This window comes from Rhamphochromis longiceps, linkage group LG7 (assembly GCF_057381845.1).
Source record: "Rhamphochromis longiceps isolate RC_006_pf linkage group LG7, R_longiceps_female_GT1.1, whole genome shotgun sequence".
NCBI lineage: Eukaryota > Metazoa > Chordata > Actinopteri > Cichliformes > Cichlidae > Rhamphochromis > Rhamphochromis longiceps.
The window spans coordinates 26,423,419-26,536,120 of NC_140563.1; the positions used below are offsets into that span (position 1 = coordinate 26,423,419).

Here is a 112,702-nt window from a genome sequence, read left to right on the forward strand (position 1 = left end):
GCTATGTTGTCGGAGGGCTTTTGCTTTGCCCCCTAACCCTACCCCCATCTTATCTCACTAAATTAAATACTATATCAGAAAATATCAATAAATTAGATTAAAAATAAAATATTAAAAGAAGGAGAAAATTATAACAAGTATTAATAATAAAACACTTTAAGATGCAACTTAATTACATTTTTGTTTATTACCACGTGTGAACATAATTGAAAGGTCTATGTCAGTCATCTGTGTTGGTTATTGAACACATCGATGTGCCTTCGGCCAAATATTAAAAGACACCTTTTGTGTTTTAGAGTGAATATAAGATGTACTATGCTAGATTTAGTTTTTTGAAGATGGGTTTCCAGCATTCAACTGTCTGGGGTAATGGAGTAATGAGCATTAACCATTACTGTGTGTAGAAATTTTCTTTACTGTGCCCAAGATTTTATTTAATGTAAACTTAATGTTGGGTTTATGAAACATGAACTGAGCAGTCTTGTTCTTCAACTGTGCATGTGTTAGTGAATAATTTCTTTTTATAGGGAAACAGATTTGAGGTGCAGCGGAACAAGTACTGACAACATTGCAAGAGAGAAGCCTCTACTGCTACGAAAACAAAGCAGAGAGAATGATAGTGTTCAAGGAAGAAACCACATAATAAGAAAATGAAAACAGGCGGAGAACAAGGGTCGCCTTATCTCCCAGCCAAAGACGAAAGAATCAGAGCATTTACTAAAAGAAGTCATCTGTCATCCAACATCTTTGGACAAGTGCCACTAAATTAGACTGGATGAACAAATGGTTTTTGTTCATGGCTGTTTATCATCCATGAACAAAGAACAAAAATCCTTAAAAAAAAAAAACAACACACAAAAAACACAAAACAAAACATTACAAAAAATTGCTTAAGTTACTTTCCCCTAACAGATTTCTGCATTAAAAACATGCACACACAAGGAGACAAGTCTTAATAACTTGAATTTAACATTCAGATGAAAGGTCATCTCTCTCTGTAATACCAGCTAAAACATATGCATGTTTGTAACACTGACGTCAGGCAACAATAATTTTAATCCAATATTGGCAAGAAAAAGGTTCCTTTAAATGTAGCAGTGACAGGAAGTGCACTGATTTTAGCGTGGCAGGAACCAGTGAGGGTTTAAACTGTCTCTCACAGTCACTGGTCAGGACAGTTTAAAAAAAAAAAAAAATTATTATTATTTCAAGTACATATACAAATACGACAATCAGTGCTGCACAAATTCAAAGGATTACAATGAATTGCCAGAAAGAACAGCGATTACAGTAACAATGTAACCATATAAAACAGAAATAATGAATTTTTACATCGATATAGATGTGTACAAATGACCAAGATGCAAAATTGAGTGAAATGCTGCCTATTAGAGAAAACAAAACAAAACAGACAAACAAAAACAAAGGGGAAGCATATATTCAGTTATTGGATTCAGTGGGAAGATGCTTAAGAATATCATATAGTTTTTGTGGTTTATTTCCTTTAAGTAACTTAAGGATTTTATATATAGTTTCAATTTGTATAAGAAAGTAACAAACCTGGGGATGTTTTGGTAAATCTACATTTGTGTATGAAAAAATTTGCTATACATAAAATAACATTATGACATAGTCCATCCTTCTTATACTGTAGAAAAGGGCCAAAAGATTGGTCAGGACCAGTTGTCACAGTGACAAAACAGAATTGTACCACTCTGCTGCCATCTTCCAGACTCCGCTGTTTTAGAACAGCGCATGCGCTGGCCGTGACGTCTCGTGACGTGACATTTGAAATGAGCCGGGAAAGTAGCAACTGAGGAAGACTACGATGAAGTGAGAGCAGCTAAATGTGTGAGTGAGCTTAATAATACACTGTGTGTACAGGTGTGGGGACGGGATGGCGCTTATGGCAAAGGTTACGCTTCCACCTTCAGTCTGTTCCTACTTGTTACTAACGTCATGGGTTCATAAGATCCCTGTCAAACGCTCGTACCTTAAACAGTGTACATGCTGTATATGCTCTCATATAGAAAGACTTGTTTGACAACCCGAGCGTACCGATCGCGCGCACGGTTAGGTTGCTGGCAGTAGAAGCAAACAGGTTTCCGTACATCAGTTAGCTGTAACTGCACTGCTTGTGGCTGGCTTTTATAGCTCTTGACCCTTACATTTCAGTGGTCTTCTTCTTCCCTGTCGTTGCTCTCGCTCTCGTTCACTCAGAGTAATGATGAATTAATAAGTTGTCCTTGTGTAGCGCTTTGTCTTAACACGTAATTTTATGTATGTTCCACAGACTTCCTGTAAATGTTTCAGAATAAGAGCCTGGTTAAGAAATGACTGTGCATTGACACGGTAACCCCCCTTTAATTTGAAACAGCTACCGGAAGTGCCGAGTTTGTATAAACAAACAAGACTGTAATATGGGTTTTGACAGCATATAAGCAGGAGCCAGACCTTTGGTTTTAGCTGTCCTTTCATTGACGCCTATTAAAGTTTATAAGCTGATCTTTTAATAAGTGTCTGACCTGTTTGTTAATCCGTGTGTGGACGTATTCCGGTAACTACGAACAGCACATGGAGTTCATAATTATGAAACCCGTCAAAATATAACGTACGTTAAGAAAACTCTGACCATTTGTGTATTATTCCACTGGTTTACTCTTCAGATCTCTCATAGTGCATTGTCATATTCATGCTACCTTGGTCCATCAAAATTGTCGAAGTGTTTGAATGGAGCCGTGAGGGTCATCAGTGTAAAAGTGATGTGTGTCTGACATAATGCGCTCGCTTTAGGAGATGGCTGGAGCAGCAGTCTCACATGTCCCATGTCTACAACTTAAATGTTTAAGGTTTTAGAGAGGCAATGTTTTTCGATCCAATTTTCATTGTCGTGCCTGTTGCTTTTTCTTCTCCTTAAGCAGTTTGATATCATCAAAGTTCTACTTTAGTTTTGTGCATGACCTTCACCTGCATGCTTGACAGGTTAGAATTTTAAATTCCAATGTTAATGGTTTTAATTTGACCCTGTTTCAGAAAAATGGGCGACCTTGAGGATATCAGCCACCACATTCATGACAGAATAACTTCTATAAAACACATGCTGGATCTGTCAGTTATTGGTATGACATGTCCACTTGTATGAGACTGATGATAGTGTTTGCATCCATGGGAACCACTGCTAAGTTTTGTGACATAAAATGTTCCTCTGCATACAGAATTGCCTCAAAACAAGACGAAGAAACTTGGACAAGAACTGTTTGCCCTGGAGAGACTTCTGGAGGAGTTTGAAAAAGGCGTTGACCAGCAGAAGGAGCACCTGAAGCATCTCAAGGTAAAGTAGAGGCGTTTGTTTATCTGTTGGAACAAACAAGTCTAACATTCACACCAATAAAGAAGAATAAGCTGTGACCGCCATAACTAATTTTAACTACTGCATAAACCAGTTAGTCACTGATACATGCCATCCAGTCAAGCCCCTGAAGTGATATTAATTTTTAGCATGAATGTCTTGCTTTTCCTTTGCTCAGAGTGGACCTTCAGGGGTGACTACATGCACAAAATAGAAATTCATTTTCTCCTGACAGTTTGATCAGCAAAATGGCTTTTTAATGCTTTCTAAATGAAAACCTAGATAAACAACATTTAGTTTCCTTAAAAAGCACCCTTTGAGGATGCCAGAATTTTGTGAATGCAGGAAAAATGGCAGAGATGAAAACAAATAATGAAATCATCCAGAGTAAAACATTAAGTGAGCGGAGGGTTTTAGGGTTTGACAGTCTCTTTTTCTCACTCAGGAACTTGATGAGGTTTTCCAGAAGCATCTACAGGATGTTCAGCACATTAAGAACAACATCCCTCCACACATGCCCCGGAAGAAGGGCCTGCTCAAGTGAGAATACCGGGATTGCTTACTTATGCTTTTTTTTTTTAATGGAAAATGGGGGATTTTATTTTGAATAAAGCAGTATTTCTCTAATGATCTATGAATCAAATATATTTGGCAACCCGCTTCAGCATTTTTACCTTTTTTGTTATGTTACCCTTTCAACAGAATGTTGTTTGTGCTCAATTTTTTACTTCTCTTTGTTTGAAAAATTGGCACTAACTATCCAGCCCGGTCCTTCCTGTCGTGGATTTCCATACTGCCTGCTTCTCTGCTCAGACTGCTGTCGTAGCAGTCTTTGATAACACTCAGATGCTGAACCACAACTCCCGGTGTTACCATCCAGCTCATGGGGGGCAGCAAGAAGCAGTTGTTCTTGTTGCTCTCTGGAGATCCATCGTGAGGTGGAGAGTCAGTGAGCAGGTGGAGAGTTCATGTGCTGCTAAGTGGAGCTTACCAGAACTGCAGATGGATTAAGACAGCTGACTTCATTACTCTGCTGTTAATCAAAAAGTGCTTGGTTGTTTTTTTTGTTTTCCCCCCGCTCTTCTCAGCATAAAAACAAACGCATTATGTTTGCTTTCAACTGTTGCTGTACCTTGCTTGTAGAGCCCACCACCTTACAAAATATGCAGTAAATGCTTATGATCTGTTATTTTCCAGAGGAAGCGAACCTGCAATAAATCAGAAAGAAGCTGTAGAGGTTCAGCCAGCAGAAAAAAAGAGCAGCAAGAGTTTTGTCAGAGAGATGGAGTTTGTCACTATGCCAGAGTTTGAGAGCATCCCTCAGTAAGTATAATCAATCACTGTAATTCAAAATGACCTTATGTATGAAACCTTTGTGAAACCCACTTAAACAATCTAGGGAGGCTATCTCATTTTGACCTTGAGCCTTCCAGGCCATTCTTGGCACAGATGTTTCTGTATACAATGCCAGCTACTTGATTATGGGGTACCATGTATTCCTTGCCTGCTAGGATCTGGCAACGTGTGTGTGTGTGTGTGTGTGTGTGTGTGTGTGTGTGTGTGTGTGTGTGTGTGTGTGTGTGTGTGTGTGTGTGTGTGTGCTAGCTTGTTAATATCATATAATATGCTGCTGGACACCTGTCTGTTCATTATGAGGAGTTTTCATGTCTTCATATCAGTGGCATCCATTTCCTCTTTATTACAGCTGGGTGTCTGATATCTGCTAAAGAATATTTGATGGCTTGGATCTTTTCCTACTGTTCAGCTGGCTTCTCAGCACCTGTTTTACTTTCTGGAAGTATTTGACTATTTTGCTTTCTGTAGCTCCGCCCCTTTGCTTTGGATCACCTTCCGTTTCGTTGCAGTCATTCAGGTATACTTATCCAGTCCAAAGGACATCCCGATATCCTTGCTTTAGATCTTCGTGTGGTGGAGCAGTGAGTCGATATCTCGCTTATTCCTGGCCTGCAGGACTAAGCGTCTAAGCTCTGGCTGGATCTGCCCTTGTGCTTTTGTGCTTGTGCTACCCGCCAGAGCTCATTTAGAGACTTCTTGTACCTCTTATTCATGCAGGACCTGTGTGTCATGACACCCTTCTGCATTTCTGTTAGTGACTGACATCCTTCCTGAGTTCTCTGATTTTATGACTTCCAGCCGTCATCATAGGGCAGTCTGGCTACAGTCAGCTCAGCAGATGTCATTGGTGGCTGGGCCTCATCTAGTTCAGTTACACTGCTCTATTCTACCATGGTTGGCTCATTATGCCCATACCGCTCACTATTGCTCCCATAATAGCTGAAGACATAACATGAAACGGTGTTTTTCTGATGTGTGTTCATACAGGTACATGAAAGGACGTGTGACATATGAGCAGCTCAATGCAGCAGTGGAGAGCATCAATACTGCTGTAGCAGCCAAGTACAAGATTGTCCATCAGTCCTTGAAAACACTCAACAATCACTCACGAAAGCTGCACCAGCGCTTTAAGGACCAAGAGACCAAAGATACAAAAGGTATCCTGCAAGCCAAAATTGTGTGCTACTTGTGTACGTCTCAGGAAGACAGAATGGGCGTGTAGGTTTTCAGTCATAGAGGTCATGTTAGTCCAAAGAGCTTTCTTTCTTACCAAGCTCCTTAGTTTGCAACAGAAGTCTTTCTTGCTTTAAGATCACATTTTAGAATCATTGTGAAGGTTTTTCTGATCACTTTGAAAGCATCTCTGGGTTTTTCCCCTCAAGACAGTGAAAATGTTAGACTTCAATATTTGATATGTTGTCTTTTTAGTGTTTTCAGCTAAGCATAGGCTTTTAATGATCCACAGACCTTTCTTCTGCCATTTATTTTATTTGTTTGTTTGTTTTTAAGTATTCATGAGTCATATAAAGCGATATAAAAATCATTTTGGACTAAACAGAGCAAACAAAACTGTCCTGAAAATTAAAAAACGAAGGATACCGGTGTTATACTTGCTTGTTTTTCTTTTGCTTTCAGCTTTGTGGGCGAATCATTAAATGCAAACCCACATCTCAGATATTTGAGATCACTTTTTTCAACTGGCTCTTTATAAGTACATTATCACATCCATATTGGTCAGTTTCTGAGAAAGGATTGTTTGTAAAACACAAAGTTTCACAGTTGTGCTTAAATGTTTTGCAGGTCAGTATTTTGTGGTGGAGGATGACATTCGTGAATTTACCCAGATGAAGGTGGACAAACGCTTTCAGGGGATTCTGAACATGCTGCGACACTGCCAGCGCCTGCGGGAGCTCCGAGGGGGAGGGCTCACCCGCTACATGCTGCTATGAAAAAGACTCTTTCAGTTAGTTTTTCCTTTTCTCTAGTACACTGCCATATTTGTAAATGGCTTACATAGGTAAATGTCATTTGTTGTGATAGGTAGACATACCAAACATTTAACACGCTTCTGGTATATATATATGTTTGCGTACTTAAACTTCTATATGTATGTTGTATTGTCATATAGTGTAATAATAGATACTAGTAATAATAAATGGCACATTTTCTCTTCTGTATCATTATGTTGTAATAATGTAATAATATCTTTACATGTCTGAAAGCTTGGTTATGATTAAATTGCTTTTTGTGGTTTTTTTGAGACTTCATTCAGAGATTTATAGCCCTTTTACACTAGCACCTCTGCTCAGCTCCGTTTCAGTCGTTTTCCATTACAATTAAGTACCACCTATTGTGCGTGAGGTCATTACAGCAACATTCCTGAAACTCCTGCAATATCATTTGTAAGCAACACAAACATCACAAGAATGGAAGATGTTGTAGCAATAGTCGCTCTCAAGACGCTATCAGAGCCAAAGACCACAAACCTGCCACAAGGTTAGACAAAGGGTAATACTGTCTGCTCTGGGACTACCCCAGGGTTACCTGGTAGTGGTTTATGAAATAAAAATTCTGTTCCACACTGAAAACTTTATATTCCAGAGGCCGCTGGATTAAAATGGAGGCTCTCTTTGTTGGTGCCATGGTGAATCCTGGTATCAGAGCTCCAATGGTCATTCATTATCTTACTTTAATGCGTGACTGGTAGAATAACTCGCATGCTTAACTCTGGAAGAACACACTCCGGGTTGATTAAAGTAAAGGTGATCAATCTCTTGATACTCAGAACAGAAGTTATGGTCAGGCTCAGTTTGTGCAACAGCTTCTCAGGCATTCACGTCATCAATGGGACGCTAACACACAGGCTGAAAGTAATAAGTAATTTTATATATGTATATGACTCAATGCCCCACACATGAATCCTGGAATACCTAGAACTATACAAGATCAGCAGGATGCTGAGAGCCTTCATCAGGAACTCAATGGGGATGTGGCAAACAACACTAGAGGCCAATTTCAAGCCTGTAGCACAAGTCACTATCGAGTGTGGGGTCTACAAAGGAGATTCGCTGTCCCCACTGCTTTTCTGCATAAGCCTGAACCCCCCTCAGTCCAATCCACACCACGAGGATCTACAGGAACGACATCTGAATGTCATTCGGACTGGAGAAGTGTAGTTGGACAGTAACAAAGAGGGAAGGTAGTCAGAACTGAGGGGATTGTAATACCGGACAGCTGCAAGTACCTGGAAATCCTAGGCAAATGGGAACCTTAAAGAGGCCGCTAGAAAAGCTGCAAATAGCTGCAGAGAGTGAGGCAAGTGCTGTGGAATCAGCTGAATGGGAAAAACAAGATCAGGGCTATCAACACCTACGCCCTGCCCGTGATCAGGTGCCCTGCCTGGATAATAAGCTGGCCAAAGGAGAAGACAGAAGCCACTGACATCAAGACGAGGAAGCTCATCACCATGCATGAAGGATTTCACCCCAAGTTCAGCATCCTGAGACTGTATGCTAAGCGGAAGGAAGGGGGCCTGGGACTGGTGAGTCCAGGATGAGGCAATGAACATCCACAAATACATCAGGAAAATGGCCACAACTGGCTGTGTGCTTAGTGAATACCACAGGTGGTAGAACCCCGAGAAAGAAGAGGAGCAAGAGGGGGAGCCATCATAGAAGGACAGGCCCCTGCACAGTATGTACAAACGCAAGATACAGTACAAGATCCATAGAGGGTGGGTTCTACCACACCAGACAATACCCCAGGTGCAGGCTGTGCAAAGCTGGCCTTGAGATAATCCACACAAAACAGCAGGGTACAAGATACTAGCAGGCAGGTCATACATGGAATGCCGTAACCAAGTGGCCGGCATAGTGTACAGAAACATTTGTGTGAGTATGGCCTGGAAGTCCCGGCAATAGTCAATGTTTTTTTGTTTTTTTGGGTTTTTTTGCCTGTCCCGTTTGGCTTTTTTGCCATCAGAATTGTTGTCTAAAGGCAAAGAAAGATGCCCAACGGATTTACTTTACCAAATGGACCATCCCAGCCTTGCCGTAATGGTCTATTTGATTCATCTTTGCTTTTATTGTTTATTTTATTTTATTTTCACTTGCTACACACGGGACAGACTTGACTGGGGAAAAGAAAGGGGAGAAAGAAAGAGGGAAAGAATAACAGCGGAAAAGAGGGATGGGGATAAAGGGCAAAAAACAAAAACCAACAAAATAAGCAGACAAAAAATGCATATATCAATCACCTGAATCACCTGTTGAGAGAGAAAAAAGAGAAAACAAGCAGAAGAAAAAGAGAGCAGTATAATAAACAACATCACGATGATCTATGGGAATATAACAGTAAATACTAAATATTAAACATTATTGAGCAGCACGTAAGATCGACAGCGCACAGTGTGCTTTGAGGTAGGAGCCAAAAAGGGTGTAGTTTGTGTGTGTGAGCACTCGTGTGTACACCTGTGAGCGTGAGCGCGCTTGTATTTAAAAGGTTCCTTCATGTAATGATCTGCTAGAGGGTGTGGGGGGGCCACAGCCCCGTCCTCCAGGGCATGAAGCAGGTATGGAGGAGATCAAGGCTCCAGACATCCAGAGGCCCTCAGAACACAAGAGACCAAGGAAGACCAACAGAGGGGCAGCCGCGCCACTGTCCCAGAAAGAGCTGACGGCCATAGAGCAAATAATATCACATTGACGGCCATAGAGCAAATAATATCACATTGACGGCCATAGTCAATGCGATATTATTTGCTCTGCTGCTTATTTTCCATCCTTAAGTACAGCGTGTGTTGTGTGTGTGTTCACGTTACTGTGCTGGGTAAAGGCACACTGTGCGGTCAGTGTGCTCTGGTGTACTCTTGTTCGTGTACCACGAGGGGTCAGTCTGAGGAGCTCATCGCCACAAGTCCCTGCATGTGTGCCCCTGTGGGCAGTCTGCTTATTCTCAGTGTACAAGCCCACTGAACTGAGCTGGAACAACTTGTCACAGCTCATTGCTGATCCACGAATCTGCTCAGGGTCCCGGAGTACAGCAGGAAGAGGCTCCCCTTCAAAGTAAAGCAGTTCCGTGCGTCACAGCGCTGTTTGTCTCCGCGGTGATTTCACTCGAAGCTGAAGTTCAGGAAAACGCTACAGCACAGACTCCGTCCTCATGGACCTGGAAACCGCTCAGCACAGTGAGCCGTGTCTGCCTCTGTGAGGGAGCAACAGGCTGATTTCTGCCTCAAACCACCGCAGTGAGGTAAGCAGAGCCGCACAGCCGAGCAGCTGTCCGCAAACAAAGCGCTTGTCCTGGTGTGTGTGTGTGTGTGTGTGCGCGCTGTTTGGTTCTCGGTCAGCCTTCAGTTCAGCTTTCAGCTTCTCCAAAACTGGAGAAGCTGAAAGCAAATATCATAAAGCGTCTTAGTAAGGTATGAAAAAGCCCTCTGAAAATACAGAATACTTACTATAAAAACACAAATAATACGACAAAGTAAAACAGTACGGTAGAGCTCAGTAAACCCATTAGAGAATAATTAGGAAAATGTAAAAGGCTTAAAAATAAGGTGCAGTAAAAATATATGAGGAGTGAGGAGGGAACAGGAGTCTGCTGGGCAGATGTCACACGGGGTATGAAAGAGTTCATGCAGGTTTTGAAGAGCTGATTACTGACACACACAGCTATGCTCTGGGTGTATGAGGCCTGATGGGAGGGAGCTTTGCAATCTGGCCATTCTCTTTCCAGCTGTTAGCTTTTCTCTCTCAGTACAGTTGAGCTGCTTGCTCAGCACAGGCATGCTTCCATTCATGCCAGCCTTTCCTGCTCCAACCCCGGAGGTTGAAAGATCATCACCACCATCGCTCATACTCACTTTATTAAGCAGTTGTTCCTGCACTGCAGACAGTGCATTTCTGTGTATTCATTTGGCAGAAAATTAAAAAAATTTAATTACCACTTCTAACAGTGGTAGAAAACACCCTCTTCCTTTGAGGACTAACCCGAGAAGCATGCTGATGTACTGAAGGTGGGGCACTGCGTCAGTGCTCCAGGTAGAGGGTCGCCACAGCGCATCATCTGCCTGCATCTCACCCTGCTCCATGTAACATCCTCCATTTGTTAGCGCAACCTCTGCAAGTTCTCCTTCACTGCATCCATCAATCCACTCTGAGCTCTTGCTCGTTTCCTCCTGCCTGGCAGCTCTAGATTGAGCATCCTTTGTTCAAACCAGCTCAGCGTCGCTTTTCTTGTTGCAGTGTGTCTCTCACAAATCATGACACTCATTACCACTCACTCCACCCTGCCTTGACTCTCTTCTTCACCTCTCTTGTACACTTTGCTTTAGAAGGTGGATCTCAATGATTGTAGGGTCTGTCTTACAATATAAAGCATACCTCCACCTCTCCGGGCTCTCCTCCACCTGCTCTCTGTTCTCACTACAAATAGCTATGTCGTCTGCAAACATCACAGATCCACAGAGCCTCCTGCGTGAGCTCGTCTGTCACCTTATGTGTCACTTCTGACTTCTGAGATGACCAAAAGTTTACAAAGTGAATTTAATATGTTATTTGTTTGGACCCAAAATGTGTGATTGAGCCTGTGATTTCATTAGAGAGCTGCTTTCACATAGAGTTGTGTAGGCTCAAAAGTCATGCTTTAGTTACAGGTTGTTCCCTGCTGACCAGCTTTAAGCCACTTTCATGTTGGCTTCACTTCTCAGATCAAGAAGCTGTCCATCTTTTATACCGTTTGAGCTTGTGTTTATGTAATTCACATTCGGCTCACGCTGCCTTTTGACTTTTCCTTCAACTCATCACCTTTTCCATCAAGACAAATTAAACATGATTAGGAAAAGGCAGATGAGGGAATCTGTTGATGAGCCAGTAAGGGTTAAGAGGTTTACCACAGAAGAAGAACCAAGCAGTGACATCTCCTGTTGGACATTCTCTGTTCTTGCTTTAGAGCCTAACGGAGGGACCGTATTGATCATGGTCTTAGCTGCTCTTCCACACACAGTTAGTGAGCAGCTGGATCGTCTGTCTGTTTCAGATCAAGTGTGGAAACCGGGGAATCTGCAAAATGAGCAGGCCTCCTTCATGCTGACAGACAGGCGGAGTGCTGTGTGGATGTTTCAGAAATCTTTGAGAACATGTGGCTGTCAAGCACTCCTATTTCGAGCTTTATCTTACAGGCTCTTTAAAAGGCAGAAGCACACACTGTTGCGTTTCTCCGGTCTGTCTGTGGCTCTGTCACACAGCAGTCAGCCGTGCTATGTGGGGTTAACCAGTGCTGCATGCTTTACTGTTGAGTCATGCTCTCTCACTCTGCTAGCATGTCTTCTGAACGCTGTGTTTGTTGTTCTGAGTCGTACTTGTTCTGGGTGTTGTGATGCACAGCAGTGCGGTGTGTGCTTTCTTAAATAAATGATTGTGTGAGACATAATGCAGATGAACGCTGCTTGCTTTACTTTCTCGTTAGTGTGACCTTGAAGCTGACAGGAACTAGAGAACAGAGTACAGACTAATGTTCCAGCTGCAGTCCAAGACAGTGGAGTTTGAGTCCATCCAACCACAGGAGGACAGACCATGCGGAGAGGCAGCTAGGTGATACTGAGGTCAGCCGGTAAGAAAACATGAGATGGAAACAGCTGACTCCCTGATATGTTGGCTGTTCTTCATTTCTAACTTTTTATCTTGTTTCTCTCGGGCTCCTTAGCTGGTTAGCAGCAGCTAAAATTTCTTAAAAGCCAAGTTGATGGCCAGTGACGGTGTTCTCTCAGATGGATTAAAAAGTAGAAATTAAAATGCTTGTATGAGATGTCAGAAGGTGCCGGCGTACATGACTGTGTGCAGACAGTCCACACAGGCCCAGCTGTTACTGCAGTCTAACACAGCGTCGCCCATTTCTGTGCTTTTCTGATCCCACTGACTGATTCAGTTTGTTTCCAAAGAGAGTGTAACCCAGGTTTCATTTCTCTGTACACAGTCTACAGATGCCCCCTGAATGCAGCACAGGCTGGTGGTGACAGAAAACAAGTTCAAGATTGGGAATGAATTCGTGCCAGTGACCACAGGAAATGCACAGACACAAAAGTTATTAAAATGCTGTGACGTCACAGCGAGCAGACAGTTTCCTCTCAGGCGTCTTTAAAGTGAACTCGACACTGTCGGAGCACGGCTGATGTTTTTCAGGAGGTCCTGCGTAGCGCTTGTATGTTGTGCTGTGACTGCAGCAGTAATAGAGACAAACAGTCTGAAAAGAAGCTCCCTCACTCTACATCGTAACTGTTCCCATAGCGAAGCAGGACAGACAGAGGTTGGTGCTTTGAGCTGTAGGCACATACACGAACAGCTCTCATTAAAATCCTCTTTTTGGCTTTTTTGTCTCATGCTTCATTTTGCTGAAAAAGGCAAAGGTATCAGAAGCGTCTGCTCTGTGGTCTTATCAGAGTGCCGATGTCACTGAAAGCACGCTCTCCTGCCCGCCATGTCACCATACTAGTGCTGTTCACAACACTACCAAAGCTAACAAAGTTTCAGGAGAAAAGTCGGTCCATGTGCAGCCTTGTTGTTTCAGTGATGATTCTGCGGGCTGATCTGTGCTCCTAATGAAGCCACTGTGTCACCCCTGTGGAATTTGGCACATGTATAAATATCTTTGCAACAGTAATTGCCTGCAAGTGACAGCAGCCAGAGCTCAGCTGTGTGATTGCATCTGAGGTCAGGATAGTTTGACTTGAATGGCCCAGACACGTATACTTGCCAGTTTGTGCTAACATGAAAATAAAAAGTGAAGCAGAGACGTAATGGATGGTGTGTAAGCCTTCACAAAATCCAAACCCATGACTTATAAAGATTCATAACAACTGTACAAGGATGATTTTTTAAATCACTTGTATTTTCACATATTGTGAGATTTGCATAAACCTCAGCGTGTAAAGTTTGAGCTGTGAACATCTTACTGCTGCCATTCTTCCCCAGCAGCAAGAGCGCCTCCCAGAAGTCCACTTCCACAAAAGTAGGTCACAATAGTCCCAGAGATGCACCCAGCAGTCACTTTGTTAGTCACTGCCAGTTACCACAAACACTCGAGCACAGTCCTCTGTCAGTGATCAGGGTTAGGGAATTACTTTTTCACACATGGCCAGGATAGCTTTTAAATTGATGAATAATCATTTAATAAATGCATTTGGTGTTTACTCAGGTTATAGTTGACTAATATGGAAATTGGTTTGATGATTTGAAACATGGAAGTGTGACAAATATGCAAATAACTAAGAAATCGGGAAGGGGCCGATAGTTTTTCACAGCGCTGTCTGCAGTAGTAAAACTCTGCTGCCATTGGCTGCGTCTCTCTGTCGTTCTGTCATTGTTCCTGAGGGCGGAAGCAGCAGCAGTCCCAGGTTGATTTAAAGCTCCAGACACTGAAACAGTCAGTTAGAGCCCAAAACCACAGTCTGCACACATGTTCACAGCACGGTCTGTGTGCGATTCTTTCTATATATTCTCGGCACCTGTGACACTGACATTAGTAATTCCTGGAGTTATAGGGGCTTAAAATCTGCATGATTAAGTGGGCGTGGCCTCTTTGACAGGTGGATGGTGTCAAAGAGTTGGAGTCCCAGAGCCGGACCTCTCATCCATGTTTGTGCTCTTTGCTGACAGACAGTCATAAAGTCTGTGCTTTTTATTTTATGTCCTCATCTGCTAAACACGCTGTAACGTCCTTCTCTTTAAACTGAATTATTTGTCCAGTTCTCTGCCTAATGTGATGTTGTACGTCATTCTAAAATATTCTGGCATATACACACGGTTAAAAATAGCTGCTGAGTAGTTCCAATTTATAATTAGCAAAGAACAAGAGTAGTTAAGCTTAGACCTCTCCAGTGTCTTTTAACTGAGTATATATTATTAGTATTTAAAAGGAGCATCCATCCATGCCAAGATACTGAACCCTGATTTGCCCCTAATGCATCCACTACAGTGTGAGTGCGTGTGTGAATGTTAAACAAAAGTTCTTGTATGGATGTGTGTGACTGAGGGGATGAGGCTTCTAGTAAAGTGCTCAGAGTAGAAAAGCACTATGTCAGTTCATATATTAACCAGTTCTCCTGTGTCTGTCTGGACTTGTGTTCACAAGTATGAATGAATGATGAACAAAATATAAAGATTGCATAATATTCCCCTCTTCACCATCTATCAAATTTCCTATGCAGCAACCCACCCTGAGGTTGAGAGACGGGGTGGACTATACCTTAGACAGGTCAACAGCCCTGAGATGAGCTGTGGACATACTCACATATTGGCCTGTGGCCAGTAAAGAATCACCAGTTTGTCTTTGGAATGTGTGACGAGGCACCCGGAGGAAACCCCAGCAGGCACAGAACATGTCCACGCGGCTGCTTTGAAGCAGGCATGGTAAGCTTCATATATAGTATGCTGTTGAAAGCACAGTGACTCGTAGGACATGCACAATTGCAGTGAGTATAGCCTTGACATTTCCTATATTGTTGCCGTACGTGGTAAAATGATTAAATAAGGTTGGTTGTTGAGAGATCCACAGACAGACACTTTGACAAGTGATGAAACTGATATTTCTCCTTGTTGTAACATCACACTCAGAAACAATATCTTGACGTGTCCTGGCAGGCTGGCCACTAAATGAGTGTAACGATGGACTGGAACACTTGTAGACATGTGTTGCTGACATCAACTTTAACCTGTAATAAACAAGTACTGTTGCATTTTCAAAGTTTTGGTACCAAAAGCTTTGTAAGTTGTTCTGGTGACAGTTCACTTCATAATTAATCCTTCTGTCAGCAGTCACATCATCAGTAAACTCCAGTGACCCGCTTCCACTGGCAGGCATACATGATGACAACAGGGAAACATAAGGTTTCCTGCACCACGTTTGACAGATGATGACAGATAATGAGCTGGTCAATGCTTTTCTCTTACATCATTCTGGTACAAGTTAATCTGGCTGTCATCTGTCCACTGATTTTTTTTTCCTAGCACTGAGGTGGAAAAGTCTACTCTGGCCTTCCTGTTCGTGAGTCTAACCAGTGGCTTGTACCTTGTTGTAAACCGTCTCTTGTACACTTATTCACTCAGGAGTTCTCTTGTTAGATGTTGTAAGGGCTTTTCTTCCCCAGGAAATAATTCTGCAGTCGTGAACTTTAGTTGTTTTTGTTGACTTCCAGGCCTGTTGGTTTTCCTGAGCCACCCGGAGCGTTGCTTCTTTTTAAGAATGTAACAGATTGTTGGTCACTCGTAAGTTGTTTTTGGTCTTTCTGCACTGACATCAACCCTTTATGGACCTCGTGTTGTGAGTTCCAGTGAACAGATCTATTAGCTGCTTAATTTGTCATTCAATGATTCATTTTTAATAACTTTATGCATTTTTGTGGTTAGAAAAGTGGTGACACTCTTCTCTCAGATATTTCATTACTTAAACAAAATTACTTTTCCAGAGTTAGCTGTAACTGAGGAAGTGACATCTGTGCTGGGTTGTGACAGCGGTCACACTACAAGTGTACAACTGAAATATGCTAGGCCCACCTCTTCATGTGGGCCAAGGCTTAGTTTACTAAACTGTTTACTAAAATGTGCACCAGTGAGTCACTGGGGCGTGTGAGTAAGAGGATTCACCACCATTGCAGCTCAGTAGCTAGACCGGCTCATCTAACAGTGTACTGGAAACATTCCGATGGAGTTTTGGTCAATGTTGAAATGATTCCATCACACAGTTGCTCCAGATTTGTAACAGTTTCACCACATCCCAAAGGTGCTCTGTTGGATTGAGATCTGGTAAATGTGGAGGCTGTTTGAGCGCAGCAAATATCTCTTTGAGGTGATCTGAGCTTTGAGATGTAGCACATTATTCTGCTGGAACTATACATTGGGATGCACGTGATCAGCAGCAATACTCAGGTAGGCTGTGGGATTGAAACACATCTCAGTTGGTACTAAAGGGCCAAAGTCTGCCACCACCACAACACAACACAACCACACCACAACACAACCACAACCACAACCACCCCACACTACCTGCAGCAGCTGCCTGAAATGAATAGACCTAGCGACTCATGTCTTCAGTCTGGCCTCACTGATTGCTCCAAACACACCAGGTTACTGAGAGATGTGTGATAAATCAAAACAGCACAAAAGTGCAGTGTGTCTCGCAGTTGTGATATCAGCAAATACAGTTTAATAATGAATTAATAGATTTTCATTAATCTTCTACACCAAATTCTCAAAGTGTTCTGTTCGTTTTCATTCTCTGCTGTTACCTCTGGTCCTTAGAATCTGGGCCTTGGTATTTTATTCAAGGTGAAAGCCTGTAAAATGTGGGTTAAAAGCTGGCTGAGCTTTGCCAGAAGCAGCAGCTGATTGGCTGTGGCTGAGCTGGTGTGTTGTGATAAGAGCCCAGCCTTTTGCAGCTCCACTGTGCAGTCAGAGGAAGTCTGTGACGGAGTGAAGCACAGCACCCCTCACTTCTTCCTTCCACTCTCTCTCTGCTACTCTGTCATTCCTGCCATACCAGACATAGCTTACCACCAGCTGAGGTAGGCGCTCACCATAAATTTTTGGAAAGAACAGCCGGAGTCAGCATTCAGTCTTAAAACACATAATTACAACAAGTTGTGGAAACATGTCCTTCTCTCTGTTTCTGTCGCAAGAGCCAAGTGTGTGTGTGTGTGTGTGTGTGCGTGCGTGTGCGCGTGCATGCTTTTTCAGTCTTTATATGTGTTTGACATACAATGGCAGTGTGTGTATGTTTTCTGCAGTTTACATAATGTACGTTGGAATGCTTAAAACTAGCAGTGAAACTAGCAGTAATAATTCCAGTAATTAAGAGGAATTTTGGCCCACCCATCTTTGCAGAATTGTTGTTATTCAGCCACCTTGGAGGGTTTTCGACCATGAACCGCCTTTTTAAGGTCATGCCATCCATCCATCCATCCATCCATCCATTTTCTGCCCCTTAGCCTGGGCTGGGTCGCAGAGGCAGCAGGCTAAGCAGAGAAGCACAGACCTCCCCTGCCACCTCGTACAGCTTGTCCAAGGGGAACACCGAGGCATTCCCAGGCCAGGCGAGAGATATAATTTCTCCAGTGTGTCCCGGGTTTGCACCGGGGCCTCCTCCCGGTGGGACATGCCCGGAACACCTCACTCAGGAGGTGCCCAGGAGGCATCCTTATCAGATGCCCAAACCACCTCAACTGGCTCCTTTTGATGTGGAGGAGTAGCAGCTCTACTCTGAGCCCCTCCTGGAGGGCCCACCCAATCTCTAAGGGAGAAGCCAGCTACCCTTTGGAGAAAGCTAATTTCCGCCGCTTGTATCTGCGATCTTGTTCTTTTGACCACTACCCAAAGCTCGTGACCATAGGTGAGGGTAGGGACATAGATCAGCCGGTAAATCGACAGTTTTGCTTTTACGCTCAGCTCTTGCTTTAGCACGATGGTCAAATTGCGAACAGAATTGGTGACAAAGGGCTGCCCTGGTGGAGTCCAACACAAACAGGGAATGAGTCCGACTTATTGCCAGTTATGCAGACCAAGCTCTTGCAGTGGTTGTTTAAGGATCGAGTTCTCCAAGTCCACAAAACACATGTATACTGGTTGGGCAAACTCCCATGCACCCTCAAGTATCCTTGAGAGAGTAAAGAGCTGTTCAAGTGTTCTGCGACCGGGCGGAAAACCGCATTGTTCCTTCTGTATCCGAATTTGACTAACGGAGCCCCAGCCTGCTGCCTCTCACCAAGGGCAACTCCAAACTGAACCAGAGTCCAGCTCTTCTCCGGGAGACTGGTTTCAGAGCCCAAACTGTGCACTGAGGTGAGCCTGACTATATCTACCCGGTACCTCTAAACCTAATGCACTAGCTGAGGCTCATTCCTACCCAGAGAGGTGACATGCCATGTTCCAGTCGCTAGTCTTGGTAGAAAAGAGGATCGTTACGTCAGGTTTTGCTCCGTCAAGTTTGTATGTCTTAGTCCTGGTCTTAGTGTTAGTTACTTCCTGTTTTATTTTAAAAGTGTGACAAAGGACCCGACGCACACAACTTTACAAGGTACGTGTATGTTTATTTACATTGGATTTTTGCTCAGTCTTCTCGTACAGCTTTCCAGCTGCCATACTTCCGTTCAATCCAACACCATACACACCTCTCCCATCAGCTCTCGGTATCCAACCTATATAGGGGAGGCATGATAAGATAATGGAAATCAGCTGTTCTGGTCAGCCTCCCTGACACCACACCCTGAACCCACTGCTTCATCTCTCCCCTGCAGCTGAACCACAAACCACACTTCACCACAGATAGTTGCTTGTGTCAAGTGTGTTGTGTTGAGATTTTCATCTCCTTATCTCATTAGTTAGATTTAGTTTAGCTCTGTGTTGTTCCTCTGGTGTCTCCACTCCTTCCTAATGTCCTCTTGTGTATTTAAACCCTCAGTTTGCATTGGAGTCCTATTTCTGCCTTGAACATAGCAGTCCATGACACTTCTAAGAAAGGATGCAATCAAGATAACTCTAGAGACGAGTTATCTGTTTTACCCTTATCCTTTTTTAGCTTCCTTTCTGTCCCTGCATTCTCACTCATACTTTCACACATTTAATGCTTCCAGGGGGTTTGGGATTTTCAGTAAAATAATTTTATTTCTTTGCTGGAGTTTTAGGGTTAACCCTGGGTTTTTTGTACTACAAAGGTGGTTGACTTCTTACTGGAGTAAATCACAATGGTGACTTAAGCTGCTCCGAAGCTTCATTCACTTCTCTGAAGTTGTGCATTTTACTGGTATATTTTTATAACCTTTTGATATTTTTTGTCGCCATTTGATAACATTGCTGTAGTAGGTAGTAGTTAACCCTGGGTTAGCTTAGCGATTTGATAACCAGCTTTGTATGACCGTTTAGCCTGATCGCCAGTGTTAAGATAAGTGAAAGATACTGTCACGGAGGAGCAGGGAGGACTCGGCGCAGACTGAAATCTCAGAAAAACAGGTTTATTTACACACTCCAGGTGCACTATATACAGGTGAAGGAGAAGGGGGCCAGGGTTCCCAGGGGTGCAGAGCGGGGTCGGGAAAAGCGTCCAGAGTCTCCAAACCAAACACGAGAAATCTGCATACAGAGAACAAGAGTTAGCACGGAACTTTCACGGACAGAGCTCAAAACTGGCTGAGGCTAAAGTAGCACTGACGAGCGTTACTCAATAGTCCAGCGGCGAGGTGCTCTCAGTCACTGCCTTAAGTAGCGGGAGCAAACAAGGTGAGGAGCCACAGGTGATTGCCTACAGGTGGTGGAGGCCGGGAGCTCACAATGAGCTCCGCCCAGGCAGCGAGCAGAGAGAGAGGAGAGAGAGAAAAGACAAAACATAACATGTAGCCACACAGGGCCAGCCGAGCAGGCACGGGGACCATGACAGATACCCTGGATATGTTGAACGAGCTTCGTACTGTAGGGCACTGCTCATCTACTAATTAGAAGGTTGGTGGTTCAATCCCTGCCTGCTCCAGTGTGCATGCCAAATAACCTTGGGCAAGATACTAACCTCAACTTGTGCTCCATTGGAGTTTGAGTATTAGAATGAAAGTACTTAAGCATAGGGGGAAAAGTGCTTGTTTGAATGGCTTTAAGTGTGTTTAAGAGGCTTGTTGTATAAAGAGCTTTGAATGCTCAGCTAGAGTAGAAAACCACTATTTAAGAACCAGTTTGTTTACCATTTTACCTCTTGTATTCTAAGATCTGCTTTCTCTTCCAGCTGATTTAGCTTCCTCATGCTGAATCTTCCTTCATTTTGTCTATAGGCTATAAATCTAAACTGTTTTCCACTATTATATGATGGAGCAGTCAATACAGCGAGGACGACCAGGTCCTCGGTTACTTTCTCCTTTTGAAAGTCATTTAAAGTTGTTCTGCTGAGCTCCCTGGGTTTACTCGGCCCTGTAATGAACTCTACACCAGGTGTGAACACAGAGAAACAATCAATTTCCTAATTTTCTTTTTTCAAAATTATAACAATTTCTTCAGATCTCTCACCCTTGAAGACAATGTGGTCTTCTGATGAAAATCCCAGTGTTGTTGGTCTTAGCACTTTTCAGGGATAATCAGTTTATGTCCATCTCAGACCCCAGATGCCAATCAGTCATAGGATCCCGTAGGTGACACCAAGGTCGTCGTGGAAATATGAAATGAATTGAGGTGCACACAGCACAGAAACTGTTTTTTATTTTATTTTCTCTTGCAAAGGCGTCGAACAGCAGCACAGGGCAGCAGTCTGTATGCAGTCTGTAAGCCTAGAATATTTATAGAGTATAGTTAATCTGTCTGCCATGGTCACAGAACACTGTAACAACAGATAACTCGCTCATCAGCATGTGCTATAACTGAACGATTAGATGGGGACACAATTTGACCGTATGGAGCCTGCCATTTGTTAAGGTTGGGACTTATTAAGGCTTTTAACACTGAAGCAGAAGAATCCTAAAAAAATCCATGACAAATTACAACCATTTATATAAAACTGCAGCTGTGAGTTATTTTAGTAATCAAGTACACTGACAAGTATCCCATATCAGTGACATTCACATCCAAAAACTGACTGCTGTCTACAGTGGAGTAGACAGCAGTCAGTTTTTGGATGTGAATGTCACTGATATGGGATACTTGTCAGTGTAATGTCTACTCCACTGTAACCTATGTTGTCCGCGATCAAGACGAAAACCACATTGTAAAAGAAGAGAAGCACTAAAGTGCTGACTGTCATCATTTGTCCCACAGTGAGCAGTAAGATGCAGCGCTTTAGTGACAGACTTCGGCCTGCAGCGTCACTGAAAATGACTTCTTTGTATTTGAAGAGCAGGATACTGCTTCCTTTCACTCAGACACTGAAGTTATTGAATATTTGAGGATCCCGAACTTTTTCAGGATAGACTCTTTCCATGAAACACAGCAATACCCTCGAGTGTGCCTGTGGAGAGCTTCTTCAATCTGGGGAGTCTTGTGCTAACTCAAAGAAGTCAAAGGAGGAACATATTGGATTTAAAACTTCTCCCCATGAGGTTTAGTCCACTGGTAAGCTATTATTTGGCAAAGGAGCAGCTTTTCCCCTATTTTCAGTATTCCATTTTAACATGCTTTTTCCTTTTATTCATTTTTTTCTTGCACATATCTAACAAGCCTGTAAATTTCTTCATCTGTTGTTTGACTGATTTTGCTGTGACCTGTCCATAGTTGGATCCAATATACTAATAGGTGTAAAAAGGAAATCGAATGAACAACACTTAACTCTTAATTCTAAACCTGCACAGTGTATTTAACCTTCTACAGCCCACTGTTGCCCTCTGACCCTCACCCAACACAATCTCAAACCGAAAAAGTGTTAGACCTCCATATTTACCAAGAGATATGAACGCAGACATTATGACTTTTCTATTAAAGTTAATGTCCACACTTATTAATAGACACAGACAAAATAATAGTTACTAAAGCCCGAGCCACCAAAAGGGAAAAAGTTCTCTGTGTCAGTCTACCCGACCAAAGAGACTTTATGAAATCCAGAAATGTGCAGATTTTTAAATGTGGTCAGCTTTACTAGAAACCAGAGAACACACAGATTACCTGATTTGTCTACCCTTTTTTTCTTTAAATGATATATTATAGTCTCTCTTGGGTTGCTTTTGCAGTTTGTTTTGGATTGTTATCATCTGTGGTGATAACTGTGAACCTCTTTCTGCTCAGTGTTGCAGCATTAGTCTAAATGTGAGCAGAGTGCTGCCCTGTACACTTCACAATTCATCCTGCTGCTTCTATCAGGAGTCGCATCATCAACAAACACCAGTGACCCGCTTCCACTGGCAGCCGTACATGCCCATACCATAATGCTCCCTCCACCATGCTGACAGATCATGTGGATGCTTCAGATCATAATCTTCTTTCTTCATACATTTCCTCTCCATCATTCTGCGAGTTTCAGTGAACAGATGGCAAATGCAAGTTCAACACTTAGAACTGACTCCAGATCTTTTATGGGTCATGAATCAGTTTGTCATCAACTGCTCAGTTACTTTTGAGCCTCTGGAAGTGGGAGACTGTAAAAATGGCCATAATTCCTAAAGAGTTGATTCGGTTCTTTGTTAAACCCTTTGAATTAAAGCTGATAGTCTGTACTTGGACAGCTGCAGAGCAGAATCAGTGAACAGATTGATGTCTAATGAGCCCCTGCTGTGGGATGGGGGGTGTGAGCAGGCACACACAGATTTATACACACATTCACACGATGCATACATCCATCCATGGGAGGGTGAGGATTATCTTTGCAGGCAGAAAGACAAGAAGATCCGGTTTAGCCACTTAGAAGTCTTTACTGAGCGAGCCTCTTTACCCACTAACCTAATTGACACACAAATTGTCATGCTAAAGAAATACTCGCTGCTTTTATATAGAAAGCACAGACAGCTGTCATTTGATTTCTTGAGTAACAGTTTAAAAGTGACTTTAAAGATGTTCATGTTCAGCAAAGGAGAACTCTGCCACTAAGGTACCAAAGTCTAGTGGCATGAGTGGAAAGCATGAATCAGCCTCAGGGCAGAACTCTTCAGCTCAGGAATGTGAGAGCTCATTAATCGCTGCAAGCAAGACTGAATATTGAATGTAAAAATGCAGCAGAGCTGCGAGTGTGCGTTGCTGATGTCCTCCTTTATGTTACAGCTTCACTGCAACTCTCAGACGTTGGACAAAGACAGAGTTAAACAGAGCTTGGCGTTTGTGGCCAGCCAATGAGAAAAAGACTCCTTGCTAAACAGACAAAATGTCAGATTTCTGTCTTGGCTACAGAGCAGTCAGCAGGATTCTTTACAGCTTGGTTAAGTACCTGACGTAATGATAAAACCTCCCACCAGTTCATGAATGAGAGGCTCTAAAAAGCTCTGTTATACAAAGACTGTGTGTCTGTGAGTTTGTGTGTCTGAGAGAAATAGTCTTGTCCTTTGGGTGTGTAAGGATTCCCCTGTTTCGTTCTGACTTCCTGCTTCCTGTCTGTGAAAGGGCTGACCAAATCAGTGCATGTACGAGAGCTGAATGCAGCTTTGTGTCTCTGTCACTTGTCAGTAATAAGTGTGGTTTGAACAGTAAGTGAGTCATGCAGACTGCTACATTGTCAAGTTAAAGCTGCAACAAGTTCTTGCCATGTGCTGAGCGACACTCTGTCCACCTGCACGTCTCCACAGCTGCTGCACAGTGACAGACTGTGCCAGACTATGGTGCTGCCGTCACAGTGCCACTCCTGTAGTCTGACATTCAAACTGCTGCTCATTCTAGCAATTCAGCTACTGCTAATAGTGAAGCGTATGAAGCACTCTAAAATCTCATATTAAAAACCAAAGACAAAACATTCACAGCTAAGAAGTGTTTTTCTTTTCAAACAGATAAGATAATACGCTGAAGTATAAAAATCTTTTTTCCGCACACACAGAAAGAACATATCGCACATGCTCCACTTCCTAGGAATCCACTGCTTATTTAATGTTTGCGTCTGGAAAAACAAACATAACCCTCTTATCAGGTTAGGCTGAGCAAACATCTCACTATTACAGAACATACAGCATGGTTACTTGAAGGAAAGGACGTGGAAGTGTGTCAGTGTGTGTTAAACTTTGTTTAGATTAGACTAAAATGTAAACCATCACCAGTTTGTCTGTTTGTAACTGGAAGTCTCACAGAATCTTAGTTCGGTCATTCCCAACCACCCATTTTGACTTCCAGGCCTTACTCGGCACGGATGTTTCTGTATACACTACCGGCCTTGGTTATGGCATTCCATGTATGCCCTGCCCTCCTGGCATCTTGCACCCTGCTGTTACGTGCTGGATTGTCTCAATGTCTGCGGTTTTGCCTTCTGGTAGTACAGTCTGATTACCTTCCCTCCCTTTGCTACAGATACATTTCTCCAGTCTGAATGACATTCCAATGTTATGATCCTCATGGTGTGGATCAGTGAGTAGATGTCTTGTTCACTGGCATGCAGCATATAGCAACTTTCCTCTGTGTTGCCTTGATCTTGGCCTCTGAATATAAAAAAACTAAATGCAAGTACCTTTATGTGCTGTGTTGGTTCAGAGTTTCAGTTGGCACATCCCTGAAAAAACTGCAGCAGTGTGTAAGAGGGTGGCAAGATGTTACAGTCTTTGCAGACAGCTTCATCAAGCATGTATGTAATGTGTGGACGATGATGAAAATACAGTTTGTCAGCGAACACATCCTAGCATGTCATTTTCAAGAGAAGATAACTGTTTTTCACTTCAGCTGTTTCAGACCTTTCATGTTGCAGATCTGGTATACTTCCTGGTGTATTTCCTCTGGCACTGTGAATGTTACATCTCTGCTTTGCCTCTTCTTCTAGTGTCTGACACCATGAAACTGAATCCACGGGAAGCTCTGCTTTATGTAAGTATCTGTTGTTTTTATAAGGCATCATAATGAGCTGTAAAGGAGCTAGAATGTCTTATTAAACTTGCCTGGTGTGGCAAATGCACTTTAAACACCAGCTAGCCAGCCGATTAGCAAATATGCTAACACACTTCACTACCAAACAGTCAGCAGATGGCACAGACCCAGATCTGTCACATGCCATCATTTCTGTTTCGAGTGAGGTTCCTTTTGTGAAGCACAGGGGCCATACCATTTGAAAACATCATCTAGCTTCAGCCATACAGGCGTTTTCCAAACTTATAGGTCTGTTTTTCCATCTATCATCTGTGATAGAGTAGCTGATGTGAGGTAGTGTTTGCTGACTCTCAGCAATCTGTGAGCATTGCTGCAGTCAATCGCCGATGCCATGTTTGTGACACTGTTTTCTGTCAGGGAGACTGTGTGCTGACAGTGCAGCTTGATGAGGACGAAGAGAAGGAAGCAGACTTTTACCTGATTTTCTCTGGGTCTACACAAAGGCACGTGAGCAGTACACTGCGAGTGAGTCATGTCACACTGCAGGCCATGTGTCCAGGTATAACACACACACATGTACACATGCATGCACATGCACACACTCACACTCGCGCGGCTGGTTGAGTGGATTTTTGAAATACCAGAACAGAGAGTGCAGAAGTTTTGCAGGTGGATGAAAGTATGTGTGTTCACATGAGTGGAGCTGCTACAGAGCCCTCCTGCTTTCACCGTCCACTGAAGCAGTCCTGTGTTGGTTCCACTAATCCAGACTTGAGCTCCGTTAGGTTGGGATCTGGAGCCTGGGACCATCTGTACAGACTCACAGTGCAGACTCCTGTACTCAGTTCTTCATACTTCATGCTTTAGTGAATTTGTTTACTCTTTAATTGTCTTATGGATGAACTGAGGTAGATAACTTGTTGGTGAGTGAGTGATAATTTTGATGGTTTTGTTGATGTGCTGCTGACAACTCCACCCATAGATCACACATTAGCACACATCACGTATCAGGTTCTCTGCATGTAGATCACCTGCCAGAAACTGACTGTGTGTGTGTGTGTGTGTGTGTGTGTGTGTGTGTGTGTGTGTGTGTGTGTGTGTGTGTGTGTGTGTGTGTGTGTGTGTGTGTGTAGGCCATAATGTGTGTGAACAGGTCTTGGTGACACTGTGTTTGGCTCGCCCTGATGGATCAGTGGACACACACTCGCAGCAGACCTTCTCCTTTATACAGGTAACAGCATTAAAGAGCTCCTTTGGTTCAGCCCTGTCATGATGTCATGTGACTGGTGGGATGGATGGAAATGATGTGAGACTATTGCAGCAACTGATCACTTCCAATATGAGCACAAGAGTGTTAAAGTTTGGATTGTACGTGCCTGACAACAGAGAGCGGCAGACGTCTTCATATGTTGAAGAAAGCAGTCAGCACTGTGAGGCGGCAGGCCTGTTTACAATCCTGACGTACACATGAGCCAGTTTTATTTCTAATATGATTATTACTTATTAATGACTGCCACCCACAACTACAAGTATACCTGACTGAAACCTCCATCAAGGGACATTATTAACAACTCAGTTCTCAGACTGTGTGCACTGAGACTGAGACAGAGCAGAGTTTGCATCCATCCAGAAAGTTAACTTTAGCCATAATATAGATATATTACAAAATATATATTAGCAGTAATATAGATATATTACAGAAATGGGTCTGTTATAGGTATGAGGGTACAAAATATGGGTCTATTATGGGTATGTTACAATGTACACGATATGAAGGTACCGTATGTTATGAATATGCTATAACTATAAGTATGTACAGGCTGTAGTGGGTGTACAAGCTTTGTACAGGCTATGAACAGGATATAAATATGAAAACTATACAGAAATATGAACTATGCAAGTTATAAACAGTTGTAAACAGTTGTAGAATTATAATTATCGTATTGTACAGAATGTACAGAGGCTATATAAAGTGCAAGTGGTTGTGAGTGGTGGTTCAGTCCATGTTATTATTGTGTGTATGAGGGTACAGTTGGCCATTTGTTTGTTTTTGTCCATTGTGTGTGCGTAGGTGGTTGTGGGTGTGTGTTCAGTCCATGAGTTTAATGTGGGTCAGATGTCAGGAGGCTATGCTAGTAAACCTGTACCCTATTGGCTGGTGTAAAAACAAACATACTTTGTTTCTCAAGCAAGATAAAACCTAGTACAAATTCAGTTTCAGGGATCTTATGGTTAAGGATTTCTTAAAATATATATATTATAAAATAATATAGGTACCACAGTTTGGGAGCATGGGGCACCTTTGTGACATGTGTGTGATGAGTGTGTGCTGCAGGTCATGTTTGCAGTTTCCACAATGGAGGGTGATGTTTTTTTGTTCATCCTGTTTAAGAATGATGATTGGGCAGCAGAAAGCTGTGTGACACACATCCCTGTGAGGAAACAGGCAGATGTGAGCAGATGTACTTGAGTTGACAATTGACAGGTTTGACAAAGAGCCTGTAGGAGTGTATCTGAATGATGACTGCAGTGTGTGGTGTGCAGCACACAGAAGCATTCCTACTGAACCGGGAGCAGGTGAGTGAGAAGAGACAGAGGGGTCCTGAAGCTGCTGGTATTTAGAAGGAAACTCAGAAATTGAGAGTTTTGAAGAAGTGCTCAGCAGTGTGCCTCTGTTTGTGTGGTAGAGTCCAGAGGAAGCTGAGAGCCTGGCCCTGAAGCATGTCAGCCAGCCTCACCGCAGGACTGCACCACAAGCACCCTGCAGCACACACACAGATGTGCAGAAGGGAACGGTCACAGTGACGGACACGAACAGACCCGACACACGGATGGATGTCGCTTCATTTTGGAGCAGCTGCCCTGGTGAGTGAGCATGATTTCTGTGCAAACTACTGCAGTGAGAGTCAGCCTCACCTGGAAGAGGTTGAGAACAGACAGGTACAGGCTGCCCCTGCAGGGTCAGTCTTCTTCCAGTTCTCAGATGGTGACGGATTTTTCCAGCTCAGATGGCATTTGCATATTGTGTAATTTTAAAGGTTTGCTATTTAATTTTTTTGTATTCACCAAGGTGCCGAGCCAGAACCCACAACACAGCGTCCCAGCTTCAGAATGTTTAGCAGAATATTATGAAGGTTTATCTGGTTCCACCTGCAGACATGCACTACACACGTTTGATTAGCAGCCACGGCGGTCTGAGGAAGCTGAACCTTGTGATCCTCATACATCTTTTAGCACAGGGGTTTTATCTCAGTATGCACCAACATAGCACTTAACCAAAGAAGACCAGGTGTCCCACCCACAAGCTACTTCCTCTCCATGGGGAGCCCATGTGCTTCCAGATTATAAGGGGTATGTAATCCCTGCAGCATAATCTTTGTCTGCCTGTGCTCTCCTCCCAGCTGGACAGAATGTCTCCCTGTGGTGGTGTGCAGGTGCCATTGTGGTTGGTGGCTCACACCCAGTGCTGTGCAACTTCACAGAAGTCCTGTGGCTGTAATCTGCACCCACAGCTCATTGGTAACCTATGAAGAAGATATGGACATAGAGTAGCCGCAGCCATGGGTTTGTGAAGTTAGCTTTTTAAAAACTTGAGCTGGTATCATCTTAATTTTGTGGCCAGAAGTCTCCATACTGCGATAAGAGGATGGAGATTTTAATGAGCTGCATTCATGGGCTGTATGAATGCATCACAGATAACTGCTAACATCCACCAAAACTGAAGCACAGCCTTTTCATATGGTTTGTTAGCACTTGAACTGCACTTGAAACTATATTATTTAATAGATAATTACATTAAAATAATCCAAATACCAGCAGCACACACACTGTCCAGAGGGACTCAGGGACTGCAGTGAAGGCCTAGTTGGAGGCCACTTGGATAATAAAGCTAAACTTTTAGACTTGTTTCTATAAAAGGTCACAAGAGCAGGCTGAGGAGAATGCAAACAGAGGTTTGAGTCGTGTTCAGTCAGTCTGCGTGTCACTCTGCCAGAAGGAAAAGTCTCTGTTTATAACAGTAAACACAAGCAGAGCTAGCAGGTTTTTCTGTGTTACAGCACCAGCAGTGGTCCTCAAACGTCACACACAGCTCACTAAGGACTCTTCAGAATCACCCAACTCACTTCATGACAGTCGTGCAGAGCGTGCACAATGAATTCCACCTGCGTGCTCCAAGCTTGTTACACATGATGAATGTGCGTGAATTATCTTGGATGCATGAATCAGGTTTTCCTACCGAAATACTTCAACTTTGCCATTAACAGTGAGATTTCTCTAACGTCAGATGGTTCGTTGGATGATTTTGTAGCTTTAATAATGAAAGTTTGAATGAATGGAGACAAAAGCACCGTTGTTCTCCTTGTTTACACTGAACGTCACTGTTGAGCGGAGCGCCGTGTCCTGCTGCGTGACTTCCAGTCAGCACCAAATTGCTGTTATAATCTTCACTACGGTCTAAGTCAGCATTGGTTTAGTGTTTGTACTTTTCTGCCCACTGAAGCTTTAAACATTTCATGAAGCCTTTTAGGTCCACTAAATATGAGGCAAGTCTGTTTCTGCTGCTGTTTGACAGCCCCCCTGATGCTCTAAGCACTGCTACATGACCCACATACATTTCCTTTTCACTATTTCTGCTTGTTGTTTTCAGACATTTCATCACACACACGTCTCTTAAAGATACAGAGTTAGTGGTAAATGGGCCGGCTCTTATATGGTGCATTTCTATCAGAGCACTCAAAGCGTTTTATACAAAATGCCTCATTCACCCAAGCACATGTTTCTATAAGAGTGCTTTCTAACATTCACAGATGTTCATGGAACAACTTTAGGTTGTTAGTATGTTGCACAACTTTGGCACGCAGGCTGATATTTGGGATGCAGATTGGAGCAGCCAGGAATCAAACCACCAACCTTCCAATTAGCAGATGACGTGCTCTAACTTCTGAGCTACAGCCACCCTTACTCTATTCTTCTCTGTCCACCAGGAGCTGTTCTGTTTTCAGTTGAATCCAACCATCACATTTTCTCTCGTTTCTTCTTCTCCAGCTGTGTGTGAGCACCAGCAGCCCTCCAGCCTGCTGCAGCTCGCAGCCAGTCATGGTCTGAAGACGGCACCAACATTCCTCCTGCAGCAGCCCGCAGGGAAGGAGGCATTGCGAAGGACGAACACTCAGGGTTCAGCTCCAGCATGTCTTGCAAAGAGCAGAGGGAAGCAGCCACTTCTGGAGCTCTTCACACAGTGAGTACTGCTCATTAACGGGTACTAACTGAGGTTAAAGCTCCGAGTTTATCAAGAAGCTTTTGAACTGAAACACAGTGACAACATTCTGCACTCTTCTGTACACACTCCGGCACACAACAGGGGTCCAGTTGGCTGCCCCTCCCTGAGGGTTCTTCCTGTTAAAAGTGAGTTTTTCCTTCCCACTGCTGCCGAATGCTTGCTCAAATGTGGTTTTTGATTGTTGGGGTTTCTCTGTGGGTCTTTACAATACAGAGTGTGTTGAGGTAACTGCTGCTGTGAATAAAACTGAATAGAAATAGAACTGTCTTCAGTAAATCTGGTTTGCATTCAGTGCCAGAGAAATATGGAGATTATTCTTATTTTTATTAGTATTTTTAAAGGCATGAAAACTTTGGTGGCCACCATTGGGAGCTGAAAGGCACCAGTGTGTGTGTTTTGTCCTGTGTTGTGATCGGTCAGTGTGTTCATCGCTGCTGCCCTCAGTCTTCAGTGTGGCCACTAATCCTATTGTCCTGTTGAGCTCCACTAACAAGCTCCTAATATATTTAAAAGGGATCCAGTGAATATGTGCAGCACCACAGATGCTAGCTAGAGATGATGTTAGTGTTTTTAGCTCATGCTTTGGATGAAGTGTTGGGTCCCTTTTCAAAGCCTCAGCAGCTTTACTGAATGGGTGGTGCAAAGACTGTAGCAGCTGAGGACACAGTTGGGTGCTGTGTGTTTGCTGCTGTGTGCCCAGGCCTCTCACAGCTCTGTCACCGATGAGGACGAGACGGTGCAGCTGGATGTCTGCAGGTGAACTGAAGCGTTGCATTAAATGACTGTTCGGAGGAAACAAACCCCACCTAAAACTGTGCCGTTGCCCCACCTTACTGTTTTTCATTTTCGAAACATCTGTTTTCCAGGCCACAGTTACCACAGTGTATGCACGAGTGCCATTGTGGCTGTGAGGCAGTAAGCCGTGGTGACAATGATGTGTTCATAGCTGTGTTCAAACACACACAGTACCCAGAACTTTTATCCCCCAGCACATTCATCAGAGAGCAGGGCGTCATTTTTGCACAGAACAGCAGAACTAAATACACATATACTAGCCCAGTAGGTGGCAGTATTGCAGATGACTGTACAACAACAATAGCAGCATATAAAACAGACAGACACCTGCAGCAGCCATCAGAGAGCAGGTGATTGTGATTTCCTGTTGATGGGGTCAGAAAGTCAGTGCTAGGAAAGAGACGAGCAGTAGATGCAAGACCCCGCTCTCCCAAACACAAAACATACATACATGACATCAACATGTTTGGGCCCCTGTTAGAGAGTTAGAGATCAGATCCTGTCCCAGCAGCAACGTTCCAAGTTCCTGGAAAATGTTTGTGTGTTTGAATCAGAGGGAGGGAGCTGGCAGAGTTCACAGAAACATGAGGCATTCATTTTGTCCCTGAGAAGAGCACAACACATCGAAGTGTGTGTGTCTGTGTGTGTGTGTGTATCAGTAGCTTTGAGCTCTGTGATGTGATCTGGCTGCATGGTTAGGGCTCCTCCTCTTTAGGGAGGGCATGGATGAGTTGTGTGTCTCAGAGACAGGAGGTGAAGTGTGTCTTTATTTGAGCTCTTGCACAGTTTCCTGATTCAGCTCCTCCCTCGTTGTGACTTTACTTTCTGTTCTAATCATTCCTGTGAACAGGTAGGAGCCCTGGGGTTGTATTTCTCTGTGTTTCCTGTTATCCTGGTATCTGGATCTGTGCACGTGCGCTACAGAGGAAACCAAGAAAACTCATTTTTTGTTGTTGTTGTCATTGCAGCTATGCAACGCTCCCAGATGTTCAAGCGGAAGCTGAGGAGACACTGCAGGTTTACCCCAAAGGTCAAGTGTTTCAGTACCATGCCAGTGTAGGTACCTACACCCTAACCTTCCTCCTCCAGAGGGAGGGGGACACAGGGACAGACAGCAGGGGGCGCTGCTGTTTACCAGAGGAAGTGATGGAGCTGAGGAGGCTGATGGAGGGTCACAAATCCACCGTGGTGAGTAGATAACATCAACAGTCACAGTGTGCAGAAAGACTTTTGCAGCTCTTTCCTGTTCCTGGCTGCTGATGGAATTTGGCTTGTTTCTTTGCTACATTGTAGCTGCATGAGGCTTTCATTCATTATTGTATTTAGATTCTAATTGTCATAGCTGTGTGTGTGTGTGTGTGTGTGTGTGTGTGTGTGTGTGTGTGTGTGTGTGTGTGTGTGTGTGTGTGTGTGTGTGTGTGTGAGAGAACTTTTTATAGGGTAACTTGGTGAGTAGCGATGCTATTAAGCAGTGTCTGTAATATGACAATGGGATAATGAGGTCAAAGGGAAACTCCCAGGGCTCAACGTGCTCACAGGTGACCAGCAGAGGAGCGTTAAACTGTTTATACTGCACAGGTGTGGCATATGTGGCATGCGTCATGATTTCCATGAAGTGATAACATCCACCCAGTGGAAAACCTTACAGGAAAGCTTGAAGTAACAGAGCACTTTGTCCCAGCCAGCAGGTGTCACAGTCAGACCAGAAGAGTGAGACGCTGGACTGTGACCTGCTGTTTCCTGCAGGTCTGTGAGCCAGAGGAGTGAAGGCCAAATGAAATTAAAATTCCCATAAGTGTCTCCTTTCTTCTTCAGGTTTTAAACCTACTTTATGCAGCTCACCTGACAGTTCATGGCTGGCCTGAACATGTGAGTGGATAGCCAAGATAGCTTGTTTGCAGTGTAGGGATCAGTTCCACATACAGTGGGTTGCTGTGGTAGGCATGCGAAGCCTTCGTTTCCTTAATGAGTGAGTGAGCTGTATGACTATCAGCAGTTGTAGGCACTGATGGCTGTGACAGATCATCTCTTTTGTACGTCACTCTTTTGTTAGTTTTGAGATTAGCTTCGATCACCCGTTCGGGTAACAGCCATCCATCTGCTAATGTTGTCTTTCACGCATACTGAACAAACGATGTGCTAAACTGCTTCGTGGGTCATTTCTGCATGTTTCCATATACGATTCATTTGTATTTCTTTTCCTTTTTACAGAGTTCAGGCTTCCACTCGCTGGAGGAGAGAACACAAGGGGACGACTCGGCTGCTGTCAGTCAAACATCCTGTACCAGTGGAGGTCTTTGTCAAAGAGAGGAAAAAGGGTGGGAACACCAGGGCACAGCAGCTGCCCGCACTGGGAGGAACAAGAAAAACAAAAAGAGAACCGCCAAAGTCACAAGACCTGCAGCAGAGTCTTCAGGAAACCAGAGCCGAGAAAGTGCACGGAGGCCTCGCACAGCAACAGGAAGTGGAACTCTCTCACCAAGACAACGAGCAGTGGCGACCGTGACTAATGTCGGAGGAACACAAGAAACTCCATCACCCATAAGGCCAGTATTGGGACCAGGTGTTGAAAGGAAGTGTGTTGGCAGGAAGGTGGTTGCCTTGCCTACGGCCAGTGTTGTAGATAAACAGGAAGACCAGAAACAGGAAGTGGAGCTGCTGATGCGTAAGCTGGTGTCAAAGACAGGAAGAGACACACAAAGTGTCAGCGCAGAAATCACAGTGGAATCAGCTGCAGATGGGACAGGTACGTCCTGTAACTGAATACACAACTTTATTGTGCTGTGCGTCGTCTGAGGTGTGTGCAAAAACGAAACGCTCTTTAACAACAAGTGCAGGCTGTGTAGAGACGAGAAGAAAAGGAACGATGAGCTTGTGAGTTTCTGGCTGTTCAGTTACTTAAAGACTCAAAGAGTAACAAACGAGACATCTGTGCATCTGTGCAAACTGCTGTTTGATGAAAACGTGCATACAAACACATTATCTGAGCTTTTTCATGTTTATGAGGTTTTTTCTGAGGTGTGTGTGTTTGGTCCTGTTTCCTCTGCAAACAGCTTGCTCAGATAGAGACACGATGAGCAGTAAGATCCGAACTCCACAGAGCTGAAGGAGCCCGGTGGTTGTTTGTTAGCTCACATTAAAGATGAGTTCTTTAAGGCGGCGTTGTTGTGTAGGGATTGTGTCATCATCACTAAAGACAAAACCTGCTGCAGTCTCAGATACATGAAGGAAGGAAAATGAGGCTCAGCAGGTCAGTCAGAAATCCATCCCAGCTCATCATCAGTCTGCTCGCCTCTGTCTGAAGTTGCGGTTTATCACAGCGTTGCAGGTAGTCTGTGTCAGGCCTGTTCTCACTGCTGTAGATGCAGTGTGTCTGTTTTAGGCGGGGTTCAACAAACTATTAACCGCTCCATCTGACATCACAGACCTGAGCTGGCAGGTCAGGGACTGTTTCATGTGTTCGGCATGCAGCTGTGGTGTGTAATGTCTGGCCTGGGTGTGTGATCCAGATCAGAGTAATCCATTTGATGAGTAAGAGTTAAGAGTTAAGCTGTGATAGACCTGTTTGTTCTGCAGTCCCTAATCTGCTCGTCTCCTTTCAGTGGCCATGGGTCAGGAGCAGTCCCAGGACAGTCAGACAGAGCAAGAGGAGCCAAGCCCAGTCGGCACTATGGAGAAAAGTCCTTCATCTGACCCGGGAGCCAGCCCCGAGTCCACACATGCTGAAAGGAAAGGCAGGAGAGTGCTATGGCGGGATGGAGGCTGGACCGGAAGCATAATGGGACCAGAAGCAGCCGGAAAAACCATCTGGTATGAGGAAGAAAACTTCGGACAAGTTTCCAGTGAAGATTCCGGGAGAACAGAAGTGAACTCGCAGTCAGTCTGGTACGACAGTGGCACCACGGGTGAGAGAATCCCCGGACAACTGGAGCAAGGAGTGACACAGAAGAGAAACTGCGATGCGAGCTCACCTCAAGCTTTAGGTCTTAGTTCTCCACAGCTGTTAGAGCAGGCTCTGTCTGCAGCTCCTAGTCAGTCACATGCTGCTGGAAACCTGCCAGCGCTGTCACATGGGCCACACGCACAAAGACGGGAAGTGCAGCGAGAGGAGGAAGTTAGGTCAGACTGGGAGAAGGCAGGAGTGGAAGGAGACAGAGAAGAGGCCAGTAACAGAGAGACAAGTTTCAGCAGAAGGATTTGTGAAACAGCAGGCGCTGAAGAGGGAGGAGAAAAACTAGCAACGAGCAAAAAACGCAGGAGAAAGAAGAGGGGGAAGAGAGGAGGTGGAGAAGCCAAACTTAGCTCCTGCTCTAGTACAGAATCTCAGGGTCACACAGAGATTCAGTCAGAAAGCCAAGAAGCAACAGACCCCGGCATCCAGTCACAGACGCAGACTGGGAGGACAGACGATTGCTGCCTCCCTGATTCTGAGCCGGCCCGGAAGCAGGAAGCCGATGGCGATGCCATGCACCTACCCGGCCACACGGAGATCCAGGCCCGCAGCGCTCATGGAGCTGGCGGTGATGTTACAAGCTCAGACTCTGGTTTCATGGCTGAAGAGCTCAGTCACACTGAGCATCTGACAGCACACTCCACTCCAGTTACAGCTTCACACACAGAAAGAAGAAAGGACTCATTGGAGGATGAGACCGTGAGCTCAGAATTCGGTGAAGCAGACGTCAGTACGGTGGACATAAAGATAAATACAAGTGTGCAGCTGGAGGCAACACAAGGACGTGACCCTGGAGAGCTGGAATCACAGATGCCTGCCATTCCTGTCCAGCCAGCACCGGATAATGCTGATCTTGAGGCTCTGCCACCAAACGATGATCTGACCGTTACTTGTACAGCCACAGAGTCTGGGATCCAGATCGAGTTAGCAAACTCCAAGTATCCAAAGGAATTTGTTAAACAGTCGGAGGATACAGAGCTCAGGGAGGAAAAGCCAGGACACTGTGTGGATCCCACAGGAACACCAGCAGGACTTGTTGAATCTGTGCGTCCCACAGAAGCTGCTTTTGTACCAGCTGACGATAGAGCGGATGTTGCTCCCCTTCACATTCAGGAAGGAAGCACTGAGATCACTGCAAGGGAATATTTAAAGCATTGTTTGGCCCCTGAGATGCTGAGAGGTCAGCAGCACACGGAGAAAATGAGACATGACATGTGGGTGGGCGTAGAGGGAGGAGTTGAGGAAAGAAGCCAGAGTGGCGACGAGGACAGTGCCACAGAGGCGTGCTCCATGGAGCGAGGGCGAGCGGTGAAGCAGAACTATGATGAAGATGTGGTTGCTGCTGCAGTAGCTGTTGTAGCAGTAGCAATAGCATCAGCAGTGGTTAGCATAGAAGTTAGCCAACATTTATTAGACAATATGTCAGAGAGTCAAGTGTGTGCTGGCAAAGAAGCAGGAACCAGTCCATCATTAGCTAAGGGGAGCGGTGCAGTCGGCCTCAGCACGACTCAGTGCTCACAGCTGGCTCCACAGCTGATCGCCAGAGCTGACACAGAAAACCAGCCTGCAGCACACTCTCACTCTCACCTCACTAACCACATCACATCTATAGGACAAGTGTGTGCTCACACAGCAGAGGAAGCACCTTCTGCAGAGATATCTTGTATAACTAACAGAGACGATCAGGCTAACAGTGACCTACCTTCATGTGCTGAAGCTCTTCAGTTACCAAAACAGCCCAAAGAGGAAATTCAAAAAGAAAGTCTGCACAGCAAAGTCTTTACATACTCACCACCTAAAGAAGAAGATAACAAACCTTTGCCAGAGGTGATGACAGCTAAGGCAGACGGAGAGAGCCAGTCCCACTGTCAGAATCCACTGACCTGTCCTGAAGAGGGAGATGGACAGCAGCACTTTCAAACAAGAGAGATCCCCGATCAAGACGGCGGTCACTCTGTGGAGTGCAGAGATGCTGAGTGGCAGGATAGATCAGAAGATAGTGAGTGCTGTGCAGACCTGTCAGCCTCACACTCTCACACTCCAGGAAAGGAGAGCCAGCCACAGCTGGTTATAATGCCACATCAGAGTGGTTCAGCACTTCCTGTTATCCCCAGTAACCCAGCTTCCCTAGCTAGTCCCACTCCACAGGAAACTACTGCTCCTGTGGAATCAGCTGAACTTCTGTCATCAGCAAATGGCAATAGTCTTACTGCAAGCCATCCTGAAGCTGACGGTGGCACAAACCAAAGAGAAGCTCACGACTGTGTCTGTGTGAACCTTGAGGATGGTGTATTTGAAGGTCTGGATACGGTGGAGAAAGGAGAAGTGGAGAAGCTCACAGTGGAGGATGCATCCCACACAGGTAACTCCATCTACACCCCCCCCCCACACACACACACACACACACATCTTTGTTCATGTCTCTTATTGTCACTTTGATCTCTTTTATTTCCTGTCCTCGTCACCTTCCTGTCACCATCATTCATCCTCCTCTCCCCCACAAACCTCTTCCTTTCCTTCAACAGAATCATCATAGCAAAAATATCTCATTCCACATTCATTAGACTGACATAAATGTTCTTTAAAATTCTTTTTAACCTTTGAAGAGTGTGTCTATGGTCTAGTTACTCTTTGAAAAGATAAGTTAGTGTTGGAAAGAGCTGTCACATGAGCAGTCATAGTGTTGAATACTTGATTGAGACGGTGAAAGTCTTCCATAGTTCTCTCCTGGTCTGATGAAGGAGTGACTGGAACGCATCAGTTACGACATTCCTCCATTCTTAATGAGACTGAGTGGAAGCAGGCCAAAAAAGGTGTGTGTGTGTGTGTGTGTTGTGATGGTGGCGGTGTTGGTAAGCATTAGCTTTTCTTGGTTTCGGAGGCACTGTTTATATTTTGCATTGTATCCAGGAAACGTGATGATGTAATCAACATCATAACATCATAACAGTTAAATGTAAAACTAGAGGTAGGTGGAAATATGGTTGTGGTATGAGTTCTGTTCCTGTGTGTGTGTGTGTGTGTGTGTGTGTGTGTGTGTGTGTGTGTGTGTGTGTGTGTGTGTGTGTGTGTCCAATCCAGATTCTGATCCACTGAGCAAAGGCCTCGAAGGACAGCGGGACATTAAACGAGTATTATACTATTCGACGCTAAGTTAATACAAGCACTCACACTTTAAAAACATACCCGTGCTGAGGCCCAGCTAGCATTAGCACCAGAGCTAGCTGAAAGAGGCCCAGGCTCATAATTCTGCCCTGCTAAGACAGAAAAAAACCTAGCCTTTACGTGTGCCTACCACTGCAGTTTTGTTCCTTACATACAAAACACACACCTTGATCACTTTTCAGTGAAGTGTTTGCACTTCCTGGAACAATGACATCACTTACTTGTTTTCAGAGGCTTTGGAGTTAATGTGTGTGCAATGACTGGCCTGTTTGATCCTACCACCTCATGTTGTTGTTCTCATCACTGATTCACCACCCTCTAAATATAGCTGTGCTCTGTGTATTGTGGATGATATTGTAGCTGGCTGATGCGTTTTTCAAAGCCAGTGAGTGTCCACGCTAACCTGATGGTGTTTTCTGTCGTGTGCAGGAGCAGCAGAGCAGGAGCAGAGAGGCTGGGACAGCGCGCACACTCTGCAGGTGAGCTGCTGTTCAGTGGAGTGACTGTTTCATAGTGTCACAGGCAAGTCTGTCCTATTGTCTCACCTGCATACACTGAACCTGTCAACGTTTTGCGAAGCAGCTGGCTAGATGTGGTGTGATCATTGCAGGCTCTTGCAGGAGTGAAGTACTGAGACTTTCTGGAGAGTAAGCTAAGGCTCCACCCCCTTAAAACCCTGTTATTTGACAGAGCGGACAAGGGAGCACGGAGACCGAGCAGCTAAGACAAATACACCAGCTCAGTGCCACACTCAGGTCCCACAAGCCCACCTCCTCTCTCCTTCCTGCAGTGCATATGAACATTAGTTTTGCTCTCTGTGGTTTTGGGGTTAGATCAGAGCGGGCCAGGCCGCGGTCTCCTTTGACACCATATAAATCCTTCTCTAATGACTCCTGATGACGCACTGTTTGGTATCATAGAGCTGCAGGTTACAGTGGGAGGCATGGGAACCTTGAGACCTTGCCCTGGGGTGTAATGTCAGAGTCAGGGAGGGACGGAAGAGGGAGGTACAGTACACAGAGCGGTATAGGAGACCCTGCTTTATTCGCTTTCATGTAAAACTTTGCTACCTTGTTGAGAAGATGAGCAGGTCGAGTTTGGAGTCTTAGAGAAACTGCTGGATTTCCATGTGTTTGATTCAGATGTTTGGCACTTTTATTTATTTTCCATAAAAGTGATCATAGGACTTTGAAATGACTTATTGAATCATGTTTGTGCAACTTTCTAAAGGATCCTGGGTTCCACTGTGTCCACATTTGAGTTAGTTTTTGTTTGGGATCAGGTAGCAGGTTTGCTAACCTCTGTTAACAGATCTGTTAATGCAGTTAGGCCAGAGCTGATACAGTCTCACATCTTACACGTACGGCTCGGTGACAAATTAAAGGAAAATCCTGACCCTCTCAACCCTGTAGTGAAGTGACCATCTTTATCACCTTTATTCCACGAGGAAGCTTTTCTGTGCTGATGGGAGTGCTCTCTGCATCCAGCGGACATGAACTTCATCACTGTCTCGGGTTGATCTTGAAGCAATTCCTGCAACAAGTCTTTCTGTCTTCCTCGTATCGTCCCCAGCTGTCGCAGCTTATGGCCGCCCCCTCCCTGAGTCTGGTTTTCCTGGAGGTTTCTTCTGATAAAAGGGAGTTTTTCCTTCCCACTATCACCAAAGCACTTGCTCATAGTGGGTTGTCTGATTGTTGGGGTTTCTCTGTATTATTGTAGGGTCTATACCTAACAGTATAAAGCACCTGGAGGTGGCTGCTGTTGTGATTTGGCGTTATATAAATAAAACTGAATTCAATTGAAAATTGAACCCTGTGTTCTCTTTGTGTGCTCTCTGATGCAGTCTGTAGGAACTCACTCATTTTCGGGTATTCTTTGTTGCCCCCGTGTGGTTTCAGTAGGTATAAAAAGTTCCAGATGTGACCGTCTCTCACTCTGTCAGAGCTGGGTGGTGTTCGGCTGTTACCGTGGTTACTGCTGTGTTTGTGTGCTGCTGATTGGTCACAGGTGGTGCTGATTTCTTGCACTTACTGACTATAAGTTAGCTCTGTGTTGTTGAGAGAGTTCTTTAATTTATTAAAAATGACTTTCATCATGTTATCAGCAACACATGCACACACACATGCATATGCACACACATGCACACACACGTGTTATTTTTCAACCAACTTATTCATTATACTGCACTTTTTTTTTTCCCAAGGTGTACCCAAAGCATTGTGGGAACTGTAGTGTGAAAAAGCAAATACTGAAAATATGAGGCATGCCAGAAATAAATTTGATTTCTTTATTTTTGTAACTTCAGCACGGGAACTGTGTGCTGGTGCAGTGTTGACCGAGCACTCTAATGTCAAGCCTGTTTGTGTGCTCTGTGTGTACATATGTGGGTGTGTGTCACGGGTCTGCATGTGGGTTAACTGTGATTGAAAATGTCCAGTACGTGTGAACGGTTGTGTGTCTCTTTGTGTTAGCCTTGCAACATATTGGGGGCCTGTCCCTGGTGTACTCCTCCTCTCATCCGTTCACAGTGGCATTGACTGCAGGTGTCTGTTTTCCATGTTTACGTCACCCTGATGTGGCAGTGATTGTGCATGTGGGTGCAGCAGCACATATGACATTATCACTCAGCACAGTCACTCAGCACAGGGCATAGTCACTATTTATCCACTTCTGCTGCTCTTATTTGGCTCCTTTGATGGAGGGAGTGGACAGAGAGAGAGGGAAGAAGGCAGTGAGGGAAAAAGGAAGCGGGTGGATAGGAGGGATGGAGAGGGGGCTGGTGTTATAAACAGATGTGTGCAGGAAGTCTCCTCGTCAGAGCTCGCAGGCTGTAGAGGATTACTCTGAGTAGGAGCACACTGATCTGCGTTAGCTGTTCTTTCACTGTTTGTTTAAGTGGATTTGGTTTGGATTCCCTCTTCTCATGTCGCTAATTGGATATACTAACTGTTTTCTTCTTTTGTGAAGTTTTCTCGTTTCACCTCAAGTAAATCAGCTGCCTGTAACTGCACAAAGTTCCAGTTGGACCTTTTTCCTTCGTACTCCTCCCTCGGCTGTTTCCATCATTGCTGCTGTGACAGATTTGCAGTCGGGACAGACAGTGGAGAGCGGGGCGATAGCTGAGCTTTTGCCTGCAGTATGTTTCGCTGTCAGCATGTGTGTGAGACCTGGATTGTTAGAAGCTGAGGGTGAAACTGGCAGCATGTATGAGAGGCACAGGCGAAGGTACAGCTTCTGTGCCAAAGGAGAGCCCACTGTGGATGTGCTGTTGATTAAGGTAGGGAAAAAAGCTGGTGATTTGATGGCTGAGAGTCCTGCAGTCACTCATGGCCTTCATATATGTACTTTAGATACAGTGCTGTGCAGAAGTCTTGAGCCACGCCTCATTTCTTTATATTTTGTTAGGAAATCTGTGCGGTGATTTATAAACATGAACAAACGTCCATGTAAATATATGCATGTTCCGGGGTCCGGGGGAGGCCAGTCCATAACTGATGGTGTTCCACTTTGTGTTTTTCTTTCCAGGAATGCTTTTACTATATTTGCAGTGTGTTTGGGTTCATTGTTGTATTTACATAAAATGAAGCTGCTGCCAGTCAGATTCTTTACAAATGTTTTTACACGGTGGATCAAAATCTGTTGGTACTTTTCTGCATTCATAATTCCATCGATTTTGACAAGATGTCGAACACCACTGGCTGAAAAGCAGCCCAAACCATGACAGAGCCTCCACCATGTTTTAATGCAGACACTCAGTGTTGGACCCTCTGTCCTGCCCTCCTCTGTAGATACACTCAGGGAAATAATTCTGTAATCTCCTGCTGAATTTGTAAGTTTGCTCACTCCCCTTTTTTTTTTTACTTCCCTTTTATGGCAGATTCATTTTAATGGAGAGAACAGAATATGAACAAACAATCCAGAAAAAACATTACATAAAAGTTATAATCTGATTTGCATGTCACTGAATGAAATATTGAAGTATTTGATCCCCTACAGCAAGCAAGAATTGTGGCTCCCACAGATGTGGCACACACATGACAATCAGTGAGTTGCAGATACTGCTGATCTAAACTCTCAGTGTGTATGAAGTAGGGCTGGGCCATATTATACCGTTCACGGTAATACCGGGATAATGTTAGGCAACGATAGGAAAATGAAATATCGCGATAGAATATGAGTAATCCGCGTATGCGCAGTGCCTTTGTTTTCATACGCACATGGCCGATTGTTGAGTGAAACAGATGAACCAGAATTGGTTTGTAAAAATGGTGCAACTTCAGTGATGTGGAACTGGTTTGGTGTTTGTCCGTCAGATACACGACAAAGCACATTTTTTTTGCAGAACATGCAAGCGGCCGTCGTTATTGTCGTATTTGTCAGACGAAGATGCTCTTAAATCTGGGAGTAATCTGGTTCCTAAACTCCGTATGTTTCAGGTGAAACAACACTGCAGCATCACTGAGAGTTTAAAACTCTCTAAATTCTTTCATCTTTAATAAAACGATCAGCATTGCTGCTTTACCAGGTGTAACTATGAAGTTTAACTTCCAGGCATCCATGAAAACAAAATTTATTACATTTAACGGAGTTAGAAGTTAGCAGGAAGCTAGCGGAAGTTAGCTCGCTAGTTTCGCTAGTTACCTAAGCATGATATTGCACGTTCTGACTGAGAGATTTCTGAAAAAATTCAAACGTACAGCTCTGCTTTCACTTCCAACATAAATGAAGACAGGAAACTAAACAGCAGTGACGTTTGTAGGGTTACTGAAGTTGGGCTAGCTGGTATATAATGATGTGCTACGTGACCGCTAGCGACACAGCTACGTTAGCATAACATAAACAGTGAAGCTGGAGGACAAACACTAACACTTTTCCACTTATAAAAGTTAACGTTAAGGTTCCTGATAGTTAGAGACAAATGCAATCGCATGGCAGGATGCTGTAAACGGACCAAACTTCAGTCAGGAGAACAACTGAGATAATCCATCCACAATACGAGGTTAGTCATTAATATACTGCAACAACATGGGAATAGAGCAGCTGCCAGAGAATTCAACATTAATGAATCAATGGTACAGAAGTGGAGGAAGCAAGAAGAATGAGTTTAATAAAGTTTGATTTATCTGACTGCTTTGTTTCGATTAATGTGCCTTATAATCCCGTGCACCTTATGGTCCAAAAAATAAGTACTGCACACTGCAGTTTAATGTTGCAAAGCACCTCTTTTTAACTTCAGTGGATATTATACATGGTTATGCTCAGGATATGTCAGCCCATTTCTACTGGAAATGCCTTTTGGTTAAACTTTCAGCAAGGAATTTGCATTTGCACTGTTACATTTTTATAAAGCTTTAATGTACATAAAAACCAGCTTCTTGTTTAAGTGAAAATAAATGGAAGGTTGTCTTTTTGCGCTAGTAATGTTGTGGAGTTGTATTTTGTCTCGCATCAATTATATCGTCGGTTATATCGTTATCGCAAATTTTCAAATATATATCGTGATAAATATTTTTGGCCATATCGCCCTGCTCTAGTATGAAGGACACCTGTCCACAGAATCACTTTCTCTCATCCTAACTCACACTAAAAAAAATCTAATTTGGGTTGATCAGACCTCTTGCCACAGATTTTCAGTTCAGTTCTTGTGTCATGTAGGGTACCTCAGCCTTTTCCTCCTGTTTCCCTTCATTAAAAATGGCTTCTTGATAGCCGCCCCAAGGGCTGGGGCATATCATACCGTTCACGGTAATACTGGTATAATGTCGGGCAACGATAAGAAAATGAAATATCGCGATAGAATATGGGTAAAACCCGCATGCGCAGTGCTTTTGTTTTTTATACGCACATGCCGGAAAAAGCACGGCGGCGACGGAGAATGAGAAGGGCGAAAGGGGATCGTTAAATGAACCAGAATTGGTTTGTAAAAATGCTGCAACTTCAGTGGTGTGGAACTGGTTTAGCTTTCGTCCGTCAGATACACAACATAGCACTATTTTTGGTAGAGCATGCTAGCTGGCCATCGTTATTACCGTGTTTTTTGGAAAATACGGCACACTTAAAATCAATCCTTTGATTTTTCTGAAAATCGACAGTGCCCCTTATAATCCCGTGCGCCTTATGTATGAATTCTGGTTGTGTTTACTGACCTCGAAACGATTTCATGTCGTACACGACGCTCGAAAATCTGTCAAATGTTTTAGTACGACTTTGCTAAGCTACGAAGCCGCACCGCTTGATGGATTGTCGGAGCATTACGGCTATCGTTGGCAGGAGCCTGGCGGAGTGATACGTACTGTGCTTCAACATAATATTACCGTATTGTGTGTGTATAACCTCTTTTTAAGTTTTGTGGATATTATACATGGTTATGCTGAGGATATGTCAGCCAGTTTCCGCTGGAAATGCCTTTTGGTTAAACTGTCAGCAAGGAATTTGCATTTGCACTGTTAAATTTTTATATAACTTTAATGCAAAAAACGGCTGCTTGTTTAAGTGAAAACACATTGATTTTATTTTTTTTTGCACGAATAAAGTTGTGGAGTTGTAAAGTATTTCGTCTAGTGTCGATTATATCGTCAGTTATATCGTTATCGCAAATTTTCAAATGTATATCGTGATAAATATTTTTGGTCATATCACCCTGCTCTAGCCATCCCTCCACTGAGAACATTTCTGATCATCAGAAATGTTCTGTGCAAATGACTTAAAGTCATGTCTTTAAGAAACGGGATTTTTCCTGTTTCTTAAAGACATGACTTTCAGATACTGTTCGTCTGCTGTTGAAAGTCTTAGACCTGCCAGTTATTTTGAGGGAGAGGGATGTTGTTGATGCAGGATTCTAGCTGCTCAGCTGTCCTGGCTTCTTCTTCTTTGTCTCTTCTTTCTTATCATGATGCTCCAGATGTTCTCAGTTGGTGAGGGTCACAAAAATAACGCCATAGCAGGCCAGGTCGGCCATGCTTTAACAGATGCCATACATGGGTTAGCATTGTTATGCAAAATATGGAGAGTCGTCTAAAAAAGGTGTCATTTGGATGGACTATCTGTTGGTTTAGAACATGTCTATACCTTTCAGCATTGATGGAGCCTTTCCAGATGTGCCTAATTCCTTTGGTCTTCAGTCAGGAGGATGTGGTGCCCATGTTTTCCAAAAACAATCTGGAAGGGTCTGACCTCAGAACAGTTTCCTACTTTGCTTCAGTCCATTTTAAATGAGCTGTGGTCCAGAGAAGAAGGCAGAGTGTGTGCATCATGTTCACTGGCATCTTCTTTGCAAACACACACATATACGAAAATTTGTGTACATATCACTATGATCAGTGTTTTGGTGATAGTGTGAAATTGCCACACCCACAGCCTTTATGCTGTCACAGAGAGTAACACAAAGCATGGTTTGCATTATAGTTTCTCTGTTTTTACTCCTATGCACACAATTTTCAGAGCAATAGAACTCCAACTTCTACTTTGGTGATGCAGAAATGAAATCCTGCTGCCGGGGGCTGGTTTGGCTTGCTTCTTACGTATCAGCTCTTCCCAGCAGAGATGAGAGAGCAGAGCAGGCTTTGTGACAGCCCCCAGCATTAGATGACAGCACTGCTGTTAACACACAGCATCTCAGCTGTGTCAGCTGTCCTGAGAGATGATCTGTGCAACTATGAGAGAAAGCGCTCCGTGCTCCTGATACAGATCTGTGTTGTGGTAAAGTGTCAAAAACTGTGATGCTGATCATGCTGATTAAGAAACAGTCTATTACTGACAGAATGTAACAGACTGTAACAGCTAATAGTCTATCAATGTCAGTAGTGTATCAATGCTGCGATTGTCCTTTATTAACTTTTAACTAACAGCATCTGCTGCAACTGGTTGGGAGCGAGGGGAGAAAAGACAAGAAAGACAAGAAAAAGGAATGTTCTTTCTCAGACTCACTGAAAGCATTAGATGATTCAAATCAGCTGGACAGATCGCCAATCGACATACACAAACATATGTTTTATTTGGCACAGGTAAATTATTCAAGCTCATTAAACTGGGATAGAACAGTTCACATGCTTCATACATTTCATTAAATGTACTTATCTCTGGTGATTTAAAGTGAGTGTTCACTTTAAATCAAGTGTGCACCCTCCAAACAACTGTCCAGCATATGCTGCATGGGTGCAGAGTGACAAATGCTGCCTGTTGTCTCCTACATGTTGGAGAGCTGCTCTTTTGTGTGGATCTTTTTCTGCAGCATGTTGACAATAGACAGTGCAGGAAACATGGAGCTAAGACAACAGATCCATTGAGACAGTCGTCAGCGAGACAAAGGAGTCATTGGCTTTACTGATTAACCATCACACAACTAAATATGAGATCACTGCGATGGCCCAGCCTACAGCAGTGACAAAAGTAGTAGGAGTTACACAATTCATTGCTTCACTCACATTAATATCCAGCCCTTAGACTTCAGTCAGCCTTTGTCTAAACACGCACATTTATCTTAAAGATGATATCAGAGAAGAGAGGTCTTTGTGGTCTTTTGTTCAGTCCGCCATCGTGCAGTTTTACAGTGATTATTTCTGTACCCTAAACACAAAACATACAATTGTGACTTGTACATTCCATCAGAAGCCACGAGTATAAAGAAAGTCTGTCAAGTTCTTCCACACCAAACTCTCTCATGTCTTTACGGGCTTTGCTTTGTGCACTGTTATGCACTCATTTTGGAACAGGAAGGGACCATCCCCAAACTGTTCCCACAAAGTTGGGAGCATGAAATTTCCAAAATGTCTTAGTATGCTGAAGCATTAAGTGTTCCTTTCACTCGAACTAAGAACTAACAGCCCCACAACATAATCGCTCTCCACCAAACTTCACAGTTGGCACAGACAGACAAGTACCGTTGTCCTGACAACCGCCAAACCCACACTCCTCCATCAGACTGCCAGATGGAGACGTGTGATTCATCACTCCAAAGAACACTTCTTTGCATTGTGCTATTTGATGTAAGGCTTGGATGCAGCTGATTGGCCGTGGAAACCCATTCCATGAAGCTCTTACTGTTTATGAGCTAATCTGAAGGACACATGAAGTTTGCAGGTCTGTAGTGATTGACTCTGCAGAGAGCTGCGGACTATGCACTGTGTACCTCAGCATCCGCTGACCCTGATCTGTAGTCTTGCGTGGCCGACCACTTCACGACTGAGTTGATGTTCCAGTCAGTCCCACTTTGTCATAAGTTCACTGACAGTGTGGAATGTGGAATATTTAGTAGCAAGGAAATTGCTACTAAACTGGTCAGCTGGATGGCCCAAAACATTAAAAATCTAAAGACATATGCAGGCTGGAAAAGTGTTGTCCCGGAGGGATGTTGAGCAGTTCAGAGCAGCTGATGTTTGAACAATTGCAGAATTGCACCCTGGTAAAGGAGCCTTCCTACATCGGTCTTATGTTACACTGGACTGCTGTGTGTGTGGAACAATCATTCTCTATGTGTTGGATCAACATGTAACACACAGATGCAGCACACACAGTACGTGGGTGAACGGCTGTTGTCATCAGTCACGCGTGGATCCCGTGTTTGTGTGTGACAGTGTCATATTGTGTCACCTGAGAACGCTCAGAGAAAAATTCTGCGAAGAACTGAGGATGACGCTTAGTTCTTCATCCTTGTTTCGGAGCACAATGCTGTGTGCTCAGCACAGAGAACTTTACAGGAAAACTCATGTACTGCAAACAGCAGCCTCATTCTGCTTTCTCTCCCTCTGTGTTTCTTTGTTAGATCCAGAGAGAAAGCCATGTGCTCTGTCCTGTACAGCCCAGTCTTGAACACAACGCAATAACACCATGTACAGGTAAGGCTTACAGACTGTCAATCCACTTATTTTGAAAGGAAGTAACCAGAACTTAACACCATTTTACCTCCTACCAGTACAGCTGAGCAGAACCCTCAAGAACTCGTATTTAATGTGCTGTAAAATGTGATGGAGATGTGTGGAAACACTTATAATAGTTCCACTGTAATAAGCACGGCTCAAGCTATTTCTGTTTAATTCCATAGTAACATTTGAATCAATCAAACATAAGGAAGAGTGATGATCGCCTGCAAACACTTGAATCAGGGCTGCAAAATGCAAAACCATGTAATAACACGTGATTAGCATTTTGTAGGCTTGAAGGTGGTTTTAAATGCGTTTTGAGTCGAAACACTGATTTCACTGCATCTCTGATGAGGTTCTGTAACGAAAACTTTGCATTAAAATGGATTATTTTATTATTTAATGATAATTTGAGTAGAGTTATCAGTAGCAAAAACCAAAGATTGTTATTAATACATTAATTAGATTATTTAAATAGAATATTTGTATGAATGTAAACACTCACTGAGCCACATGGTACAATTCAGAACATAAACTTTCATTTATTATTGCAGTAAATTTAAAGCTTGAGCACTTAATGTTCGCTTATTTATTTAACCTTTAAACTTTATCAGATAAAGTGTGCTTTCACACACCAACCACAGAGAAACAGCCTGTTTCTCTGTGGTTGGTGTGATATGAGATAAACTTCCTTTCTACCAGCGCTATAGCATGCCACAGTCTCTAATGTGACAACTCATGTTGTCTTTCGCTCACTCAGCAGGAAGTGATTGACCGTCCTCCTCCTTCTTCTTCACAGATATTCACACAGACCGAGGAACGTGTGTGTCACTGTGTTTGGTGCAGGGAGAGTCGGCGGTGGAAGATGGCCTGAACGTCACTCCTGAGCTGGATGATGGTCTAATTCACAAGGTACACACACACACACACACACACACACACACACACACACACACACACACACACACACACACACACACACACACACACACACACACACACATAGACTTTGTGAAATACCACATTAACTGTTGAGGAATTACAGACATTTCTATGCATAGTCCAAAGTTTCAGAGGCTCAAACCTAATTAATCAAACATGATTTTAATTAAAAGAATGAATGAATTTGTAGTGACTGCTTGAAGTTTAGCACCCAAGAACATCACCAAATGCTGTGTTTCCTCCTTTAACATCCTCTGCCAGGACTGTAGAGCAGCTGCTGTTTGTGGGTCTTTATCTTTCACTTCTATCTTCTGTAACTTAAAAGCATGTTAAGTTGAAATCAGGGTACTGACTTGGCCATTGACGAATACGTCGCTTCTTTGCTTTGAGAGGCTCTTGGGTTTTTTGGGAGCTTTTGAGTGCAGACAATTGAGCTTTGAAGTGCAGTGTTTATCCTGCTGGAAGCAGCCATCAGAAGACGGTACACTGAGGTCATACTGGGATGGACACGATCAGCTGCGATAGCTCGACTTATAGATCCCACACCCATACACCACCAGCCTCAGCCTGAGCCACTGACACTGGGCAGGAGTTTACATCAAAGTCTGACCCCGCCACCTGAAGGAAATCCAAACTTATCAGACCACACAACGTGTTTGACATTTGTATGAAATAATGTTGCCGCGTGTTCATAATCAATGCTCTCCTTACTCCCATAACCACACACGCACGCACACATACAAAATATCAGCAGTTTTGGTGCAGCAGAACTTCTCTGCTGTCACAGAGAAATATTTGGAGCTGGTCAGAGTGTGAGCAGTGACTCATTTTTTCTGGAAGAGGCCTTTTCCACCAGCTTTTCTCATAATCCTCCACAGACCACATTCAGCTCTTTCCCTGAGAACGTTTTCTTACAGGGCCCTTTCAAATCACTCCAATGCCCAGCTTCTAAAATATCCTATTATCCTATATTAAAAATCTACTACAGTGTGTGTGTGTCTCAGTGCCCTAGCTTTGTGTTTGTTTACATCTTTGTAAAATCCACCTCACATTTCTCCCCTTCTCTCCAGCCTGAGGCTCCTCAGACTGGTGTTGGGCACATGGACAGCCAGGCCTGTGGCGCCCACTCCTCCACTAGTAATGCACTGATGCAAGAAGCTGTCAGTCCCAGCAAAGCAGCTTTGTCAGTGGACACATCTGGCGCTGTGTCCCCTCAGAGCTCCACACTGTCCTGGATGTCAGAAACGGAGGACAGAGGTAAAGCACACAGTGATACCTGAAACTGTTATTTCCTTGAAGAAGTTAATAATTACAAGCTCTTTGGCATGTTCTACTTCCTGTCTGTCTGCCTGTGAGCTGATAGTAAATCTGTCTGTTGCTATGCACAGTAGATCAGGACAGATTTCACTGAGGTCACAGACACAATGAGCTTCTGGTGAAATCCAGCGAAACATCCCATATTCTCAGCATTTACTTCAGAGTTAGAACATTAGTCATTAGTATTTGTAGTAACTGTTTGAACGATGTGCTGGGTGTGTTGCATGTGTCCTGTTACGTGTTCATTCTTAACCGGTGAGTGGTTGTAATATTTTTTTCTGACATACATCTGAGGAGGAGGAGGAGAAAGAGGAGGAGAGGTAGAGGGAGGAGGCGATGAAGAAGAGAAAAAAGACCAGCTTCCAGAAACTCCAGTGTCATCAGCCGTCTTGCGCACATCCAGTCGCTCCTTGTCTCCGTTGCGTCGCCATAGCTGGGAGCCGGGCAGGACCAACACAGCCACACACATGGAGCTCTCACAGAGCAGGTACTGGAACCTCGGGCTGTTCTGACACCGAGCCACTAAAGGACCATCTTCTAAGTAAAAAATATGACCCTCTGTATAGTTGTGCTGTCTAAGGAGGTCTTTCCATAGATGTGAATGCTAAGATGCAGCTTTGTATCAAAGCTGCATGTTAGCATTGTGGAGGCCTTCTTGGTTGGACTAGAACAACATCTGTGGCTTTGGCATCAGTCAGTTGTGCTGTCTAATGCTCGGGTAGCCTTGAAATTGTGCTTTGTTGTGCAGCTTAAGCCTTGTATCGGGTCAGAATCTGTCTCATTTGGCTTTTAAAACTTTATTGATGGGTCTCCTTGTTCACACACTTGGTGTCAACACGAGAACAGATGCTCCGCTCCCAACTTTATTGAAAAATCCTGCTGACGTCAAATGCCAGATTGGCTGATATTTTTCAAAACACAATTGCATTCAGAGTTAGTTACATGAACTGCGTTTGCAAACAGTAAGTGCAAACACAGCAGCCGAGCATCTGCTCCATGTCGAGCAGCAGGAGAAATTAAAGCCAGCTTCCACATCTTTGTTCACGAGTGTATCTTCCTCCTGTTGTCATCAACAGTCCGCCTGCCCCTTCCTTCAGCTCACTGAAGACCGTTTCAGGAGAGGTGAAACAAGCCAAGACCCCTCTCCACAGAAGAAGGTAACCCCGTCTTCCATGACCTGCTTTATTCACGCCTGCCTCTGTTTCCTTGCAGGGCCACATACTTTTTCTTTTTGTGCGTCTAGGCTGATATTTCTGTGAGTCGTGTTTCACACATTCAGAAACAGCTGAGAAATGACTGATTTACTGATGAAAAGGACAGCACGTATTCAAATGTGAGGCAATGTCAAGAACCTTAAACTGAGTTGTTAGAGTGTGAGTCCAACACCGCTATTCCTCACAGCAGCCGAATCAGGCTTGCATTCCTGCCTTCTTACTAGAGTGCAGCCTCAGCCTGCTCACACGGCATACACAGACACTCCCTGGCCCAAGCATGGCATCCAGTGGAAAAGTCATCAGCGCAGTGAGAGCAGCAGGTCAGCAAAGTGTGCTGAGACTGAGGTGGAGATGGAAAGATTCCCTTAAACTCTGGCTGTAGTGCTGAGATGTATGATTATTACCTCTGTACAGTATTTTCTGCATTGAGTTGTGCAGTTCAGGCTGTGTTGCTGTGATGTGAGTCCAAGTGTTATGAATTAAAGCAATGTGCCAGTTTTCAGACAAACTTAAATTAACAGCTTAGACACATCTTTCTCACCACAACACCATTATCATTAATTCTTGTTTTAATACACCCCTGCCATCAAACATCTTCTCTTTCTTTTCTTTGTTTTTCTTTGCATGTTTCTCACAATTCGTCCCCCATCTGTCCATTTCTCCAGTATGAGCTGGTGTCCATCCAACCTGGTTTTTCCTGATCAGGAGCAAATAGACAGCAGAAGGTAAATGGCAGAAGTCAACAGTAATACACAGATATTGTTTCGTTTCAACAGCTCTTCGATAGAAGAGCGACTTAAAACCTCTGACTATGATGTAAGACGAGCACAGAGAAAGATGACACAACAACATACCAATGCGCATTATGAAATGAGGTCTGGTTAGACGTGTGGTTCAGCCTAGCAGGCTGCTGTGTGCTTTGTGGCTGCACCCTGCTTCTCTCTCTCTCTGCTCCAGGTGCCAGCCTCCTTTCTCTTGTGGAGCCGGTGCACAGCTTTTCCACCCAGACACTTTATTCTTATTCCACTCTCTGCCCAAGTCTTTTGGTGAAATATAACAATTTGGGGGTTCGTCCAGGATGTAAAAACAGTCAAACCCATCCATGGTTTACCCCACCTCTCGCCCTATGACAGCTGGTCACCAACGACACTGGTGTATAAATCAGGATTGTGCATGCATGGATGGATGGATAGAACCTGGACATGAATACGAACCGGAACTAAATTAAAAGAAAGTTGGCAGAAAGTCCTGAAAGGCTATAAAAGTATAAAAGTTGTAAAATAATAACTACTCAGCATAGCACACTTACTATGAGGAGACAGACACAGAGCAGAGCACTGGTTTTATACTACAGTATTGAGTGATAAGTGGAGGAGCCGTGCACATCACCAGCAGAAAACAGTGTGCCACCTGAGTCAGGAAACATGGTCCTACTTCATTTCTCCTTTCATCCAGCCACAGTCTAGAAAGTCTAGAAGTGGGCACAGAAGTGGTGCAGGACCAGACACAGTGTGCCAGCATCAGTGATCAGGAGGTGGTGGCTGCAGGCAGGAGTTCACAGGTGGAGAGCCTGGACAGGGGGTCTCTGGCCTCCCTAACCGAGGAGGAGCAGGAAGGAGACAGCAGCAGCATTGATAGCCAGGTGTGTCCTCTTACTTTTTTTTTTTTTTGCTTTGTTATTCGATGAGAGGACGGATTTATATACTTGTCATTTTCATTTCTTGTGTGTTGTTAGACATCATTGATTGTCAGCTGTCCTGCCATCTTTCATCATCCAACTCTCACCAAATCCATCTCCATGGTCACCGTCACTCAGCGGGACGTACAGGGTGAGTCTCTCAGTCCTCTGTCTCTGCCTCTCGTTTGTTCTGAGAAGTAAAGATTCTCGACGTTCTCCGCTAAGATTCTTTCATCCTGCTGCACCCATGAATACCTTTTAGCGAGTGGGTTTCCTCCATCAAAGCGACGAATCAGCTTCTCTGTCAGTATCTCTCCGCTCCTCCCAAAAACTAGACGCTTCTTTTCCATTGGCTCTTCCTCCAGTGATGAGGAGGAGGAGGGAGGGAGTAAGTATGAAGATTGTCCCTGTAGTGTTCCCTCTGTCAGTCTGGTGTCCTGTAACACTGACCATCAAAGCAGTTCAAATGTGTCGACCCATTGCTGGACCCCACGTGTTTGTCTTCAGAAGCCTAAACTAATAAACTAGTCTGTGTAAGTGTGACGAGTGTCTCCCTTTCAGTGTGCCGTGTTCAATGTGACCTAAACCTCTGACCAGCTAGTGCATTAACATTACTTTCAGGTGGTTCTTTTACTAAAACAGTGTTATTGTCGTAATATTACCCATGACAAAGTATGAAGGGAATGATTGATTGTTTGAGCAGCCGTGCTGAAGGCTGCTGCAGGTGAGACACTTACACAGAGCACATAGGATGCAGTCTGTAAACACGAAGCCGCCCACAGAAAAGGTAAGGCAGGCTATCAAGGAACTGCTGACATCTGAAAAACAGTATGTAGCTGTGCACGTTTATTTTTCTTACGGTACTCCTGCCAGTGATACAGAGCACGGCACTAGTACTGACTCAGCACATCTGCCAATGTCTTTGGTTAACTTTGTGTTTAGTCATTTTATTAGGGTTAGAAGTGCAATGGAGTTCATCAGTCATCACTTTTGTTGTCGTGTCAACCAATTACTAAAAGCAGGCTTTGCTTGGTAACTGTGGCGTTGAAGACATTGCTGTGCAGTTCAGACTACAGCTGTGTTGTCCTGATCAAATGATGATTGTCGTCTTTGCCTCATGCAGGTGTGAACTCATTCTGCAGTCACTCTGGGTCACTGGCATCCAGGTAGGAAGAGAAGCTAATAAATCTTTTTTTCTCTGCTTCACTTTTAAAGCACATCATACTGAAGAGATGCAGCACAGGCTGCATGTAACTGAGTGCATGGCACGCTGATCCTGTTGGGTTTTTCATTTGAGTTTGTTATTCTGTTTCTTCAGGCCCATTATTTTAATGTTAATGGGTTTCAGTTATTTGAGAGAACAGGAAAACGTTTGCTGATATAAATAGAAATGAGCATTGTGCCTTTGAAAGTTCCCTTTGTGTTGTTCAGTATTTCAGAGGATGAGCCAGGTCCCCTGCAGAGCGAAACTGAGGGAAAAGGAGGGCCTAAAATTGGTCGGAGATTCAGCTACCTCCGCAACAAGATGAGCAAGAAAGTCAAGGTGAGAAATGTTTACACACAGGATGTGATGCAGCCACTTCTTCTTTTCTAACACTCTGACGTATGTTTGGAGATGACTGTAGAGCGTAACGCTGATGTGTCCATGTGTGTGCCCTGGCTGATAAAAACCAGGGTATTTCAGTTATATTCTTTATTTTTGCAAATGTATTGAAATGCTGAATTTTTCCATACTTTGTCAGGTGCATGAAGTATTCAGCACAGGTGAACATTTGACTGTGTTCACTGTGTTTTTGGGTAATGAAGCATTTAAAACACAGCATGCCAAACTTTGGTGGCTGTAGCTCAGGATGTTAAGCAGGTTTTCTGCTAATCGCGCGGTTGGTGGTTCGAGCCCTGGCTCCTCCAGTCTGCAGGATGAAGTGTCCTTGGGCAGGATACTGACCCCATGTTGTTCTCTGGTCCAAATGTGATTAATCGTTGGAATTGTGAATGGGTGATATATAAAGTAGTTATAAAAGCAGCAGTCCATTGTAACTGCTCGCAGTTGGAGCTGTCAGACTGTTTGTTTGCGGGCAGTTCAGCATAGCGCTGCAGACTGTCTGCATGTTGTATCTGTCAAAGGGGGAAGTGTCAAAATTCTGTGGGTTGCTGCAGAGAACACAGATGTCATGAAAGACAACTAGTTTGTAATGAAGTGAAACCAACTGTCTGTTCTTCATGCAGGCTTTTTGATAGTTTCTTTTTTTTAAGTCACAAAGAGCTCCATTGTGGCTCTCTTTCTTCTTTAAGTGAACTTTTCCGCCATGATTCCACCTATACAGAGTCTTCACTGTCACTCTGCATGCTGGACTGCACACAGCCATGTGTGTGTAAGTTGTGTACTCTGTGACTAGGGATGCATACAAACTGACCCAAATATACCTGCAATATTTAAAGTTTTGTTTGTGAGTGGACTGGAATTTTTCTCATGGTTAGCAAAAATACACCAGATACTAATATAGTGCTTTGGACACCCGGACTATATGATGACTATATGATCTGATAATCAGATGATCTGTGGCTTGTAAGCCTGGCTGGGTCATACAAGCACAGTCAGGCTGACCCCACTGCAGCTACTTGTGGGCTACTGTGGTGAAGTCAGTGTGACGATAGTTTGTGGTTCACTGCAGAGCTGTGCAGTTACAGGTCTGCACATCAAAGCCGTGCGTGGGATGTTGTGTAAAATGGAAATAAAAATGCAGTGCAATGACTTACAAATCTTACAAATCTCTTAAAGTCATGTTTTATTCACAATAGAAGACAGAAGGTCAAGGTCAAGGTCAGATTTATTTATATAGCACATTTCCAACAGCCGATGCTGCACAAAGTGCTTAACAATAACAATAAAATTAAAAACTACAGTGTAATACAATAATAACAATAGAAACAAAAAATAGAAGAATTGAAACAATACTAACTAATTCAGATAAATCCAAAATGCTTGGGTCATAATGTGTTAAAAGCCAGAGCGTAAAAGTGTGTCTTTAGTAAAGATTTAAATTGCTCAAGAGTTTGAGCAGATCTAATATTAAAGGGGAGACTATTCCAAAGTCTGGGACCTGCCACAGAGAAGGATCTATCACCACGAGATTTGAGGTTAGTCCGTGGAATGGACAACAATAGTTTTGAACTAGATCTCGTGGGTTTTCCTGGAGCATAGGCAGAGAGGAGCTCTGACAAGTAGGGGGGGGCTCGGGCGTTGAGTGACTTAAAAACAAAAAGTAAGAGTTTAAATTGGATCCTGTAGGGGACAGGGAGCCAATGTAAAGAGGCTAAAATTGGGGTTATATGCTCTCTCCGTTTGGTACCGGTTAGCAGGCGAGCAGCAGCATTTTGAACCATCTGAAGGCGATGGATGGTGGCATGATCTAGGCCATAATACAATGAATTGCAGTAGTCCAATCTGCAAGTAAGAAAAAGGTGGATGATACGCTCGAAGACGTCAGCCGGAAGGTATGGCTTTATCCTGGCTAGCTGTCTTAGCTGAAAAAAACAGGACTGAACTACTGCACTCACCTGCTTATTCAATTTAAAAGAACCATCAATGTAAACTCCGAGGTTTTTTACATGTGTTTTACAATACGAGGAGAGGGTACCCAACGTGCTGTCGATATGATTGAAATTGCCAAAAATGACAACCTCAGTTTTGTTTTCGTTTAGCTGTAAAAAATTTAATGATAACCACTGTTTAACGTCGTCAAGGCAGCGTAATAAGAGCTGCGGTTGATCTGATCCTGATTTTAAAGGTAGATAAATCTGTAGATCATCCGCAAAGCAATGAAATGAAATGCTGTACCGCGAGAAGATGGAGCCCAATGGCAGCAAATAGAGTGCGAAGAGGGCGGGACCCAAAATAGAGCCTTGAGGAACGCCGTATTTAAGAGGAGCTAATTTGGAGTTGTGGGGGCCCATATTGACATAAAAGAACCTTTCTGTCAAGTAGGAGCGAAACCACTGAAGGGCAGATCCTTTTAGGCCAGCATGCGATTCTAGCCGTGATAACAGGATGTCGTGGTCAACCGTGTCAAAAGCTGCTGACAAGTCCAACAGTAAAAGGGCAGCAGGGCTGCCAGAATCCATAGTTAAGAGAATATCGTTAAAAATCCTTAAAAGTGCTGTCTCAGTGCTATGTAATGATTTAAAACCAGATTGAAATTTTTCTGAGATCATATTAGAATCGAGGTGTGCCTGCAACTGTAGATAGACCACTTTCTCCAAAACTTTAGATAGAAAAGGAAGCTTTGAGATGGGCCTGTAATTAGACAGAACAGTTGGGTCCAGGTTTTGTTTTTTAAGAAGAGGCTGAACTACAGCTTGTTTGAAGCATAGTGGGACGCAGCCTGTAGTAAGGGACGTATTAATCAATTTCAGAATAAAAGGGCCAACAATATTAAAAGTGTTTTTGAGCAGACTCGGGGGAAGAGAATCAGAGGGGCAGTGTGATGATCTTAGGCCACTAACTATCGCGGTCAGGTCCTTAACCATATCAAGTGTTTAAACTGAGATATTTTTATTATTCCATGAAAAAATCGAATAGTAAAATGTTTTTGATGTGCTGTGTTTGCCTTTTATCACAGGATGATACAGGTTATATGCCAAATATCAGTGTGGACACAGTGGCATTTGTTGGCATTTGTTAGAGGTAATTAGTCTGAGTTCAGACGAGTTTAATGTGACTCATTGTGCATTTCTCGTACGCAGCAGACCCCCTACCCAAAAAACCAAAGAGGGAACTGAATTTAAATAAAGTTGAAGTGAAACCAAATATTCAAATAAATGAATAACTGCACTAAAACTGAGACGTAACAATACAAAACCCTGCTGAAACTGTTAAAGGAAATCTGAAGCCAAAAACAGGAACGAAGTGTGACATCATACATCTCAGAAAAAGATTTATTTTTATCTAATGCCATCACATACGTTATGGTAAAATAGTGGCTTCATCAAGACGGACAGAACTCTGCAAAACAACCAGACAGACAGCAAAAGAGGAACTGTGTGTGTGTGTGTGTGTGTGTGTGTGTGTGTGTGTGTGTGTGTGTGTGTGTGTGTGTGTGTGTGTGTGTGTGTGTGTGTGTGTGTGTGTGTTGGCATGCAGAAATGAACAGTGCACTATCTCAATTCAAAGGAATGAGAAATGTCAGGTTTTGAAGTGTGTTGGTGTCTTTGCTGTTTTCAGGACAAGGAGAGGAGGGGGGAGGGTAAGCAAGAGAGCAAAGCACGAGAAAAGGCCCCCCTGTGCCCCCCCGGCTCCACGCTGTGTCAGCACAGCGGCAGACTCCTGTGCAATAAGGAAACGTTCTCCTGCAACAGTAAGGCCCTCGTAGCGCTGTCTTTCTGACACGTGCCAGCTCTCTTACTCTCCTGCTGCATTTCTGCTCTTTCCTTCCTGCTTTTTATTTCACCTCCAGTCTGGGATCACCACTTCCTCTTCTCCGTACTTCGTTATCTCCATGCGTTTTCACACCTTTGATAACACCATCATACTGCTCTGTGTAATAATGCTGTAGTTGTTTACATAGAAGTGGTTAGTCGTGATTAGTAGTGGTTAATAGTCTGGGCAGTCATCAGACAGCAACAGGGTTCTGTGTGGCTTGTGCTTGGTCCTCCTCTGCCTGTATGGTTTTTCACCCACAGTCCACTTAGCTGCTGGGCTTGCTGTGGTAGGATCCACTCTGTACTTGTTTGGCCTTTAATAACAGGAACAGAACCAGCAGACCTCTTTTGTACCCCAGCCTTTACAGACAGAGCTGACTGGACAGTATTTGTGGAGTTGCAGACTTGAAGCCTCAAACTGAAGGAAAATACTCAGGGTAAGATGATGGAAGGTGTTGCAGGTACAAAGAAGCTGGAAAACTGAGCAAAAGAAAAGGTTAAAGCTGAGTGGGACAGTCCGGAGGAGGCAGCCAAACCTGGGGACAGAACCTGCCAGTTTTTCTGGCGGATGATTTTATGCTTGTTTCTTTATGGGTTTAGTTTTTCAATCATCAGCCATAAAAGGCTGATGGAGTACTGTTGTAAGTGTGTGGACGGCATGGATGCACAAGTGTGTGAATGTGATGACTTCAAAACGAGGCGAGGTATGAGTTTGACATTGATAGCATAGGTGTATCTGCCTGGAGGCTGAGGGGTAGCACTGACCAGCGCTGGTATTTCTTCTTCCTGTGAGCTGGACTGAAGCCATGGCAGCAGTCACTGCCTTCTGGTTTCTTTGCCTTTGCACGCAGAAGAGAAGAGTGTCAAAGGATGTTGTAGTGTTAAAGAGACGGAAATATCAAGGCTATAGCTGAATAGTCCAAAACTTCCTGTTCCACTTCACGGTGATCTTGATGGAGAAGGTCATGAGGTCAAGGAAGAGTGTTAAGGAGAATTTCCGAGGACCAATGAAGAGAAGCACGGTGCTTAGAGGCTCCAGCTGCACTCAGACTTCCTAAGAGAGTGATGCTGATGATGAGGCTCCTCCTTAGTGAACCCACCACAGTACATCCAGCTATGAAGTGAAATATAGCATGTGTGTCAGAAACGCTGCTGCAGAGATGAGCCACTGTAGCTCCTGACATTATGGCAGCTGTAAGAATAAAGCATTGCATAAATGTATGTGACCTGCCCTCTAAAGTGCTGTGAGGTCAGTAAGACATTAAAGTATGTGAGATGAATGTGGCACCCTGTGTGTGTGTGTGGTTGGGGGTGAATACACTAACATAGCTGTTTCTGTGCTGCCTGCAGACTGTGGGGTCCTCGTCAGTGACAGATCCACGGAGAGCCCGTCTGTCTGTGCAAAGAACAGAATAAAGGTAGGTATGGTACACAGACTCATGATGAATGTGTTACCATCAGGAATAACTGTAGATGAACAGCTAAACCACATGTTCTAATTTAGAGGTGAGGTATAAATCCATCATAAATGTATTTTACAAGTCTTCTTTAAGTTTAATCTGTCATGTTTGTCTCTATCAGCAAGCGGCGGTGCCAGAAGGCGTTCCTGGGTCGTCTGTTAACACGAGGAGTAAAAGTAAGAACACATGGAGAACTTTACAGAGGAGACACAGGGGAGCGAATCAACTAAAGCTAAAGACACTTTCAAAGAATCCTTTATATCAATCCGTCTAAAAATTCCCAGTTTCCCTCAGATTTGACTGGTGATTTTATCTGTATATGTCCTAGTGACCATTAAAATAAAGCTGTGGGTCTCAAGTCATTCATTTAGATACAGGTGCTTTAAAATAACTGCACAGCTGTGTTACTAAGAAAGCTGCTGAGTTTGAATCTATTCCACCACTCCCATGATCAGCAGAAGCCCATTAGCAAAAGAAGAGAGGTTTCCACGTTCTGTCGGTGCCGCACAAACGCACACTGTCCGCACTGCAAAGTGCAACACAACGTTAATGTACACATGTACTTGAAGACAAATTCCTGTCTTCACTCAGTGCTGTTCCTCTGTCAGGATAGAAAAAAGGTCCAGCTGTCACTCCAAAGCCAGCGTACAGTGATGGCACAAACACAGAACAAGCTTATGATTGAGTGCAGCATGTTTGACTTTTTACTCAGTTTGTAAAAGAGCAAGTCAAATAAGGACACTGGGAGGTAGCAATGCAGCATTTCTGAAGGAGCTTTAGTTCTCATCGAACTAAAGCTCTAAAGCATGCTTGCAACTCAGACCTGAGCAGACGGAGCACACGCAGAGAGAGGGAGCTGCTTTTGATTGGTAGACAGAGCTTCTGATGTCCCAGCAGTTCCACTGATAGACACCTTCTGGCTCATAGTATGAAGAAGAGAACTACAAAAGAACTAGATTGCTGCTTTTTAATGAGCAAATAATCAAATTCATTTTCTGTTTTGATATATTTTTATCTAGCTACATCTTCTACATCATCGCTGTCGTCAAGGTCCTCATCGTCACGTTGGTCAACAGTAACAATGCCCAACGACCACCTTCCTATGCTGTCTCCGAGAAGAAACCGCAGAACCTTCAGCCCTCACAGCAACCTGGCTAAGAGCATCTCCATTAGCAACATACCATCGTAAGACGTTACGACTAATTAACTTTGTTTCTGAAAATTCCCAGTTAGCTCTAAACGTCACGTGTACACACGAGCACAAGTGACTGTCTCAGCACTGAGCACACATGCCGTCGCTCGATGTGCTCTTCACAGACGTGAAGACGGGTTTTTCTGTTCTTGTCACTAGAACTAGTGGCAGCTCCAAAGGCGTCATATTGTTCTTGCGACTATGTGATGTATGTAGAAAGCAAAGCCATTAAAATCCTGCTCATCTTCATAGTTTTGTTCCTTCAGGTTAGACGATGCTGCACTCAAGCGCCTCAAAGTGCTGTCCCAGTCCACCGACTCTCTCCATCAGGGGAGCAAAGTCAACGCTTCAACTGAGTCTCTCACTGATGAAGGTAGAACACAACACACACACACACACACACACACACACACACACACACACACACACACACACAGTTTAGATTCAAAGAATGATGGTTTGAGCTGCTGTGTGTGTGTGTGTGTGTGTGTGTGTGTGTGTGTGTGTGTGTGTGTGTGTGTGTGTGTGTGTGTGTGTGTGTGTGTGTAGGTACTGAGATCACTGAGACCCAGCTGATGGAGTTTGAAAATGACATTAAAGATCTGGCAGCTGATTCTTGGAGCGGCATGGTGGATAAGAAGTTCTTGAAGTCCCTGAAGAAAGATGAAGTGAAGAGACAAGATGTCATTTATGGTAAACTGTGCTGTGACTCAGTGGGGAGTGACAGACTGCTGTCGGGGCCAAACATGGAGATAAGAGTGTTTTCTCTGCACAGAGCTGTACCAGACGGAGGTTCACCATGTGAGGACTCTGAAGATTATGTCGGAAGTGTATCACAAAGGCCTTCAGAAGGAGCTGCAGCTTGATCTTCAAACTCTGAACAAGGTGATCAAAGAGCAATTTCACCCGTCGACACGCTTGGGTACACACAGTATAACGACCTGTCTGTCCAACATTTCCCTAGATTTTCCCTGTTTTGGACGATCTCTTGGAGTTCCACACAGAATTCCTCTCATTGCTCCTGGAGAGAAAAAGAAATGCATCAACCGAGAGACAGAAAAGCAACAACTTCCTCATCTGCAGCATTGGAGACATCTTAGTTAAACAGGTGAGACGAGGACATGAGGAGGGTGTATGCGTGCGTGTCAGTGGTAAATAAAGTTGAAATAAATCCATTTCTGGTGGCCCTTACACTCCTCGTGTGTGGAGTGTGTGCTGTTGTCTTTTAGTTAAGTTCAACTCTAAGATATCTGTTTGGAAATCAGGGGTGTCGTTTGGTAGTGTCAGTGGTTGCAGTAAAGATCATGGCAGTCTTTCCATTAAGTTGCAGTTCTTTTGAGTTAATGGAAGAACTACAATATTCACAGCATGTTATGGAAAGCGCTGAATTTGCTTCCACCTTAAATGTGTTTACTTTCTTTTTTGTGACTTCTTAAATTCAGTTTTCAGGCTGCAGCTCTGTCCGCATGACAAAAGTTTATGGCAAGTTTTGCAGTCGCCACAACGAAGCCGTCAGTCTGTACAAAGAACTGCACGCCAAAGATAAACGCTTCCAGGCTTTCGTCAAGGTCAGAGCTGCTCTCTGTACACGCAGCACATCAGAGGACCTCACCTGCACTGTCTGGGATCTATGCATGACCTCAGTATCTTTGTGTGCAGAGAACAATGAGCAGCAGTGTTGTGCGGCGGCTCAGCATCCCAGAGTGTATTTTGTTGGTGACTCAGAGGATCACCAAATATCCTGTTCTGATCCAGAGGATCCTTCAGCACACCAAAGGTAAGAATGAAGACCCGTGGCAGCATCCACCGAGTCAAGCGCATCTTTCATTGTTCTTCAAACGTCACCTAAAAACTGTGCGGTGACACTGTGTCCAACATCTTTCCTCAGAACATAATTCATCCTAAACTCTTTATGAATCTCTGAACAGAGTCAGATAAGGAGCACGGCTTGGTTTCTGACGCGCTGCGCCTTGTGAAGGAGCTGATTACGGCTGTGGATAATAAAGTCAACCAGCAGGAGAAGAAACAGCGCCTGAAGGAGGTGTACAGGTACTCAGTAGTGTCAGTGATGGAGTTTGCCTACTCCTGGATCAGCTGATCACGTGGGTCATCAGAGCAGTTCATTCCTCCAGACAGTCGCCTCCCTGCCCACTCTTAGCTCAGAGCGCTCCACAAACGCTCCCAAACCAACGCCTGAAGTATACGTTACACAATGTCAACTGATGAACGCTGAATGATGAATAAGCTTAAAGGCTGGCTGATACCTGGGCTGTACCTTCCACATATATACCACTTTTCTAGTCGTGCTGACTGCTCAGAGCAGTGCTGATGTTCAGCCTGTGTTTTACTCTCTGCATGTAGTTTTAGATTTTTTCTGTAAGCTTAGCTTGCAGAAACAGCAGTGCTCTTAAATGTGCCTGAGTGTAAACCTTTAATGTCTCACTGCAGTCGCACTGACAGTAAGTCCATCATGAGGATGAAGAGTGGTCAGATGTTCGCTAAAGAGGACCTGATCAGAGGGAGGAAGCTGCTGCACGATGGAGCGCTGCAGCTGAAAAACTCTGCAGGAAGACTCAAAGGTTCATCACATTTGCATCTTTGGACCAAACCTGACGTGAATTTATTCCGACTGGAGCTCGCTGTAATATTTGTTTCTGTGTGTTGCAGAAGTCCACGCCATGCTCCTGACAGATGTGCTGGTCTTTCTTCAGGAAAAAGACCAGAAATATGTATTTGCCTCATTGGTAAGTTTGGCACTCGGCACATGCATAAGATTGTACCCAAGGATTCGGTTTGATTTGGAGCCTTTGTTCCCAGGACCAGCGCTCCACGGTCATCTCCTTACACAAACTCATTGTAAGAGAAGTGGCAAATGAGGAGCGAGGTCAGTCTCCTTCCTTCTCTCACATCTTTTGCGGATTTCAGTCACTGTGTGATTCAGTCTGGCTTTTAGTCAGCACGAACCACAATGGTTTCATCAAGGATTGCCTCGTGTCTCCTGCAGGTCTGTTTCTGATCACAGCTGGCACAGAAAAGCCAGAAATGGTGGAGGTGTTGGCCAGCAGCAAGGAGGAGCGCAACACATGGATGGCCATTATACAGGACGCTATGCAGTGCATGTGAGAATACACACACACACACACACACACACACACACACACACACACACACACACACACACACACACACACACACACACAAAGATCACTGGCAGATGCACTTCAAGTCCTTTCTGCAGAAGTTTGTTCCTAACATGAAGGGTCAAAGGAAATAATATGTTTTACACAAGTGTAGTGGGTGCTCAGCACACAGCAGCGGTTAGCACGGTCTCCTCGCAGCAGTAAAGTTTTCATTTGAATCCTGGCTGAAGCCTTTTAGTCTGCATGTTCCCCCTGTGCCTACGTGACTTCCTCCCACAGTCCGAGCATGCGCCTCAGCTACACTGGTGATTTTTAGAGGCCGTGGGTGTGAGGTGGATAAACACAAAGTAAAGTGCTGTATGGCTGTATGCTTTGATGTGGCTTGTAGGAGTGAGTAAGACTGCAAGTATGGCAGTCCGTTTACAGATGCTCCATTTCCAAAGTGTGGAGCTCAATTTGTGGATTATCTATTCAAAAAAGCAAAACTTTATTTCTTCCCTGCTGGAAGAAGTAGTGCTGCACAGTGTGAGGTCCCGTGGATAACACTGCCATCAAACTCTGTACATGATGTAGCATGGTGCATTAGACAAAGCTAAGCACAAGCACAGCTAAGTAATGCGAAAAAGGTCATTTAGGAAAAAAGAACAACATTTGACCAGTAAAGAAATCAAATACACGTTAAAACTGTTTGTGAAGCAGGAACAAAAAAAGATTAATTAGAATAATGATTAAATTAAAGTGCGATCGCCAAATTAAAAGCAGTTTAAGATGAAATGACTGACAATAATAACTGAAACCACAAATTAAAACCTAACAAAGAAGTAGAAATAAAATCTTCAGTATGGCAGACCTCTGTGCAGAGCTTGTAGGGCCTTTAAAATAAGCTTTTCATTTTTTATCTAGCAAATGAGTTCGAGCTGCTCTGTTTCCAGCAGTGCACGTTTGAGCGTTGTGAGCAATGTGGTACATTTATCTGAGCTGAAAGCAGAAGCTGGAGAGTATTCGAACATCACGCCAGGCCTTCATTTGTGTTCTGACAGGGAGAAAGATAAGGATGAGGGACTCCCAAGTGAGACGGAAGAAGACCGGAGACACCAGGAGAACAGAGCAAAGGAGATCCGCGGTGAGCAGCCGATGTTCCAGTTAACGTGCTGTAGTGGGCGGGGAGTCCCGTGTCATGTTGAGTGTGTTTGCATTTGTCCCTGATTCCAGAGCTTCTGCAGAGGAAGGATGAGCAGATTATCAGTCTATTGGAGGAGAAGATACACATCTTTAGAGAGCTGGGTAACTGCAGTCTGTCTCCAGAGGATGCTAACACATCGGTCATGGAGCGGATGTTGTTCAGAGCCACACCTGATAACGTCACCAAAGGAGAGCCGGTCATAAATGATGCTGTGAGAGAAGGTGAGCAGGCCTCTGAGGTTACTTCTCGTCATGTGCATCTCAGAGATGACGTGTTCAAACCTGTTCCTCTCTGTCAGTGGAGGCCCTGCATGCTTTGGTCAGCGGAGGTTTTGGTGCAGCGGCCTGCGGTCCAGGCGGCCTGACAGGGGGCGCCGTGGGACCAGTCTGCCTGCCCAGACGAGCGGAGACGTTTGGAGGCTTCGACAGTCATCAGATGAACAGCAGCAAGAGTAAGACACGAGCAGGTCATCAAAGATGTCAGGGCAGGTGTTCACGCTCCTGTGAGACCGACTCTGCCGTCATCACAGCAGCTGTCTTTATCATGACCAGCCTTTAAAAGCCTTCACCTCCTCTTACTGTCAGATGGAGAAAAGGAAGAGGGCGAGGAGTCAGTGGACCTCCGCAGGACTGAGTCCGACAGCGTGCTGAAGAAGGTAGGGATGTGTGTGTTTCACATAGGGTTATTCATCTCATTTAAGACGACTCATTTCTTTAATACGTTCCTGCAGGTTTTACTGTGATGAAAACGAAATGTGCCTAACTGATCAAATGGGAAGAGGCATGGCTGCTATAAACAGAGTGGGAAATCCATATGTAATAAAGAACAAGATCAGCGCAGGTATTAGTGTTATGAAGTTGAGTCGATAGTGTAGTTGATAGTGTCAGTCAGAGCAGACATCGAAGGCTGCTTCTCTGACGTCACAGTCATTTTTTAAAAATGGAAATATGTGCGATAAATGTTTTTGCACAGCACTTTACTTTTCCCCTGTGAGCCATCAGAGGTTCAGAACTTTACCATCCTCTGACTTCTGCTCGCTGCAGTCCACATCCTGATGTTACCTGACCAGCACTTTGAAATGTGCTAACATGAACTGTGTGTGTGTGCCTCAGGGAGCCACTGCCAGCCTGCAGACCCTGCTAAAGAGAAACAATGAAGTAAGTGGGCTCCTCATTCAAACACAAACAGACACACTAGTACTACTCCATCACTTTAGCTACATCACACAGGACTTTTGATAAGGACAGGACAAAGAATATATTTTACAAGAAAAGCTTCAAAACTGCTTTGAAGGTGATGCTGAAAATATGGACGTGGCTGTTTCATAAGAATACAGTTTCTGCTTCCTTTCTGTGATGAGCTGCCGTCACTGAGAATTTTCCAGTCTAAGCTTGTCTTCACTGACTGCTGCAGCTGTCTGCAAAGCCACTTCTTCTCTTCCTGTTGTTTAATGGTGTGCTGCAAGCAATTGTAGGTCCAGTGCTGCCACCTGCTGGTGGTGTTTACACATTTTATCTTCTTAGACACCAGCAGAAGGACAGAAGTTGTTGCATAAGCTGTTATTTTTTTCTTGACAACTGTGACCATCCCTAGCTCTTTCTACATGTCAGGAGGAAAATAAAGATGAACCCAGTCATGTGATGTACTGGAGGTCTTATTTGTATAAACAGCAGTTTGAGCTGTTTTTACTGACTCTGGTGTGATGGTGTGTTTCTCCAGCAGCTCCAGCGCAGTGTGACACGTCTCCATGAGCTGCTCATTTCCCTGCAGGTACACATACACGTTTACAGCAGAGGTCACGTTCAGGCTAAGTTTTCACTTTACATTGACCGTCTGTCCCTGCCTGCAGGCTGTGGTCATCCAGCAGGACTCATTTATTGAGGACCAGAGGCAAGCCCTGAGCAGCCAACTCAGCACCACCTCCTCCAGACAGTCCATCTCTTCCTCCTCCTCCTGCTCCTCGCTCTCATCCTCAACTAGCTCGCGCCCCTCCTCCCTCATTGAGCAAGAGAAGCACAGGAGTTTGGAGAGGCAGCGGCAGGAGGTGGCCAGCCTGCAGGTTAGCTCTCACTACTGCTGCTTTCACATGTTGAGTCATGGCTGCAGTGAGCTCATCGTTCCATTGTTTGGCAGGATTCATGTTTTCATCCAGCTTCTTGTGACATCACACTTGTGGTTTGTTTTAGAAACAGCAGGCTGCACATCAGGAAGAAAAGAGGAAACGAGAGAGAGAGTGGGAGCTGAAAGAGAGAGCTCTGGCAGATCGGGAGGAGAGGCTGGGGGAGGAAGAGGAGCAGACGAGGCGGAAATGTCGGGAGCTGACAGAAGAGATGCAGATGTTACAGAGGAGCAAAGAAGAGTACCAGAGAGACGTGGAGTGGCTGAGGGAGGCGCAGAGGAGGCTGGAGAGAGACGAGGAGGCTCTGAGGAGAGACAATCAGAAGGTGGACGCAAATAGAGAGCAGGTCAGAGGTCATGTATGATGAAGGCGCTGCTAGTCTGATGCACTCGAGCAGCCTGCCTGTGACGACACTCGAGTGCTCGAGTGCCGTCACAGGCAGGCTGCTGTGTAGCTGTAGTCTCTGTGCACGTTCACCTAATCATCACAAATTAATCAGTAAACTACATGTCATGCACGCTGTAGTATTTTATGCACTGGATGTAGTGAATTCTGTTTTTCCATGTCTGCTTCCTCTTGCCATGCCAAGTTTTGGAGGTGGAGAGTGGAAATTTGGCATAATGACTCTCAGAGCCATGACAGAAGCTTCAAAAAGAAAACCAGTTGGTGGAAATGAACCGATAGATATCCTTCACCGTCTCACTCGCATCTTCATGCATGATCTAATCATTTTTGCAGTTGGAGGAGCTTCAGAGGTACCAGCGCACTCCCTCCACAAACTCAGACGACTCCTTAAGGTTCCACAGCACCGGGTCCCTGGATCTGGATTTAAAAGAAATAGCAGAACAAGCCAAAGAGGTAAGAACAAGGTCCTGCTTTAAAACCGCGTTTGTGTTAGAGTTTAGGAAGCTGCTGCATGAGCCCTTGAATGACTAATATTGTGGGTGAACATCAGGTGGAGCTCTCATCCTCCGCCCCAACCAAAGAACCTTTCCTCCGCATTGGATCCAAGAGGATGAGCAAAAACTTCAACCCCTTCTCCTCTAAGGCTCAGGGAGCAGAGAAGGAGTCCCAGCTCCCCTCCAGACTACTTCAACTGACCAAATCCAAAGAGAAGAAGGAGAAAAAGAAGAAAGGAAAAGGAGGGAAGGACGCGCAGACAGGTACAGTCAGACCGACTCAAAGTGAAGACGGTCATGGGTGGAGCGGTGTTCTGTGTACTGGTATCCTCCTACATAACTCTTGTGTTTGTCTTTAGAAAACAAAGGTGCAGTGATGTTGGATTCTCCAAACGACAGTGACTTCTTCATCTGAAGAGTGAACTCCTAACACCCAGTCGCACAGCTGACAGTGTGTGTCTGTCTCTGTCTGCTTGGCCCCAGACATTGCCCCAGCCTTCCCGTCACACAGACTGTACCATCAAAGGTCAAAGGTCGGGCAGGGTAACACACTGACTTAGCTGAAGTCTTTCCCAAGGTAACAGACTGCTCTGGAGACTATCCTGCCCACGCTCCAATAATGCCAAACTGGATGGATTCAGAAGAGTTTGTCCAGCAGCAGGTCCGAACATCGACAGCACCTGAGCCTGGAAAAGCTTAACTTGACCAATCACAAGCAAGATTTCTTTTAAGTGTTGCTGAAGCTAACTTTTGTTGCTTGTTGTGCACTCCTTACTTGTAGAACACACACACACACACACACACACACACACACACACACACACACACACACACACACACACACACACACACACACACAGCAGGTTAAACCATCATTCATTGTGAATGAAACAGACCCCTTAAATTAAAAAATCTGTGTTTATTTGATCTTGAGCTGAAGTGCCTTCCATGTGTCTGGTACATCACTGGCAGCAGGTATACGTGTAGCAGCAGTTAATCTGATTTGTAACAAAGTACTGATGAAATGTACATTATACAGAGCTGACCCTGCACTGTTTACATGTCAGTGTAGCAAGCTTCCTGCTCATTTCATTGGTCCTTCATTTCTGCCCAAGCTATCATTTCAGACCCGGCAGCAACATATCTGAAGCATGCACTGACCCGGGCTCTCCCATCACAGTCACCAAACTCTTATACGCTGATTTAAATTCAACTTAAGATTTTAATAACGAAACTGGACATTTTATTAGACAGATGGTTCACAAACCCAGCCAAGAGTGAAATCAAAGAAGGACAACTGTTATATTAGAACACTACATACCTCTGCATGTGGACAAGGGTCCACTCTAACCCCCATTTCTATTGCCTTTATTCACCCTCACAAAGCCCTGCCGGTGTGCATAACACACCCATTATACACTGGACACCCACAGGCTCGTGTGCTCCATCCACCTGTGTGGGGAATGACAGTCGAGGTCGAGACATTGCTTTACTTACTGCTGCACTCACTTGTTATGTTTACTCTACATGAAGCTTAATATTCCTATTCTTTTTAATAGAAGCACCTGACTCTTACTAAACAGCCCAATGCTGAAAAGTGGAACAAACACGTGAGAAGAAGACTTCTGTGATACACACCACTGGTTTGAATCTGCTTGTGTGCATTCCCCTGTGTTGACAGCTGCTTCTCGTCATGACAAAAATGGCGTGTCCTTGCTGAACTGCTCCTCTTTGAACAACAGATAACAGAGCCATTACGAGGAAGCCAGTCAAACATGCCAAAGAGAAGAGTCCATTAAATATTCATCACTTGTGCTTCTGTTTTTCTGCAGCGTTATGTTTCCAGATAACTGGATTCTCCCAGTGCATCACACAGGGAGGCTCGCTCAGGGCATGTACATGATTATATGTAGCCTTCAGTGTCATATTTCCGAGGGCGGGGTTAATGCAGCAAAAGTGCTTTAGCTCTGCTCTAACCAGGTAGTACTCTAACCAAACAGCAGAGGTGAGAACAAAAGTTAACAAATAAAACCAACACTGAAAGACTGACACTCCTGCATTACACTTTCAAGCTCGTGGCGCTCCGTGACGCTGCTGTAGTGTCTGCTCACAGATAACAGAGGACAGAGATGGCAGCACGGGATGCTCGACAGTGACAGCACAGTGGTTTAACAGAGACGTGAGGAACTAGTCAGCAGTAAGATCAGGTATATAAACAGTACATGCTAAATTGTGTAGTATTTTTACACCAGCAGCAGTCTGACCTTTGTTTACACGGTCTCTTTGAATAGAGGCTGACGAGATTTTGATGAGAGGCTAAAGAAGCATTTCTGCTAATATCCATTTCTTTTTAGTGCAGTAATTCAAAAACTGCAGAAATAGAGGTTTAAAAAATAGTTTTGCACTTGGATGGAAGTATGTGTGGGTGTAGTATATGAGCAGCAGGTAAATGACTGAGAAGAAACCATTAAGGATGATACATAACAAGCCCATTAATACATTAGTCATGTTTTTGTGTTGAGTGGCACAAATCATGTTAACCCTGTAAAGCCTGAACCAATCATTACTAGAAAATTACATTTATAAAACAAATGTAGTTCATTAAAACTACTGACAATTTTTCTTAAAGAACTTAAATATTATTTTGCATATATGTGGTTGTTTTTATTTAGGTTTTTTTTTTACTATTTATTGTTGATTTGTTGAGCAAGTTATTTGTTTTTCGGCGGGGAGAAAGTCTCAAAGACTCATCTATCAAATATGAAACAGTTGGCATTATAGGGTTAAAGACACGTTTCACACTCACAACCAAACAGATGATCACTGATGGATTTTAGTGGAGCAGACACTCCAGCACCACCCACCACACAGCAGTACAGTGTTATCAGTGTACACTGATCCCTCAACAAACAAGCTCAGTCACTGACACTGCCTCTGTGTTGTTCCCGTGCACTAAAAATATTTCTAAAGCCATTAAAAATTAAAGTTTCACCATCTTTCTCGCTGTGTGTGGGATCGTCTTGAAAGGTTTTTGGAATAAAAACACGAGGTACAAAGTTTCTGTTTTATTTCCAAAGAAAAAAGATGGAGGCAGAGCAACACATTTTGTAAATATGTACAAATTTCAAGTGAGAGAAAAGCTTTATTTGTCTACTTTCTTCCTGATCTGGAAATATAATGTTCAATCCTAATAAATTACTATGCTATTGTCACTGTGTGGTTTTATGTACACGGATAGTATGTTAGCTGAGAGGAGACAGAGGAGTGAGAGCGATGTTGAGAAGCTCCTGGTATGCTGCATTGGTCAAAGTCCCTCCTCTCACAGGAGCATGTGGACCTGTGTTTCCACCGAGCTGTGTGACTGTAAATGAACTGGAATCATCTGTGCACCATTTCACTGAAAGTCACCAGAAGATCACTTTGAGTGAAAATGGATTTTTATTTTGTTAGTTAACATTAGAACAGGAGCAGTTTTACCACCATGTGCAAAGTGAAGTATTCAGTCATTGCCCCCTGACCAAGTTTCACAGCGAAACATTTTACTTGTGATGATGTTAAATCGTGTTAGCCTCTGTGTGTCCAGGGGCCCAGATGGGTCACCAGTGCAGGGCTGCCGTAGATGTTTATTCATTGAAAGTATTCGGTCTGATTGAGGTGCCCTTCCTATTCTGTGCTATACAAGGTACAGACGGGCTGAAAATCCTGCATTTGTTTTCTAGAATTTGTCCCATGATCCCTCTTTGTCTATCAAACCCTTAGGCAACCTCCTTAGAAATAACTCCGTATTTAAGGGCTCTAATCTTGAAAGCACAGTGCACAATATCTGTCTTTATACAGGCAGTTAACTACAGCACATCTGCATATTTGTATTAATTCAGACACTCTTTAGCAGCCACAAATGGGAGTTCACGTGCAGGTCCACCGGTCACAGTGATGGAGGTGAAAAGATGGAACAGAAAGGTAACATCAACAATTCAAGAAAAATGCAACAGACTCAAAAGTTTGAGTGCATTGTTGTTTTTAACAACCTCGGAGCTGCACGAGGTCTGTTTCTGAGGCAGTCACGGGCTGAGGTGGTGTTGAGTGATGGAGAGTGGAGAGGTAGTGGCATTTTCAAGAGAGCGCATGTTGTGACAGCAAGGCTGGATGAAAGATCGCTTGGACTGCTGTAAGTACCTGTGAGGTAATGTGAGTGAGTTAATGAGCTGGACCTTAAGGAACGCATTTGAATGATCAAGCAGCAGTGGTGCCAGCACTCATGCTGATCTGGTAGGGTTTTACCTACAACTTAAAGATCTATGATATGGAGATTTGGTGCTGTTGTAAAATGGTGTTTTGTAATGGAGACCAGGGGCTACACAACATTATTCCATGCATGTATTTGTTCTTGAATGAAGATACATGAAAACCACATGTATATTACTTGAGATATTTTATGAAAAACCGCTGTATGTTGCATTCTGTAAGATGTGAAACTAGTGGTTAAACCCACAAACTCTTTATTGTTTGTGATCTTTTTGCAAGCAGAGAGTCAGCTGCTGCAGCCGTTAATGTGTCATCTTCACTTTCCAGAGCCACAATGCCCATCTGTTTTCTAAATTGGAGCATGGGGTAGTCAGTGTAAGGCCATGTCTTTCACAATGTTTGGTTGCAAATCTTTAAACTGTCTATGTCAAAGTGAAACTGAGCGTTGCATAATCAACAGAAACATTTGCTTTTCAAAGACCAAGCGTTGAACCAGGGAGAGAAGAAGGAAACATGAGGTTTAAAAAAACCAAAACACAGCTGACCTGAGGCCTTATCCAGACAGCTTCAGGGTTACCCTGGGCTTCTATACTATGAAGGTGATTCACTTCTTCCGGGGCTACATCGCCATGGTAACGTTGCTGCTGTGAAGGTAACTTGCTCCGGAGCAGGTTAAGATCCAGATTAGAGATAAACAGGTATGAAATCTACTGACCAATCAGGTCTCCAGAAAGTAGCATCATGATCCCTGGAAGATCCCTCCGACCTCTGTGTGTGAACTCTACGGGGGATCTAAAGTTGTTGTTTTTTTAATCGTCTAATGTCTCTGGATTTCCCTGATGACCATCTATAATAAATAATTCGATTTTTGAGCGCAAAATTGTTTGTGACCCTAAAACATGACACCTACACAAATTTTCTGACCTGACATCTAATTTATACAAAGTTAAAATTCCGCTTTTATATTTAATCTTTACTCTCAAACCATAAACAGCAGCGACTCTGCAGCTGAGAGAGTAACACACATCACACCGTGAGCAGCAGGTGATGTTTCCGTTTAAAGTGGGCTCAGAGCACCATGTTTTCGCTGATGCTTGTATTCAGTCTGATGGATTCTCAGCCGAGGGACTATGTTTTCTGTGTGCAACTTGTTACTGACACCACTGGCACACTGCGTCTCCTCTAATGGGCTGTGAGACATGAGGCTCTAATGTTAAAATGAATCCAGTTTAAAGTTTCCCGGCTCCAATGGGAAGCCCTGGCAGTGCACGCAGTGATGAAACTGTTAACTGGAATGACAATATTTACTCTCTGCGCTAAATCACCAGATTAGTCATGTCTGTTTCTACTGTGTGGCTGTGATTTAAAGCCAGGGGATTGTTTTAAAATCAGAGTAGTGTCGACAAGCAGCTGTTGTGCTACCGTGTTTAAAGCCGCCTCTCTTTGTGTATGATTGCTCCTCGGGGGATTTCATTGGGGCTAGCTGTGTGGTTCGTACAACGACGTCGACGATGATTGGCCTAAGTAGCTGCCAGTCACGATAGACGCCGCTTCTAAAATCTCGCCGTGTGCAATGTTATTGGCTGAGAGTTTATCTCGAGGCTGGGGATTGGTGTTAGTAACGCCAGCAACGAGTCAGTCCAAAGTCATTGGTTGTTGGTTCCGCTGCAGTGTGAAGGCTTTCTTCCACAGCCAGTGAGACAGGCATCGGGCCAAGCTACCGAAGAAGAAGGAGAACAGGGAGAGGTAGTTGAGCTGCTGTGAAGGGAGTGTGATGTTTGTTCGTGAGCGGAGACATGAAACTTTACACTGCGTGGATTTAACCTGCAGCTGACGTGAACGTGAGTAGCAGAGCTTCCCTCTGGCACTGCTGTGGGAGCCAGACCGTGGAGTGAGTGGAGCTTTGTCAGTTATTGTTCTCACATTAGCGTCAGTGCTTCAGCGGCAGAGCTGTGTACGGTCAGCTTGCGAATTCGTACGGACTCGAAGTGTCTGTGTCATGTGAACGACAAGCTTTAAGACAAGTGTAGGCTGCTCGCAAAGGTTCTCAACAGCACCCAAGTTGGTGCATAGCAAAGCTAAATGGAAGCCATTTGGTCCAGTGCCATTCCAGCGGAATGCGATTTTTCACATTTGAAATTCCGGACAGGTCTATGGAAGTGCATGTTCGGCTGCCCCACAGGCAGGAACCGGCCTAAGCACATCCACAGCCTGGAGCTGGTGGCCCACTGGGGGCATGTTCACTGACGGCTAACTAACTCCGTGGCCTCAGATCCTGCTGGACTAAAGTGAAAGTTTTCGTCTTCTGTCAGGGAGCTCTTTGTTTCTCGGAAGCTACAGCAGCTCTGCCACACTCTCTCAGGACCACGTTTGTCTTTTGTAACTATTCTCCGATTATGCAACACTGTTGCTCAATTATTTAACTTGTGATAAATGATTGAAGCAGGCTGAGCTGCACACATCTTTAATGTTAGCAGGTCCATGTCAGGCACCAGGGTCAGCAAACAGAGTCAGCATGAAAGATGTGAGTGCGCATGTGAAGACTTGGTTTATGTTTCATGTATTTGATCGGTATAATTTGTGATATGTGATCTGTTTTTATTGATTAGCCTGTGAGAGTTAAGCGGCTGTATCAGACAACACTTTGAAACGTTGTATTTGTCTCTCTGACCTTAGAGACAGTTTGAGACAGAGGCGAGGGAGAGTAGATCTATTAGACAGAGGATGATGAAGATGGAGCTGCCAGGCAAGAGGAAGACCTCAGAGGTGGTTCGTGGATTTAGTGGAGGAGGATGTGCAGAGGGTTGTTGTGACAGAGGATAGTAGGTAGGGAGGGGAAAGATGGAGGAGCTGAAAGGAGAGAAGGAATGGTTCCTCACCTCACAATTGATTTTCTAGAAAATTATTTGGATATTTAAAAAACGTAAAGTTCAATAAATTTGACCTAAAGAGTTTCTTTTTCTCAGAGTTTGTAGCTTGTGTCTTACAGCTGACCAGCTCTCTCCCTTTTATCCTTTGTCTCTAAATCATCTGAGACGTAATTACTTCCTTTTTGTTCTAAGAAAAACTTTTGGAAACCTTTGGCTTCTAATTTCTTCTTCAGTTTCTTGCACATAAAAATTCTGGGTGGGCCATGCTGATGTGGATGTCAGTCAGTATTTACTCACTAAGCACATCGAAGTTTTTGGTAAGTTGTTTAATAGGTTGTGCTTATGTCAAAGCCATTTAACACACAGAGTTACTAACAAAGCCAAGCTTGGCTGCAGTACAGAAGGAAACCTTTGATTGTCTTAACTCATAGCAGGCATGGATGTGTGCTTTTTACTTAGCTGTCCAGGTGGGTAAATGGGAATTTTAATAACCTAGAAATAACATGGACCCGGCCCCCAGGAGAGGGCTACTTGTTAGTGAATCACTTGCTCAATCAGACAGACACACAGAGTGGCTCAGGGCAACAGATTCAGCTATGTTAGTTATGGGTAAACAAGCTCAGGCCTACTGACTGCTGTTCTCTTTAAAGCACTCCATCTATTCAGCCTCTGTGTTGATATTCCACTGGTGAACGATACATGTGTGCGTGCTGTAACACTGTGTGTGTGTGTGTGTGTGTGTGGTGAGCTGTTTGAATGTGGAGTTGGTATGAGCCTTCTGTTGGGCACACATGCTGTTGCCTGGATTCAATACTGCCTTTATGTGTCCAAGAAACTCAGCTAATCTGGACACACCGACCCACATTCAGCACACTGCGCCTGTGCACAAAAACCCTTTCACCCATCCACGCTGGAGCCCCTGCAAAAACCTTCTGCACTTATAAAAACTGCACTTCACACTGTAAGGATCCATCTGCCCAAACATACTCTCACCACTGCTTCATGTACCAGCAGTAACACGTAAATACCAGCATGCATCTGTTTTTAATGAGCGTGCAGTAGCGGGACCTCCACCTATTGTCTGAAATGCATTAACAGTTGGCTGCAGCTGCTCTACAGCTAGTGCATCGTTCTTTTTCTGGTACACCACTTAAGAAGATGAGAACCAATCACACTGTACGTATATTTTGCTCTCCCTCATCTCTCAAAGATGGACATAGAGCGAGCGCCCTGCCTCCTCTGGTGAAGGTCAAGTAAAGATGGGGTGAAAAGTTGAACAGAAAAGAACAACCACAGCAGCCCCCCATGGTTCAGTCATTTACAGAAGATTATGGTCCAAGAATTGCTTGTTCTGTTTAATAAACTCTGAGTTTCCATAACTGAGTCCTCTAAGTGTTAATGTAATATTAACATATAGCTGCTTTGTTAAGAAAACTCCTTCCCTCCGATTGCAATATATATGTATCACCAAATGTACTATCAAAAAGGATTTATAGTTGATAATGTTGCACAAGTACTGTGGCTCATTGTGTATATGTTTGAAACTGGTGATTAAGGTAAGAGTGGCGTCGACAAACAATCAGTTAACCCCTCCCTCCCTTCCTCGACAGGTGGTTGACTCGGGCTGAGCAGGCCGCCAAGCTTGCATTACTCTGGCAGATCCCTAGGCAGTTGGTGAGTGCACATTCATTTTTGTTTTAATACATTCTTCCTTCTAACCATTATCTCAGGCTGCAAAGTTGATAAAATTGTAATTTCAATCATGATTTTTATGTTCAAATAATTAATGAATGTGATCGAGGGGTGTTGGCTATGCACGCTCTGCCAGCAGAACACAGCTTTATGTGTCAGTCACAGCGCTTTCCTGCACTGCGGAGCCTGAGGTTACCTGAGTGCACCTGACTGCAGTGAGGTGCTCTATATCACAGACTGTCAAACAAAAGTCTCATGTCTGCCACAGCAGAAGACCACGAGCTCTGCACAGCAGAGCGTCACAAAATGCAGTATGATGAAAGCCAAACAATGCAGTGGTTGCTAAGTTGACTCACCAAACATGAGCTCGGATAAAGATTTACATCCATCATGCAGGTGCAGATGGCATGGAGTGAAAGAAGCCTTCTAAGAGATGCACTGAATTTGGGTGAATAAAGAGGACCAGTTAATTTTTATGCAAGGATTTGTAAGTTAACAGGAAGGCAGCAGTGTCCTTTTACCTCACTAAGATCAAAAACAATCCTGATCCAATAACTAATCTCAGTACTGATCAACATAATCATTATTATCACCACCGCTGAAGCCTCAGCTCTAACTACGGTATTTTACTGCTTTGAATTAAACAACGCCAAAGAAAATATCTACCTGTTAATCCTGTTGTTGATAGTACAATGCAGTATTAGGGCCGTATTAAGAAAAAAAATAGTGTTTATTCTTAGAATAAAGACAAAATGTTGAGATTAAAGTTGTTTTGAGTCAAACATCTGCCACAGAAAACACCCTGTGTAGATAAGTTAGTGAGACAGCTTGAATAGATATCTTCTTGTGTCTTAGTCTACAACATACACCTTCCCTACTGCATGAAGCTATAAGCATGAGCAACTTGAACTTGATCTGAACTTATTTCTGTTTTAGCACATAAACACAGCGTGGTGATGCGTATAAGGACGAGAAGGTGGAAAAAAAAAACCACACAAACGTGGAGGAGTTGGTCGGATTTGTCCAAAATGAAATGGCTGCATTGGACAGATGCAACGATACAGATGCTTACAGCCTCGAGCACGTTTGAAACGACTGTAATCTCCATATTTCAACTTTGTTCTCAAATATTACTTTAGGTTTAATCTTGAAAGTAACAATAATATATATTTTTTCTTATTATGGCCCTAATATTCCTTCGTATAACAGGGATTCTTTAAAAACTTTATCAGTGGAATAATCAGAAACCACAAAAAAATACAGCTAAGTGTGCCATATAGGGTAACAAAGATGAATTGCCTTTACTGTATGTTGACTGATGACAGCTAAATGTATAATCATCTCTCAAAGCCCCGCTCTGAGTCAGAAAAAAATCTTGTAACCTCAAATCCTAAAACCAAGTCAGAATCTGCCATCATCCCCTTGGAAGGTGTGTCAGAAACGGCCCTAATTACTGCGGCCCTCCCAAAGGGAGAGATGACAACACAGAAGCTCACGTGTGTGTGAGAGAGCTGCGCTGCTGTGTTGTCCACAACATGCTTTGTTTGAATGTGCTAGCATTTCCATCCTTTGTTCATTCACAGCACACACTGGTCAAGTCTGCATGCACACACCCTGTCACTGAAGGGGTATGACTTTACTCTAAAACTCTGTGTCAGCAAATGTAGACACACACGCACACACACAAGCAGCAATGGGGATGCTGACCCAGCATTCCTTCCAGTCTGGGCTGTCTACCTATTTTCCTGTGACTGGCTAACACAGCACCACTGTAATAAGACCATCTTTAGCGCTTGGTTGTTTATCAGTCTGCAGTGAAATTGAGAGGAAATATTGTGTTCTATTTATTGAGTCTTACTTCATTAGGTGTTTAGAGTAACCCAGGGTGTCATGTCCATTGCTCTACTGTGAGACACTAATGTGGGCTACAACAGTGTGACCTGAAGGAGGGAGAGAATATAAGTGTACATGGCACCAGGACACTATAGGTTGCAGGTCCAGTTTTGTAATCGGGTGAAGAGAGGAGCTGAGCTGTCAGTGAGTTGGAGCAGGTGGTTGAGGAGGATACTGGACAGGCATAATGTATAATGAGGAAGTGCTGGAAATATCTGACAGAGGATCTTCTATTCCCACCTCCAACAGAACAGAATCCCTCAAAAGCAGCTCTGGCAAATCATCAGGTGACTGATGAAGTGGATAACTCGCCCGTTATGTATTAGTTGGTAGTAGTTTAACAGCTCCTTGTTAGCCGGGTCTCCAGGGTGGAGGAGGTTTGTCCTGAGATTAATTAAGGCCCTGGATGTTGAAATACTGATGTGATGTGGTGCAGTGCCTCTGGATTGGCTGACGGGGATGGCTAACACCATCCCTAAGGAGGAGTGACCTCCACAATCTAAAATGTGTTGCCCAAAGGCGAAAAAGACAATGCAGTTTGTGCTTTCACTGTTCACTTTGACCATTGTCACGTCACATTCGTGCCTCACTCTAGGACAGCGGTCCCCAACCCCCGGGCAATGGACTGGTACCGGTCCGTGAGGCGTTTGGTACCGGGCCGCAAGAGTTGAGGCTCGGGTGGGAAATTTATGGTTTCTATCGGTTTTTATTGTTACCTTTCTTTCCCTGGGTCTTTTCCCGTGTGTTATGAATAAATCTTCTTCTTCTACTGGTTTTATTTTGTTGTATTTATCTGCAACACCTTAAAGGCCCGTCCCTGAAAATATTGTGGGGCCTAAACCAGTTGGTGTGTGTGTGTGTGTGTGTGTGTGTGTGTGTGTTCTTTATTCTATTAATGCATTTTGTACATGGCCCATATAAGAAATAAATAAAAATGAAAAAAAATCAAGCCAGTCTAGGAGCACTCTGTTTGTCTGTCAAAGAACACACCTCAACATGTTTTGTTACTTTCCAGATATCTCAGAGTGCTGCTCATCTGCAGCTGTCACTTGTGTATAAGTGCATTTTATTAAACATGTTTTAATAGTTCCCCATACTGGTCCCATGAGCCTATCCTTTCAAACTTAAGAGACAGTTTGGAACATTTCCTCAACGCTCTGGGATCCTGGAGTGCACTCAGAGGAACTCATTCAGGCCACAGATACACTGTGTTGCCAAAGGTATTTGTTTGTCTGCCTTCACACGCATATGAACTTGAGTCACATCCCATTCTTAATCCACAGGGTTTAACATGATGGCGGCCCACCCTCTGCAGCTATAACAGCTCCCACTCTTCTGGGAAGCCTCACAGCTTTGCACTGTGTTTATGGGAATATTTGACTATTCTACCAGAAACACCTTTGTGAGCTACTGATGAGGACGAGAAGGTCTGGCTCACAGTCTCCACCCTAATTCATCCCAAAGCTGTTCTGTTGTTGAGGTCAGGGCTCTGTGCAGGCCAGTCAAGTTCTTCCACATCAAACTCATGTCTTTATGGACCTTGCTTTGTTATAACACCACTAACAGCTGACTGTGGAGTATTTAGTAGCAAGGAAATTTCATGACTGGACTTGTTGCACAGGTGGCATCCTATCACGGTACCACGCTGGAATTCCCTGAGCGTGAGCCATTCTTTCACAAATGTTTGTAGAAATAGTCTGTGGCCCTGAAAGCGATTGAAAGTTGGATGGGTGAGTGAATACTTTGGCAGTACAGTGTACCATTATGTGAACAGTGTTGTAAGAAATGTGATGTTATGGTTAGATCTTTAGTTCTTGTGTATTGTGCACAGAACTGTGACCACTTGCATACACGCATCTATACTGCTAATCCCAGCTGTGTCTACAGTGTGACAGTATTTTCCTTTGTCTCCCCCTGTTTTTATTGCAGTATAGGAGAGAGTGCTGTAGGTACCAAGCAAAGCTGCCATGTCGGTGACTGTTCACGAGAATCGGAAATCCCGCACTAGCACAGGTTCCATGAACATCTCATTGTTCCACAAGCCTTCACATCCCGACAGTGTCCTGACTCATTTGAACACCATGAGAAAACAATGCATGTTTACTGATGTCACTCTGTGGGCCGGCGATCGCTCTTTCCCATGCCACAGGTAAACTCACGCTGGCAGTGTCTTTTTCGATGACCCCTTTTGTTTGTTTGTTTTCTAACTTGTGACTTTCACTCTGGCTCATCTGCTTTCGTGTTCTGCAGGGCTGTCCTGGCAGCATGTAGTCGTTACTTTGAAGCCATGTTTAGCGGAGGGCTGCGAGAAAGCCTGGACACTGACGTCAATTTCAGAGACAGTATACACCCCGAGGTACTACTCTGAATTTCTCTTTGAACAGTCAGGTTAGCATGTTCTGGTGGCTCCTTGTTTTCAGTTCTTTTCATTAAAAAAACAAACATATCTATATATATATAATCTTATATAGCTCTACCTCAGCACTCAAAGCACTTGCCTCATTCACACAAACACTATTTTTCTCTGCTTTTCCTGCACAAGTGCTTTCTATCTAACATTCACCCACATTCATACTGTGATGGATGCATCTGAGAGCAACTTGGGGTTAGTACCATGCCCAAGGATATTTAGCACACAGACTGGAGGAGCCAGGGATCGAGCCACCAACTTCCCACTTAGTAGATAACTTGCCCTACCTCCTGAGCTGCATCCAATAAAATGAACCTGAAGTCTGATGCTATTTAATTTTGTATGCCTTAAAGTTTAATCTTCAGAGGACAGGAAATATAAGTGTAAAGAAATATACATGTAAAGAGTTGAGGACAGAGAGGGTTGAACCACTTCATAGCAGGTCCTTTTTCTCTCACATTAAAGAAATCAGAAGGACAGCAGGCTTTCATCTGCACAATATGGTCAGAATCATGAGGGATCTCATAACCTCCTCTGCCACCTCACTGTGGACTGGCTCATTCCTTACTACTGGGCTGCTCTGAAAGCTTTTAGTGGCGCGGGGATGAGAAGGAGGGATCGTCTGTCTCCCATATTAGCTGGTCTTCACTGGCTCCTCAAGTCCAGAATTCACATTAAATTTCTTTCTCTTGCAAACAAATTTTGCAAGAGGAAGTGATCGGGGTTCATCATGTGTCACAGACCTTATAGTATCCTGATATCCCAGCAGAGCTTTGCTCTCAGACTGCAGGTTTACTTGTTTTTAGTTTCTAAAAGTGGAATGGGAGGCATGTCCTTCAGCTGTCAGGTATCTGCTGTCATACTGTTTAGGTAATGGCTTCAGATTGTCCTTGTAATTTGATTTGGCTCAGGTGACACTGAAAAATTATTGTTACTCCAATTTATTAGGATTTAGTTTAGGAAGATTTCTAACTAGGATCAAAGTGTCTTTTCCAATGGAGACCTGGCTGAGGTTGCAGGCTCGCATTAAATGCTGCATGTATAGCACACATATGCAAACAGCCACAATACAAACTGCCTGCTTCCTCTTTTCTTCCATTCTTTGATCTCTTAAAATTCACCAGTACACGTGCCCACGTTTAGTGTGTTTTGGTCTTAGGCAGTGTATCACGCTGTTATATGTCCTGTAATGTGCATGGCTAATTTTCCAATGGCCTACTTGGCTAGGTCCTGGAGCTTCTGTTGGACTTTGCCTACTCTTCCCGAGTGATCATAAATGAGGAGAACGCAGAGTCGTTGTTGGAGGCTGGCGACATGCTGCAGTTCCACGATATTCGGGATGCAGCAGCAGAGTTCTTAGAAAAAAACCTGCACGCGTCCAACTGCTTGGGAATGATGCTGTTATCAGATGCTCATCAGTGTAAAAGACTGTACGAGCTGTCGTGGAGGATGTGTCTGGTGCACTATGAGACGGTAAAGATGACTATTCTTGTTTTCTCTAAGTTTATTAAAAAATACTGAGTGAACAAATGAACATATGTTTCAGATTTGTGGGGGGATTGATCCTGTGGAATATTTTAATAATCTGAGATTGACACAATCAGGTAGAGCTGGGCGATAGAACGATAACGATATGTATCGCGATATAACTTTTACTCGATAGAGAAATTAAGCTATCGCGATAGACCTCGCCGCTCTTGTCCTCTTTTAAAAAAAAAAAAAAAAAAAAAAAAGGTCAGCCAATCCAAATTAAGTAGCGCAGAGCCGAACCAATCACAGCCGCAGCATCACGTCGCGTGACTTGTTACGTACAGCACAAGTGCCAAGCCGCACGTGTGTTTGTTTGGGAAGCAGCCAGCGGGTAATGGAGGAAATGAGTGTGCCGACTAGAAAAATCAACCGAGCGTGACCGAAGAGAAAACAGATGATGGTTCCAATGCCGGAGAGATTGTCGAACGGAAGAGCCATAGAAGTTCCGTAGTGTGAAGGTATTTCGGCTATTTCAAGTCTGACAAAAACAGAGTAGCGTTCATTGTAAATTGTGCCGAAAGCAAGTCTGGAAATACAATAAACTGGTGCATGCGTCACACTGTGCGCCACGTTATTGTTTCGGTGAAATGAATTTCTACAATACTGTTAATTCTACTCTCTGCAGTGTTTAAATGCTTACATATACACACAGTTACTGTCCCTCCACACATACGACTCGGTTCTGCTTCTATGCCCCAGCTTTGTTTACTTTTTCCCACCGAGGCTTCTAGACTTCTGATTGGCCAACATTTCTGCACGGTTAGGAATCTAGCGCCACCTGCTGCTTTGGCATGTTCATAGCAGCGTTTTCCTTCATTTCTGCCTTTATGTGTGGACGGGATTATTTTTTAAAACGAAAACGGAAAATCTCCGTTTTCAAAAATACCCGTGTACGTAGCCTCAGTCTCTGACTGGAAGCGCTGATTCGTCATTCGGCTTTTGTCAGACTAAAGTAACTGTTAAAACTGTTTGAAAAGCTAAGCTATACAACAAGGAGAGATTGAGAATTTCCTTTTAGTTCTCAGTTTATTTGATATTGACAAAAGTTAGTCAGTTTTGTCTGTTCTTCTGTAAAACAAACTAAGATTTATTTTTAGAATTAATATTTTGTTTCTAAGTGGAATTGACAATTTAGTCTGTTTCGTTTGTTCTATTTTGAAACTTAAACGCTTTAGCGGCTGCCTTTTGTGTAGTTTGCAATATTTGCCTTTATTTATCTGAAAAAGTCTCATGTTCCTTAAGTACATCTACCCTGTTGAACTTATTATGGGAAATAAATATTTAAATAAAAACAAGCTGCTGATTATTTCACATTTTACTTGTGAGCAACGGCACATTTAAATCTTACAAATATAGTTATTTGGCTTATATCGTGATAGATATCGTTATCGCCTGAAATGAAAAAAACATATCGTGATATGAAAAAATCTCATATCGCCCAGCTCTACAATCAGGTAGTAGGAACTCAAGCGCAGAGCGGTTAAACGTCTCCAAAAGCAGTTTATTTACAGCACTAGTGCACGATGTATACAGTGAAGGGAAATCCAAACTCCAGGGAATCACGGGGAAGCTCTCTCACACTCGCTCACGTCTTCTTGCCCAAACTCACACATTCACACGGCAGGGAGGAAAGTCTCTGTAGCAGAAGAAAGGGAAGTCACTCACAAAGCACAGGTTCACAGGAGCTGGGAGAATCGCTAACGTACAATCATCCAGCGACGAGAGGATCTGTGTTCCAGCCTCAAATATTGCTCCTAGGTGATGACAGCTGATTGTTGTCAGGTGTGTGGGCCAAGGGCGGAGCCCACAGTGAGCTCCGCCCAGGCAGAGAGGGAGAGAGAAAACCAAACAACACATGAAGCCTCGTGGGGCCGGCCGGGCAGGCACGGAGACCACGACAGAGATGGAGGATTTGTGGTTTTCATGCACTATAAACCAGAATGATCAAAATGGAAACGAAGGCTTAAAAGGTTTTACTTTATTCAAAAAAGGAAAGTTTCCTTTTTTGAATAAAGTTTGTGTTTGTGTGAGAGAGTGTGTATGTTGCATATAACATAAGTATTTGTGCTTTCAGGTGAGAGAGTCTGAGGATTTCTACAGTCTGTCCAAAGACCAGCTGCTGGAGCTGATTCTGAGTGACGAGCTGGAGATAGAAGATGAACAGGTGAGTGTCGTCACTCGCGGGGACTCTCCTGTGTCTGTGGCGTGTTTTTTCAGAGCGTACTGATTTGTGTTTGGAAGTGATTTTTCAACCAAATACCAACCAAACCACAGAATGCTCCTCGTACAGTGTTGGAAGCCATAAATTGATGTTGGCTGGTAATTCGACTCATGGCAGGTTGTGTTTAACTCTGTGATGCGGTGGGTTCGATACGACTTGGAGGGTCGGCGTCTTCATTTGCCAGAGCTGCTGACAGGCATAAGGTTGGCTCTGCTGCCCTCGGAGTGTCTGCTGGAGGCTGTAGCCTGTGAGGAGCTGATTATGGCTGACAAGAGGAGCAGGTAGGCTCATAAGACCAAGACCATGTAAACTTTGTGTCTTCTCTTTGTTTCATCTCACATTTAAGCTTTCGCATTCAATACTAGCTTTTCATATTCGGTGGGTCTGATTGAGTGAAAAGTGTTACAGGCCAAGAAGTTTTAGGCTTAAAAGGTAATAAAGATGTAAAAGAGGAGCCGACCACAAAAAATGAATGGAAGAGAGAAGACGATGGTTAATAACAATTAATGCAATAGTGGCATATACACACAAGTGAGTAGAGGAAAGGAGTGAAAGGAGGTAGAGTACATCATGGGGAGTCCCTCAGCAGTGTAGCTAAAGCATCTTCCCAGGGTCCGTTGATCCTGCCCTAATCGTTGGCTCTATCAGAAACAGAGTTTGAAGCCCAATCTTAAAACCGGGTTCGTGCACAGTTTTAAAATGATATTACTTTTCCATCACTTGAATACAAATTTTCTGAAATGTCTTCAAGTCCAAGCCAAAATCTTTTTTGAAAGGTATTACACAGCTGAGCCCGAGCAGCCTCGCTGTGACTGTGACTCGATCATCACAGATCTGTGACACCCTGTGAGCTGGTGCCATGGACCAGCTGAACCCAGCTTCAATCAAAAATGGTGTTTCTCAAAAGTGACAGCAAATACTCTACCTTAGAATGAACCAAGAATGTCACCGATTCCTGCTTTTATTTAGCTATTCATTCAAACTGTATTTGATGGGGCGATACAGTTTAATATAGTTCTGATGCAGAGCATGAAACGGATGTCCTGCAGGGTGATTCCAGGTATCACAACCTGTCTGCATACAGGCTTCTACATCGATCAAGCAAAAACAAAACATTTCAGTATCACTTACATGAAACCACAGAGCAGATCATGTCGGACTCCATGACAAGACTTGCTTGGATATAGATTCCCATGTATCTGTGTATCAGTTCAGTTTTCTTTTGTGTTATCTTTTTTTGTTATTGTTACTATTTATATTTTTCAAATATTATTAACATGTTCTTGAGAAATTATAGGAGTGTGAATTTAAACAGAAATCCGCTAGCAGCTGTGGTTTTGACAGACTCTCCACGCTTTCAGTAAGGATCAGCTGATGTGCTGACTGTCCTGCAGGTCCATAGTAGAAGAGGCAATGCAGTGTAAGAAGAAAATCCTTCAGAATGATGGAGTAGTGACGAGTCCTTGTGCCCGACCACGCAAGGCAGGACATACGCTACTTATACTCGGAGGCCAAACCTTCATGTGTGACAAGATATATCAGGTAAAAGGACCTTTCTGCTTGTGTGGTGTGATTTCATGTAATGCACTGTCAGTGTCACTTCTCTCAGGCTGATGTGAGTTGAACTGCTATGTTATTAACATGACATTTAACGGCTCTTTCATTTTAAGCTTACACCTATAGATCTACTAATTCCTCCAGTATTTAATTGTTCTCCTGTGTAAAACATCTCTCCTGTCTCTGCTGTGATCTTCTCCATCTCAACCCCGACACAGTCGGGTTTTCACAACCAAAACTCTCCTTGCTGATTGAGTTTAATCTCAGCACAATGACTAATACTAATTTAATATATCAGTGGGGAAATGACATAAAAATTCCATTGATTGGTGAGTTATGAGGATTAACCTCATCATACATCGACATAACCCCGTCTTCGTGTCCTTTGTGAACATGGAAACAAATTCAGAGTGAATTTTAACTCCGCTTTATTTAATTCACCAGTTCATCTTTATGTATTTCTCATCCTCTGTCTCATTTTATGTTGACTGCAACAACTGGGCCACTTCTGATGTTCACATATTTATGTCAAATCTATAGGTTGATCATAAAGCCAAGGAGATCATACCAAAGGCAGACCTTCCCAGCCCTAGAAAGGAGTTCAGTGCCTGCGCCATTGGTTGTAAGGTTTATGTGACAGGAGGTCGAGGATCAGAGAATGGAGTGTCTAAAGACGTCTGGATCTATGACACTGTCCATGAAGAGTGGTCTAAAGGAGCACCCATGCTAATAGCCAGGTATGCTGTTTGTTGCTTTATAGGAAATGCTGGATCAGCGCAAACGGCAATGTAGTAGTACTGTCCAATTTCTAGGGTAGTTTTGCAGTTAAATTTGCAGTGTAAATGGACATTTATTGGTCTAAATGTGTTGCCCAAAGCAAAGTGAGATTCTAGAGTTCTATATATTGTACTTGGCAATTGTTTAACAATAAGAAATTATCACAAAACAGACGTTGCTCTTGCCACTGAACCAGAAATCGCTTAGAAGGCAATTTTTCCTGCTGCAACGTTTATCTTTGTGAATCTGTGCTTCAGACTACGTTTCATTCACTTCACCCTATTATGTTTGAAAGGATTAAGAAGTGTTAGCATGATTGTAAACATGGCAGATATGTCATGAACTGTGGCAAATGCCAAGGCTTTCTAAGGAGCTCCAGGACAAAATGAGTTTTGGATGCAACTGAGATTAGTTCAAGTGCCACTGGTAGAAGTATAGTTTGTGTGGATAGACGTTGTGTATAGAAAAGTGTTTAAACTTACTTTAGCCATATAGTGGATTGCATTACAAAGTGCACCATCGCAAACCCATCACTGACAGAAGTTCACACAACATGCTGCTTCCCTTCCACAGGTTTGGCCATGGTTCAGCTGAGCTGGAGAACAGTCTGTATGTTGTTGGAGGGCATACAGCCATAGCTGGTGTCTTCCCTGCTTCACCATCTGTCTCTCTGAAACAGGTCTGAAAAGCAATGACTTCTACCTAAAGCTGAAATAAACAATTATTTATTTGTAACTGACAAGTGCAGAATTTTTTTTTGACAATTTACGTATATTTATCTACAGTTTATTTGTTCTTTAAATTTCATAGCCAGCCACAAAAGCGTATATGCATTGACTTTGAACTGGCAGGAAGTTACAGAAAGTGGTACTTTGCACAAAAGTGCATTCTCTGTTAAAGTCTTACAGAATAGTTAAATTATAATAATAAATGACAGAGAGAAAATTGCACCTCGACAGGTGTTTAAAATAAAGCTTTATAGGCAATGTAAACATGTTTTATTGGGCAGGGTGGAGCGCAGGGTTAGGTGTATAGCAGGTCGTCCGTAACACTCCTGCCAAGTTTAAAGACTGTCTGTCAAGAAGAGTGAAGAACAGCTTTACCATGTGCAGAGATTTCGCTGATGCTTGACCAGCAGCTCAGTTTGCATTTTACTGTTTTATGATCAAACTTTACAGGGACATGAAACTAAAGTGTTAAGTGTATCAAACGTCTTCACCAGGTGGAGCGGTATGACCCTCTCAATAACAAATGGACCATGATGGCTCCACTAAGAGATGGCGTCAGTAACGCTGCTGTGGTCTCTGCCAAACTCAAACTCTTTGTTTTTGGGGGGACCACCATACACAGAGACAAAGCCTCCAAGGTTGGTGCTCTTTGTTACTTACCTGCCTCTCTGAAGCATCTCTACCAATACTGTATGAATTTTATTGATTATACTTTTCTTTGAAAGACCAGTTATTGTTCTTTGTTTCAGTAATTGTGTAATAAAGATGTAAAAGAACAATACTACATTTAGTGTGAGTGTTGTGCTGTCGGCGATAGCACTGTAGCTGTATAATTCCCTGCTTGCTATTTTGTAGGTCCAGTGTTACGACCCCGTAGGAAACCGCTGGAACATCGCGGCCGAGTGCCCTCAGCCCTGGCGCTACACGGCAGCTGCTGTCTTGGGAAGCCAGATCTTTATCATGGGCGGCGACACAGAATTCACAGCTGCCTCTGCTTATCGCTTTGACTGTGAAGCCAGTCAGTGGACTCGAGTGGGCGACATGACGTCCAAACGGATGAGCTGCCATGCCGTGGCCTCGGGAAATAAGCTTTATGTGGTTGGAGGTTATTTTGGGACGCAGCGGTGTAAAACTCTGGACTGTTACGATCCCACGTCAGATAGTTGGAACTCCATCACCACTGTACCTTATTCACTGATCCCCACTGCCTTTGTCAGCACATGGAAACACCTGCCTGCCTAACTGTGAGGTACCAGGAGACACTCATCCCAGGTATGTTGAGGAATGTCTCAGTATGCCACACAAGTCACTGATTGTTACAGCAATCCACATTTGTTAACGTCAAAGTTACACTTCATAACTTCTTCACTGTGTGTGGTTTTTATCACAACTCGGGCTTTTCAGTCATAAACATACTATTCACCGCTAGATGTTACTTAGTCCTCCCACAGCTTGCCTGAATTGCCTTCAGGCTAGCTGAAAGTCCCTCTTCCCAGGTTTTGCTTCTGCAGCTGCCAAAGCCACAGGCCAGTCCTCCAACACCCATCTGCTACCTCAGGAGACCCTTGAGGTCAACCAAGCCTGGGAAGCCCATACCAGCCTCATTTATTCCCTCACTGGCACTGGCCACTAGTGGGCCCAAATCCTTGGGCAAGAGCTCAGTGTGTGAGCGTTAGATAGAAAACAATGATAACGACTGTAGTGCATCAATGTATGTTCCCCCAACCTTGAATCAGTCTGGAAGAAACTTTATGACGCGCAAATACTTACAGGTTACATATATTTAAAAAGAACAAAAACAAAGAAAAACTGCAGTGTTGTGTGTACATTATGTGTACGTTTTTGTAAATACATTTTTCAGTTATTGGGGATCACAGGAATGTGATGATGTCATGTGTGAATAAGTGCTGATCAAAGTGACAGTAACTGACTAGTTTGTCATACAATGAATACGTGTTTTGTTATTCATCTCTTTGCTGTTTATGAGCAGCTGTTTTGCTTTCTCACTAAATAGTTATGTAATGAAGATAAAAAGATTTATGATAAATGAACACGTATGTGTGAATTTTCATACATGAGCAAAGCGAAGAAGCGCCACAGGCCAGAGTATAATGGTGGCAGTACTAATATTGCTAAAAAATCAACTAAGTAAACAGGAAATGTAATGTTACCAAAACATTACAAACATTTGCAGATTAAAATCGTGTCCATTTTTTTTTAATAGAGTTATGTGGGAGAAATGATTTCCTGTATCTGTCCTTATAGCAGCCGCACTGATTCAGCGTGTTAGAGGTGATGTGTGTCCTGTTTGTGGTCCATAACAGCCAACACAGAGCCAGCCTTCCTCATCATTTATTATCCTGATCACTTGTTGGTTTCACCAGCTCTGATGCTGCTGCCCCTGCACACCACAGCAGAGGACACTGTGCTCACCACAACCCACTGACAGGAAATCGCCAACACTATGCTGCACGTGTAGAAGGATGTTAGGAAACGGAGGCGGCTCATCCCTTTCTTGTATCCAGCCTCTGTGTTAGTTTTCCACTTGAGCCTCTCGGGACGTACACGGGGAGTGGATAGCTGTCCTCGATCACCATCTCCCTGGCCTTATTCAGGTTTAGAGGCACATGATTTTTCCCAGACCATTAAAGCACTACTGATCTGCCCTCCATCTCCCACCCATCACTTATACAGTTGGCTGTATAGGCCTCTGAGTGATGTTTCAGTTCACACTGCAGTTTGGTCACAGTCCTGCTCCAGCCTCACTGCTGTTGTCTTCTCTGCCTGCAGGTGTCGACGCTGCCCCTCACATCAGTTTACAGTCGCACTGTTTCACTCAGGGTTGTAGAGAGTTAATCTAAGCGCAGTTTATTTAGATTGTTATTAAATAAATTATTGTTTGCATTGCTGGTCATAATAAGAGTGATGACAGCAGTTATATATCTAAGATGATGCTGTGTAATCGTTGAACAGCTGTGAATGACAATGACACCAGCCAGCAGGCTCCACACAACATTATGGTGGTGGTGTTAATGATGGTGAAGTTCCCATAATAATAATAATAATAATAATAATAATAATAATAATAATAATAATAGCATCAGCAATGTCTGTGTATATATGGAACCACATTAAAAGCAGCAGAACACAGTAGTGGCAAATATCACACAGATGAATATTTTTCTCTAATCATAAACTGATGGGCAACTTTTTAACGTTTTCTTGAATATGAAGTTAATAGTTTTGTTGCCTTAATGTTTTATTTCTGTTCTTTTCTTCCAGGAGGAGAAACTCTGAGAGTGGCCGAAGCGCCACACAGACCAAGCTTTCTGAAGACGAAGCAGCGTGTCACACACTCTGAAACATTGTGAGTGGTGTGGTTAAAAACCCCCACAGTGCACCACTCAGGTCTGAACAGACAATTACAGTGCTTCCTGATGACATACAAACACAGAGACTGTGTGCGTGCGTGTGTTTCTTTAGTGTCTTATGAGTCAAACCATTCCAGTAAGAAATCAAACTAAGAGCTGCCATGTTTACTTAAGTCATTTTCCTCAGAAGTCCAGCAAAATGAAATGAAAGCAAAGAATATGTTCACTGCAGTATTGAATAGTCAATGATGTGATGGAGGTTTCTGGCTTTTGCAGTGCTAGGTTTTATTTGTTCATTTTTTTTTTTTTTTTTTTTCTTCGTAAGAGATTTTCCAGTTCATACAGAAACAGGTGCAGCGCAGGCCGAGTTTAGCCTGAATTATCCGGTGGTAAAGAATCATTTGCTAAAATGAAGTTGAATTACTCATGCTACTTTCTAAAAGTCCTCGTTGATGTCACAGCATTAGCAGCTCTCCACACACGATCTATTTATTCACCTCTGCAGCAGTGCAGCTCGTCACCAGAGGATGTGGACATGACTGCACAGCAAGCAGCCTGTGTGGCAGACTGTACAGAGCTGTGACGTCAAAGCGATTTACTCAGCACCAAGAAAATAAGCATCAAAGATCTACTTTTTGGGCTTGGATTCAGCTCTGATGGACACCTGGTTGATTAACATTTCAGAGTGCATTTGCAGTCCTCTGTATTTCCCGTGACATGATTACATTATGAATGAATGTGTGCAGCTGAGCAAGTTTTCCGTGGTTTGAAATCTGAGAAGCACAGCGGCCTTGTTGAGTATGTCCTGCAGACACGCTCAGTGCCATTCAAACACTGCTCTGTATTTTCTCTGTAGCACCTAAAGACTTTTAATCTTCAACAGTGAGTTCGTGTGCGTGAGTGTGTGAATGAGTGATCAGTGTACAGTGTTTCCCCGTGCTCAAACTAACACAACAAATGAATGAACACGGTTTGTGGCGCACACAGTTGCACCGCCGTTGCTATGTTGTACTGGCTCTGTCAGTGTACAGTGTTTACTAATGTCGGGAGCGTCTTTGCACTCGTCCTCTCTACAACTGTTCATGAAGACCTTGGATGGACCCTTCTGAGCTGCATTTGCTTGTTTTCCCAAGTTGGAATTAAACTGTATCTCAGAAGAAAGACTGAAGCATGCACCAGTGAATCTGGGAAATCTGAGGATGAACATGTTTCTTAAAGTGAGGTTTTCCAGATGATTTTGAAAAAGTTTTTTAAGTGTGGTGCTGTCATGTTTTTACTGGTGATAATAAACACTGACTTACTTTTTAAACTGCACTGAGCTTTTGAACGTGCAGACGAGGATGACTGGTTTGTCTCTGTCGCTTTTAACACGTCGGGTGTCAGAAAAGGTGAATCTTTCCATCCCAGTATACACTGCATCCTTGACTAATGTGCACAGTAAAACACTTACTAGTGAACTCAGTTACAGGTAGACTGATTGTGTTTTCTGCAGGTACAGAGCAGGGACCCGGATTCTGGTTGATTAAAAACCTCTCACCTGCACAGAGTACCGCAAAGACGGCCATGAAGTCACAGGACAGCCCGTGCTTGCACTCCGACTAAATGACTAAATAAACCACAACAATGTTTTCAAATTCACATTTAGTTAGTTTTACAGTTAAAGGCACACGAGCCAAGGATCAAATGACTTCTGAGTGCGTGTGACGTGCACACTCGTGCCAATACTAGATTTATCCTTGAAGTCAAAGAGTCACTCTTCCAGTGTCCTCAACAAAAATGAAAAAGTTAATTTGGGTCAGCACAGTCATTTTTCTGCCCTCCTCCCAAATGTACTTCCTATCGATGGAGTGAGAAAAGTGCCTCCCATGGTCATCTAATTGCCTGTTTTCATCACTCAGTCATCTTCTATGTGATCTAGAAGAAGTGCACCAATAATTATTACAAGGATATTTGCTTTCGGTACGCTCAGTTCAGCTGAGGTGTTTAAAAAGGTTTGTGTCTTTGCAGCAAAGTGAAAATGCTGAATGACCTCCTCCAAATGTGATTCCATCATTTTTGCCAGGACTGGTATTGCTGCTTAAAGAAAAACACAAAGTGTTGGTTTAATCAAACCAGCTGCTAACGCCTGTTAGCCACTGGAAAGTGTCTGGATCTGTATCTCTCTCATTAAATTAGTTAATTTTAATTAGGAACTAATTTCAAATGTAGCAGCAGACTCGTCACACCAGACAACATTTTTCCATGGACTGAGCTTCAGAGCAGACAGCAGAACTACAGCTAAACTATAAGGAGGTAAACTGCCTATTCACTGTCAGATACTGTGAGAGGAGTACTACATGCATCACTGAAATATGGCTGCACTCATACTTTCAGATAGTACTTGGCTTATAACTTTTTGGCAGATAGCGACGTCTGGGTCTGAGTGCTCCAGAGAAAGGTGGAATTTCACTCTTTGTGATTGAAAAGCGGCTCAATCCTGAGCCCGGATGTTGATTGTCAGGATGCATCCAGAACTCTTTGGGTATTATTACCACTGAACCATCAACGTTGTGGGAAACGTCTTGTCTGGCTCTTGTACAGATGAGCCCTTCAACTTTTGCCTCATGTGTGATGAAGTTGCTGGAGAAACTAGCTGAAGGTTTAATAGAAACCTCTCTCAGCCCTCTGCAGTTCATATATCCCCTAAATTTAGGAGTGGATGAAGCAGTTATTTACCTGTTGAAGAGAGCTTACTCCTGTCTGCATAGTAACAGCTGATTATGTGAATCTGAAATCGATCGATCAACACAGACAAGTTGTGTTTGTGAAGTTTTAACTTGCCTTTGTGACAGGGTCAAGCAACAATACAGAGCCTAACTGCAGTGTGCACGGCTTTTGATAAGGAAGAATAAGAAGCACAGAATCATTTATAGAAATGTTATCTGCCCACTGTGGTCACAGAGCACAATGAGAACGTTCTGTCCAAAAGATCGCTTCTGCAGTCGACTATCTCGTGTGTTCAAATTATTTAAAGACAATACGTGATATTTTTGTAGGATCCTATTCAGCCAAGTCAGCTTGACACAGAGAGGGGCAGAATCCTTTCCATCACATCACTGAGAATAACCTTTTTGATTTCTTCAGTGCATTTAACACAGTCCAGTCACTGCTGGATAGTGTACAGCATACAGGTCATTTACAGGAAATGTCAGTGACTACCTGACAGACACACTGGATTATGTGAGATTGGGCAGTGCTCCGTCTGATTTGGTGGTGTGTTGTTCCCCAGCAAGCAGCACAACGTGCCACTATTGTCGTCTTCTCAAGACTGGGTCTGTCGTCTTCTCAAGACTGGGTCTGTGCAGCCCCTAATCTGCTTTCTATAATACTACTATGGAGAAGTACCTGATATAACTGTAATTCAAAAATGCAGACTGCCTTTTTTTCACAATTTTATTTCACTGTTTTTAAAAACTTGTTTTAAGTTTTCTTTCTGTAAATGGGAACTATTTCATTGCATATTGTGCTATTACAGATAAATATTTCACATGTGCGTTTTATTGTCAATTAACAATCAAGAACACTCTATACAAGGCAAATGTTTTGTTAAAATTTACAATTAAGAGATGGTTTCATGAGTGAAAGTACAGTTTACAGCAGGGTACAAACACCGGTTACGCTCAAGAACAGGAAGGCCAGATTACTTTGCCAGAAACATCTAAAAGGGGCCTGCACAGTTTTGGAAAACATTTTTTGGGGACAGATGAAACCAGAATGAACTTGTATCAGAATGATGGAAGAGAAACAGGTAATGATCTGAAGCATGCCACATCATCTGTCAACATGTTATGTCAGCACTAAAAACAAAAAAACGAAAAAGACCAGTTAGACTCTCAAAGTAAAGTTTGTGTTACTTGATGAAGCATGTGTCCTTGGACCAAATCTATGACTGAGGTATTTTTTGGACCTCCACAGTGGCATCAGCAGTTGCACTGTGGGTTCTTGTAACCCAGCTGACTCTTTTCAATGTGGAGAAGTAGCTGCTCTACTCTGAGTCCCTCGCAAACGACTGAACTTCTCACCCTATCTCTGAGAGGCCATCCACCCTTTGGAGAAATCTCAAAAATACCAAAATGTTTTTAAGGCTCAAGTTGTGATTGGCCTGCTGACTTAAAATCCTCTCCTTGCACTGGCAGTGGTGTATCTGAGTTGTTTTAATGTTTTTAAAACCTCCGGCAAAATCAAAAAGCCCCATAGTCCCATGTTGTGTTACTGTGTAACTAACACACATTTTTAATCAGTAACTTTCACTGTCGCTTTTTAAGCTGTGGATTAAAAGACAGGAAAACTATAAACTATCACATATTTGATTGGCTGCTGCAAACTTCATTGGTTAAACAGACAGTACTGCCTCTACAGATAAATAAGGGTGTGTGCAGACAGTACTTGTCAGAGAACTGAGAAGCAAACATGGACATGCAGAGCAATGTGGAAAAGAGGGAACACTGGAGTAAGAAAAGAGAATATATCCTGGCATCTGCTGGCAATGTGGTGGGCCTGGGCAATGTGTGGAGATTCCCTTACCTTTGCTACAAGAATGGTGGAGGTGAGTATGTACAGATGAGCATAACCCTCTGTTTGCCTGCGTGTGCTTTTCTTATATCTACAATGAATAAATGAGCAGGAAAGAAGAGAAAATCTTCATATTGTGGTAACAAATAAAATGTGTATTATTTGAAATTAACTCCAGATCAATGTGTTATATCAGCCATTCCCAAAGTCAACAGTGCTCCAGCCCACTTAAAAAAACAATCACACCAATCTTTGATCTTCACTCCAATTACAACAAACAAGAGAAAATGATTTATTTTTTTGGTCAAAAAACATGAACAACACAGGCTGTTGGTTATAATTTGCTAATGCTACCCAGTCATGTGGAAAGTGTCAGGGCCGATGTGTGAGCTACCTGCCACTGGGGAACAAACTTCAATATAATATATAAACTTACAAGACCTTATGGCAGAAAGCCATAGTATTTAAAATGACATGAAAAAGGTATGGGCAATTAAAAGAAACACTGTAAACAACAAAATAGATATGGTAACACAAACACAATAAAACTGAAAAATATAGAATTGTATCGATTAAGGATACAAAATCTAGATATGAAGGGCAAACCGATTTAAACAGGCAGAGAAAACACAAAAGGATTTGAACTGAACGACAATGACTATAGAAGTCATTTTTGATAGCACTGTGGTCTGAGAATAGAAATGAAAAGCAGTTTTCCACATTCAGTATTAACTTGAGCCATGCGCCTGTTCATCTTAGCCGCTATGATGCCTGGCAGGAGCTTCCATGTGGTACTGAGGCAGGTTATTGGCTGGTAGTTAGCTGGGACAGGTCCTTTCTGGAGGTCCTTGGGGACCCGGACTGTTCGGCCTTCAGTTATCCATTCTGGGTCTGCTCATGGGTTAGCAGCTGGTTCATTTGTGCTGCCATACACTCATGGAGTGCAGTCAGCTTTTTTAGCCAGTAGATATGAATCATGTCGGGGCCTGATGCTGTCCAACTCTTCATACTGGAGACCTGTTCTTGGATGTCTGCCACTGTGATGCTTACTGGACCCTGTTCAGAGAGGTTGCTGTGGTCTTCTCTTAGATCTACTAGCCACTGAGCATTGTTGTCATGGGTTGTGTCCTTCTCCCAGATGCTCATACAGCATTGCTCCATTTCCAGCCACGGTGGGGCTGTTCTCATATTGTTCCCTCACCACTGAGAGTACACCTTGGATGGTTCAGTGGAGTACAGCCTACAGTTTATTCTCCTTCTGTCTCTCGGCTGTATGGCAGTTTCTAAGGCCTCAGAAATGGACAGCTTGTTGAATTTCGTGGGCACTCTGTTCTTCATTGCACCGTTTTGCAGCTCCAGTAGTTTGCTAACTGCCTTCAGCACTGCCTTGATTTTTATTATCTGTCTTTTTTCATCGTCTCTGATGTGTTCGTGTGTGTGTAGGTGCCTTCTTGTTGCCTTACCTTTTCTTTGCTGTACTGTGTGGCATGCCACTCTTCCTCCTGGAAACTGTGATTGGTCAGTACACACAGGAGGGCACTATCACCTGCTGGACCAAGCTCTGCCCGCTGGCACAGGGTAATGAGATCATTTCTGTTTAAATATTTACTTACAAATCCAGAGGATCTTAAAATGTTCTGTATGTGATGGGAATTCAGATTAAAAATATTAAAAGCAAAAAAAAGCTTAGGGTTAATTTAGGCAAAATAGAGTTTGTTTGTTTGTTTTGTTTTTTTGAGCCAGACCAGCCATGTGTTAATAAAACTGATGAATGCTGTAACACATTTACTTATTAAAGAATGAGGCTTAGTCCCAGTTTTCTCTGCAGGCTGTGGTAATAAGCAAAAAATATTTGTGACAGTGGTTTTGAACAATAATTTATATACTATATGCTTCATCTAGATTTTTTAACCTGCTTTCACTGGCTTACGACTTGCAGATGTAGCTGCCATATTTACTTCTTATTTTGCTTAACATTGACATGTTGTTGTTGTTTTTAGCTATATCAGTGCTCCGTCATATTACTGCTTAAACTGATTTATTTATTTAGTTTTTTGGATGCGTTCTCTCTTCAGGAGCTGGTTATTCTATCATCATGATCCAGCTATATTCCAGGGTCTACAGCATTGTTTTGGCCTGGGCCCTTCTCTATCTTGTTTACTGTTTCCGAGACCCTCTGCCCTGGGCTACCTGCAACAATTCCTGGAACACAGGTCAGATGATTTTTCCAGGCACCTTTTTTTCTGACATGCCCTCCCAAACTCTACAGCTAGGAAAACAGCTAGCCTATTTATATGCTCAAGCTATACCTTTCACCACAGAACAAGTCTCAATGCTTCAATGCTGTTTGAATGTGTTAGCAAACTGAGCTGTTAGATTGGACTTTAATCGGGTCAGCATAATGCATCCTCTCAGAATGGTGCAGGCAGCTTTAGAGGGCTGATTTAAGGCTAAACATTGATCAGGCATAATACTCTGACAGGTAAAGTGAATAACACTGATTATCTCTTCATCGTGGCATATGGTGGGATATGTTAAAGAGCAGAATTTTTTCCTCAAAGTAAACACGTTAGAAGCAGAAAAAAAAATCTGCCTGGAAAGGAACAGTAGTGAATCAGTGACAGGATCACGGGTGGCCAAGGCTCACTGATGCATGAGAGGAGTGAAAGCTGGCAGGTCAAACTGCACCCAAAAAGTTAATTCTAGTTCTCACAGAAAGGTGTCAGAAAACACAGAGCATCACAGTTTGCTGTGTATGAGGCTGCATAGCTGCAGACCAGTCTGGGCGCCCATACTGACCCCTGTCCACCACTTAAAGCACCAACAATGGGCACAAGTCTGCATTAGAACTGGACCACAGAGCAATGGTAGAAGGTTGCATGGTCTGATGAATTACAATTTCTTTTACATCAAGTGGATGGCCAGGTGCATCTGCCTCGCTTACCTCGGGAATCTTTGACAACATTTGACCTTGATACGAACCACCTACCCAAGCAGTGTTGCAGACCCCATACAGCCTTTGATGGAAACAGTACTCCCTGATGGCTGTGGTCTCATTCAGCGGGATAAGGCGCCCTGTCACAAAGCAAAAAATGGCTCAGGAACAGTCTGAGGAGCACAACAAAGAGTTTGAAGTGTTAAATTGCTAAAATCCCTCCAAAATACCCAAATCATCTTGCTACTTAGAGGACTTAAAGGATCTGTTGCTAACATCTTGGTGCACATACCACAACACACCATCAGGGGGACTCCAGGTCAGAGCTGCTTGACAACAAAAGAGCAACCAAAACAGTATCAGGCAGGTGGCCATAATGTTATGACTGAGTGATGTATGTATAGCTGCTTAAGCAGTGTATTGTTAAATGGTTGGTATTTCTACAATTTAGCCTCTGTACACCACCACTGTGGATTTTAAATCAAAGTGTCAAGACACGATTAAAGTGCAGACTTTCAGCTTTAATTCACAGGTTTTAACGGAAGAATCACATTAATTGTTTCTGGCACTGATTCCAGGAGTTGAACTGGCGTTTGGTAGCTGTTCACTGGCACTCTCAAAACGAGAAAAGGGATGCTGACACAAGTCAATGAGGCCAGCATTAGGCTGAGCAACCAAAACAAGCCTAACCTTCAGTAGTGACCCACTCGTATACATTCTTAAAAAGTAGGAATGCACCGGCACACCATGCTGTAAACCTGGAGGGTTTACAACAAGGCGTAAACCTTTACACCTTGTAAACACTTTGATTACTGTCAAGGACAGCAGGGTCAAAATAGACATCACCAGATATCCTCTGTTCAGATTCAACTAAATGTTGCACTAATTCACTGATTATAGGGGTTTTTTGGGTGGCTGCTGCTGTGGAGAAAGAGCAGGTTGTCAGAAGGCCGATGGTTCGATGCCTAGCTCTTACAGAACTTTTGTCAAAGTATCTCTTGGGAAGAGTTTAAAATCTGCCCTCCAATCTTGTTTGATTTAACAGCAGCCATGTACAAAGGCAAAAGACTTTGTCGCTGTCCAAATACTTATGGATTGAAGTGGATACTTCACATTACATTTCAATCACTTGTAACTGATTCCTTAAGTTTGATGTGAATATAAATACATATTTGCGCTGTTGCAGCCAGTGTCTTGAAACAAACAAATATATGGTTTTTGTTGTTTTGTCCAGATTCAAAAACACCCATCACTCTTTTATTCACCAATGTTACATTCAAACAGAGGAACTAACCATTACATCTCTGAACTGATGTCCACAGATAGATGTGTGGACATCACCTCTGCAAACCAGACTGCAGTACACAGTGGCAACGCGACAATAGACTGGAAACTGGGAAATCTCACAAAATCTTCAGTCTCAGAGTTCTGGGAGTGAGTCAGCTATTTTTACTTTTTTTCACATTACATTGCAGCTCATTTAACCAGAACTACACTATGTTCTTGTTAAATATTTATGCATAGCTAACCATCTCTGTTTACTCTCCACAGGAGACAAGTGTTGTCCATATCCGCAGGAATAGAGGAGCCTGGTGCAGTAAAATGGGAGGTGCTGCTTTGCCTCCTGGCCTGCTGGGTGGCCTGCTACTTCAGCATCTGGAAAGGCGTCCGCTCAGCAGGAAAGGTCTGTAAAGATGAAAAACCTATACTATGAAAATTTTCTGCAGAATGGGCAAAGTTTGTCAGAGTAAGAAAACAGAGAAGAGCCATTTGAGATACATACATACGATTTTCACTGGGAGTTGTCCAGATGTCCTCCTGTCTTTTTGTCAATGCCACTGTATCCAAACCAACATCGTAACAGGTTTCAAACCATCTTGTTCTTATAAATTGGCCATTGGTACTCCTCCGCTCCCAAGGAGTGGAAGATTTTCACTTTCATGGCCTCTCACTCTCTAGGATTGTGGTAAATGTTTTCTATATAGCGTTTTCTACTCTATTTGAGCACTCAGAGTGCTTTATACAACATCCCTTTTTCACATACAAGCATTTTTAAAGAAGTGCTTTCTATTTAATATTCACACTGATAAACTTATCGGAGAGCAACTTGGGGTTCAGTATCTAGGATATTGGTATATCTGTAGCAAGGATACTTGTATATAGACCAGAGTATCTGGGAATCAGACCATCCATTTTCCAATTAGTAGATGACCTGCTCCACCTCCTGACACGCCCGTTGTGTTTCGTGTCAAACAATGCACTGTGAACATGATCCAGACACCCTGTTATCTTCTCTCTGTTAAAGTTGATTTAAAATGGACTGAAGAGAAGTGGAAAACTGTTCTGTGGTCAGACGAATTCTAAACGGAAATTCTTTTTGGAAAACATGGACGCTGCATTGTTCTGAGCAGCAAGACAATACTAAACTGTGTGTGGCATCTACTACACCAGCATGACTTTGTAGCAGAAGAGCCTGGGTGTTGAACTCGCCTGCCGGCAGTCCAGACCTTTCACCAACTAAAAACATTTCCTCACAAAAGAAAAACAAACATTACAAAGTGGACTCAAGAATGCTGAGTCTTATACTCCTGTATAAGACAAGAACGGGACGACATTCCTCTCCCAAAATCCAGAATCTAGTCCCTCAGCAGGTGCTTCATCTTTTTGTTCACCCGTAGTGTAGTGTCTTGTCAATGGTGGTATTATTGACATGACTATGGATGTAACAATAAATAAATCAATCTTTCAGATCATCAAACAAGTCTTATTATTAGACAAAGATAACCAGAGTAAATAGAAAATGCAGTGTATAAATGATTATTTCATTTATTAAAGGGGAAAAAGCTCTCAAACCTACCTGGCCCTGTGTGGAAAAGTTATTGTGCCCCGCTCGTTCTGATTATTCCCACGCCCGATGAATCACCTGTTTGATAAAATGACATAGACTATAAAAAATCTCCAAAACCAACGCATCATGCCACAATCTAAGAAACACCTGAGCTCACAGACACTGACATCTATAAGTCTGGAAAAAGTTTACAAAGCCATTGCTAAGGCCTTAGTTACCATGGTGAAACCAATTAACCGAATACTGAGAAAACTTGGAACAGTGGTGAATCTTCCCAGGAGCTGCCTTCCATCCAAAATTACCTCAAGAGCACAATGAAGGCTCATTTGGGAGGTCAAAAAAGAACCCACAAAAACATCTGAAAAACTGCAGGCTTCACTTGTCTCAGTTAAGGTCAGAGTTCATGATTCAACAGTAAGAAAGAGACTGGGGGAAATGGATCCATGGGAGAAATCCAAGAAGAAACCACCGCTGACCAAAAAGAACACAAAGGCTCATTTGCCAAAAAATAACTTGGTGACTGACTTTTGGGAAAATATTCTGTGGACTCATGAGACAGAAGCTGAACTTTTTTGAAAGGTTTGACTCTGTTACATGTGACATAAAACTAACACAGCATTTCATTAAAAGAACATTGTACCAACAGTTAAACATGGCGGTGGTAGTGTGATGGTCTGGGGCTGCTTGCTGCTTCAGGACCTGGATGACTTGCTGTAATCGATAAACATCCTAAGTGATTTCTGTCTAACATTCACACTCTTTGCTCCTGTTTATACATATTGGGAGATTGTGGTCATTGCTCTTGAACTTTGAAGCAGACTGAGATAGTGTATTGCTATTGTTGAGAGTATCATACAAAAAAAGGAAACAAACAGGGAGTTAGGAGACTGGAAACTGTGTGCAGACTCCAGGTCTCTACAGTTAATATATGGAAACAGAAAAAACAAAAAACAAATGACTCAACAAATGAATAAAAATAATGTTGATACAAGCGGGAAAATGAAATACTACAGGATATTTCCTCATTCTGCCAAACAAAATGATTTCTGTTTGCTTTCAGGTGGTGTATTTCACAGCTGTTTTCCCTTATGTGATGTTGGCCATCCTGCTGGTCAGGGGATTGACACTGCCAGGTGCCTGGGAGGGCGTGGTCTACTACCTGTATCCAGATCCTTCTCGTCTGGCAGAGCTTCAGGTGGGGAAACCTTTGAACTTGTTCGAGATACGGCATTTGTGAAAGGACTTTTATTGTTTTATTGTATAATGCTTTAATCCTGGAAAGTTAAACCTTTTACTTGCGATCGGTTGTGCTGCAAAGTAATAACATCTCTGTGACTGCATGATATAGTACTGATGACTTTACGTGTTTTCTAATCTTTAATCAGGTCTGGATGGATGCTTGTGCTCAGGTCCTCTTCTCGTATGGCGTTTCATCAGGGAGCTTGATCACACTGGGCAGCTACAACAGAAAACACAACAACTGTTACAAGTAGGGATGGGTATCGTTTAGGTTTTATCCGATACCGGTGCCAAATCGGTACTTTTGAAACGGTGCCGGTGCTCAAACGGTGCTCAAACCGGTGCTTAAAGAATGGAGAACACAAAATTGGTCCAAAAACCTCTCATGTTCAGCTGTTTTTTGTAAAAAGATAACAATGTTAGCCTTTTCTGCAGCTATGGGGCATATATGGTATCACTCTTGGCTGGAAGCAGTGCTTAAACAATGGAAAAAACACAAACTTTGTCCAAAAACCTCTCATGTTTAACTGTTTTCCACTTTTTCTTTGGTCATTTTGGCCTTTTTGGCCAGGGTGAAGGGAGTATCTGCCATCAAACAAGAGGACAGCCGCATGTAGCTATGATGATGTTTGCTAGTTCACCTTACATGCATTAATGTAATAACGTGGTTAGCCTACTCAACGTAAATTAGCTACTCACGCAGAGAAGAACGGCTGCTGCTGCCACCATCATCCGTCATCATTTCTGCTACACTGGCAGGGCTAGGGGCCAGGACTCTCCTCTTCGTGTTTTTGGGGGATGTTGCATAACAGGCAACCCACCCGCAGTAGATGTGCTCGGTGTGAGGTCTCGCAGCAAGCTATCAAATACGGCGCATTTCTCGGCTTTTAAAAAAACGCTATGCGTCGCCAGGTGTTTCATCGGATTTGAGGTGTTGCCTCCTTTGACAGTATCACAGTATCAGCTTAAAGCACTTGTTGCTGCTGAGTTTGCATATTTTGCTGTGAAGTACAGCCAGACTTTTGACCGCTTCGCCTTGGGCATTTTTAATCTGTAGCTCTGCTCTAACAGAACGTACGTACCTGGCCCCGCCTACTATCCTCGGAAACGTAAAATGATTGGCTAGAATCTAAAGTGTATCACAGCTCAGGAAAAAAAAGCACCGAAATAAAGCACCGAAATGTGCGCTGCTTTTCGGTCTGGTTACTACCGTTTATGTCAGAACCGGTGCCATGATGGCACCGGACACCGGTACCCATCCCTAGTTACAAGTAAATAATGTGTACCACAAGCTGCCGACGGGCCCATTCCACAAGCGTTCTTCGAATGACTGTAACTCAGTTAATGTTTAAGCTAGAGACAAAATTCTAATGGTTTTGGAAAGAAGAAAAGACGAGCCCAGCAGTGATGTTTGTTGGAACATGGTAGCACTGCTCCAGAGTCCAGTGACCATAAACGGAGCCAGTGGTTCACTACATGAGCACCGCACTTAATGTTACCTTCGGCAAATGCTTTGCTGCACAGAATCTGGGTTTCAATACAGTTCATGTTGTACATAGAAAGACAAATGAGATGTAGGTGTATATCATGCTACCGTCCAGGTCAAGTCTTCTTCAGAGAAGACTGTGCATATTTCAGCAATGCAATAATAAACTGCATAATGCTGCTATTCCAACACAATGGCTTGATAGTAGAACTGGCCTGCCTGCAGTCCACACTTTTGACCAGCTGAAAACATTTAGAGCATCTCTAAATAAAAACAGGACAAAGCAGAGCCAGGATTGCTGAACAGAAAGGATGCTGTATCAGACAAGAATGGGACAACATTCCTCTCCAGCAGCTGCTTCTCAACTCACAGACGCTTATGGATTGCTACACTGTAGGAAGCGTCAACCTGTCCCTTTTTTTGAGGGACAGTGAAGTGACCACTGTCATCAAATACTCTTACACTGTGTGTGTGTGTGTGTGTGTGTGTGTGTGTGTGTGTGTGTGTGTGTGCGCGCGCTCAGGGACAGTCTGTGGTTGTGTGCGCTGAATAGTACCACCAGCTTTGTTGCCGGGTTCACGGTTTTCTCAGCTCTGGGCTTCATGGCCTATAAACAGGGAATTCCTATTAACATGGTGGTGGAATCAGGTAGGAGAAGCTTTTGTATTTAGAAATTTTGTATTTTATCTTAACTGTCACAAATTTGTTGCAAACGATATGATACAAGTCAAACAGAGGCGACAGATATGTGAATGACTCTCATGTGCTCCCAGGCCCTGGGCTGGCATTCATTGCATTTCCTCAGGCTGCAGCCATGATGCCAGTTCCTCAGCTGTGGGCAGCATGCTTCTTCTTAATGCTCATTTTGTTGGGGATTGATACAGTGGTAAGGTAAAACTCTCACATGCTATTCCCCCAAAATCTTTTTGTTTAACTTACCAAGACTTGTCACCGCTGCTCATACTTTGCTACTCAGGATTTTCTTGTTTGAATAATGACACCACTTAAAGAGCACTTCATAACATCACACTGACTTATGAAACTCCTAAAAATCCTGTTTGATTTTTTTTCCTCACCCTCTTATTCTACCTACATATTTAGTTGTCATAGTAAACTAAATGGATACTTTAAAAAAGGGCCCTTTTCTGGCTTGATTAGATAAGTACAGTGAAGACTTGACAGGAAAGGAGGCAGAAAGAGGAAGACATGTGGCAAAGGGTCTAAAAAAGGTTTTATGTATCAGGACACAAAAAAATTGTTCAAGTCAATTCAATTCAATTTTATTTATAAAGCGCCAAATCACAACAACAGTCGCCTCAAGGCGCTTTATATTGTAAGGTAGGCCCTACAATAATACATACAGAGAAAAACCCAACAATCGAATGATCCCCTATGAGCAAGCACTTTGGCGACAGTGGGAAGGAAAAACTCCCTTTTAACAGGAAGAAACCTCCGGCAGAACCAGGCAATATTATCTGGTCCTTACCAGGATCTAAAATTATCATGAGCAAGATTTTTAGAGATTATACCATGTAATTATCAGTTCAACAAAAACAAAACGGAGCACCTTGCCCCTAACCAGTGGTTGGACTTTAAGACACTTTTGCATAAATGAATGTAAACCTCAATGAGCTGACCTCACTGCTGTAAAAAGACTGGGCCAGAATTCGTCCACAACGATCTGAGACTAATAAAGTCATACGTAAAAAAAAAATTACTTCAATTGCCAAAGATGTTCCAAAAGCTAACTTGTTATGGGGTCCACTTAGTTTTTGTTAAATAAATTATTACACTGTGTTTCATGCTGTGTCGTTCATCTGAGGTTGTATTTATGTTATTTCGATTCCCGTCAAGCACCGGATAACTTTTCCTATGTTCTGATACCTAAAACCTTAGAAATGAAACACTTTGGTCTCTCTCTTATTATTTTGTCCAGAACTGATAATGCAACAATATACAAACTGAACTGTGGTTTACTGTCAGAGCTTGTGACAGTGGATGCACATGTATTTAATTTTTCTTGTTCCAATGCAGTTCAGACAGTATCCATACAAATCCGAAATCCTTCTGTAGTAACAGGGTTGAGAGGAATGACAGCTGAGTTTAGGAGGTGCCATACAGACACAATATGACTTCTGTAGTTCAGACACCAGTAGTGTTCTGTTGAGATGTTGTTACCATGCATCTGAGCTCAGCAGCTTCCCAGTGCTGTAATTAGCTGAGTGTTTGTTAAACACCATCATTTTTGTGGGCATTTTTAAGCATGTAGGGCTCCTTCACCTGAAACCTTCTGGTATCATTCGTCATTTCTCTTCCACTACTAAAGTAAGACCTCGTGTTTACAAGTGTGAAGAAAAGAAGAGTGATTGAATATCCAGCCAGCATTATGACAGAAGCTTGCTGATGGCGAGCAAAAGGACCTGAACATGGTGCAACATGCTAAGGGACATTTTATTAAATATTAGTAGGGATGTATGTATATGTATACTTTTGACTCAGTGTGCATTAAAGAAAATCCAAAATGAATCTTTGAAGTCATTAAAGATGTATGCTGTACAATCATTCGATCCTGGAAAAACAAAAGCTCAAGAAATGATTAAAAGCCCCAAATTACCATGGCTCTCATGCCCGTGGATCTAAACTGTATTCTCTTTCATTGTTGTCTTGAAGAAAAAGAAGAAAAACCATCCTTGACTTTATTCTCCTTCATTGTCATTTATAATGTTTTTTTTTCAACCCTGTGTGTGTGTGCTAGTTTACAGGCTTGGAGACTATAACATCATCAGTGATTGACATGTTCCCAGGACAGATGCGCAGACCTTGGCGCAGAGAAGTCTTCCTCATAGTCTTCTGCTTAGTCTGCTTCATCATACAGATCTCCCTCACCACTCAGGTACGGCACAGGACAGCTAACATGCAACAGATTTACATAGGAGTCGAAATACACCTTTCAGTGTATATGTACACTATGTCACTGTGGTCTGTTGTCCAGGGAGGAGTCTATCTGTTCCAGCTAACCGACCACTATGCTGCTAATGGAGCGTGTATATTATTCGTGGGTCTGCTCCAATGTGGGGCTGTTGGCTGGGGCTTCGGTAAGTCCTGAATTCCTCGCTATTAGCCTTTGTTATCAGGAGGCAGAAAATACACAAAGGGCTGGATTTAAATTGTAAATAGGTAACCAGAGTTAGCATTAAATTAAACACCTCAGTCTTCACTGAGGTTTTTGGCTTTAAATTATAGTTTAGGAGAATCTTTCTTTTGGGGACAAACATATTCTGATTTTGAGAGTGAGAGTAAAAATTAAATACCACTGTCATGTCAGTGTGGTCAATCTAAAGCTATAGTTCGTTTACAGAACCTAAAGAAGGCTTTGGTACTGAAAACATTTATTAATAATTCTTATTTCAAACCTTTAAAGGCTCATGAACTGCATCAAGGAGCCTGTTATAGTCAAGACCACATATTTTTGAACAGTGATGCAGTTTTTGTGATATTGCGTCTTTGTACTCCACTGTGGTGGATTTTAAATCAAGCAATCAAGATGTGATTGAAGTGCAGATTTTCATCTTTAACTCAAGGGGGTTAACAAAAGCACTGTATTAACTGTTTAAGAAGTATAGCCAGTATTATAAACAGTCTTCCTTTTTCACTGGATCAAAAGAACGTGCGTAACTGACAGACAAGAAAAATGTTTTCACAACATTTAACCAAGGCAACAACACTCATGAGGCATTGTTATGGAAGGGGGTGTATGGCTGCCAGTGGAAGTGGGTCACTGGTGTTTGTTGGTGATGTGGCTCCTGATAGAAGCAGCAGGATGAACTGTTGCAGGCCTGTACTCTGCTCACATTTAGACTAATGCTGCAACACTGAGCAAAGAGAGCAACCCAAAAGTTTCTCAAGGTAAATAAGTGGGATATTCCTCAAGAAAAAGAAAAAACATGCAATTAAAATAATAGCACATAGTAAGAAATTAAAAAACAATTTTTCTTTTTGTTCATTTTTGCCTTTTGTCACCTCATCTAAACCCAAAAACAGCAACTGATGTTGTCCACAATAAAGATCTAATGGAGTATTTCAAGTGAGGAAACACAATTTGGTCTCTTTCTATTTACACAGTGTTCCAGAAAGTTTGCACCTAAAAATCTCATAAGCCCACATTTAACTCACAACAGAATACTGAAAACATGTTTAAACTGAGGAGAGCAGCTGCTGCACTTTTATTAGAGGACTGCTGCTGATAGAGGATTGTAGCGTCTCTACAGTCGTGGCCCTTCTTTGTTAGTTTTCATTTCATGATGCTCCAAATGTTTTTATTAAGTCAGAGGTCTGAACTGCATGCAGGCCAATTCAGCACCCAGACTCTTATGCTATCAAGCTTTTACTATTGTACTTGTGATAATGAGACAAATAACATTCCCAGTGAGCAGAAGCAAAGAGCAGCAGACAGTTTTTAAAGGTCTATTGGTTAAACAGTAAATAATGGGAGTTAATGAAAGGGCACAGGAGGAGATCCTCAGCTCCACAGATTTATACTCAGGGAGTCAGAGAGAACACACAATGTCAGCAGGGCAGAGTGAAATAGGTTTAATAGAGGCTGCCTTATTTAAGGGAGCTGTGCAAACATAATCTTCCGGGGTTGTAATAAAACCAGGTGAGAAGTTGACAAGGAACTGAAGGAAACGAGAAAAGTCAAGGTTACTTCCTCAACACATGTAAAAATCTCAAGGAATGAATGAATGATAAGGAATCATTGCATTCTTTTTTTTTTTTCATTTTACACAGACTTCCAACTTTTTTGGACTTGGGGGTTGTATTTTGGAACCTTTGAACGTAACTGGGCTTTGTATACAAATGGCAGCAAATCCTAAAGAGTCAATTCAAATTAGTTAAATTAAGTTTGCACTTCTTCAATCACATCTTGTTTGACTTACAGTCCACAGTGTTTGCATACAGAGGAAAACACAAAATAAAACAACGTGTTACTGTCCAAAACCTTTGGACCTAACTGTACATAAAGTCCTTTGGTAGGTAATATAATATAATATGATATAATGTAATATGTTATACCAATACATTTCTCTACAATTGCTTTAACATACAGCAAAACTGCATAAGGGAAACTGCAAAAGGATCCTTTTTGATAAATTTACTTTTAGTTTCACTGTCATAATTCCAATACATGCTCTTACTTGTAAAAGTTTTAAAGAATTAAAGTTTAGTTTAAGAATTGTTTTGTACGTCATTCAGGGGCTGAACGGATGTGCGATGTAGTTGAAGATATGACAGGACACAGGCCATCGGTATTCTTCAAGCTGTGCTGGCGTTACTTCACCCCCCTGATCTCTGTGGTGAGTTACACATTGTTAAGATCTGCAGGAGTGACATTTTTTAAGCTACTTATTAAAACATTTATTTGCAGCTGATTCAGGATAGATGTTACAGAAGGCAAAGCCTGTCGTTTTAAGGGTGATCTAGCCATGGTTTATTGCACAGTGCCTGTATACTAGACAACATGGTCCAGGAGTGTGTCTGTTTGCATTGTTCACTGAGCAGTGCTACATCATTAGACAGAGGTTCAGCTGCTTTGAGTTGTAGTTCATTTAAAGGTTTTAGTGGCAACAGCTGTGAAGATGAAGATGGCCCCAACGCTGCCAGTCAGGAAGAATTTGATTTTGTGCCATTGATGAACTTAGGAAACATGTCTAGTTTGTGTCTCAGAGAAGTTAGGACTGATTACAAATCTCATGTACTACCCTCTGTTGTCTCAACAATGCTATAAATAGCTGGAAGCCAAAATTTGCACTCCCACAGTGGACCTCAGCTGTGCAGTTTTATGCAATAACTGTCGGCATGTGATGTGAAAATGAGTAAAGCAAATCAAATAATTTTGGTTTGGTTGGTGTTTCTACAGATTTTATTGTTATCAAAACAATCATGTCTGAGGTTTGTCCAAATGTGGTGTTTCTAACTGGCACATATTGTCCAGTAATGATTTTCTTTTAGTGCTGGAACCTAGATTGTGAAAATTTTAATCCCGGTAACATAGATTGTGTTAAGTGTAGGCTGTGTGCAGGCAGGAGTGGTAGTAGGAGGACCCAATGTGCAGACACTCGGAGACGGAACGTGAACTCGAAACATCAGTACAACCATTATAGCCCAAATTTTAATAATATGTATGCATTAAGTGCATAGTAATTACATAAATTGCAAAAAAAACGCAATAAACTACAAAAAAAATTAAAATCGTTTTGGTTTTTTTTAACATATATTTCTAGTTAAAGAAACTTAAGAGGCTTATCCCTCAAAAAAGTTGCACAAACTAGTTTCCTACCACAGGAAATTTATTTTAAGTGTCTTCATAGTTTTATTTTTGAAATACACCAATTTTCATATACTACAGGAAAAACGAAAATAAATATTATAGTGCAAATTTGCAAAAAAGCAGCATGTGCATCAAAATAAATTATTTCCAGCAGTGCAATTTGAGTCCTAAGCATCCCAGAAACGACACAGAAAGTCATAAAGTCAAACATAACTTTTAAAAACAAGTATAGGCTCATGAGGCCCTGATGGTAAAAAACTACATTTACGCAAAATGACGTCACTTCCGGTTTCGGGCAGGTCATGGCGGACATGCGATAGTTCACGCTGATGGACGTAGGAAGTGTTATGAACAGCTGATGGATCGGCAAAGCCTGTTTCTGGAATATTATGTTTTTGCTGCTGCAAGTGCTTTTTATGCAGTTTTTGCAAAGCTATATGTGGAAGGAAACGGTGACCTAGGACAAGCTGATGGCATAAGATGTAAGTACAACTCCTCCGGTTTCATATGCAAAAAAAATTATTGCGCTACCTTACGTGGTTGCAGTGCTACAGGGATTTAAAAATAGTTAAGTAAAACAGAGCGTGCCCGCTCCGACCAGCTCTAAAGGGTTAAATACACAGAGGGAGCAATCAGGGAATAGGTAACAGGATGGAAACACAGCTGGGGCAAATCAGGCCTAATGAGACAAAGAAAGCAAAACCAGACGCATTTACATAAGACATGGACTTTCAAAGTAAAACAGGAAACATAACACAGACTGAGCTTACAGACACAGACTCACAGGCAGGCACTACAACAGAGGGAACAGAGACGTGGGACCAGGGCAGACACAGACACTGACTGGACACGGGGATGTAGCAACTGAGGATTACACAGAGACATAAACCATAAGACAGAACTCTAACAAAGACCAGAAATGATAAATAATATAATAAACTCAAAACACTGGGTCAACGACCCAGGCATCCTAACAGATTGCCTTTGGATCAGTTCAGTGTATAACACATTGCAGGGTAATAGACAAAATATAATATTATATTTGTAATTTAAGTAGAATTTGTATAAAGAACACGTGAGACTTTTTGTGGATTTGCTGCACGAGCAACACAAGAGCTGTTGTTCACCAGCAGCTGTAAACCTGGAGATAAGACAAAGAATGATGGAACTGATAAGCCAGCTTGTAACATTCAAAAAAAGGACCATTTGTGTCTTGAATGTTTCATTTTGATGATTTGGGCTCATAGCTAATAAAAATCAGGAACTCAC

At 43.2% G+C, this 112,702-nt stretch overlaps 4 protein-coding genes across 11 annotated transcripts in view; all 4 read left to right on the plus strand.

Annotated features, from left to right (window-relative positions):
- Positions 1-1,740: 1,740 nt before the first annotated feature.
- On the plus strand, positions 1,741-6,958 carry ska1 (spindle and kinetochore associated complex subunit 1). Its single transcript, XM_085413091.1, has 7 exons — positions 1,741-1,851; positions 3,034-3,119; positions 3,216-3,331; positions 3,795-3,889; positions 4,547-4,672; positions 5,693-5,862; positions 6,506-6,958. Exons 2-7 carry the CDS (start codon positions 3,038-3,040, stop codon positions 6,652-6,654), a joined length of 738 nt encoding a protein of 245 aa, XP_085269217.1. The 5' UTR covers positions 1,741-1,851; positions 3,034-3,037; the 3' UTR covers positions 6,655-6,958.
- Positions 6,959-9,539: 2,581 nt separating this feature from the next.
- LOC146665417 (uncharacterized) lies at positions 9,540-71,960 on the plus strand. Of its 6 annotated transcripts, none has more exons than XM_085413098.1 (47): positions 9,540-9,955; positions 25,097-25,140; positions 25,558-25,699; positions 26,274-26,371; positions 27,828-28,005; positions 30,187-30,379; positions 32,185-32,404; positions 33,428-33,962; positions 34,819-37,530; positions 38,763-38,812; positions 48,094-48,166; positions 48,990-49,102; positions 50,203-50,389; positions 50,744-50,936; positions 51,526-51,606; positions 52,329-52,388; positions 53,119-53,305; positions 53,399-53,492; positions 53,604-53,729; positions 54,465-54,507; positions 54,773-54,884; positions 58,563-58,695; positions 60,110-60,177; positions 60,341-60,395; positions 61,239-61,404; positions 61,678-61,784; positions 61,961-62,104; positions 62,187-62,296; positions 62,376-62,519; positions 62,854-62,979; positions 63,071-63,188; positions 63,340-63,460; positions 63,860-63,990; positions 64,079-64,155; positions 64,229-64,295; positions 64,416-64,530; positions 65,592-65,674; positions 65,764-65,955; positions 66,033-66,185; positions 66,319-66,389; positions 66,847-66,891; positions 67,454-67,504; positions 67,584-67,793; positions 67,921-68,199; positions 68,592-68,711; positions 68,809-69,016; positions 69,112-71,960. In XM_085413098.1, the coding sequence occupies exons 2-47, from the start codon at positions 25,108-25,110 to the stop codon at positions 69,165-69,167; spliced, it is 8,580 nt and encodes a 2,859-aa protein (XP_085269224.1). In that variant the 5' UTR covers positions 9,540-9,955; positions 25,097-25,107; the 3' UTR covers positions 69,168-71,960. The 6 variants fall into 6 exon arrangements, with proteins under 6 accessions (XP_085269224.1, XP_085269222.1, XP_085269223.1 ...); XM_085413093.1 differs by lacking the exon at positions 53,604-53,729 and adding an exon at positions 14,907-15,108 and having other exon boundaries at positions 9,547-9,955; XM_085413096.1 differs by lacking the exon at positions 53,604-53,729 and having other exon boundaries at positions 9,543-9,955; positions 67,457-67,504.
- A 2,686-nt stretch (positions 71,961-74,646) lies between these two features.
- On the plus strand, positions 74,647-93,402 carry klhl25 (kelch like family member 25). 3 transcript variants are annotated; one of them, XM_085413100.1, is made up of 14 exons: positions 74,647-74,838; positions 76,101-76,184; positions 77,478-77,541; positions 81,382-81,601; positions 81,703-81,808; positions 83,090-83,335; positions 85,467-85,556; positions 85,731-85,894; positions 87,008-87,155; positions 87,711-87,907; positions 88,521-88,626; positions 89,170-89,313; positions 89,531-89,947; positions 91,958-93,402. In XM_085413100.1, the coding sequence occupies exons 4-13, from the start codon at positions 81,420-81,422 to the stop codon at positions 89,915-89,917; spliced, it is 1,770 nt and encodes a 589-aa protein (XP_085269226.1). In that variant the 5' UTR covers positions 74,647-74,838; positions 76,101-76,184; positions 77,478-77,541; positions 81,382-81,419; the 3' UTR covers positions 89,918-89,947; positions 91,958-93,402. The 3 variants fall into 3 exon arrangements, with proteins under 3 accessions (XP_085269226.1, XP_085269227.1, XP_085269225.1); XM_085413101.1 differs by lacking the exon at positions 76,101-76,184 and having other exon boundaries at positions 74,647-74,888; XM_085413099.1 differs by lacking the exon at positions 76,101-76,184.
- Positions 93,403-96,495: 3,093 nt separating this feature from the next.
- Positions 96,496-112,702, plus strand: part of LOC146665419 (sodium- and chloride-dependent GABA transporter 3-like) — an 18,867-nt gene continuing 2,660 nt past the window's right edge. Inside the window, exons 1-12 of the mRNA XM_085410940.1 lie at positions 96,496-96,631; positions 98,020-98,175; positions 98,673-98,810; positions 100,855-100,966; positions 101,084-101,216; positions 103,441-103,575; positions 103,766-103,869; positions 105,629-105,753; positions 105,879-105,991; positions 107,861-107,998; positions 108,098-108,200; positions 110,359-110,459. Coding sequence (XP_085267066.1) covers positions 96,496-96,631; positions 98,020-98,175; positions 98,673-98,810; positions 100,855-100,966; positions 101,084-101,216; positions 103,441-103,575; positions 103,766-103,869; positions 105,629-105,753; positions 105,879-105,991; positions 107,861-107,998; positions 108,098-108,200; positions 110,359-110,459 — 1,494 coding nt within the window. The remainder of the gene's footprint in view (positions 96,632-98,019; positions 98,176-98,672; positions 98,811-100,854; positions 100,967-101,083; positions 101,217-103,440; positions 103,576-103,765; positions 103,870-105,628; positions 105,754-105,878; positions 105,992-107,860; positions 107,999-108,097; positions 108,201-110,358; positions 110,460-112,702) is intronic.

Excerpts from the sequence above, each read along its gene's own strand:
- ska1 (XM_085413091.1), top strand. The coding sequence starts at position 3,038 with ATGGGCGACCTTGAGGATATCAGCCACCACATTCATGACAGAATAACT. Across the intron at positions 3,120-3,215 it reads GCTGGATCTGTCAGTTATTG|AATTGCCTCAAAACAAGACG; the intron begins GTATGACATGTC and ends CTCTGCATACAG. Across the intron at positions 4,673-5,692 it reads GAGTTTGAGAGCATCCCTCA|GTACATGAAAGGACGTGTGA; the intron begins GTAAGTATAATC and ends GTGTTCATACAG.
- LOC146665417 (XM_085413098.1), top strand. The coding sequence starts at position 25,108 with ATGAAACTGAATCCACGGGAAGCTCTGCTTTAT. Across the intron at positions 50,390-50,743 it reads GTCAGAAACGGAGGACAGAG|GAGGAGGAGGAGAAAGAGGA; the intron begins GTAAAGCACACA and ends CATACATCTGAG. Across the intron at positions 65,675-65,763 it reads CAGAGCAAAGGAGATCCGCG|AGCTTCTGCAGAGGAAGGAT; the intron begins GTGAGCAGCCGA and ends CCCTGATTCCAG.
- klhl25 (XM_085413101.1), top strand. The coding sequence starts at position 81,420 with ATGTCGGTGACTGTTCACGAGAATCGGAAATCCCGCACTAGCACAGGT. Across the intron at positions 85,895-87,007 it reads ATGGCTGACAAGAGGAGCAG|GTCCATAGTAGAAGAGGCAA; the intron begins GTAGGCTCATAA and ends ACTGTCCTGCAG. Across the intron at positions 87,908-88,520 it reads GCACCCATGCTAATAGCCAG|GTTTGGCCATGGTTCAGCTG; the intron begins GTATGCTGTTTG and ends TCCCTTCCACAG.